General features: G+C 34.8%; 4 protein-coding genes and 1 non-coding gene across 8 annotated transcripts; 3 read left to right on the top strand and 2 right to left on the bottom strand.

Moving 5' to 3' along the window:
• The first annotated feature begins 26,407 nt into the window (after window positions 1-26,407).
• On the top strand, window positions 26,408-51,463 carry LOC123525975 (AP-5 complex subunit mu-1-like). 2 transcript variants are annotated; one of them, XM_045305124.2, is made up of 13 exons: window positions 26,408-26,590; window positions 28,242-28,371; window positions 30,891-30,983; window positions 32,688-32,758; window positions 33,971-34,043; window positions 35,559-35,693; window positions 36,552-36,632; window positions 38,024-38,213; window positions 41,148-41,269; window positions 42,833-42,933; window positions 45,805-46,018; window positions 49,146-49,242; window positions 51,110-51,463. In XM_045305124.2, exons 1-13 carry the CDS (start codon window positions 26,511-26,513, stop codon window positions 51,217-51,219), a joined length of 1,497 nt encoding a protein of 498 aa, XP_045161059.2. In that variant the 5' UTR covers window positions 26,408-26,510; the 3' UTR covers window positions 51,220-51,463. The 2 variants fall into 2 exon arrangements, with proteins under 2 accessions (XP_045161059.2, XP_045161058.2); XM_045305123.2 differs by having other exon boundaries at window positions 26,409-26,590; window positions 30,882-30,983.
• Window positions 51,464-53,615: 2,152 nt separating this feature from the next.
• LOC123526001 (uncharacterized) lies at window positions 53,616-59,975 on the bottom strand. The gene is made up of 3 exons (XM_045305126.2): window positions 59,528-59,975; window positions 55,189-55,338; window positions 53,616-54,498 (listed from the first exon to the last, which is right to left on the bottom strand). The coding sequence occupies exons 1-3, from the start codon at window positions 59,736-59,738 to the stop codon at window positions 54,248-54,250; spliced, it is 612 nt and encodes a 203-aa protein (XP_045161061.1). The 5' UTR covers window positions 59,739-59,975; the 3' UTR covers window positions 53,616-54,247.
• Window positions 57,137-57,209, bottom strand: Trnaa-ugc (transfer RNA alanine (anticodon UGC)). Its single transcript has one exon. It is a non-coding gene; the product is annotated as a tRNA-Ala (tRNA).
• A 9,751-nt stretch (window positions 59,976-69,726) lies between the features above and the next one.
• On the top strand, window positions 69,727-90,668 carry LOC123526017 (uncharacterized). Of its 3 annotated transcripts, none has more exons than XM_045305128.2 (3): window positions 69,727-69,928; window positions 86,289-87,032; window positions 87,426-90,668. In XM_045305128.2, the coding sequence occupies exons 2-3, from the start codon at window positions 86,316-86,318 to the stop codon at window positions 88,803-88,805; spliced, it is 2,097 nt and encodes a 698-aa protein (XP_045161063.2). In that variant the 5' UTR covers window positions 69,727-69,928; window positions 86,289-86,315; the 3' UTR covers window positions 88,806-90,668. The 3 variants fall into 3 exon arrangements, with proteins under 3 accessions (XP_045161063.2, XP_045161062.2, XP_045161064.2); XM_045305127.2 differs by lacking the exon at window positions 69,727-69,928 and adding an exon at window positions 83,221-83,363; XM_045305129.2 differs by lacking the exon at window positions 69,727-69,928 and adding an exon at window positions 83,477-83,668.
• Window positions 90,669-99,647: 8,979 nt separating this feature from the next.
• LOC123545308 (uncharacterized) lies at window positions 99,648-101,451 on the top strand. The gene is made up of 2 exons (XM_045331643.2): window positions 99,648-100,088; window positions 100,472-101,451. The coding sequence occupies exons 1-2, from the start codon at window positions 99,648-99,650 to the stop codon at window positions 101,420-101,422; spliced, it is 1,392 nt and encodes a 463-aa protein (XP_045187578.2). The 3' UTR covers window positions 101,423-101,451.
• The last annotated feature ends 42,728 nt before the right edge of the window (window positions 101,452-144,179 follow it).

Here is a 144,179-nt window from a genome sequence, read left to right as displayed (position 1 = left end):
ACAGAAATATCCAGTATATATGAATCATGTATTGTCTCAGTTTAGTATATTTTGAAACTATGGGCCTTGATGCTGACTATACTTGGAATTTGACTTGGTGAACATTACTCATATTTGAAAAATATGTAACTACATATGCTTTCAATGCAAATACCGTTTCTAAGTATTCTAAACATTGTTTGTTATGGATTGAAAAGATTGTCACCTTGGAGATAATTAGATTTTAAAGTTAGTAATGACCAAATGAATTGATTTTAAATGATAAAAGAGAAACCCGACTTCGTATGATATCACATGAAAACTGAAAACTATTTCAATCAACTTTTGTATCTTCTTTCAAAACGACAGATAAACTAATTCTGATTATATTAAAAATGAACAGAACGGTGCCCACTTTAAATGATAAAGAGAAATACTATCCCCTTTGAATATACATTATATACCATCTTTTCAAAATATTGAAAGAAAAATACATCTTTGGTGTAACTAAAGAACACACCATTATGTTTCAAATGATAACGAAGTGCAACATATTTGGGAGTCGTATTACACATTTTTACCGTGCGGATCAGCGCTAATGTCTTAAAGTTTATGAACATAAATTCATCTTCCTTATAAAAATGCAATAACATTGATAGTATCAGTATATGAAGTGAAATAGACCAACGTATCGAATAAATAGTGCATAAATCATTTAACGACCTTATAGAAGATATTGAAACATTTGCAGCATATCATGAGCACCTGGTTATAGCACTAGGGAAGTCAGTACAGGGCACGGAAAATGAAATACAGTTCAATTACTGGAAATATAATGAAAAAAATAGCGTAAGAAAATCAATTAAGCATTCTATAAGCGATACCTGTAACACATTCACGACACATCAGTGCCGCCAACGACAACATAATGTAACTATGAAGTAATATTTCATCCTAATGCAAATGCGTAAAAAGCAATGAAAAGTTTAATATTGCAAAACATATTAATTTATAGTTCATGCCAACGCAAATGTTCACATGTACTGCAGAACCTTAAGGTTCATGTCAGCACGAATGTATAATTTTATTTTGTTGGGTTTAACGTCGCACCGACACCATTATAGGTCATATAGTGACTTTCCAGCTTTGATGGTGGAGGAAGACCCCAGGTGCCCCTCCGTGCATTATTTCATCGCGAGCAGGCACCTGGGCAGACAAATGTATAAAGGACAACAAAGTGTTTCATTCTATTAGAGAACCGTAAATTTTGTAATGTGCATGCCAGCGCAAAGGCATATATATCATATAGATAAATCAGTAAAAAATTGAAAATCTCTTTACTATTGAAGTATAAATACATTAACTATAAATTGAGTTCAAGCTGGAGATTTTCGAATTACTTGTGGAAAAGCAGTGTTTCCAAGCCTTGAATTACGATTGTAAATTAGACATGTGGAAGGAGGGCAGTCAGATTAAATTAATTCAAAATTAATATACCTTACTGTTTAAGGAAAACGTTTTGATACGTCTTATGAACAGGCTCAATCAAACCGAGCCTGCAACATTTTCGTTTTTGTTGTGTTGAGCGACCTGTGGAGTTTCCACTTTTTCTATTTTAGGTGATAACCTTCGTATGGACTGTGGCTGCAGGTACTATTAGTTATATTGTAACAAATAAAGATAAACACAGAGGCGGCTGTAATGTACAAATAGCAAAATATATTTGTTATTGCTAGAATAAGATGCACCTTTCAAGCATACACTAGTTACGCCGACAGCATATTAAATAATCGTGAATAGAAATATATATCAGGTATGATATCAACCAAAATAGAAAGATACAATAGTTCAGTTGGTGATGCAAGCAAACACCATATGTCTTTTAAAGGGGCATACCCTATAACGAGGGGAGCAAGTGCAGAGAACTTATATCATTAGCTAAATGAACCTAAAATAATTAACAAATAAATGAAATTTCACAGAAGAACATGCATCGAAAAATGTCATTTTAGGCACGTAAACAGCAATATAGTGACAATTTATAATAAATCGCTATCCACCCTTTTATTGTTCAACAACAACAAGAAATATATCTGATTTAAATTTTACATTAGTAAGACCGATAATTGTTGAAAGGATTTTTGTAAGAACAATAAGCGTTTCAATATCTGTCCAACGATACCCCTGTTAGATTGCTACCTATCCGCTTTCGACTGCTACGCCCGGATAAGCACGCTGTAGGTGTTGAAACCAAAGTGACAGAAAACGAGGATTGTGGATGAACGACAAGGTCCAACGACTTGGGATCGGAGTCATTCGATGAAAAATTATACATTCTCTGTAAGTAAATCAATTTCGGCACCAAGTTATAGGGTATGCTACGTTTTAATTTCCGTTTTATGATGAAATTTGATTATATATCGTCATGTTACAATAACGCAGCACTCCTGAACATGATATATCAATGGTGTTGGTCAATGTCCGCTCGGTCAAAGGCATTTAGGATAATGTATTTGAGTTCTGCACACATCTTGGTATTTTGCCCGTATTTTTCATACATTAGTACTCCTAACTTACACCTTATAATGTTTTATAACGTTTGTGTGAAACGTTTAAAGCAATTTCTCTCCCTCGATAGCCTAGTGGTAGAGCGTCCGCTTTGAGAGCGGAAGGTCGTGGGTTCGATCCCCGGCCGCGTCATACCAAAGACGTAAACAATGGTACTGGCAGCTTCCTCGCTTGGCGCTCAGCATTAAGGGGATAGTGCTAGGACTGGTCAGCCCAATGTCAGTATAATGTGACTGGGTGGGGTATCATGCCATGTATCTACGGCGTGATATTCCAATGAGGCAGCACTATAAAGTTGGACATTGTGCAACTTATATAGGATCTCACTTCCTTTTAAACAGCCATATCGCGCCATTTGTCTCGGAGCTATGGCTGAAAAGGCAAAATTCGCTTACTTTAGTCTTGTTAACACAATAGAGACCATATTTATTATTTCATTTTGACCAAACTTGTATAGAAGTTATATATGTATTACATCTCGGTCCCTTCCGAAAACCAGCTATATAGCTCCATTTGTCCTGGAGTTATGGTCCCTTAAATGACAAATTTTGCTAATTTTAGCATTGTGAACATGACAAAGATCACATTTATTATTATTATTTTACTAAACTTGAATTGAAGTTATATATCATTAAGATCTTGCCTTGCTTTTTTCCCTCGAAAAGTAACAATATCACGCTATTTGTCTTAGAGTTATGGTCCCTAAAATGGCAAAAATCGCAGATTTGATAACATGTATAGTGTAATATTACTCATGTGAGCGATAGTGGGCCATGACAGCCCTATGTTAATAAGAGAGAGGCAGCACTATAAAGTTGGGCATTGAGCTCGCTGCTACAAGTAAACATCGTCGGTTACTAGTATATGACGGAAAAATTGTTGAAAAAGACGTTAAACCTCAACATACACACACACACAATTTCTCTCCCAGTGCATTATTAAGGACAGCTGGATATCACACTTGGGGTTTTGATACAGGATTTACACAAGGCGCCTCTGCGGCCTTTTGGTTAAGGTTGTCGACTTTGAATTACCTGCCTGCATCCTGTGAGACAGAACCTTACATGGGGTGTAGAATTCTGCCATGTTAGGAAGCCATCCAGGTGGCTTACGAAACGTCAATTGTTCCACCACGAAAAGCTGGAAAGTCACCATATGACATGTAACAAATTCCTCAAACCGTATTAACCTAGATATGAATACTGATCGCCAGTAGAAATACAGAGTATTTATATAGAGTATAGCATATCTCCCGTGACATTAGGAACAGGCAGCAAACTTGTTGACAAATCGATGAGATCACCAGTGCATACATGGTAGACCTCTGATATGCGAGAATGACACTATGATCCCAGTGGAACAGAAAATATAACATTACTGAATCAAAAAAGATAATTTTAACTGATATTCACATCTATGTTTTAAATAGTAAGTATAGTGTGGTCTCGAGCAAGCCAGTCAAAGCGATGAAAGGAGATTTCTCTAATGTTCAGTGGGAATAAGTTACCCTATAGCAGTTATTAGGTGATTTGATAGCTTAACTAACTAATAATGCCTGTAGTTTATTTCAAGTAATACATAACAGAGCATACAAAATTATATGTCATAATTTTTTCACAATTGCCACACTTCTGAACGTAGAATCATGACATGCAAACGTTTTTCAATGACTTACCGCCGTAGGTTTACATTTTGACGACTTCTAATTCTTTGATATAATGTACGTGTTCAGCTGGTTTGCAGGTGGACATAGGGGGTCTCAGATAATACCATTATATGAGCTTAGCTATATACATACTTAGCTACCTAAGACTTACAAACAACCTGTGACATGCAGAGTTTAAACACCACTGAAAGACTATGATACATTCATTTAATATGAACTTCATGGAGACAAAAACATATGTATCTTGTGTCCCAGATTTACAATATATATTTGTAATCTACTTAGTGCATGGATTTCAGTGCAGTCATGATAACTTTACCTTTTTAACCTTTTCAATTACATTCGGTCGTAAAATTCATATTTTAAGATGACGGTTATTTGTTACTGTATTCCTTTTCCTTTTTTAAACCTTTATACAATCAATTTCAATGTATTAATATTATTAAAATATATCAACATTACTAGAGCTGCACATGGTGTCTACTCAGCAAACATCATTTCATTATTACTAAATGGTATGTCTGGTTTATGTAAACAACAGTGTGGTGAATAGATAAGGCAAATTTCTATTCAAACTCAAAAATCAAAATGTATATTAAAATGTTCTAATTGTATTGTCAGTAGAATATCTCTTTAGTTTTCTGTCATGCCACGGCTATTTTGGTTTGTGTTACAACTACAACTGTGTACTTTTGCCAAAAGTACATTTTTTGAACTTGAAATGAATGAAATTTACCGTGTGGAAATTAAAGGTTTCAAAATATGAAAATACATAAGCAGTTTTATTAAATGTCTGGATTTTCGAAAACTAATAAATAAATTGTTGAATTAACACGTTATATTTTTTTTATATTTTAAGAGCACGTGCATTGTAAAACTTTCAATTCGATCATATGTTCAGCTATGAAGTCTAAAGGTCTTCTAATATCTCATATCAATGTAATAAACTGTCCACCGGTAAAGCGCCAAGTTTGTTTTTTACTTCTGTATAGATAACGTAATATATAATAAACTTACAGCTTTCTACTCAATCCTTTATATGTTAGTTAATGCAACTATGTTAATAAAATGTTGTTTTAATCATAGTTCTGGCTTACTTGTCATTATATAGCTTAGCTGCTTGCAAAATATATTTTTATGTTAGAGAAACTCTTGTAAAGGCTGAACTATTACTTATATCTAAACTCTGTATGAAACATTTCAAAGTTATCTTCTAATATACTGAATCCAAATGTTTGGTATGCTAGTTAAAATATTGTAATGAACGTTCGGAAAATCGAAGTAGCAAACTTGCAGCATATCCGGATTCATCACAGGTTTTTGCTAATTGTTGAATTGTTCTTTGTCCAGCATCAGTTTGCTCTAAGCAAACAAAATTATCCTGAATAAATTCTATGACATAGCTCCCAAACATGATTTTATTAATATCAACCAGAAATGATTTCCACATAACGGAAAATGCATAGAGTAAATAGTAATTCATAGTACGTTTATTTTCTTTAACTTATTAAATTATTTCAGTACCATGCAGAATAGAATTTAATGAAAAAAATGCCATTTAAAGTAAACTAAATGTTTGAAAATATTTATTTCAAACTAATTTATTTAAGCTAGATTGTAATGAAAACTGAAAGCTTGTTTGATTCACTCTTGAGTCCGCTTCCTAGAAAAACCAGTACTGGCGACATATGAGAGTGTGGTCCAGACCCCTGTGGGGCTGGAACCCACGACCCCCGGATGAGCGGCCGACACCTAAAACCACTAGACTACCGCTCCTCTTATATAAATAGTTGATATTTTTAATTCAAAATGATGGCAAGCAAATTTTTTTGATCAATTAGATAAAAAAAAACAGCAAAATGTAGTATTCATATTTATGTAAATGATTGGTAATCAGATATTATTAATGTCAGATTCACCGATAGCTTGAAATGGAATATCTTTGATCTGGCAGCTTAATAAGAAAAAAAATTAGATGTTGATTACCAAAAAAAAAACATGTAATATGGGCAAAGAACGGTTTAGGTTGGTTTGTTAAACATTGCAATAAAAGTCACTGACTTTCTAAATGAAATTACTGTGTTTTGTTTTGTAACATTGTCCCTAATCTTTCGTGCATTAAATTAAAAAGCTTGATAAAAAAAGTTGAGTCTTTATCGTAATTTATTCCAAATTACATATATCTTTGATAAAATAAAATATCTTTTTTATTTGTGGCCGTTTATTTACTCCAGATCAAAAGTGACTTTGTTTCTCTTATACTACACAATGTTTGTTAAGAAATTCTATTATCCTTCATTTTGACAGATAGTTTTAAAATGATTACCATCCAAACATCGGCATGTGCAACATTTAAAGACTGTAATAAAATGCTTATGCAACAAAAAGTAAATTTCATTACTAGATGAAAATAAGATAGCAGTATGTATGGGATGGGGGTTAAACAACTAGTCAAAACACGTTTCGTGCGGCTTTTTAGTTGTTTGTGATGTAATTATATCTAGTATTTTTGATGAATTTCCAGCGCATTTTTTGATTGCAACTTAGTGCGGTATTAAATGATTTTAACTAACATTTCAATGTGTTTAAGATTTTGCTTAATGTATATAAAATATGAATTAAACATTACTGTTGATCTATTTTTGTTTTGACTTGGACTAAGTATTCTCTTAAAATATGGGTCTTGTCTAAGTTCTAGGCTGATGTCAATGTGTAACAAGAAATATCTTTAAAAATGATGGTCGGCGAATTGTAATAAGGAAAGAAGTTTATGAATTTTTCATCTAACATTCATCTTTCATCTAACATTTTTCAAATTGCAAAACTAAACAACGCACTTTAACAATTTAAATGGTTCTCTTTTAATTTTTCGCAAAGGTTTCGTAGGGTTGCAATTTTGTTTCGTTTATCCTTAGACGAATAATTACAGCAGTAGTTTGATGAAGATTCATGAAGAGGTCATTAAACGTGTTTATATTTTTTAGCTAATTGGTCCCTATCCCCATTTGTAACAAAATAGCAGGAGACCTTACGATATTGTTACACATCGAGTTTGATAAAAATCCATTACATTTTAGTGGTTAATGCGAAGAAAGGCATATGTACTTTTAGCTATAGTGGTCCCTAGTAGGGCCCAAGTTCCTATATAAATAAATTTGGAAGAGGACCTTATAACGATGCTCCAGACCAAGTATGACAAAGATCCACCAAGCTGTTCATGAGACGCTGTATAAAGGCATTTCTAGTTTTAGCTCTAGAAGCCCCTTAAAGGGGTTAAATGTCCCAGCTGAACAAAGTTGGCTGCGGGCCTAATAAAGATGCTACAAATCAAGTTTGATTAGAATACATGAGAAAAAAGCAATTAAAGGAGTTTTTATTTATTATTTTTATTTATTTCTAAAATAGGCCAACTGATTCCGCTTTAACAAATGCATATTCGCTATTCATGAATCTTTGGACAATGACGTCACACCAATAAAAAAGTGAAGGTCAAGCAAAACATACAATTGTAATTATTTCAATATTATCATTTCTGTTTCATAAGCAAAGTTTGACCGTAGTCGTACCACATAGATAAACTGTATGCAGTGTACCTTCATTTCAGTGTAATGGGATTCAGTCATTATGTAGCATATATATAATAAAACAGATTTCAACTGAGTTCAATATTTGCATACCATACTAAAGAAAAATATTCATATATAATAAATCAGTTAAACAATTTATAACAAATATATCAAAGCAAACAAGTACTCATTTTAATATGCAATCTGAATAAGTCACAAAAGCAAGAAACCTTTTCATATACAGACGACAATTGTAACAAGGAAAATCTTTTAAAAAGCACTTCTCTACATAAAAGACTCTTATCACACCCTTATTCATGTGATACGCAGACCGTATTCAGCTCTTTCTTTAATATGATGTATGTTGGTATTTGAACAGGTTTTTATCATATTTATTAAACTTACTTATCATTTTGAGATATATCAATATTCTTGCTAAATATACTGAGCCAAAGTTAGCTTTAAAACTGTGAACAGCGTCGTTTAGGATAAACGCTTTGTCTACATTTCACTCAGCGTAGCACAATCAACAGAGTGAAAGAAATTGACACTCTCGTCCAATCAGGCAGAGTGTTGCATAAATCTTCCATTTTGATAAATTATCTATAATGCGTTATCAAGTAGTTTGATTTGCAAACTGAAGTCACGTGGCATAGGTAACGAAAACGAATTTAGACGGCGTCGCCGAAAAAGGCAATGTATAATAATTTTCTTAAGTTATGATGTCTAGGCATCATTCAGTTATGATTTAAAATGAACATGAGCTCCTGATTTTCTTCGTTAAATGTGAAAACTGTATTGTGAATAAATTAGAATTAAGCACCAGTTTGACAGCGGCGGTTACAGTTATAAAGACCATCTCATGTTGTTCTTCTTTCATTTTTACATCAGGTCACGAGGTATCAAATTCAGTTGAATCAAACTCTTTTATTAATTCTATGTACTTTTTATGTTGGCAGACAGACAGACAGACAGACAGACATTCTTTATTTTCCATATCAGGTTATACGCATGGCATTACAATTACATGGCATAACAACATGATCAAAATAAAAGTACAAGAATACATCATATAAGGGCCCCATCACCTAAAAATAAGTGACTCACTATACCGTGTCTGAAAAACAGTTATATTCAATGTAATAAACTTTAACCACAAACCAGGGCTATATAATGAGTGATAAAAACAAGATATCCACCCGAAAAGGTATATCGGCTTAACCCTTATCATTCTGGACACATTTCATTCTGCATTTGCAGTCTGATCATGATCTGCACTGTTCGCCATTCAGTCAGGGAACTTTCGAATAATACTGAATAACTCAAAGGACCAGAAAATATAACAATAGAGACGTTTCACAACCGCCGTACGTCGCATAAGGACTTCGGCTGTGACAGTTAAATATTAAAGATAATTGTAAATAGATATTACATCGAACAATATTGGATGAAGGGAATAACATGTTTATTATGTTAATTTCCTTTAATTTTTGTACTATTAGATATTTCGTTTTGCCTGTGACTAACTATATAAACACCACCAACTTGACGAAAAGGTATGCATTACGGCTGCAAAATGTATTATGATCTTATACCATTCGACCAAAAGCAGGTGGTGTCGTGTCTGAAAATGTTATAGTCTCTTTGTAAATAGAGACGGCAGCTTTTTTGTCAAACTGCTTTCTTAACCTTTTTTTCTCACCCAGTATATATTATGTTCCTAACTGATCTTTTTCTTATTTCAACATTTTTGAATTGAAAATGCTCTTTTGATTTACTTTCCATTTAAGTTATGTGAAGTGAGATATTTTGCATTTTTAGTACATTTACTTTTATTTCAGTTTTGTAGAATCGTTTAAAGAAAGTAAGTGATCTCTTAAATATGTAGTTACTGAGGCATGCTTTATATCTTTAAGAAAATATTTTTGCGTAATTGAGCGAATTGTTATGATGTAACTTTTCAATGGTTTTGAATGGGAAGTATCTACATCCCCGCGATAACGATTTTTTTCAACCAAAATAGCAACTTATAGCATTCCATGTTTTGCAATTTAAATCCCATTTTTCATGGATATTACGGCAGATAGCATCGATCAAGGTGACAAAAATTTTGAAATGGAAAAAGATATGAGATGCTAAACAGTTGATGGCAATTATGCATAATCGTGAAATGTGTTACAGAAATGTCAATATATGAGCCGTGCCATGGGAAAACCAACATAATGGGTTTGCGACCAGCATGGATCCAGACCAGCCCGCGCATCCGCGCAGTCTGGTCAGGATCCACGCTGTTCGCTTTCAAAGCCTACTGCAATTGGAGAAACTGTTAGTGAACAGCATGGATCCTGACCAGACTGCGCGGATGCGCAGGCTGGTCTGGATCCATGCTGGTCACAAAGCCACTATGTTGGTTTTCTCATGGCGCGGGTCATATCATTCTGGTGTCTTTTTATTAATCAAGTCTGTATTATAATGTTATTCAGGGCTGATTTTATGTACATTATAAAAGATAGATTTATTATTGCTGCACTGTCAGTGATGCATTTAAGACGCCTATTTCATTTATATAGAAGAACATATCCCTACTAGTAATTTCCCTGTTGAATTTGTTGGATAGTTAACCTTGTTTCTTTTTCTCCTCTCAACGCATAATAATATCCCCAAATGTATATCTAAAATAAATATGTTCAGTTTTTGTGTTATTCAGAGCAGTGTTCTTATCAAACGAGGCCAAAATTCTATATTTTGTGAGTTTTACTTTCAAATGGTTCCTTAGGTTAGTGGTCAAGCTGCAAAAGATTTAGGAAACTTTCAGTCTTTAACTGGCCAGTTCATTATCAGTAACGTGTATCACAGGACCCTTATTTCACAGACATTGTGCACGGAATGAAGTCACATTTAGTCAAATATAAATACTTCTTCAAAATTGATCACATACGCACAACGGTCATTTAATCTGTCAATATGAAATTGTTGAAAAGGACGTTAAACCCGAACACACACATGTACGCACGCACCCACATATGTACATGTAGATAACTGAACCAGAAGAGTCATCAAAACTTCATGCTGATTTGAAGAGAGATGCCATGGTGGCGTGGACACGACATTATGCTTCTCCGACCACACGTAGGTATTTGGCTTCAATAACTGGTGAAGAACAATGAAAGTATAATAGTGTTTACTGTTGTTCTTATAGGGTTTTGTTGTCATAACACATAATGTAACTGGTATTTGTCATATGGTTTTGTCCATAAATCGCTTCTTAAGTAGAAACGCGTCAATCTATATTTATTACATTTAAATATTTTTAATTGAACTATCTTACATGAATATTTAGGAAATACGGAGGGGAGGTTCGTGACAAATTGAGTAGTTTTCAGATCTTGCAGATCTGATTACATTAAAATGCTGAAAAAAAAAATATATGAAAAACTAAACTCTTTCTCAAGCTGAAGAGTTTTAAAGGTAACCCAGCTATATTTATTTGTTACGATCATAAAATGGCATAGTCCATCCCTTCTCCATTCTGTATGTTTGAGGGGTCAGCTATAATAGCTTTGATCTTGTATTAGTGAAACATTTATGGCCTGTAATATGTCTTGTTGAATCAAAGTATTAACCATTTTAATAACATAATAGTATGCGGAACAATTTCTTTGGTAGGTAACGTATATTTTCCTTCTGTCTAACAGTACTTCGCCAAAATGCATATCCATGGTATAAAGTACATCCTGACTTGCAAATGACGCCTTTGTCTTTCTTGTAAAAAATATCCAGAAAGGTTATGTCTACCATTAATTTGATATATAATAAAAAGTATTCTTGAATGATCACCATGTGAAAACTAAGATAAACTGAAGATCTGGAATAAACTTTTAATAAAACACCCCCATAATTGTGTTAGAAGATTTCCAACCTCGCAGAAAAGCAAAAAGAAATATGCATGTTCACCTGCCCAAATTTCAAACAAGAGATACTTTATGGCTTTTTCAGACAAGTGCTATTTTTCATGTAAATAAAGCTTCATGTAAATAAAGCCAAATAAAACAAATTAATGACAGTTTGTGTGAATAATATTAACAATATGTAAATTTTTATAGTGTATTTCAACCTTTCTGACATAACCATTTTTTTTAATTTTTCGTTCTCGTCATTTGAAGTGGGGGGTTTTGTGTGTGTTTTTAAACAGTGTCCTTTAGTACTTCAGTACTTTCATTGATGATTCAGAAATATTCAGAAAACAACAGTCTTTTCCTTTTTTTGTATATATGATAACTGATCAATGAGCTGATGTACTAGGATTGTCCGTAACCTTTAAGATCTACCTTTATTCTTTAGAGGGCTCCGGGGCGGAGCGGATCGGTCGCTAACCTCAAATCACTTGCCGCTCGCCGATGTGGGTTCGAACTATCGTTTGAGGTGTAGAATTCTTCATAAAATTATGAGGAAACCATGAAGCTGGCTTACGGAAGATCGGTGGTTCTACAAACAAACCAAAACCAAAATTTCTCTGTTCTATGCTAGTATATATGATCTTTTTGTTGAACACTATTGTCTTTTTTTTTAATGAAAAGTCTTCCCAAGTCTAATTTTAATGGATGGGGGGAAGGGGTAATAATTTCCGGAGATAATGACCATTTATAAGTTTTCCGTATGAAAATAATGAGTGTAAAGTTCCACTCAGAAATGAGTATTCTTCTTATGTATGCAAGTCGATCTGCAGAGCTAAAGCATTTGAGAACTTTTGAAACTTGTGAAATAGGACCGGTTCATAGCATTGTGTACGTAAACATCAGTAAATGAAAAGTATTTGATAAAGTTTACAAAGCTGAATGTCTTTGAAAAGATTATAATGGTGGCATATTTCTGCAGATAACCAGATAAGTTTCGCGAAAATGTATCGAGCTTTCACGAAAAACAGAAAAGTTTTCGCGAAAACATAAAAGCTTTTCATAATGATGGCATATTTCTGCAGATAACCAGATAAGTTTCGCGAAAATGTATCTATCTTTCACGAAAAACAAAAAAGTTTTCGCGAAAACATAAAAGCTTTCCATGGAAAGAACTTGGTGGCATATTTCTGCAGATAACCAGATAAGTTTCGCGAAAATGTATCGAGCTTTCACGAAAAACAGAAAAGTTTTCGCGAAAACATAAAAGCTTTTCATAATGGTGGCATATTTCTGCAGATAACCAGATAAGTTTCGCGAAAATGTATCTATCTTTCACGAAAAACAAAAAAGTTTTCGCGAAAACATAAAAGCTTTTCATGGAAAGAACTGCAAGTATTAAGTAGGAAAAAAATTGCGTAAGTGCCCATTTCTGCATAAGAAAACCAGATAAGTTTCGCGAAAATGGACCAAACGTAAAGTTTTCGTGAATATAAAATGTTTTCGCGAAATTATTATTTTATTTTCACGAAAACTTTACCTTTTTTCATGAAAGTTTGGTCCATTTTCACGAAACTCATCTGGTTATATCATGCAGAAGTGGGCACTAACACAAAAGTTTCCACCTAATATCTGCAGTTCTTTTCGTGAAAAGCTTTTATGTTTTCGCGAAAAGCTTTTTATGTTTTCGCGTAAACTTTACTGTTTTTCGTGAAAACTCGATACATTTTCGCGAAACTTATCGGGTTATCGTATGCAGAAATATGCCACCATAGATTATACATTATAATTCTGAAAACAAGAGCCTAGGTGTGTTTTTTATACCTAATAACTGAACAATTTACACACTAAATGTGAATGCAAACGATTGCAAGGAGAGAGAAAAAAAACAGATCAGTTTTTATTAAAAGCTTAGTAGACACATTTTTTCGGATATACAGGAAAAATCCACTCAATTTATTTTCTTTGATTTGAAATGCAGGAAAAGTTTCTTACCTAACCTCAACACCCTATTAAAGCACTTTAACTTAATGCAAACGTGAAGATGGTGTTGCAAATTTATTTCTATGTAGGTGTTACGTTAGTACAGATCAAAGGATTTTAGCTATGATAGCAATGGTCCCCAGCAGAAATAAATCAAACAGGGGGTAAAAGAGGTCCCTTAATTTTTAATACACAAATGTTTGTGAATCAGGAGAATCATGTTAAGAGGTAACTGTTAAGAAGTAAGATTATAGAAAACTCATTGACAAAATTTTACCTCTCATCGATAATGGTTCGAGCCTTACTCGGGGCGTTGAATTCTTCATGTAAGGAAGCCAGCCAGCCGGCTTATGGGAGGTCGGTGGTTCCACCCAGGTGCCCACCCGTGATGAAATAATGCACTTAGGGGTCTCTGGGGTCTTCCTCCACCATCAAAGCTGGAAAGTCACCGTATGACCTATAACTGCGTCGGTGCAACGTAAAACCCAACAAACAAAAAAAAAACCATTTGCAAAATTAGAACTTTAACTGATTTTCTTCAAAAAGAATGAATGATAAGACTGATTTTAAACAGAACAGAAAATATTTAACGTGTGTTTCATCTCTCGTTGATTTAGCTTTTCTTCCGGCTGGACATGACTTATCTTACAGGGGTTTCATTGACACAATACTGGTAAGATGGTATATATTATGATTTACTAAAGAAATGTAAATACAAGAATTCCACTTTTTGATTAAAAATGTAGATATATATGTAATATAATTCTTATACTATTCAGATTATGTATGGGTTGCATCGGTGGAGCTTTAGGATGAACTACCTGTGGACCTTTATTGCCTTTTTCAGTGGGAATGACTTTTTACTCTAACCATTGTCACTTTTTACCTAAGAGCACTAACTGAGCGGGTTGTATCCGTAAATAGCCTATGGTGAATAATTACGGATGTCAACAAATATTCAAATAGTTTTCTTGATAGTTTAATTAAATTTAGTGTCACATAACAATGTTTCATGTTTTAGAAGTATGTGTATTATGATAAATAGTGTATCATATCGGTGTCAAATAGTATAAAACTGTTTATCGTATAAAACTGATTTTGCGTCAAACATTTATTAAAAATTGAATTAAATCCGCATAATTTAATCCGTAATTAGTTGTGTGGTCCCTTGAATAAATGCCTTAATTCTCTGTCAAAGCAATGTTAGTTTGGTTTGTAACACAAAAAAAACATTAAGCTATCGCTTATGTATGTACGGGCAGCGTCTACAATATCTGCTCTCTAACTAGAACAGCTCTTATCAGATGTTCACCAAACTTGGTCACAATGTTTATTGGCATTATATCTCGGCCAGGTAAGATAACCAAGAGTATTGTCCCATAGGCTCCACAGTAATGACCCTTAAATTACATAAATTGCTGATACTGACACTATCTGCTCTCTAACTTGAGTAGTTCATTCCCATGTTTACCATTCTTCGTCACGATGTTTATAGGCATATTATGTCAGAAATAATTGTTAACCAGCCGGGTACTCCCTGTCGCTCTTGAGTTATGGCTCTTGAATTACTTAAAAGTGCGAAATGTGACAGTCCTATCTATAACTTAAACATCTTATCCAGTGTTCACCAGTTTAAGTTAGAATGACCAAGTTCAATAACAAGGTAGATAGTCTTTTCTTCCCTTAACTTAGTATATATTTAGAAAATTTATAATTAACATTTTTTGTTAGTTTCCTTGTTAGTTGGCTGGGTTTTAGTCAACAGAGAAGATCCATTATGTCATTCTGCACATGTATATCCAAATCTATTTAGTATGCTTTAATTGTGACTGTGACCTTAAAATGTCCAACTTGTACTGCATAGTACACATATAAACAAAATACATTTGAAGCATTGACGGCATTTACATGATTTCAGTATATGTAGAGAATACAGTAAGGTTTAGAAGATTGCCACTAATTTCAATAAACTTATTGTGTGCTGTAGATTTTATAATAAATGCCCATGATATGAAAAACGTATAAAGTTGAATAATTGTAACAACGCATATTCATTTACTGTCACAAAACATGGTATTAGGGAATGACCAAATGAAGTAATGCTTACAATAGGTAGAAAGTAATGAATTGAACTTTCATGATCCTCGTTTTTCAAATGATAGTTTGAGTAATTTTGGATCTTATGATTTGTGTGTTTTTTTCTGAACGCCATTCTAATTCAATGATACACGGTTGTGTAGCTTAGATGAAAGCTGAACGGTTGAGGAAACCCATTTTGAAATAACAAAGAGAAATCTTATTCTCTTGGAACAATAATTGTATACCATCTTTTCAAAAATTGAATAAAAAGTTACATCTACGGTGTAATATAAGAATATATCATAATGTTTTACGTTCATAACGAATTGCAACATATTTGAGATTCGTGTTACTCATCTTGCGAGTAAGAATCATCGCTTATGTTGTAAATTTCATATAAATTCATTTTTGCAAATAAAATGTTAAAACATAGAGAGTGTCGGTGCATGAAGTTTAATAGACTAAATACCGGTATATCGTAGAAATAGTGTATAAATTATCAATATGGTTTCAAACATCATGTATTCATTAGATAATGCAACATGTCGAAATTTGAAACACATGATTATAACCACTGCAGTGCACCGAGTTGTTTTTCTATTAGCATTGCGGAAAAAGATAATTTATATAGACCATGCAAAGAATATTTTTAAATGAAACCTTCATTCCTGTTGCAGTCAATGGCAACAGCGTGTCGTTTCATGCGTTGTAGAAAAGTGTATTGATATTTCAAGCCAACGCAGAGTCGTAAAGAAAGATAAAACTCTATGCTTTTCAAAACTGTGAATTGATAGTTTATGCAAACACACAAAAAAAACAACATATAGGCCTACTCACAGAAACGCAAAGGTAGAAAAAGCATATATAGATTCTAGCCTACTCACAGAAACGCAAAACTTTGTAGGGGAATAAATTGCTTCATTTACCCATGAACAGTAAATTCATAGTTCACAGTAACGCAAAGGTGTAAAGCCCCCCAGACAACGTTTCATATATCACAGAACTGTCAAACATAGGCCTAAATTGAATGCAAAGGTGTATTGTCCGATAAAATCACATTAAAAAGGATAAAATATATATATTTAGGGCGTAGGCCCTAATATTACCAAAAATGGGAGTTACGTTTATAATTAAAAAAAAAATAGAAATCTATATCTCATTTATCGCTTTGTCGTTCAACAAAATCATTGTTTAGAGTTCAGATGCGAAAGTATTAGAATCTTATACTCTACTCGTCAACAAGAATGGTACCCAGTATGACATGTCTTGATTTGTATCTTGGTACTGTTACATGACAAGTTTCTTGATGCAATCAGGTTATATACTCCAAACTCTACGAACGCCCGGTATACCACGTGTAAAGCATTTCCTACAGCGTACTAGTAAACATTATTTGAATATAATCCCAAAGGTCTTTGACCTAGTGGACAGTGACTGACAAGAGTTGAAATGAAAAGTTAATTGACAATCAGGTCCCCAGTGCCGTTTTTGTTTTCGCAACATGACACCATAAAATCAAATTTCATCATAAAACGGTTGTTAAAATCTTCAAAATGAATATAAGATGTAACACTGCTGTCTCCTCAGCAATATTTTGCTAATTTAATTCTTGTTCTTGCTTACCACATAATTGAAATTTTGTGACCGTGTCAAAGATAAGTGGACTTTTTATTCAAGATATAGATCTACATGATAAACTGGAAAAGTGGGACTTGTTACAACATAACCGACGCCGAATTGTGTGATTTAAAAGAAAAGTATTATATAAATTGAAAACCATTTCCTGCAATTTTACGACGAAATGTAAAACTCGCTTATTCCTGAAATATGCTGTAAATATACATGTAAATCTAGTATTCTAACACGACCCGATTTGTTTTCCTATTAAACAAAGAAGCCTGAAAATTGTGTAACAATTCAATTTTCTGACGTCACAGTTATGACGACATAGCGCCAAACAGCATAGCGGCGCGCTGGAAAAGAAACCAACAGAAAACATTCAAATCTGGTGGATGGCGTAAAGGATGTACAAAATAATGCTTGATAACGTGTTAAAATTGAACAAATATATCTCATATAGTGATTTCCTCTTGCATAATATTATTGTTTGTCGTTCAGATTACTCGGGCTGCGCACTCGTGATATAGATTCTTTCGCTGGTTGTAGATGTATATGAAATTTGACGTTGACGAAATTTAGGGACAATCGCAGGACGTTATATCTGGCCGATGTAACGCCTGGCTGTGAGATTACCTTGGCACACGATGAGCTGGGGCTTAAACCTATTGTTGATGGCTGTCCAGGCCATAACTCTGTAAGGATTGTGCTGCAGAATACAACTGTTAGCGTTGTATTCACGACGTCGTCTGTAGACATGGATACGTCCGTCGGCGTTCCACAAGTTGAAACGTCGCTCATCACTAAACATTGCGTTCTGCCAACGCTGACCACGATGGTTGGTAAACAGGAAGTACGTCATGACGTTACAAAGGCAAAAGCAGCGTAATAGTTTCAGTTTTGTTTATCTTCTACAGTGAAACGTTTAACCTTTTTCGTAAAATAACGTTTTTAATCGAGAAATTAATATATTATTAGGAACAAAGCAGAAGTATCAAATTATATTCAATGTGTCCGGTTTTTCGTGAAAAAAAATTACTGCACAAAGTTACTACAAAGATATAGATCTAGTTCGTTATATGTCATTTACAGCATGAGATTCATCTTACACCCCGGGATATAAGATGGAGTTTGTTTTCCAGCACCGGTGGAATCACCAGAAATCCTAGTGCGGCATGCAAGAATATGCACAAATTAAGGCAAACCTGACTACGTCTAATAAAGTGTGGTAAAAAAAAAACTAAGCCAGCTAATGGAGACGATAATATTATATCCCTTTGAAATTTATGAAAATGCGGGAACAAATGTTCTACCAAAAATTATCATGCTATCATGTTGTAGACAATTGTAAGAATACAATATCAAATAGTGTATACAGGAACTTCAAAAATAAAGCTAGACCTCCAGCAAGCATTACAGACAAGGTACAACAAACATTACATCATGCTTCCGTGATACGCCAGATCCATTCAATATCGGGCTGCATATAAATATTGAACTGTTTCAAGCAATAGTTGAAACGGTCTTTGGTGTAATATATAGTGATTTATTATAATATTTCTTGATTCAGGTCGCATGTAAGACGGTAAACAAAACTTTGACTAATAGCTGTCCCTATTGGTATTTAGAAATTCAGTTGAAAGGAATTATATCTTATCAAATCTGGTAAACAGTGTCTGGAAGATATGAAAATATTTATTTCAGAATATTCTTTTGTTAGTCATAAAGTTAAGTTACAATGTGAATTCATAAGAATAATTTATGTGTGTCAGTAATGTTTTACTTTTTTAATTATAATACATTAAATGTCACTTGCGTGAAGATAAAAATAATTAAGGAGACATAAAATTTGTTACATATTATGTTTATCAACGTATTTTTGTACGTTTACTCTAAAAAGAATACAGGTTAAATTGTATATTTAAACTTACCAAGAAGTTTTCTAGGTAGTTTTCGAGTCTTAACTAATTTACAGAAATGCCAGTAAGTGTGATAAGAATTTTATATCTGCCACCATTGTCGGACTGATGTTAATGTGTTGGGATTTTTTTTTCATTCGTTAGCTTACGATTTTGAAGATCTTTTGCACCAAAAATCAAAGCCTGTCTATTTATTCACTCTGGATAAAGATGTCGGGGTGAAAATTTAAGGATCGTGATTGGATCGCTCTTTTCATCCAGTGATCGAAATGTAATAAAACAAAACATTGGAAACTACCTTTTGTGAAAGCGATATTGTTGGTTTTATAGTATGTACGAAATAGTTCCGCAGAAGTCGCTGCTAGAGGCGGTGAGGTGTTGCACATTTCTTTACCAATCTCAAACTAAATCAAACTGTGTTTATTATTGTATCGTACTTTCAAAAAACAAAGTTAAGATCTTAATGATTTGTTTGATTATAAACGTGGCTACTTTGTGTTTATGTTTATGTTAGTATATCGTAGCTGATGCGATTTTCATACGGCGCTATCATCATTTTATTGTTCGGCTGTGGTATTTATTTCATGACCTGTGACGAACCATAAAATAATTTTAATTCATTAACAGATGATTTACATAATATTTCAGTTAAAATTGTCTCTATATGATACTTCTTGCTTCAGTTTATTTTCAAGCTACGAAGTTTATGTGGTCTACAGTCCCACAAATGTCTTCAAGCTTTTCCTCACACATGGCATGAGTTATTGTTCATGAAAAAAGTGGTTTCCTCTGGTGTAACACCCAACAAGAGATACTTTATTACATTTCCTTTAACAAACAACTGATGTTACTTTTATGTAGATAAAGTTGGGTAAATAAAAAACTGACATTTGACATTATGAATTACGAACATTTTGGTTGGTGTAATATGATTTTTCTCTCCCAACTCGTTACTCCACATTCCCCCTCCCCTCCCCACCATTCACTTTTGAAGTTACTATTCCCCCCCCCCCCCCCCCACCCCTTCACTTTTAAAGTTACTATGCTTATACCAGGTATTGTATTCGGGTAAAACATCATTTTACGTCCCATGTGGTTCTGGGATGATCTGTATATGAAAAGAATTGCAACCACTGCCTTACCCTTGCATGATCGTAAGAGGCGACTAATAGGGTCTTAACACTTGATTTTGCTGTAACTCTGTGATTCCAGCAGGTATGCAAATTTTGATTCCATACCTCATGTTTTTATTTCGATGTAAATGAGATGTGAAACCAAAATTTGTAGTCCTGTTTGGCGCCATATAACCTCTACTGTGTTGGTGCGCCGTAAAACCCAAATAAAATAAATAACATCATTTTACGGTCGATTTAAAAACAAGCTGCACAATTAAATACTGAAATTTTGAACACGGCAGCCATAAAAGCTACATTCGTTATACATTGCATGGGTGGCAATTCTGTTAAAATCAAGCACTATTAATAGCAATTCAAAATCCCCATTGGTCAGGATCATATTTTGTAGCATTCATCCAGTTCAGGAACTACTTTTTGTTATACTCGATTGGCGTATTAAGAAGACACATCGAAAAGTTCCATTATTTGATAAAACGAATATAGTTTGCCACATTCAGTATCTTCAAAAGCAAGATGAATAAATTGTATCAAAGTCTTAATTGTGAAGAAGGCAAATGTAACTAACAGAGGCACGAACGCGTAAAAATATTATTCCTTTTGCTGCTTGCAAACTTTTCAGATTGCGACAAAACAAAATATATTTTTGTCTCAATATTGTCCAATTCTACATCAGTCCCAACTTACATCATTATTATATCACTGCATTAAAAAGCGTACAAATAATGAACAACACGAGATTATTCATGGAAGTAAAAATGCCAATGTGTTAACAAAAAAGACCAATGCCATGAGAAAGTTTACATCGGTAACAAAATAAGAAGTAATAACTTTAAATGACGGGTTTTCTGGTCAAGAGTACATTCTTTTTGTTGAGCGTTCTTTTGCCACACGTAAAGAGCGCATGCGCATTAAAATCAAAACATCCGGTAAAACATCCTGGCAACAAATAGCATCGTAAAAAGGTCTATTGTCAATTAATTAAACAGATATGTAAACAGAATCTAACAAAATGAAATTAAAATACAACACAAGAACGTGTCAACATGAATTCGGCAAGAAGCGTTCTTATATGTAAATATTGTACACGGGCTTGAAATAAATATACGTTTGGATGCCAGTAAGTATCATGATGCACACAAAGTTGTCTTTTTTTATTTTACACATATCTTCTCTCATGTTTTAATTACATTTTCCTGCAAAACACCATAATTATTTCGACTGGTGTTATGTTCGGTTGATAAAATGGATACATTAACGATATTTTCAATTTTTAGAGAGGCGGAAAGCAATTTTATCATCTACAGTTAGATGAAAATTTAGCAAAACAAGCAATTTGTGTCTAAATATTATGCTTTTAAATCAAGATGTCTTATGATGATATATGTGCGGAGATAGTATTAAATGTCAATTTTACTGATAACATGCTCAGTTAAATGTGATCCTGAAATTGGATTCCTTTTGAACTGACACCTAATTACAAAACATGATCCACTGATTACAAATGAAGGAATAGAGATTTAAATTAGTTTTAAAACGCTGCATGTTACTAAAGAACACACATAGTGAGTAATATCCTTCAATATTATGAAAAACAGCATGATCCACGATTATAAAACAGAGTATCGAGACCGGTGATCAGGTCCGTTGTTTCTAATTAATAAAGACAATGCTTCCTTTCGAGAAGCTTACGCTAGATTAATTCTGTCGTGATGTCTTTTTAGCGAGTGCTTTAGCTCTAAATTAACTACCAAGTTTCAACATCGCGTCGTCTTAGTTTTCCTTCTAGTTTTATGTGACCGCATCACACAAATATTCTGAACGTGTGCAAAAATAGTCCCATATTTATTTTTTATAATCTTGGTATTGTTTGAGTGTGTGAGCAACTGAGGACTACTGTTTTAAACAACAAAAACAAGCAGCAACGTTCTGTTTTATTTCTAGAATAATTATGAACTTTATATTCACATTTGAAATATTCGGAATCATTCCGCTCTAGAATTAGGATTAGGATTAGGGTTTATGGTTTAGGGTTAGCTTTGAAATTGGCCCCACCCTGGGGCAAACTTAGTTTTACATAGAGTTGTATAGGGAAAAACTTTTAAAAAGTTCTTGTCTTGAACAACAATACACATAACTTAGTTATTTGGCATGTAGCATTGTCTAGTGGACCTCTACCAACATTGTTCAAATCATGACCGGTCTATGCACAATGAAATGTTGATTCTTCAGGTGTATCAGCTGAAATATCATTCAATAAGCACTGGCTATCAGTCCTTTCAGGGCTTTGTTTTAAAGAATGAAACCTATGAATTATGTCTACGAAGTTCGTGCCCTAGCGATACTCTCCCTCACTTCGTGCCCTAGCGATACTCTCCCTCACTTCGTACCCTAGCGATACTCTCCCTCACGAATGCTGGATGTAGACTTCTGTGTCTACAGATAGCTTACGCTGTGAAATTCTAAGAGTTTATAGGATTTTTATTCATTTCAAGAACATGTAATGGTCAGACACTGTACCCTTGGCCCATGAGTGCGTGCATGCGTGTGTTTTCTGTCTTTTTTCTTTTTTTAATTACTTACCTGCGGTAGATATTTTCCTATTAATCATGAGAATATCAAATTGAAATATCGCAGTTCAATCTTGTCAACACTGCATGAAAACTGAGCTGTTATTTAATTAGATATGTAATTTTAATCAAAAACAAATCAATATGAAATATCTAGATTTGATTTATGACCTATCAAGAATGGGGCGTAAAGCGAAAATTTATCAAAATCAATTTTGCAAGCTACTTGACAAGCTTCTAAATAAAATTGGTAGACAGATCAAAGACGATTGCAAATATATAATTATCTAATTTGTGGGTAGTCTTATTTTAAAGTACATTATGTTTTTGCTCTGGTGGTCTATAACTTCAGTCGATTGATATGTATTTAAGACCTTATAAGTTTAAAAAGAACCTTTAATTAATAAAAACGATCGACTTTATATTCCTAAATTGAGTGAAATACTTACATCTAATAAAATCGTCAAACAAGGCTGGAACACAAGTCATATAGAGCGTTGTATATCCGTAGTTCTCTAACATACTTCTGAAATATTCAACAAAAATCAGTACTGCTAAAATGGAAGTATGATATATATTCTGCAATTACTAAAATATTTTGTAGTCAACCATTTTCATGCCGATTGAATTCTAAAGATGTAAAGGCTAATGAACAATCAATAATACAATTACAGCATCCTGCAAAGGAGTTGTGCTCACAGGATACTGTAGAATAAAGGTCTTCTCCCGTGTCAAGATGGTAAGTGTTTTAATGAACCCTTTATAGAATATTGAGAATTGATTTCTATGATTTGAAATACTAGAGTAATCATTATTTTAGAAAGAACGCATGTTAATACTGTTATTTCAATACGACCATTTAGCATCACTATCATATATGATATGTTTCAAGTCATGCACTTGTGATACATATTCAAACAATCAAATACCCATTTCTTGTGGACCAAGGGAAATAACACAGGTTAAATTCTCCGAAATGTCACCGGGAGTTATACAACTCATACTAGTGTTTGTAAAAGCATGCTGTAGCAGCTGAAGGTGTTCCAGTTCGAATCAAAGACAAGAATTCATTCAAGTTAAGTCAGACGATATAACATTTTATTTCTTGTCGGCTAAATCGGACACAACGCATCCCGACAAATCATCAGTTCCAGTCAGTTTTATTTCCAAATACGACAACAAACAACGATAAAGTTTTAAAAAAAATCCAGTCAAGTGGACGACGACATCCGCCGACTACACGTTGGAAAGAAGGTGCGCTGAAGCTGCTCGGGAATACCAACGCTATGAAAGCCTAGACTAACTCCCAAATAGAGCTCTCCAGGCGTGTGATATAGAAGTAACCCCAGCCATCTTCCGATGGTCAGTATATACTACCCGAGAGGCACTTTTATTGCCCTCGTTTACAAGACAGTGTATCGCTACGCCCATAAGAATTAACGCAAAGTATCTCTTGCCTGTGTCATTTCCAAGATACTGGAACACATCATATACCACCACATGTTGAACTGTCTAGCTAGCCTATTAGAACACATCATATACTTCCACTGACAACTAATAGGTACTAACTTCACTGAACCATAGCTTCCGTTTGGGATACTCCTGCAAGACCTAACTTATCCTCACAGCCGACGATCTGCTAAGATACCATGCACGATATAAACAAATCGGCTGTACACCAAGAAACTAGACTTCCACAAAAGACTACTTCTGACGTTCAAGAATTACCGTATCCGTGAAAGAAATGCTAGACTAATCCTGCCAGGTTGCTGTAGGTTCCGGCGTATCCAAAGGCCATAATTTTAGATTTTATAGAAATACAGTCCAGTGCATCATTGAAGGTTCCGTACACATAGCCATATGAACACATTCGCGATTTTTTCTAAATTGTGTTTTGGCGTTTTAACATGCATAAATTTTGACTTCTGCTCAACGCAGGGCTGGAGGTTGTGGACGGTATCATGTATTTCCATTACTGTTTATAAAGGCATACAGACACTAAATAAAAAAAATGGCGCGAAAAAAATGGTATCGCATAATGGCGGATACAAATAGTCCTCAGTTGTTTGCTCTGTAGAGCTATTTTCCTTATTTTCTTTGCAAGTTTTTTGCTAAAATCACATGACAGATCTATGCTTGACATGTAGGTAGCATTTTCATCATGAAATAACAACATGACAGAATTTTTCATGATAACTTAGATCATACACAATTTTGGGTCTGATTGTTTAGCTGATTTTGCAGTTTGTGTGTTTGACTGAAAATATTTTTCTTGCATCAAACATGAACCCGACATTTCTTTTGATTTTCATTTAACACTGACAATATTCTTCAAGAAAATTTAAGTTACAGACATTTAAAAATGGGTCCTGGTGTGTGCTGCGGTCATTGGAAATAGACGAATTTTATATAGAATAAAGAAGAACAGCTATTTAGTGTGTTATAACCTAAACAGGTTCATTCAAGAATCATTCAAACCGAGACTGTAACAATTACATTTTTGTCCTGTTCTAGGTGATATTTTCCACCAGAAAATCCAAGTCATCATTCGTTTACTAAAAACTTAATATTGAAATAAATTCAAGCAAACTCGTATCTACAGGCTCCGCTTTCTTCGACGATCTCAAATGGAAAACGCACAAGTCCTTACTTAAATTTAAACCCAACAAACTGCCGGTAAAAACGCATACACCGCCGCTCATCCTATTCAAGTTTCTTGTGGGGCCTGTAGCAGCAAAGCGACATTTACAGCTTAGAGCATGTTAAACGATCTATAGCACGCTCCATTACCAAGGAATATGCACAGCTCCAGGATGCGCAATCCCGCCACTATTTGCTACCACTTAAAACGAAAAGAACTATAAGGGATCGAACACTAGACAATATAAGAATTTTATAGATTAGGAATATGTGGAAAACCATTTTAACGATATTATTAAGTGTTTTCAACCTATACAAGCAAAGTGTGACAACTACAAGAACTCTTTCATTTCGCTATAATAAACTGAGTGATGTGGTGATCGATTTGGTTTACTCAAGATCTATATATAAAATACCGTCATGAAAAAAATGTGACTCTCATGTTGGATAAAAAGCGTATAATTCAAATACATCATCAATAAAATATCTAGTTCCAACTTGTCTGTCAATATACATAAAGAAAGAACATTTCAGTTTTTGGAATTCTTCCTTATCAGAATTATTTGGGTTCGTTCATTGTAATTGAGTAAATAATAGATCTTTGGTATCATAAGAAATATATGAATGAAAAGTTTCGTATCTTCATTGTTTTCATTTTCCTTCCCTTTTGGAAAAAACGCTGGTGTACAACAACCATTTATTTTATAATAGGTTCAAATAATTTGCTTTTTAAGTAATAATTTTGTATTTTATGGATTAACTGTCCAACAAAATTGCTGCGAAACTACAGCTTATGCCATATGGCCACTTCCGGTAAATCCTCCACTTCCTGCTTTAGCAAATACAAAATGTTTAAACGTTGTTAGTAGTTGAACAAGTTGAGTCTTCTAATACATTATGAGCATTCAAGCCCTCTGGGTTGTTCGAAATCGTTCAACAAGCGGAAATGAAACTGGGGACTCAGTTTTGTTCTCCAGGTCGGTTCAAAATTATCTCCCTGGAGTTGTGTTTTCTTTCAAATCTTTGTCCGTTGTCCTGAAAGCTTTAAATATTTTAGGCAGTGCCTAGGTGTCACGTAAGTAGACCTCTAGATTCTGGATATGTGACGTTTAGAGGTCCAGTTATCTATAGTTGTACTGAAAATTATATTTGCAGAAACAACGCCCATGTCATAAAGACGTGAAAAATGGTATCAGTAGCTCCCTTGCTTGGTGCTCAGCATTAAAAGAAAAAACTGAGCTCATCTCTCATACCCTCATGGTGATGGATCCCATCAGGAATGAGGTGTCATGAGTGATTGATATAAGTAATTTTGTTGTAGAACTTACCTAAAATAAATTAGATCTAGTATAAATATTTTTTTTCTAAAGTTTATCTTAAAAAAAACTGTTATAAACTTTTGTAAGGAACAGGAAACTTCCCTTGTAAGTTTTTTGAGTGATGAATAATATTGAGCAATCGTGTGCTGTTCTCTCTTTACTGCAGAGAAAACACTTCCTCGCTGCAAGGTTCACCTTGTTGACTTGGTTGAAAGTTTTAAAATTCACCCCACTATAAAAGAAAGTATAATTATGCTATGAGTAAGACTCTATTCACAAGCTTGGTATTACAAGTGATTGGAAACAGATGATTTTTTATTCTTTAAATCATGAGACAAACACTGCAATTTCAAATTAAATGAATTATCATTTGAAATTGGCAATGTGTATAACATAAAGGAATCCTTTATCAAACATTTTTATAGGGATTGAAAACTATGAGTATAATAATAATTTATATTCAAGTTGTTATTTTGATTTACTTTCTTCTTAAATCTACATTTTTATTCTTATGTGTAAAAAAACTGTGAATTTAAATGTGTCTTTTAAAAATGAAGATTTTGTTTTCCCTATATGTAATGGAAAAAGATTATAGGTTCTGACATGTTAATCCTGTTAACATACTGAACACCCTCTCTTATGTCATCAGGATGAGTACTGGATTTACTAATCAGATGATATTAACAAATAAGGTACAATATAACTTTAACCCTTATCATGCTGGAAGTGATTGGTTTTGCCTTTGTGACCAATGAGATCATATCAGCCTGTACATCCATGCAGTCTGATCAAGATCTGCACTGTCCGCCATTCAGTCATTATCGTTTTGGTATCACCCCTTTTAAAAGTTTATGGTACTGTCCAAATTGAAAGATGGACAAGTTCATTATAGAAATTTAGCAGTGTAAGGGTTAAATTCCTGCTATAAGGCACATTAACAGTATGATTTTTCGTAACACTCGGTGTACATTTTTCAGTCTCATTTGCTTGATAATGTCCATACAGCTATATATATATAGCTCATATATATATATAAATATATATCAAATCTGACATCTGTACTTTACGTTTCATTTAAATACACTCATATGCCAATGGTTTATAGACCTGGCATACATGTACAATGGAAAGTGAAAAATGCAAAATGCAAATTAAAAAAACAGTGTTTTATTTTAATTTTATAAAAATGTTGAGGACCTTTTAAGCTCAAGTCTTCTAATTAAATTATTAAAATATGTCTTATTTTGCATTCTGTACCTTTCGTTAGATCATAATTTGCTTTCTCAGGAATTTGTAACTTTGTTTATAGGTTTTACCAAACATTTATCAGAAAGTCAAAACAAATAGATGGTGATCAGTTTGTTCCGATTCCAAATAACCCAGAACTTGCTAAAGCTCTTCTGTTTGAGCTTGGACATACAGCTGATGGATTTTCAAAGGTTAGTACAGAAACAGGATATGGTCTAAATATATAGAGGATATTTGTTTGTTTCAGTGTAAGATTGAAATATATCTCATGAGTGAACACCAAATGCAGTATTTTCACCAGAAGCATAGCCATGAATGAAAATGTAGGATAAGCTGTTCTTGAGTGAAAGATATTTTTATACTACATGGCTGCAAAGCATAGCATGCTTGTTTCATTTTCTGCATCATGAAAGTAACAGCTTTGCATAAACACATTGTTGTTTAAAAGAAAATAATATGTTACCTGCAGATGCTCTGATACTATCACATTAATATTTAGCCAAATTAACATGATTAACTTTATACACAAGTTACAATAATGTGCATCTTACATTTAATGCACTATTCATTTTAGGAGAGAACAATTCCAGTGTAAACGGCATATTGTTACTTTTTTATTTACAATCTCTTTTTAGCTCACCTGTCACAAAGTGACAAGGTGAGCTTTTGTGATCGCGCAGCGTCCGTCGTCCGTCCGTGCGTGCGTGCGTGCGTCAGTCCGTAAACTTTTGCTTGTGACCACTCTAGAGGTCACATTTTTCAGGGGATCTTTATGAAAGTTGGTCAGAATGTTCATCTTGATGATATCTAGGTCAAGTTCGAAACTGGGTCACGTGCCGTCAAAAACTAGGTCAGTAGGTCTAAAAATAGAAAAACCTTGTGACCTCTCTAGAGGCCATATATTTCACAAGATCTTCATGAAAATTGGTCAGAATGTTCACCTTGATGATATCTAGGTCAAGTTCGAAACTGGGTCACGTGCCGTCAAAAACTAGGTCAGTAGGTCTAAAAATAGAAAAACCTTGTGACCTCTCTAGAGGCCATATATTTCACAAGATCTTCATGAAAATTGGTCAGAATGTTCACCTTGATGATATCTAGGACAAGGTCGAAACTGGGTCACGTGCCTTCAAAAACTAGGTCAGTAGGTCTAAAAATAGAAAAACCTTGTGACCTCTCTAGAGGCCATATATTTCACAAGATCTTCATGAAAATTGATCTGAATGTTCACCTTGATGATATCTAGGTCAAGTTCGAAACTGGGTCACGTGCCGTCAAAAACTAGGTCAGTAGGTCAAATAATAGAAAAACCTTGTGACCTCTCTAAAGGCCATATTTTTCATGGGATCTGTATGAAAGTTGGTCTGAATGTTCATCTTGATGATATCTAGGTCAAGTTCGAAACTGGGTCACGTGCGGTCAAAAACTAGGTCAGTAGGTCTAAAAATAGAAAAACCTTGTGACCTCTCTAGAGGCCATATATTTCATGAGATCTTCATGAAAATTGGTCAGAATGTTCACCTTGATGATATCTAGGTCAAGTTCGAAAGTGGGTCACGTGCCTTCAAAAACTAGGTCAGTAGGTCAAATAATAGAAAAACCTTGTGACCTCTCTAGAGGCCATATTTTTCATGGGATCTGTATGAAAGTTGGTCTGAATGTTCGTCTTGATGATATCTAGGTCAAGTTCGAAAGTGGGTCACGTGCCGTCAAAAACTAGGTCAGTAGGTCAAATAATGGAAAAACCTTGTGACCTCTCTAAAGGCCATATTTTTCATGGGATCTGTATGAAAATTGGTCTGAATGTTCATCTTGATGATATCTAGGTCAAGTTCGAAACAGGGTCACGTGCGGTCAAAAACTAGGTCAGTAGGTCTAAAATTAGAAAAACCTTGTGACCTCTCTAGAGGCCATACTTGGGAATGGATCTCCATAAAAATTGGTCAGAATGTTCACCTTGATGATATCTAGGTCAAGTTTGAAACTGGGTCACGTGCCCTAAAAAACTAGGTCAGTAGGTCAAATAATAAAAAAACCTTGTGACCTCTCTAGAGGCCATACTTTCATGGGATCTGTATGAAAGTTGGTCTGAATGTTCATCTTGATGATATCTAGGTCAAGTTTGAAACTGGGTCAACTGCAGTCAAAAACTAGGTCAGTAGGTCTAAAATTATTAAAATCTTTTGACCTCTCTAGAGGCCATATTTTTCAATGGATCTTCATGAAAATTGATCTGAATGTTCACCTTGATGATACCTAGGTCAGTTTCGAAACTGGGTCACATGCGGTCAAAAACTAGGCCAGTAGGTATAAAAATAGAAAAACCTTGTGACCTCTCTAGAGGCCATATTTTTCATGAGATCTTCATGAAAATTAGTGAGAATGTTCACCTTGATGATATCTAGGTAAAGTTCAAAACAGGGTCCCGTACCTTCGAAAACTAGGTCAATAGGTCAAATAATAGAAAAACCTTGTGACCTCTCTAGAGACCATATTTTTCAATGGATCTTCATGAAAATTGGTCAGAATTTTTATCTTGATAATATCTAGATCAAGTTCAAAACTTGGTCACATGAGCTCAAAAACTAGGTCACTATGTCAAATAATAGAAAAAACGACGTCATACTCAAAACTGGGTCATGTGGGAAGAGGTGAGCGATTCAGGACCATCATGGTCCTCTTGTTTAAAACTATTTTTAAGTTTATTCAGTCACGAGACAGTTGTCAGAGAGTTGAACAGAAACCTGTATATGAGGTAAACACAAGCAATGGTAAACTTTGGCCTCTTGTTGTTGTAGAACAGGTAAGAACTTTCTTTTTTCTCTTTTAAAGGTTGTTCAGTTTATGTGAAATAATTAAATTCTTCATTTATTTAGAGTTTGATATAAAATATGACTGTGAAAAATGATAAAAGATTCAAATGTTTGACATTTGTTACAAACACTTAGAATGTTGATTTTGTTAAAGGCATCATCAGAGTCACAGTGTCATATTCAGAGAAATTGGTACTCCTTGGAAATTAAACTATCAACAATTCAATGATGATTGAGCTATCATTTAATTTTCTTTATACCAAATGATCAAGATTTAGTGTGACTTTTCAAAGAATAGATAGAGCAAAATTGTACAGACCCTTTCATCACTGTCTGCATTTTGTTTGGTTAAAGTTGTTGTATGTAATTTGATATCTTCTGTGTATGCAATGCACATATATTATAACTCTGTTCTCTTTTTAGCTCACCAGAGCACAAAGTGCTCAAGGTGAGCTATTGTGACCAGTCATTGTCTGGCATCCGTCAACATTTGCCTTGTTAGCAATCTAGAGACCACAGTTGTAACTCAATCTTCATGAAACTTGGTCAGAATGTATATCTTGATGATCTTGAGGCCAAGTTCGAATCTGGGTCATGTGGGGTCAAAAACTAGGACACTAGGCCAGATCAAAGGAAAATCTTGTTAACACTCTAGAGACCACATTTTAAGTATGAAAGATGTTTGTCTTGATGACTTCTAGGTCAAGTTCGAATCTGGGTTGTGTGGGGTCAAAAACTAGGTCGCCCTGTAAATTAAAGGAAAAGCTTGTTAACACTCTAGAGGCCACATTTATGATCCTATCTTCATGAAACTTGGTCAGAATGTTTATCTTGATAATCTGCGTCATGTGGGGTCAAAAACTAGGCCACTAGGCCAGATCAAAGGAAAATCTTGGTAACACACTAGAGACCACATTTTAAGTTTGGAAATTGGTCAGAATGTTTGTCCTGATTAAATCTAGGTAGAGTTCGAATATGGGTCATCTGGGTTCAAAAAAACTAGGTCACCTGGTCAAATCAAAGAAAAACCTTGTGTATGCAATAGGGGCTGCATTTTTCATCTGATGTGCATGAAACTTTGGTCAGAATGTTCGTCTCCTTGAAATATCACAAGTTTTTATCTGGGTCACGTGGGTTCAAAAATTAGGTCACCAGGTCAAATCAAAGAAAAAGCTTGTTTATTCAATCTTCGTAAAACTTGGTCAGAATGTTTTGTATCATGAAGTCTTGTATGATTTTGAATCTGGGTCATGTAGGGTAAAAAACTAGATCACTTGGTAAAATCAAAGGAAAAGCTTGTTTACATTCTAGAGGCCACTTTTTTGCTCCAATCCTCACGAAACTTTGTCAGAATGTTTGTTTTCATGAAATCATGGACAGGTTTTTATCTGGCCCTCTTGTTTTATCACAGAGTTATCCCCCCTTTTTGGTTAAGATTTTGTATATATGCTTGTATCTGAAGCATCGTAAGAGGGGAAAGCTCTGTGATTCTTATGTTTCCCCTTTTGTATTAACTTAACATTTGTGTTTAGATTTTTTATTTATTTAACTTTTTATGACAGGGTTTTGAATAGTTAAGTATTGCTGTCCTCGGACAACTCCTGTTTAAAAAAAAAATTGTAAAGACTTTCATGGAAGAAAGTTAACGAGGCTCTTATATATTTGACCTTATCAATAGAAATCTTTTATTACAGCCGGGTTTAGTATTATGTTGTTTACCATTTGTACCCCAGGGAGCAAGTACCAGACCACCCCTTATAGACATGTAAGTTATTTTGTGATTGCTGCATTTTAGACTCCAACCAAAACCAGAGGTATAAAAACATTGTCAGGAAATAATAAAAGAAGATATATATAGAGCTTCAGGTGAAAGAGATAATCAGAAACAGGATTAATCTTTTATCCAGTCTAATTTGTAAGAGTGTAACGGTATATCATTAGACCCTTACTAATTTGTTGTAAGGTTATATCGTTACCTCAGATCAGGTCGGTATTAATATTGTTTTACGTTATTCCTTACTGTTAAAAATTATATTTTGATAGATAATTTTATTTAAAACTTGTTGTGTAACTGGATATAGCCTGAAAAATTGACTGTCAAAGAATATTTTAATTGACTTTCATCAGCTCCAGACTTAGAAATAATTTAGAAGCAAATATTTAGGTTGTCAACTGTGACAGGAAACTGTTGTGATGCTAACTGCGACAGGGAACATCATGGTTTTTATACATGAAATTTACTTTGTCAAAAGAGGCATATCAACATATGTGCTGCACACTATTCAAATTTTCAAAATAGATACCAGCATGTGTGAGATGTCAGAATTGGATATCAGCATGTATTCTATTCCATAGTTATTATGGAAGCATTAAATGTAGCCAGTTTTTGTAAATATGGCCAGTTGGAGAAGATTTGTGTAATGAGGAGATTTGCTTGATTACGGTTAACATTTACGCAAGGAATAAATTTCGCGAATATAGCGAAAATTAAACCTTCTCCAAAATTTCTGCTTTTACAGTAACTTTATGCCATTCCTGTTTGATGAAATTTTTCATTTGTGTTGCTGTCAAGTATCTGTATTTTACCTATCATGATTGTTTCTCAACATTTCCAACTTGTACTATGTTATGGGGCTTCTATGGCTGAGTGGTTAAGGTCGCTGACTTCAATCACTTGCCCCTCATTGATGTGGGTTAGGGCCCCACTTGGGGTGTTGGAATTCTTCATGTGAGGAAGCCTTCCAGCTGGCTTATAGAAGGTTGATGGTTCTACCCAGGTGCCCCCTCGTGATGAAATAATGCATGGAGGGGCATCAGGGCTCTTCCTGCACCATGAAAGCTGCAAAGTTGCCATATAACCTATTATTGTATGGATGCAACCTTAAACCCAACAAAAGATATAGATAAATGTACTATGTTGTTTTCTGTAATTAAAGCCCAAATTAATGACAGTCATCACTGTTTTTTGTATTTTCAGTCCTGGAGTTACTCTGGGTTTTACCTTGCTGTGTGCTCTTGGGGATTATATTAGAAACATTGTGATTTCAGAGGTAAGTTAAGGTAAAAACATATCATTGTAGAGACATAGCTACAATAAATAAAACACCTGAGACAGAACATTTGAAAGAGGTCCTGTAGCAGTTTCCCTGCAAAATATTTTGCTTTGTGCCAAAGAAACTTCCTAAGTGAACTTGTCTTACTGCTCAGTTCAATACGGAGCGTGCAGATCTACAGTGTTCAATGGCCAGACAAGGCTGTGTTCTCCATGAGGATTTTTTAAAAACACTGTGTCTGTAGTCTTATTGTCATCCACCCCTGATTCATCGGGGGGTGGGGGGGTGTGGAAGTTGGCAGTAAGGTATAGAAATAGGCTAGAACTGGTACAGATTCCAGTAGCACTATTTAGGTTAAAGCTATTATATTACTGAAATTCAGCCCGCTGGCTTAGAACAATAGCAGATCTATGAATTGGTTGTGAATTTGATCCCCGGGTAGGGTGTATGTTGTCTGTGACAGTTTGATAAAAGACATTATGTCTGTTATCATTTGTCCTCCACCTATGATTGATGTAGGGAAGTTGGCTAGTACTGGTACAGAATCCAGGAGACCATTAGGTTAAATTCAGCCGTTCGAAGGGTTTTCGAAGGTGCCGCGCTGGCTGTCAAAAAATGGCACTTAACCCAAAACTAAACAAATGAAAAAAATTGTCTTGTGCACCAAAGCATGGCATGGCATGATTCGAATGGATTCTGTAGTTCAAAAGTTTTAGCTGTTATGTTACTTTTCAATTGCTGCAGTAAATTGTAAGAATCTTTCAGTGGTTGAAGGTGCAGATGGAATTATCTGGCTGGTTAGTCAGTAACAAGGCTTTGCCAAGTTACCTTAAAAAATTACCCAAGAGCCAGTTATTTCCATCAGCACATTTAACTAGTGATAGATTCTTTTTCTTGCATGTCATATTCTTCAATCAATAGAAGAAATAAAGCGAAATGAAAGCTTTTCTTCTCTGAGCATTATGTTATTGTAGTAGCAAATGAATTTACACATTCATTTATAATTTACAGCACATGAGTCATCTTACACCCAAGAGTGTAAGATGAGTTTTTACAACACAGCCAAAAACATAGGAAAGCCTGTCAGGCATGCAAAAAAAACCTTTCTGTATCAATCTTTGGCTAATTTAATTAAAGCAATAATTCTTATCAGAGTGCAGTACATTTAAGCAAGTGGACCAGTAATGACTCTCTGAACTTTCCATGTGATTATGTATGCCTCGTGTGCTATTTTGGCATCCTTCAGACGGAACAAAAAATTGCTGTCTCACAACAACCAAGGTAATGCTTAACCTTTAGCCTGCTGGTGGCAAGTGGTTCTGCCTTTGTGACCGGTGCAGATCAAGATGTGCATGCTGATCATGGTCTGTACTGTTCGCTATTCAGTCAGTAAATTTTCATTTAACACCCCTTTGAGGGTGTTCCTCTTTTTACACAAAGTCTCAAGCTACAAAACTTACTAGTGTATACTATATTACTATATCAGAGTAACATTCCTTGTATGATTTGCAGTTTGATCAGAAGATCAGTGATATATATGCATTCCTTACACAAGCTGCTCCATTTGGCACAGTACTGGACACAACAGTGGACTCTGTACTGGCAAAGATGACAAATAGAATTAGTGCTACACCAAAAACACAAAAGGTATGTTTGTCACTAATTGTTCACTCCATAAATGTTTTCATTTATTGACGGATAATTCGTAGATGAAGGCGTGTAGAAGTTTCCTGTAGCTCAACAACACTGCCTTAGCCTAGCATAGTTTTTTTTCCAGGTCATTTTCAGAAATTCATAGCAAATGAAATGCTTTATATCTATGACAAATAGATGTTCAATAGGATATTATACAGTATCATTTACAGACTTTTAAAAAGTTACAATTTAATATTTTATAATTGTTCACTGCCAGAAAAAATCACAAACTTTTACTTGAAATAGTTACAAAGAATTGCTGTAGATGTAATTATGTGCATAATTGATAAAATTTGCAAAACTACATTACAGTTTAATAACTTCTACTATGTACCTGTAACATACTGAGTTTCATGGCTCAGCCCAAAACTGCCATATCTTTGGGATGTGAGTTTATGCATTTCCACTAATATAAATAATATAAGATGGAAACTTTGCTTGTTTTAGTGGGATTTATGAATATTAATGATTTGATAGTATGTACTTTTAATCACTTTAATGTTTGATTATGAGCAAGAATATGAAGTTTTATATGTGACATGTCGTAATAGCTGATATAAGTGCATAAGTCCCAGTTTGTGCGTAATAATATTGGAAACAATTCTTGTTCATAACAATACATAATTATGCGTCTTTTGAATTTTGTCGTATTTTCACTGTTTACCATCAGTATATAAAAGTTTGCATTTCAGCGGTGGGGGTTCTAACAGATCAGATTAATAGATGTTTCTTGATAAATATCAGACTGTACAAAGAGTTATTTTCACATTTGGAACAATGATGAAATTTCACTTTGTCTTTTGCTTTCAGCAACCAGCATGGAAGCCAGTATTACATAAAGCCAAGACTCAAATGCACTTGGCAATTACAGAATTTGTTAGAGCAGTACAGGTATGTTTGTATGTATTTTAGAGAAGTCCAGGGATAGAGCATTAGACTTCTGACCAGGCACCTTCATAAGGGATTGTGGAGACCACATTCAAAGCCAGCTCTTATTTCTTACTGAGTTGACAGTACTGGTCAGAAGTGCAAGAATAATAATATCTGTCATGTGTTTACGAATCGGATAGAAATATCCATCCCGAGGGCACCTGCGCATTGGGCGGTAACAAGGCTTGCCAAGTTACTGCCCATGTGCAGGTGGCCAAGGTACAGATATTTCTATCCGATTTGTAAACACATGACTGATATTTTTTCTTGCATATCGTATACATATAAGCTTTTTATTCTGACAGATTATTTTCATGCATACATTATTTTACAAATAATAGAATGAATAAAGCAAATAGAAATACTTTCTTTGTATCACTCTTTCTTATAGCAGAGTATGTACACATAGCACAGGAAATTAACTAAGCAGAAGTGACATCATGATGTTTCAGTGACGCACAATAACAAAGTTCCACTTTAGTTTTACGGTTTGTAGCATAACTTTATGTTCTTACTGTAAAATAACATATTTTGAATTGAGAAATATAGTCTATAATGTACAAAGAGAAACCATCAAGGTACCTGATTTTTTCGTAATTTACATAAACAATATATAATCAATGCATGAATCGCTAGTTGTCATTAACAGCACGAGAGTCATCTGGCATGGGGGTTGCCAGATAGGTTTTGCCAGCATGGGTAAAATCACCAGTCTAGTGTGCAAAAAAACCTAAATTCTGACTGTGTAACTTAATTTCATGTTTATACAGTGTGACTAGAAAGTTTGTAATACATGTGTTTTTGATTGAAAAATTGCTGTCAAAAGCTGCAGCATATGTAGCGACTTTGATAAAGAAATGATATGGTCCATATGGGTAGAGCATTTTGCTGAAACCATACTTATGTTCAAATCCTGATGATAGCAGAAGTTTCTGTCCTTACACTGTGTGAGTACTGGTAAGTTTATACTAATTTATTTTAGCTTCATTGTAATAAAAGTTTGAAGCTTATTTGAATCACTCTAGAGCCACTGCCCTGCCTGGGAAAACTAGTTGATGTCATAAAGGAAAAGGCATTGTATCGGGACTAGAGTTGTCTGGCTGACACCTTAACCACTAGACCAACACTCCCCAGGTACTTGTTAGAAATCCTGGAAGCAGTTGTCAGATGAGAATAACACAAGTTGTAAGATTTTCTCTTGATGTTTGTTTAATATGTTAAGAGTTTTACATGACACTGGTAAAGTCTAGGTCGTATGGTGTTTTTCCATCTTTAATGTTGAAGATCCCAGGTACCTCCAAACATTATGTGTAAAAATATTTTCAGATACAATATATTATGCATAATTTCAGTATGACAGAGGGAATATAGATGATGTATGGGATGTGTATGGTACTGTCTCCTGTAAGGCGGAGCTAGAGGGTGCTATGCCAACTGTTACCATGACTATATCACAAACAACAGAAGGGGAGGTCACTCCACTCAACCATCTTATAATACATCCATGTGTTCAAAGTGCTGATGCATACATTTTGGAGGAAGGTTTGTTTTCTGTAGGATGTGTTATGTTTAATGTCTTTACAGCTGTCTTCCATCACATCTGTTTTGAAACGCATGAAATGAGATTTAATGAAAATACAAAGCTGTTTTTCACCTCATTTTTCACCTCATTCAAATCACTCTGCGTCCATGGTCCGTCCGTCCGTCATTCCGTCCGTCTGTCCGTTAACAATTTCTCGTTATCGCATCTCCTCAGAAACTACCAGGGGGATTTTGACCAAACTTTGTCAGAATGATGTATTGGTACCCTGGTTGTGTCCCTCTGAAAATCAGACTGGTTCAACAATTTTTTAGTGAGTTATGGCCCTTTGTTTATTTCTATAATTTACATAGATTTATATAGGGAAAAACTTTGAAAATTTTCTTGTCCAAAACCACAGAGCCTAGGGCTTTGATATTTGGTATGAAGCATCATCTAGTGGTCCTCTACCAAGATGATTCAAATTATTTCCCTGGGGTGTAATGTGGCCCCGCCCCAGGGGTCACATGGTTTATATAGACTTATATAGAGAAAAACTTCGAAAAACCTCTTGTTCAAAACCACAGGGCCTAGGGCTTTGATATTTTGTATGTGACATCATCTAGTGGTCTTCTACTAAGATTGTTCAAATTATCCCCCTAGGGTCAAATATGGCCCCACCCCGGGGTCACTTGGTTTATATAGACTTATATAGGGAAAAACTTTGAAAAACCTCTTGTCCAAACCACAAAGCCTAGGGCTTTGGCATTTGTAATGTAGCATCATCTCGCAGTTCTCTACCAAGTTTGTTCAAATTATCCCCCTAGGGTCAAATATGGCCCCGCCCTGCAGGGTCACGTGGTTCATATAGACTTATATAGGGAAAGGCTTTTAAAATCTTCTTGTCAATAACCTACAACATTCAAATTTGGACCACATGTATGGTTTTGAGTGGCAAGATGAACCTTGACATGAGTTGACCTTGATTTTGACTTAGTGACCTACTTTCACATTTCTGTAGCTACAGCCTTCAAATTTGGACCACACGCATAGTTTTGTGCACTGATAAAAACTTTGACCTTGACATTGACCTAGTGACCTACTTTCACATTTTTGAAGGTACAGGCTTCAAATTTGGACCACATGCATAGTTTTGTGTTCCGAAATGAAATTTGACCTTGATTTTGACCTAGTGACCTACTTTCACATTTCTCAAGCTACAGCCTTCAAATTTGGACCACATGCATAGTTTTGTATACCGAAACAAACTTTGACGTTTACTTTGACCTAGTGACCTACTTTCACATTTTTGAAGGTACAGGCTTCAAATTTGCACCACATGCATAGTTCTGTGTTCCAAAATAAAGTTTGACCTTGATTTTGACCTAGTGACCTACTTTCACATTTCTCGAGCTACAGCCTTCGAATTTGGACCACTTGCATAGTTTTGTGTACTGAAATGAACTTTAACCTTAAGATTGACCTAGTGACCTACTTTCACATTTCTGTAGCTACAGGCTTCAAATTTAGACTACATGCATAGGATTGTGTACCGAAACAAACTTTGACCTTGACATTGACCTAGTGACCTACTTTCACATTTTTGAAGGTACAGGCTTTAAATTTGGACCACATGCATAGATTTGTGTTCTGAAGTGTAATTTGACCTTGATTTTGACCTAGTGACCTACTTTCACTTTTCTCAAGCTACAGCCTTCAAATTTGGACCACTTGCATAGTTTTGTGTACCAAAATAAACTTTGACCTCAGAATTGACCTAGTGACCTACTTTCAAAGTTATCAAACTACAGCGTTCAAACTTGATGCACATGCATAGTTTTGTCAACAAAGAACTTTGTCCTTGAAATTGATCTAGTGATCTGCTTTCACATTTCTCAAGGTACAGCTTTCGAGTTTGGACCACATGCACAGTGTTGTGTACGGAAATGAAATTTGACCTTGAGCTAGTCAATAAGTCTTGAAATTTGGAACACTCAAAAATGGCACATTGGTGGGCGCCAAGATCACTCTGTGATCTCTTGTATAATATCAGTATTTGTTTACAGTGTAAATATTTAGTGCTCTGTCTAATACACATACGCTTACTGAAATTTGAATATCTGAAAATGGCTACAAAAAAGCTAGATATTACCATCTACACCTACAATCTATGAAATAATCTTATAATGCATACTAGTAATCCTTACATAAATCAACAGTCATAGGTTTTAGAATAGTCACGTAGCAAAACTACATAATGGCTTAATAGTTTACATACCTACCTAATTACTTCAGTAGACAATGTGGAAGACACTATGAATCTAAAGGTGGGAATGTTGAATGTTTCCCATGATGATTAGACAGAAGACAGTATGCCTCAGTCATATTCCATCTCTCATTCATCTAGAGGAGTTGCTTGAGAATAACAAGTTGGCACAGGGGGTATGAATCACATTTGGTGATAGCTCTAGTTCGTCTGGAGGAGTTGCTTGAGAATAACAAGATGGCACTGGTACAGAATCCAAAAAAAACACTAGTTTGGCTGACTTTCCACCATAACATAAGTGAAATAGTGTTGAAAATTATATATAAAAATAATATCAAACAAATAAAACGAAGGTAACAACCTACACCATTTTCATTGTGTTTGTTTCATTTGATAGCTTGTTTGTTGAAAAATCAAAAATATTTATCCTCCATTTTAGAAGGTCTTTTAATTTCCTAGCAAGACATTGAATAGATGTACAACACATAATACTCTGCAACATCATTGGATTTGTTAGAATTTTGCATAGGATTGAGGAAGAAATAAACAAGGAGAAGAACTTCATTCTAATCCCTTTTGTACTTGTAATGTGTTTTCCTGTTAGAGAAATGTACCGGTAATTGTAATGTAATTTCAAAACTAAATATGTTTAAACTAAATAAAAAGTATTCATGTATATGATTGATTTCAGGTAAAGAACGTGCTATACCAAGGAGAGTTAGATTTACACCTCCGCTAGAGAAGATAACTTTGTGTCACTACAAGGTCAACCCAACAAGACAACCACCAATCACAGGCAGTTTTGAACTGTTTGTAAGTAATCAACCTGACACTGCATAAAAATATTCATATGAGCCACACCATGAGAAAACCAACATAGTGGCTTTGCGACCAGCATGGATCCAGACCAGCCTACGCATCTGCGCAGTCTGGTCAGGATCGATGCTGTTTGCTTTTAAAGCCTATTGCAATTAGAGAAACCGTTAGGAACAGCATGGATCTTGACCAGACTGTGCAGATGCGCAGGCTGGTCTGGATCCATGCTGTTCGCAAAGCCACTATGTTGGTTTTCTCATTGCGTGGCTCATATCTTCCAAAACAAAGGTCACACTCTTACAGAGAAATGAAATAAGACATTATTGTATAGATTTGTAGCAATGTGTTCTTTGAAAAAAAAGGATAGACAGGTATTGAATTACAAAATAGCAAAATTCAAGAGTAGTTTTACACACTGCAAAATATAAGAATCTGTCACTCGTTATACATGTGGAAGAGAATATATGACTCGGGAGTAATTGTTTAGCCATTTATGAGGCTGTGTCTATGTACCACCAAAACAGTTCTCTTTGAGACAGATATTGCCATACGTATCTACAACTTATGCTATATTCTTTTTCTTGCATACCACATTCTACAAATGATAGAAGAAATCAACTAAAGCACGTGCTTTTCTTTTAAGCATTACTTTCTTATAGTTGTATATATGATGTTTCACATTTAGTTTTGAATTAAGTTCTGTATAAACTGTAAAGTCATTTACAACATGAGAAGCACAAATTCTTCAAGCTGCAATGGCTTAAGTGTCATACGTTCATGCTGTGGTATAAATGTTGTATTTGAAAGTCATTAAATAGTTAAGTTGGAATTTGTTACAATTAATTTTTCATCTGTTGCAATATACTGTGAAATCATTAATATTCGTGGGGGACTAATTTTCGTGGTTGAGTCAATCCACTAAATTTAAAATTTAATCCCAACGAACAAGTAAAATTCCATTTCAATTTATGTTCAAAAGTTGAAATCCACGAATTCATATCCCCACGAAATTGCCGTTTTAACCAAAACCACGAAATTCCATGCCCACGAAATTAAATGATTTTACAGTACTTGGCAACATATCTGGTAACAACACATTAAAGGCAACTTGGAAGTCCCAGTGGATAAGAATATCATCAAAGTAAGAAATAATGTATCCCAAACAGTGATTTCATTGTTGAATAAGTAATTTGGAGTTTAGATGTGAAGGAATTCTATTGTGAGGGTGAAGCTCGAGTGATATGATAATGTACATCTTAATTTGACAGACAAGCAATAATTTTATTGAAGAAAGTCGCTGGTTGACATATATTATTTCAATTTTAACATGAAACTAAGGATAATTTTCTACATCGTTGAAGACTGCCACCAAGTGTTTGCCTGTTTAATGTTGAATGTGGTTTTCTTGGCAGCAAGCCTCTTAGATTTGTGACTTTCAAACATTGATTTTGTTGAATTAGTAATATCACAGTTTAATGGGAAAACAGAATAGTTTGTGTTAGAATTTGCAGTATTATGATATCATCTTAAATTTTGTTTTTGTTTCTCTTGTTTTTGTAGGCAGAAGAGGACAGGGTGAAGATTAAAGTACATTTGAGATTATCTGAAAATATAAAGAATGCATTTGAATACTGTGAGCTACAAATTCCTTTTGGAAAAAGGTATGTACCATCAAACCTGTAAAACTAAAATAGCAATGGAAGTAACTTCAGTGTGTTCTTACAGTAATGCTACAATTTTGACTTTTTTAGCTCAACTTTTCGAACAAAAAGTACGCCCCCGCGTCAGCGTTGCGGTTGGTTAAAGTTCTTGATAAAGTCAGATATCTCTGTTACTGTCAAACTTATTGACTTGAAATTTAAAAGAGTTATTTACTATCAAAGTCTACACCAGGAGAAACAATCCCTATAAATCTGTTTGAATTTTGACAGAGTTATGCCCTTTTTAGCCCACCATCATGAGATGGTGGGCTATTCAAATCACTCTGCGTCCGTGGTCCGTCGTCCTTCCGTCCGTCCGTCCGTCCGTCCGTCCGTCAGTCCTTCCGTCCGTTAACAATTTCTCGTTATCGCATCTCCTCAGAAACTATTAGGGGGATTTTGACCAAACTTTGTCAGAATGATGTATTGGTACCCTAGTTGTGTCCCCCTGAAAATCAGACTGGTTCAACAATTTTTTAGTGAGTTATGGCCCTTTGTTTATTTCTATAATTTACATAGATTTATATAGGGAAAAACTTTGAAAATCTTCTTGTCCAAAACCACAGAGCCTAGGGCTTTGATATTTGGTATGAAGCATCATCTAGTGGTCCTCTACCAAGACGATTCAAATTATTTCCCTGGGGTCTAATATGGCCCCGCCCGGGGGGTCACTTGGTTTATATAGACTTATATAGGGAAAATCTTTGAAAAACGTCTTGTTCAAAACCACGGGGCCTAGGGCTTTGATATTTTGTATGTGACATCATCTAGTGGTCTCCTACTAAGATTGTTCAAATTATCCCCCTAGGGTCAAATATGGCCCCGCCCTGGGGGTCACATGGTTTACATAGACTTACACAGGGAAAAACTTTGAAAATCTTCTTGTCCAAACCACAAAGCCTAGGGCTTTGGCATTTGTGTTGTAACATCATCTAGTGGTTCTCTACCACGTTTGTTCAAATTATCCCCCTAGGGTCAAATTTGGCCCCGCCCTGGGGGTCACATGGTTCATATAGGTTTATATAGGGAAAAGCTTTTAAAATCTTCTTGTCAGTAACCTACAACATACAAATTTGTATGGTTTTGAGTGGCAAGATGAACCTTGACATGAGTTGACCTTGATTTTGACCTAGTGACCTACTTTCACATTTCTGTAGCTACAGCCTTCAAATTTGGACCACATGCATAGTTTTGTGCACTGAAAAGAACTTTGACCTTGACATTGACCTAGTGACCTACTTTCACATTTTTGAAGGTACAGGGTTCAAATTTGGACCACATGCATAGTTTTGTGTTCCGAAATAAAATTTGACCTTGATTTTGACCTAGTGACCTACTTTCACATTTCTCAAGCTACAGCCTTCAAATTTGGACCACCTGCATAGATTTGTGTACCGGAACAAACTTTGACCTTTACATTGACCTAGTGACCTACTTTCACATTTTTGAAGGTACAGGCTTCAAATTTGGACCACATGCATAGTTCTGTGTTCCGAAATAAAATTTGACCTTGATTTTGACCTAGTGACCTACTTTCACATTTCTCGAGCTACAGCCTTCAAATTTGGACCACTTGCATAGTTTTGTGTACCGAAATGAACTTTGACCTTAAGATTGACCTAGTGACCTACTTTCACATTTCTGTAGCTACAGGCTTCAAATTTGGACCACATGCATAGGATTGTGTACCGAAACAAACTTTGACCTTGACCTAGTGACCTACTTCCACAGTTTTCAAGCTACAGCCTTCAAATTTGGACCACTTGCATAGTTTTGTGTACCGAAATAAACTTTGACCTTAAGATTGACCTAGTGACCTACTTTCAAATTTCTCAAACTACAGCCTTCAAACTTGTTGCATATGCATAGTTTTGTGTACAAAGAACTTTGTCCTTGAAATTGATCTACTGACCTACTTTCACATTTTTCAAGCTACAGCTTTCGTGTTGTGTACGGAAATGAAATTTGACTTTGAGCTAGTCAGTAAGTCTTGAAATTCGGAACACTCAAAAATGGCACATTAGTGGGCGCCAAGATCACTCTGTGATCTCTTGTTTAACTTAGAAATTTTTGGTTAAAGTTTTTGATAAAATCAAATATCTTTGTTATTATCAAAGCTTTTGACTTGAATCTTAAAATAGTTATTTACTAGCAAAGTCTACACCAGGAGAAACAATCCCCATAACTCTGGTTTGAACTTTGACAGAGTTATGCCCCTTTTTAACTTAGAATTTTTTGGTTGAAGTTTTTGATAAAGTCAATTATTTCTGTTACTATCAAAGTTTTTGACTTGAAACTTAAAATAGTTATTAACTATCAAAGTCTACACCAGGAGAAACAATCCTCATAACTCTGATTATATATTTGATTTGAGTTAAGCCCCTTTTACTGGCAAAGCTCTAATTCAGAGTCAAGCGCTGAGAAAAGTCTAGCGTGCTGTCTAATGGACAGCTCTTGTTTAACATAGTTTTGACTTTTTTACCATAGTCTCAAAGAATAAGATGTAAATGGGAGTGGCTTAAAAATCTTATTATTACCATGCTGTTTTATCAAAATGTGAGATTTCATACTGTCCAAATCAGTACTTATTCAAAGAATTTATATGTACACATATGTAAAACCTTCTAATATAGAATTATTTGAAGATTATACCTCATACATGTATGTGTTCAAATACAATTAGTAAATTCATCGGACAAATTTTCATGGATGCTTCTATGGGGAGTCAGCAGAGTTTTCCACAATGTATGATACATGTTGCATATTGAAGTTTCAACCTCTCTGTTGTATCACATTATGATTATGCACAAATCTGTATTTTCATATCTTCAGAGGTCCTTTAACTATCCAGGAATCTTCGTTGAATCATGGTTCCCTCCTTTTGTCACCTGACAAGTCTGTAGTAGTGTGGAATATAGGACAACGGTTCCCAGCAAGACAACCAGAGATCACTGTGTCTGCTATTATACTGCTGGGCAGCAGCCAGGCTAAATGCACTGGTTCCCTGGAAGAACAGTTCTGTATTGGTCAGAATGCTTATGCTCAGGTGAGAAATATAGATTTGATAAAGGTCTAACTTTATTAATGGAGATTTTGATGATTTTATCAGCTTGATGATAGGCATTTCAATGTAAGATCGAAATCTCTTTCACCGAGTGAACACCAGATGCCATATTTTTATGAGCAGTGAGTGAAAATGTGAAATCTGGTGTTCACAAGTGAAAAATAATTTGATCTGACATAAAAAATCAATACTTTTAATAAAACTTCATACATTTTGCCGGTGTGGTATCATGTGCAACATTATAATATCACAGTGTTTATGTAAGAAAAATATTATATAATTCTATAAGATTTGGTGATATCTGTTGGTGCAGCTATTATGTGCATTTTCTGGCTTTTTATATGCCCGAAGGGACGTATTATGTTATAACACCAGTGTCCGTCCCTCCACACGTCCGTCCATTAGCAATTTCGTGTCCCCTCTGTAATTCTTGAACCCCTTGAAGGATTTCAAAGAAATTTGACACAAATGTTCACAGCATCGAGACGACGTGCAGAGCACATGTTTTGGATGGTTCGCTTCAAGGTCAAGGTCACACTTAGGGGTCAAAGGTCATATAACTTTTTTTCGTGTCCACTCAGTAACTCTTGAACACCTTGAAGGATTTCAAAGAAACTTGGCACTAATGTTCACTACATGGGTCGCTTTTAGGTCAAGGTCACACTTAGGGGTCAAAGGTCATACCTTCGGGCTTAGATTGCTCCGCATTGCAGTGCTCTTGTTAATCCCCCGCCGTGGCGGAGGGATTATAGGAATGGTCTGCGTCCGTCCGTCCGTCTTTCCGTCCTTCCGTCCGTAACAAAATCGTGTCCGGTCCATATCTCCTAAACCCCTTGAAGGATTTTCATGAAACTTGGGTCAAATGATCACCTCATCAAGACGATGTGCAGAACTCATGAGTCAGCCTTGTCGGTTCAAGATCAAGGTCACAACTCAAGGTCAAAAGTTTGAGCCTGCCATTCTGTGTCCGCTCTATATCTCCTAAATCCCTTGAAGGAATTTTATAAAACTTGGGTCAAATGATCACCTCATCAAGACGATGTGCAGAACCCATGAGTCAGCCATGCCGGCTCAAGGTCAAGGTCACAACTCTAGGTCAAAGGTTTGAGCCTTCCATTTTGTGTCCGCTCTATATCTCTTAAACCCCTTGAAGGAATTTCATGAAACTTGGGTCAAATGATCACCTCATCAAGACGATGTGCAGAACTCATGAGTCAGCCTTGTCGGTTCAAGGTCAAGGTCACAACTCAAGGTCAAAGGTTTGAGCCTGCCATTTTGTGTCCGCTCTATATCTCCTAAATCCCTTGAAGGAATTTGATAAAACTTGGGTCAAATAATCACCTCATCAAGACGATTTGCAGAACCCATGAGTCAGCCATGCTGGCTCAAGGTCAAGGTCACAACTCTAGGTCAAAGGTTTGAGCCTTCCATTTTGTGTCCACTCTACATCTCTTAAACCCCTTGAAGGAATTTCATGAAACTTGGGTCAAATGATCACCTCATCAAGACGATGTGCAGAACTCATGAGTCAGCCTTGTCGGTTCAAGGTCAAGGTCACAACTCAAGGTCAAAGGTTTGAGCCTGCCATTTTGTGTCCGCTCTATATGTCTTAAACCCCTTGAAGGAATTTTATAAAACTTGGGTCAAATGATCACCTCATCAAGACGATGTGCAGAACCCATGAGTCAGTCATGCTGGCTCAAGGTCAAGGTCACAACTTAGGGTCAAAGGTTTGAGCCTTCCATTTTGTGTCCGCTCTATATTTCCTAAACCCCTTGAAGGAATTTTATAAAACTTGGCTCAAATGATTACCTCATCAGAACGATTTGCAGAACTTATGAGTCAACCATGCCAGCTCAAGGTCAAGGTCACAGCTAAGGGTCGAAGGTTTGAGCCTTCCATTTGGTATCCACTCTGTAGATCTCCTAAACCCCTTGAAGGATTTTCATCAAACTTGGGTCAACTGATCACCACATCAAGAACTCATGAGTCAGCCATGTCAACTCAAGGTCAAGGTCACAACTGAAGGTCAAAGGTTTCAGTTCTGTATCTCGTAAACCCCTTGAAGGATTTTCATGAAACTTGGGTCAAATGATCACCTCATCAAGACGTTGTGCAGAATTCATGAGTCAGCCATGTCAGTTCAAGGTCAAGGTCACAGCTAAAATCAAAGGTTTACCCTTTCACTATCCATAGCAGTGGCGGGGGATTTAGCTGTCTTTCAGACTGCCTTGTTAAAATAGTTTTTGAGGGGCCTCTGTGACTCCAAATCATTCGCCTCTCACCAGGGTTCAAGCCTCACTTGGATGTAGAAGTCTTCATGTGAGGAAGCCATTCAGCTGAGTTACGGAAGATCAGTGGTTCTTCCCAGGTGCCTGCCCGAGATAAAACAATGCCCAGAGGGACATTTTGGGTCTTCCTCCACTACAAAAAGCTAGAAAGTCGCCATATGACCTATAATTGTGTCGATGTGATGTTTAACCCACCAAAAACAAAAAATACTTTTGATGAAAGTCCCTGTTATTTATACTTCATATTTTTCTGCATTCAAATGTAGTTCTTTACTTTTAGAAAATATTGTATATTTCAGCCTAATATTTCAATGATCAGCCAAAAAACCTAACATATATATTCATACAAATGTTTGGTATCACTATGTAGTTTATCATTTAACTTATCAGAGCTGTTTATTCATATAAAGATATGGTTGAACTTAAAAATGAGATTAAAAGCTTACTCAATGATATTATGCAATCATTATGGTTCTGCTGTAGGCATGTGTTGTAGACCTGTCCTAGTAAAAGAAGTTCCAGTTCAAAATTTTGCTTTAATAATTCTAGATAGATGTTGCTTTTGTGTTTTGTAAATATTTCTTGAATTTCTTGTTGCAGACACGCATTAGAGTCATTAAAACAATGCAAATCACTAAAATATATGAATTTCTTTAAATGGAGAGATAAATACATGTACTTAGTTAAATGAGATACATTGTAAATTTAAATTTGTAGGTCTTGGAAAGCATAGCTCTAAAAATGAATTTCAGAGTGACCTGTGACTTTAAAAGGTTTGTAATTATAGTGTAATTTATACTGGTTTGTTTATATTTCAGTTATTCTTCAAGATAGTTGACTTTACCCAGTCTGGTTGTTTCATTGATGCAAAGTCTATACAGGTTTCACCAACCATGAAATATAAACTGTCATGTGGTAAGGCTGCACTGTTTTATCATTCATGTAAACATTTTATTATTATTGAGTTGTTTCCCTTTAACGTAATTGCCTGAGTTTTCTTACACAAGTAAAACACTGATTGCTTAAGGTCTCAAGGAAATGAGCAAAGTACTCGCGTTATCTAGAGTTCTTGAGTTATCCAAAGATGGAAAATATAAAGAGAGTGGCAGAGAACCAAATGAATCACTTTAGTGGGCCTGGCTCACACTGGCCTCCAAAAAATAATAGCCTACTTTTTAACATATAAAAAAATAATAGCCAAAACTGATGTGGACGTTCGCGTGCAATTTTAATGAAAATAAAAATGATAAATTTTAACATAAATAGGCCCCCTGGGAGCTCAAGCAAGCAGTGTTTTACTGTATTTTGCCAGTTGTATCTGTCCAACAAATTTTCAAGAGGCTGTACAGGTCTCCTGTCAGTATTCTACTCTTTTACAGATCTCTATACAACAGTTTTCATTTCTGTTTATCAGTCATATATAAGAGATTCTAAAACAGAACCCATTAGATACCAGTTAATACAGGTTTTCAAAGTTACAGTAGATTTGATGTTTTAAAATTGCATGAACTAAAGTTGATGTCTTTGCTCAAATTCCTAACATCTGTTTTTATGAATTCGGAAAAAAAAAGGTAAATTGTACTCTGTTCTGATATGGAAAATACTCTGTTTATTTTCATTAAGGTACTGTAATATTGAGGCCAAGAAAGAGTGCTAGCACATTTGATCTACTAGTGTATTTCAGAATTAAAATGATATAACAGACTGGTGTTACTCAGAATCTGAAGTTTGCACAATAGTACTCTTGATGTTGATGCAATCCTCAATTGTTCTGCTGGTAGTCTCATGTTGACCTATTTTGTGCCTCAAGAAATAGTACTTCCCTTGTCCATCAACCTATTTGTATAAAAGACATGTAAGAATTGAAAAAAAAACAACAGAACCATGTTTTCATATATCAGAACACTTCAAATCCATGTTATATCCCACCCAGAATTATTCACTTGGACTACACCCATGTGAATTTTTTCTGCTGACATATAAGCTCTTTGTTGTGTTTTAAACATATTAAAAAATTATTCTGCCATATATTATTTAAGAAATAATAAAGGCCTTCGAGTGATTTATTGTCTAATATACCATGGTTCAGAGTTCAGATGCATAGGAATTGAACCAAGAGGGTGTTAGCCCGAGTGGTTAAATACTGAAGCATCTGAACAATGAACCGTGGTAAATTAGATGATAAATCACTCGAAGGCCTTGATTGTTTTCATTCTGACATGCTCATTGACATATTTTAATAAATATTATGCTGGACTTCATTTACCCGAGGAGTAATGTATCAGATGTCATGCGGCAATTTGACGTCATAATGCTCTCTTACGGGTCCGCATGTCAACCGTTGTTTATCGCAGAATATACAGAGCTTGATTTCCGTCCTTGTTTAACTGGAAATAAAATCAAGCCATGTTAAAATTCTTAATCAAGTAAACCCACAAACCATAAACATCAGTATTCTGTTCATGTTGATGTTTAAATTTCATAAGGAGAGTGTGATATTAATTGAGACGTTAATTTTATGTATGTCATCACTAAAAATTTTATTCATGGTGCTATTTCCATTTTTACTAAGGCTAATGAACACATGTATATCATTCATATCAGTAATAAAAATGTCATTAGCTTGCATTGAGAAATAGGAAATTGTTCTTTCATGGACAAATATTGTGCTCTTTATGTGTAGATCTCATTCTTTTTATAAATCTCCTAACCTATAAATATTCTGAGTTTTTTCTTTTACCGTTGATTAACATTCTGTTGAATACTTGGATATTTATTTCAGTTCGAGAGTTTCTGTCATCAGAGTACAAGTTATGGAATGTCCATGGAGACAGCCTGGTTTCTGCAATTCCAAAATGTCTCAGTGATCACCAGGCTTTTATAGAAACGTGACACAGTCTGATCTATTGATAAAATATTCATTAAAAAGTGCAATATCTACATTTAAGAATGTCCTCATCCAAGACTTGCCAGGTTTTGTTCCACATGACATTGAAAACCAAAAATGGACATGATTTATTTAGGTTTTCCAAAGATGTATAGGTTCTGTTAAGATTGTTATATTTTTGACATTGTAAATATATATTTGTTTTATTTTTTGAAAGATTTAGATTATAAAACTTATCTTAGAAAAGTCTTTGTTTTCTTACATTTTCCTTGACTTGTTGTTGTTTTTGTTTTGGTAATTAAGCCTTATCAGCACAGTTTGGCCTATCCTGACTGTTATTTGCATGTATCTTAGTTTCCAGTTTGCTGGTTTTCAAACCCAGCTTCTAGGAAACATTTGTGTTTTGTTTTGCATTTTGATCAAAAATTGGAAACCCATTTTGGTTTTAAATCAATAATTGAAAATTTGGACTAACAGATATCAAACTTCATAAAATGATTGCCTCCGATCAGTACATAACTATTGTTTTTGGCACTAAAGGTGAAGGTCACAGTGAAGGTTTTCCCATCAAACACTTGGACCTTTGATCATCAAAGTGAATAGGATAATTGAAAATGGCCCTTATAATTTTGGGATCACAAGGTCAAAAGTCAAGGTCATGGTGGTACAAATGTATTTAGCTTGAAGATGGTTCTTTTAGCAACACTGGCCTAGGATTGTCAAACATGATAGCATGATTGCATATGGACAGTTTTGACATCTATTTATTTTGATGTTTGCTATGACGAAGGTCAACATCACAGACCTCGAGACTGAACACGGTTGTGATCAGTATGTAAACATCTGCAGTAAAACTACAAAGGATGATTGCCTGTGATCGGTAGATTATGCCTTGATGGTTGTATTACGGGTGTTTTGGTTAAAGGTTCAGCAAAGTTTATGCTGAAAACTAGCCAGTCACATGTTCATAAATTGTGTTTTACAAACAGCTTTTGTTATCTTTCTTTGTCTTTGAGCAAATCTAAGAGTGACATTTATAAACAAGAGCTCGTAGAACACGAAATGCCCCCCTTGATTCATTCAGTAACTGCACAAGGAACAGGAATTATTTGGTCACTGTGCACTGGACGTTTGACAAAATGACCTCAAATCAGTAAATCAATAATTTTGGGTCATTTACCAGTCATAAGTGACCTCCGTATCAAATGTGATCTTAGCTAGTTATTTGGCACTGTTCTGGTTCACTGTGGCCTTGACCTTTGGCCTACTGACACAAAAGCAATAGAGATCATCTGCTGGTCATGATCAACCTCCATATTAAGTTTCGTGATCATAGGCCCAAGCGTTCTCAAGTTATCGTCCAGAAACGGTTTAACTGTTACTGGTCACTTTGACCTTGAACTTTGACCTACTGACCTAAAAATCAATAGTGGTCATCTGCTGGTCATGTCCAACCTCCCTATCAACTTTCATGAACCTAGGCCCAAGCATTCCTTAGTTATCATCCGGATCTGGGTCACTGTGACTTTGACCTACTGACCTCAAAATCAACAGGGGTAAACTGCTGGTCATGATCAACCTCCCTATCAACTTTCATAATCCTAGGCCCAAACATTCTTGAGGTATTGTCCGGAAACGATTTAGCTGTTCCAGGTCACTGTGACCTTGACCTACTGACCTCAGAATCAATAGGGGTCATCTGCTGGTCATACTCAACCTTCCAATCAACTTTCATGATCCTAGGCCTAAGCGTTCTTTAGTTTTCATCCGGAAACCGTTTAACTGTTCCAGGTCACTGTGACCTTGACCTTTGACCTAATGATCTCAAAATCAATAGGGGTCATTTGCCGGTCATGACCAATCTCCCTATCAACTTTCATGATCCTAGACCCAAGCGTTCTTGAGTTATCATCCGGAAACCGATTGGTCTACGGACTGACAGACCGATCTGCAAAACAATATACGCCTCCTCCTCCTAAGGGAGGCACAATAAGTGGGTACTGGATACATGAACATACCGTATGTTGTAAACGGACGAGTAGTGCAATATCTGTGACTGTTTACCAGGCTTATTCTCGTTTATTGCTAGGGTATAATGTAATCTAAGAAGTTAATATTTCTAAATTTTTGATTATCCATAGAAATAAGGACATTTTCTTTTGAAAAAATATAGCTATTCACATAGCAATGTATATTTGATGCAAGTTATTATACATTCTTTTTAACAGCTAGAAATCGAGCGATAAGAAATTTATTCATAAGTAAGTGGTGTAAAACTAGAGTAGTTGTAGTATTTGAGCATTCCTGGTCATGCAAGAGCAAAACAAAATTTCGTGAGCTGTTGTCACGGATTAAAAGAGTTGTCTCCCATAGATAAGGACCACATAAAATAACGCGTACATTAACATTGTCTCATTTATATAAAATCGTATATAAAAATATCAACAGACAAATATATATTGGCAAGTATAAAAAAGCATATCTAATTTAATTTACAAGGTAGAGTTCCTGTATCAGCTATAAAAATCACCTACAAAAATGTCGCTATATTATACAGCACTAAACTAGTTTCTTTCATAAAGTTTATATCCAAAAATCGAAAACATGCTATGCGGTGAAGAGGGAGACACCTGCTAACTGAAAATGCAGCTTTGCATTTAAGCAATATTAGATCTGAGCATTGCTAAAGCGATATGAAATTAATAGATAACAAAATATACAGTATTTAATCAAATCGCGAGTATACTCTTCTAGAGTGAGGCGATTACTGAAGATGATGATATTGATGATAGCTTTTGCCATTGTTCCATGAGGTCAAAAATGTTTACTTTAAAGTGTGATTTCATAACTTGATAAGTTTACTTCTGAACAGTTTTTATAAGCCACGTGCCAAGTGTGTGCGAAATATGCTAATAAGAATTGCCATTGGTAAGCATCTGCCTTGTAAGAAATCTTCTATGAGTTTAAAATTGTGAGATCCTTTTAGGACAAGCAACATGGGGACAAAAGTTCCCTTCAGATTACAATATAAAATCAGTCATCCTCTTCTTCAAGTCTTATTGTGTAGAGTTTGTTCTTCTTTGGGTCTACATAGATCGTTGTTGGGTAATAGGGTTCTGTGATTCCTGCTGGACGCTTAGAAATCATTGAAACAAGCAGCACCAAGAACCCGATGAAAATGCATGCGCAACCGACGACAACACAAATCAAACTCCAAGCGACATCCCAGCCGTTGTCATTCACATTTATGCCGTAAACAATCACACCCGCAATGCCCGTTGCAGCTGAAAAGATAAAATCAGGTTAAAATCATTGAGAAACTACTTGGGAGTAAGTGACTGGAAGTCGACTTTGTTGCCGAGAACTCAAATTTAGACATACCTGATCCGAATGAATACTCTACTAAGCCACCAGAAACTGGTGAAATCAGATCTATTAAGAACTTTGGAATAGAATACATGTTTTTACACACTGTTGTAAGGTCAACGTTTAGCAAAAAAAAGTTGCAACGGTTGATCAAAATAGTTTTGTAGTATTATACCTCATGTTAAACACCTATGCAAAGTCCCTATCTCTCAAAATATACTAATTTTAATGTTTCTCACGCCGATCCGCGTTTTCGAATAATCCCCGGGTAGTAATTTTAATAACACCTGCGCAGAAGTGTCCTTTGCGCATCGCACTCAATGGGTGTATTTCAACAAGTTTCAGACTTTTCATCATCCGCGTTGTTATAACGGTTATAAAAATTTTTTTGTTTGTTGCAGTATAAAATTTCAGTTGCTATTAATATTTTATTTGTTTTCGTTGCTTCGGTAGGCCTATAATAAAATAAATTACACATGTCATTGAGGTTGTTATTGTCAACCCTCAAAATGTATTAACACCCGCGCCTATCGGCTCGGGTGTTCTGCTGACAATAGCCATAACACCCTCACTGCCATGTGTTATTTATATATTGTACAAAAACTTACTTGAAAGAAGACATAAAACACACATGGTTCCCATCATGCAGCGGTAGTACATTCCCAGTGCCACATACATGTATACCGGAAGTATCACCAGCGGTAATGACACGAAGACCACCGCACAGCATTCCAGGGCTCGGGTAATATGCAGCCATGCTGGAAAAGTAGAAGCAATGGATTAATACCTGTTTTTAATACAGAGGGTATATCATTGTATTTCCATTCAGAATTAAACTAAAAGCACTTTCGATTTGAGAATACAAGAAACTGATTGAAAATATACGTTCGATACAATACCAAATGCCTAAACACGGTCTTGATATTACTTAGTGCAATTCATTTATGACATCCACATTTTTCCTTGGTTACTTAAGATAAAATGGCGTACAAAATGTATCTATTGACTTATTTTTGCAAGTGACGTCATATACATCCTTATCCGCCATTTTCGGCTACTTTCATACCTTTCTTTTATAAGCCAGTGAAACGGGATGTATTATGGGAACGATGAGGGGGCAAGCGGTGTCCACTCAACCTGACCGCTCTCTAACTCAGCAGTTTTTAAGCAATGCTAACCAATGTTTATGGGCATTTTGTTTCGGCCAGATTTGATAACCAACAGGACTGTCTGAGTAGCTCTGGAGTTATGGCTCTTTAAACTGCGAACATTGACATGGTCCGCTCTCTAAGAAGTCCTAAACCACTGTTCACTAAACTTGGTCACATGGTTTATGAACAGCAACTCTGTAACAATTCGGATTGTTCCAATGAATGGAGTTAAGACCATTGAATAAGTCAAAACTGCGAACTCTGTAACTTGATAACTTCTTATCCAATCATTCACCGAATTTGGCCACAATGTTAATAAGCATAATATCTCGGCAAAGTTTGATAACCAGCTAGACTCTCCCGAGTCTTTCTGGTGTTGTGGCCCTTAAAATTACATAAAACTGCGAAAACTGACAGTGTACAATAACCACATAAACCAAGGTGTTCTTATCAAAATGCACCAGGCTTAGTCAAACTATTTATTATTAGCATATTAGCTCATTCCAAAATATGACAATAATATGAAAGATATTCTTGGTTTACTAAATTAGGCAATCGATCATTAAAGGTCTCTGACCGAATCACTTTGCTTCTCACCCGCGGCTGCGGCCTGCAAAGGGATGTAGAATTATTTCATGGTAGGAAGTCATGCAGTTGACTTGCGGAAGGTCCTTGGTACTATCAAGGTCACCGCCTTTGCTTTAGACAATGGCCGGTAGGGTACGTCGGGTCTTCAACCACCAGTCGCCATATTTATGTCCAAAAAATTGTCGATGTACCGAAACAATACTGTTATTCCAGTATATGTTATGTGTTTATATTTGTCAGACTATTTCGCGTATCAACGAACAGATCTGCCTAAGTAACATTTTTATGTAAATTTATGCAGGCTGTAATTACTACATGTTTTCAGACAACATATTTTTGGTATAACTGTTACATTTATAGCAGATTCGCCCGCCATTAATATTTTATTTCAGTTTAGTGTCAACAAAACGAAAGGATGCACACAGATATGCACTGATGCATCAGAAACATTGAGGTTGGCTTGAAGTTGCCATTGCATCATAATATGGAAGAGAGGGAACTTGTTAATTTAATGTGTTGGTCGCTCGTCCGAAAGAGCCCGAGTTCAAACTTCTTCGTTAGGTATTGTAATAGGAGCGGAGCCCTTTACAGGACTCGAACCTGCGACCTTCTGCTTGCAAGTCAGATGCTCTACCAACTTAGCTAATCGGACAATCGATATCATAGACTAATTATATACATTATATACACACTGCTACATTCCTCCCTCCTTTTTTTCAAAGACATAACTCAGATTCCTTTTTGACTAACCCAGCCATTGCTTCACCCTAGCTCTAGGATTCCAAGGCTAGTCACCACACTCACGGCACCAATGTGCAGTCCGATACAGGACTCGAACCTGCGACCTTCTGCTTGCAAGTCAGATGCTCTACCAACTGAGCTAATCGGACAATCGATATCATAGACTAATTATATACATTATATACACACTGCTACAGTATAAACTCCTCTTGTTTCCAGGGTTGTGTGACTGAGATTGTTTGAACTTTCTTCACAACCTGATCTGTTTTAAACGGGCAAATTTGTGCATATTCTTCAGATGCAACCTAATATGGTAAATTTAGTATTTCATGACATGTAAATCATGATTTTCTGCATGATATATTGATATTTCCATACATCTTTGCATCAAGTTATTCAAATTTCAATAAATAATCTATCTCGAAATCAAAAAGACACAGTTCAGTCTTTGTGCAAATAATTGCGCCTTTGATGCGTACCGTTCACTTTGTTATAAAATTTTGTCTAACGTTGCTGATAAGACGACGAACTTTAAATATAGTTCACACATATATAATTTGCTCAAAACTGCGTGATATATACAGCTTTACTATTTTGCCAAAATCAATTTTACCTTTTATGATTACGGTGTTTTTCTCTCTTACAAACGTGCACCCCACAGTTACCACATTATGGTCTATTTCATCTTCAATAATGTAGCTGTCAATTTGTTTTTCGTCCCTTAAATGTATTATATTTCCTATTTGTATTGTAACGTAGTTCAAGGATGGTGAGAACAGTGAATATTTTGTCCCTAGGATACAAATTTGCATCATATCTGAAGAATGAAAGGTTATCTGATTATCGGTTGTGACTTTATAGCTACTTCAGTGACTATCATAGACCATTTTTAACCTCTTAAGTCACAAGAAGGTAAGTTATTTGGTCCGTACATATACAAGAGAGATATATGTGTTGTTGAAGAAGTTGTTTATAAAACAAATCCTTGATATATGTTGTCAACATTGAAAGATCAAACTTTTTATGCTTAGAATATGCATTATAACGATCACGAGGTTATCAAGAGATATTTAGATTAAACGGGAGTTGATTATCTACAATCTTTTATTATTCGTGTTTTTAATGCTTAGTTCCCCCCAAGTATAACACGTTTGACTGCTTATTTAGGCGTACAACAATATTTTATGCCAATTTATTCTGAATCAATAAATATTATAGCTTCAGACAATGTCTATAATCTATGGGCGAATCGAACGCTTGACTGCTGGCCTGAACGGTTGAGTTCGTACAGATTCAAAATCGTACCGAGTCAGTCCCATCCCTGCGCACTGAAATCGCACTCTTCAAATTTGAAAGACATATTTGTTTTAATGTTTTTTAAGCAAATATTTTTTATAGTTACTGTATTTGCTGTGCTCCTACACACAATATTGAATATCACTCAATCTGTTCGTGAATAAATTATGTTCAGTCAGTTTTCACGCGAGTAGGCAGCAGTAATTTCTCTCTTAACCTTAAAGCTAATCATTCATAAAATGTTAGATTGGGCGGTTACCTTGTGAATTTATCATGTGAATCACTGAAGATGAAACTTCATTAAAATATATGATAGTGAATTTACCTGTTTGGAGAAAGTATTTCTTCATTAAAGATGCATCGCGTGAACTTTAAGCAAAACACGGTCATATTTTAGTTACGAAATGTCATTAATGTCGTAAACTAATTAAGAAAGATAATGAATGTTATTCATAAAAGTGCATTTACCTTTGCCACTAGTTAACAAAATGTCTGGTCTACAATGTTCTTTAAAAGCTACGGATGTACGTGAAGATATGTCATCTGATTTTTTAAGACAACACATGTTTGGATACTTCTGAGAAGGCTGCTAGTAATATCAACACTTCAACACAACATACGTTTATAGTCCTACATCAACTAATATTCTGCTAATAATATCAAGACAGGACTTGTATCCAATCATTTTTTAAAGACAAAATAAATGTATTGGAAAAGAGCCAGCTCAGTTCTGTCCAAATGCAAGTACGAGTATGCATATTTCTTAAATCATAAGTGATGCAGCTTTGTTCAAGGTTTGAAAATCATAAGTTAAGTGATGTTTATTTGTTTATTTTGCATTAATGACCGTTTTTAACTATATAACGGCGGGCAGTTAACCTAACCAGAGTTTCTGGAGTCTGTACCAGTATTAACCTGTTCTCCGCAAATAACTGTCAATTTCCCCAAATGAATCTGTGGTGGAGAACAAATGATTTCAGGTAGAATGTCTTTTTATCAATCGTCGTGGAGAACATACAATCTGCTATCTGCCTATTAAGGAAATGTTATTGCGTAGCTGTCGCCGAATACCAGAATTAAAATGTGTATGACATTGTATATCATTTGCATCACCTTACATCACACAATATCATGAATAAAACTTTCAACATGAAAATAAAATCATACTCACTTGGAATATGCATTAAGCTTGGCTGATCGTATATATAACAGTCTTTACTTTCGGGGTTTATACAGCGTCCGTACCTCCAAAGTCCGACATAATGAACGCCATCATTAGCCCAGAATGGCGCTGCGAATCCGAGAATAACTAGCACAGCCCCTGCCAACAGAGCTATCGAAGAAATAAGGGGCAACGAAGCTGCCCCGAATCCGCCAGCCATTTTGTCACGTGACTTTCACCGGAAATAAAAAGATGCTATGTCCTTATGTAATAGGTAAGAATGAATTTATTTTATCAAGCTTTAAACATCCAACATAACTCACTTAATTGATTTAATTATATTGATAATCAATATAATAATTTATCCTGCAGACGAAAATGGCGAAACTTGCGCGTTCTTCCCAGTGATCGAGCGTTTATTGATCGCTTCAGCAATCGGATCACGTGACTAAAAGTTGCAAGTCAAGTTTCTGCTTAAGTGTAGCGTGAAATTTGAAAGTTTTGTATTTAAATATAAATTTAATGATTCATTTCCCTACGCTAACGTTATATACTGACATTAAACCTGCGTGTCTCTCCCTTAGCTACGATATTATTATAGTATTACCTTACAAGCTTGAAACTGTCTAACGAACGATTGACTTTAACGTTTGTACGAGAGATCTGCAGTTGTTCAATGAGAAAATCCGCTGCTGTTATGATCTTCTGTTTGTAGAGAGTTTCATAGCCACAGTTGAAGAAAACAAGTCGAATACTTATTTCTAAAAGTACAACTTGCATTTAGAGACCACCCAAGCGAAGAGCAAAATTGGTCTCTGAATACAACATAATTTGTCCTTAAAGAACATTAAAAGGAACTGAAAAAGCGATCTCTTAATGCAAATGGTCTCTTAATAGACGTGGTCTCTCAAGTAAGTTGGACTGTATTTAGAAATAAGTGTCAAGGACGACATACAGAGCAAGATGTGCTCCCGACATTTCGGAATACTCGTTACTATTCATTTTCTAAGCACTTTTCTCATTTACTACGTAAAACCATGCGCAAATAGCAAGTAAAGAATAATGTGACTCGGAAAAAAGACATTATTTCCAGTACGTTATCAATTACCAATTATTACCAATTTCATGATATCAATTATACATCCATTTAACATGTTTATATCATAAATGATGAATTAAATTTAATGCATAACCAAAATGACTGGTAACGCAGGACCAGCGACTTCAAAATGCAGTCGGGAGCTCACCCTGCGCGGTAAGACTGGTCAGCAATAATACACTGTCTCGCGTGCAACATCATGGTGTCTCAATTTTGTTCTCGATTGTTGGACAACATCATGTGTTCATGCAATGCTTGACTGGTAAAATGAAACTTCAGATAAAGCAAATTATTTTACTTCATTTTCTTTCTGATTAAGCCCTGTTAAATTGATAAAATGGAACTTCTGATGAATTTAGCCTTGTCTTGCCTGACTCGATGGGTGAGTTGGAGCTTCAGACAGAGCACATCAATTTTCTTCGGTTTTGTTCTGAATTAGTCTTGTTTGATTCATGGAACAGAACTTCAGATAAAAACTTATCATTTTGCCTTGGTTTCTTTTTGGGTTTTTTTTTGGGGGGGGGGGGGGGGGGGGGGTGTTTACTGAGAAGTGTGTGATTGTAAAAATTAAATTTCAGATGGTCTCCATTTTGTTTTGGTTAGGACTAGTTGATTGGAGGAACGGAACTTCGCAAAACGTACCATCATACAAGCTTTTGTTCTGGTTAAGCCCTGTTTGATGGATGAAATGAAGCCTCGTATACATGTATCAATGTCGAGTTCTGCTCAAACCGGGGCTAGAGGGCGTGGACGGTGGCTTGTATTTCCACTTCCGTCCATCAATAAAACACTTTGTGATTTTCCACTTTTTCTATTTCAGATAACGGATAATAGGTTGTCTCCATTTTGTTCCGCTTAAATTAAACTTCAGACAAATCACGGCACGTCGTTTTGCTTCCATTTTGTTTTGGTTCAGTATATCTTGATTAACGAAATGGACCTTCAAATAAAGTATATGATCATGCCTCCCATTCTGCTGGTTTAGTCCGACATTTTTTGGTGAAAGGAAAGTTCTAATAAAACACATTACCATGCCTTCAACTTGATTAGAGAAATATATCTTCAGAAAAAAAGCATAACTCGTGCCTACATTTTGTTCCGGTTTCGCATACTTTGATGAAGTCAATGTGGAGTGAAGTGGAGTACACATCAGTTTGCCTCAATTTTGTTCTGATTCAGCCATGCTTTAACCTCAGATAAAGCATACCATCGTGTCTCTGTTTTATTCTAGTTTATCCACTGTCGATTGGTATCACGCAACTTGAGATGAAACACAACACCTTGTTTAGCCTTGAAACTCCATTTAAAGCACTCACCAGGTGTTCTAGTAAAGTCTCGTTTATTTGGTGGAATGGAACTTAAAACTAATGACATCGTCTTGTCTCTGTTTTGCTCTAGTTTAGCCATGCTTGTCTAGTTGAAAGAAAATTCAGAACAAATCTAAGGGCATTGTCTTGTCTTTATTTTGTTTTTATGTATTCATGACTGATAGGGCTTGAGATAAACAGAACGTCATACATCCATTTTGTTCCGGTTAAACCATGTTCGATTGGCGAAATGAAGCTTCAGATAAAACACGCAACCTCTTGTTTTGTCTTGCTTGACTGGTGAAATGAAACTTCAGATACAGTACATCACCTTGCCTCCATTTTTATTAAGTCTTGTCATGACTGACTGGTGAAAAAGAACTGCAGTTAAAGAAAATCTTCATGCATCCAGTTTGATCCTGTGAAGCCTGACTGTCTGGTGAAACGGATCTTCAGATAACACGTTTTTCTTTTGCCATGCTTGATTGTTGAAATTGAAACGTTAGATACAACGCTGGTTTAGCCATATTTGATAAATGAAATGAAAATTTAGATAAAGAACATCTTCTTGCCCCTATTTCATTCTAGTGCAACTAAGCTTCAAATCAAGCACATCGTCTTTTGTCCATTTTCGGCCAAGTTGCACGTTTTGATTAATGAAATAGGACTTCAGATAGATAAAACATCTGACATGATTGGTGTAATGAAACTTCAGCCAAAGTACATCATCTTGCTGTCAATTGTTCTTGCTTAGCGTGTGAAATTGAACTTCCGATAAAGCACATCATTTTGCTGTCCATGGAACTTGTTAGCCTTGGTTCATTGGCGAAATGGATATTTAGATATAACACATTATTTTGTCTTCACTTTCTTCCGGTTCAGCCATCCTACATTGATAGATTCAGATGAAGTGAAGCCTCTTGTCTGCGTTTTGGTCTTGCTTTGCCTGGCTTGACAGGTGGAAAGGAACTTAAGACAGAGCATTTCATCTTTCTTCAATTTCGTTCTGGTTTATTCTGGATTGGTAGGCGAAATGAAACTTCAGAAAAAGCATATCACCATAAATACAGTTTGCTCTTGTTTAGTCCTGCTTACTAAAATATAGATAGAGCGCATGATGTGGTTTCCACTATGCTTTTGTTTATGCTGGTGAAACGGAACTTCAGAACAAACTCTTGACCATGTCACGCTTTCCTTTCCCTCACATCGGTCGATTATTTTATTAAATACATTTTCATATCTCCTTCATTAATGATACTGTGTTCCAAACGCTGTTTAAAGAGTGTAGTCTTATTCTGGTTTAGCTCTGCTTGATTTGCAAATTTAAACTTCATGTTAAGCTCATCATTGTCTTGCCTCCATATTGTCTTGGTTCAGCGTACGTTTATTAATGTAATGGAACGTAAAGTACACACGCCATAATGCCTCCCATTTTTTTCTGGTTTTGCCTGGCATGCTTGGTGAAATATGAAATAGAAGTTCAGATATTGCTTCAACTTTGGTCCGGTTAAGTCATGCTTTATGGGTAAAAAAAGTTATATAACGCACATAGTCTTGCTTCCATTTTTTCTGGTTTAGCTCGGCTTGAATGGTGAAACAGAACTTCAGATTGTGCACATCATTTTGCTTTTACTTTATTCTGGATTAGTCTGCTTGGATTAGTCAAATGGAACGTAAAATAAAGCACATTATCATGTTTTCAAATGTATTCATTCTTGACGTATGATTGTAAGACAAGGTCTTGTCTTTTTTTTCCCACCCTGTTATTGACTAGTTTAGCTTGATTTTGTATAAAGGGTCTTCAGCTCAACCAAATCATCATGCCTCCATTTTGCTTAGTTGGTAAAACCAGACTTGATGAATGAAATGAAACCTTATATAAAGCACATTACCTTACCTCCATTTTGTTCTGGTTTAGGCATGCTTGATGAGTGAAGAAGACAAATTTAAACATGTCATCTTGTCATCATTTTGTTCTGGTTTTTGCATGGCTTCATTAGAGACATTAAATATCAGAAAGAGCAGAACATATTGTCTCCATTGTTTTCTGGCTTAGTCTGGCTTCATTGACAAAAACACACAGCATCATGACGTTCATTTTGTATTGGATTACTGGTTAAATTAAACTTCATAAAAAGCAAAGCATCGTGCCTACATATCACTGTGTTCCGGTTTAGTCGTATCTGACTGGTGACATGACTCTTGAGATAAAACTCTTCCTTTTGCCATCAATTGTTCTTGTTTAGCCTAACTTGTTTGGGGAAATAAACTTCAGAAAAAGCCTTCATCTTCCTATCCAATGTGTTATTTAGTTTCTTTAGATTGGTGGAATAGATCTTCAGATATAACGTATCTTGTCTCTACTTACATGGTTTAGCATGGCTTGCTTGTTCAAATGGAACTTCATATAAAATTTATACTCTTGTCTCCATTTGTTCTGGTTTAGCATGGCTTGCTTGTTGAAATGGAACTTCATATAAAATTTATACTCTTGTCTCCATTTGTTCTGGTTTAGCATGGCTTGCTTGTTGAAATGGAACTTCATATAAAATTTATACTCTTGTCTCCATTTGTTCTGGTTTAGCATGGCTTGCTTGTTGAAATGGAACTTCATATAAAATTTATACTCTTGTCTCCATTTTTGTTCTGGTTTAGCATATGGTTGTGCTTGTTGTAAATGGAACTTCATATAAAATTTATACTCTTGTCTCCATTTGTTCTGGTTTAGCATGGCTTGCTTGTTGAAATGGAACTTCATATAAAATTTATACTCTTGTCTCCATTTGTTCTGGTTTAGCATGGCTTGTTGTTGAAATGGAACTTCAGATAAAATTTATACTCTTGTCTCCATTTGTTCTGGTTTAGCATGGCTTGCTTGTTGAAATGGAACTTCAGATAAAATTAATACTCTTGTCTTCATTTGTTCTGGTTTAGCATGGCTTGCTTGTTGAAATGGAACTTCATATAAAATTTATACTCTTGTCTCCATGTGTTCTGGTTTATCATGGCTTGCTTGTTGAAATGGAACTTCAGATAAAATTTATACTCTTGTCTCCATTTGTTCTGGTTTAGCATGGCTTGCTTGTTGAAATGGAACTTCAGATAAAATTTATACTCTTGTCTCCATTTGTTCTGGTTTAGCATGGCTTGCTTGTTGAAATGGAACTTCAGATAAAATTTATACTCTTGTCTCCATTTCTTCTGGTTTAGCATGGCTTGCTTGTTGAAATGGAACTTCAGATAAAATTTATACTCTTGTCTCCATTTGTTCTGGTTTGTCATGGCTTGTTGTTGAAATGGAACTTCAGATAAAATTTATACTCTTGTCTCCATTTGTTCTGGTTTGTCATGGCTTGTTGTTGAAATGGAACTTCAGATAAAATTTATACTCTTGTCTCCATTTGTTCTGGTTTATCATGGCTTGCTTGTTGAAATGGACCTTCACATAAAATTTATACTCTTGTCTCCATTTGTTCTGGTTTAGCACGGCTTGTTGTTGAAATGGAACTTCAGATAAAATTTATACACTTGTCTCCATTTGTTCTGGTTTAGCATGGCTTGTTGTTGAAATGGAACTTTGTCACAAATTGACATACGGGCCTTATCTTATCTGTAGTGTAAATGCAGGTATTGCATCATCTTTTTGTAAATTTTTGAGTTATTGAGGTAAATGTCAGATTTCACGCATAAAATACCTCTCATGTTTTTTTTTGTATTTCATAACTTAAATTTCCATGTAAATTTCATTAAATTCTGTTCAGTAATAAGAATGTTGATATTTTATAAACTTCAATAATTTATGTTTTTATCCCCAAAACCACTATAATGGGCCTCAAATTGTCAATTTCAATCCGCGCCAAAATAGTCAGATTTCCCGGCTATATCGTGAATCCCGTGAAAATGACAATAGTCGGAGTCCACGGCTTAGCCGTGAATCCCATGAAATTTAGTATTTGGCGGGACATAACCCTTTAAAATAGACTGGACTAGATATGCCTTGCGCACACCACCTTCCGACATTATAGACGAATCTATGTCTGAATTATTTTCTTGCTAGAAATTTATGCTCGATCGAGGTAAGAAATTTATTTGTTAGATTTTTGTATGATTTTTGCATTACGATTTTTATTTGGTAAATTTTTTGTTCATTCTACAGAATTCTGTAACATTTACTTTTCGGAATATGATTTTGGCTAGTTTCGGTATGTCAGGATAATTTATTTAATTTTTCAGACTTTTGTTAATTATTTAGAAAGAGGAATCTAAAATGTTTCATTTATAGAAGATGTTAGATTTATACTGAAATTTGTATCGTGATAATTGTAAAGCACTGTTTCAAAAACATATGTCAAACATTTTGTTAATTATGGAACGCCATTACTGCATTGTATTGTTATGTATAAATCTATATGGCAAGTCTAGTACTGTGTATGTAATATATTATTGTAATTTGAAATTGTATGCCAGTCTATTGCATACACATACAATGTCCATTTTAGTGTATGGCATTAGATATTATATGGATGCCAACTATCATATAACGTTTGATTTACATTGAATTTTGTTAATTTGTAGTTGTAAATAATGGCTGCAGTTTATCATTTCCATTACTATAATGTTTCATCATATACTTTTCATATCATTTCATACTTTAACTTAAGTCTTTAAAGTAAGTAATTTTTGTAATAATGGAAGTAATTAGTGACGTATTTTAATCACGTGACGTATGAACTTAGTAGCACATATATTTTGTATAAGTAGCACGTATTATTTATGGGAACCTACGGAGGTATGGTGTACCCAAAGGAGCAGTTTTATGCCCTGACTTGTTTGTTTTGCTATGGTGCTTACCATATGTTATATATTTTAGCTTCTTCCGCCAGACGATTTTCCTGGTGATGTCATAACCCGGAAGTACAATGTCCGAGGTTCACTTGTCTTCACTCGCCTGGATGTGATATTCCCAGCGCAGAGCTTACGTCCCATGGTTGTGCCGTAAACCGCAAAGACGCTGATTTTTGTTATCCTCTGAAGTCAGCTCAGGGATGCAATCACCTACCACCATAGGGAGCCAATACGGAATCAAAGTATTCACGGTTTAAAGGGACTGGATTAGAAGATATGTTGTCATATACTGTTTGTGCTACTTAAAGTTCACAATTAAATTAAAGAACTGTGTCACGTCAGATTAAAATGGAACTATAAGAACTTTTGTATCTAGAGATACTGAACTTTTTTTTTCTTTCTTATAATCAGTTTTTTTTTTCTTTTCATATCATCTATTCATTGTTAATAATCATCTTTTGAAAATAAATTTGTAAATATTGTAAAGGGTGTTGATTTGTTCTGATGGTTACTGTCGCCGGTACGGCCTTTCCTGTCACTGCTGCAGTTAAATGGGTGTTAATAATGTTCGAATAGCTACTGTGTCTGGTCGACCAATCCCACTTCTGACACCATTGTGACAAACTTCAGATAAAATTTATACACTTGTCTCCATTTGTTCTGGTTTAGCATGGCTTGTTGTTGAAATGGAACTTCAGATAAAATTTATACTCTTGTCCCATTTGTTCTGGTTTAGCATGGCTTGTTGTTGAAATGGAACTTCAGATAAAATTTATACTCTTGTCTCCATTTGTTCTGGTTTAGCATGGCTTGTTGTTGAAATGGAACTTCAGGTAAAATTTATACTCTTGTCTCCATTTGTTCTGGTTTAGCACGGCTTGTTGTTGAAACTGAATTTCAGGTAAAATTTATACTCTTGTCTCCATTTGTTCTGGTTTAGCACGGCTTGTTGTTGAAATGGAACTTCAGGTAAAATTTATACTCTTGTCTCCATTTGTTCTGGTTTAGCATGGCTTGCTTGTTGAAATGGAACTTTAGGTAAAATTTATACTCTTGTCTCCATTTGTTCTGGTTTAGCATGGCTTGTCGTTGAAATGGACCTTCAGATGAAATTTATACTCTTGTCTGCATTTGTTCTAGTTTAGCATGGCTTGTTGTTGAAATGGAACTTCAGATGAAATTTATACTCTTGTCTCCATTTGTTCTGGTTTAGCATGGCTTGTTGTTTAAAAAATGGAACTTCAGATGAAATTTATACTCTTGTCTCCATTTGTTCTGGTTTAGCAAGGCTTGTTGTTGAAATGGAACTTCAGATAAAATTTATACTCTTGTCTCCATTTGTTCTGTTTTAGCAAGGCTTGTTGTTGAAATGGAACTTCAGATGAAATTTATACTCTTGTCTCCATTTGTTCTGGTTTAGCAAGGCTTGTTGTTGAAATGGAACTTCAGATGAAATTTATACTCTTGTCTCCATTTGTTCTGGTTTAGCATGGCTTGCTTTTTGAAATGGAACTTCAGATAAAATTTATACTCTTGTCTCCATTTGTTGTTGTTTAGCATGGCTTGATTCTTAAAATGGAACTTTAGATAAAATTTATACTCTTGTCTCCATTTGTTCTGGTTTAGCATGGCTTGATTTTTAAAATGGAACTTTAGATAAAATTTGGATTTTTTTGTGAAGTTTGGGCTTTCTAAATCCCCCCCCCCCCCTCCCCCCAGTTGCGCTGAAGTTTCGGTATTTTTATATAGTTTTGTATTGTACAGGGTTTATATAACTAGCAGTTCGTTTTAATTTCTAATGGTACGTTTTAGGTCACATATAATTATACCTCTGTACTCTCAAGAGATAAATAGCAGTCGGTTTTATGCAAATCTGACACATAATAGATAGATAGATAGATATATCTTTTATTCCACCATAAGATGAGAAGCATACAATTCACATCATAATAAAGAAATTATATGAACATATAATGCATAGACAAAACATATCTATTGAACACAAAAGAAATGAGAAATGATAAAGTGTAAAAGCAATTTACATTGAGATAAATGACAATTCATAATTTCTAATATTGAATGTTTAAGAGCTAGTCCATGATATTATTTTAAATATACATAAACAACAATAATAGTGTAAAACATACGGCATGTAAATATTTATCAATATGCAGTTGTTTAGTTTCATAATTAGTAAGAAAATGTGTATTAAACATATTTTACTGAATTTTCATCAATACATCAATTTTGAATGAATATTCATTATTGTCCTTTTGGATATTGTATTATAATTTATAACTGTATAACTTATACGTAATGAAACGTAAAATGCAAATGAATACATCCGCTGCAACCCCTCAAACAGAAAACAGTGTTATTCTATTTATACAAAAACACTCAATAAACACTACCCATTACAAACTTATTGATGGCACTGTATCAATCATGCGGACTTTGAAAAGTCGCTGAAGTTTCGGTATTTTTATATAGTTTTGTATTGTACAGGGTTTATATAACTAGCAGTTCGTTTTAATTTCTAATGGTACGTTTTAGGTCACATATAATTATACCTCTGTACTCTCAAGAGATAAATAGCAGTCGGTTTTATGCAAATCTGACACATATTAGTTTTCTTACACTTCGTCCTTTCTTTATTTGCCTAAGGTGTAGGCGAAAAGAAACCACATTGTTTTGCTTCTATAGTTCCAAAAGTACGAACTTCGGTTTTGGCACAAAAAGAAAATAAATGATTAAAATTTCCTTCAGTGACAGTCGTAAATCCTATATTTGTGAACTGGGGATTCCTTAAGGCGGTAGCTGTACTAAATACTTTGCTTCGTGATTTCTTTTGTTGAAATATTTATGTGTAAACACAAACACTTGTTCAATAATTACAGTATTCTAAAGCAGGGTTATTATTGTTTTAGGTCTATTGAACGGGCCACTTTTTCCGATAAACATCTACGGACTTGATATGTTATTTCATGTATACACTAGAGGAAAAATACCGCACAATTAACATGTATTGAATGAATAAATAAAATGTGATCTGCTATTTTTGTTTGTGACTCAAAATGTAGGTTTATTTATTCTGTTTGTTGTGTTTATTTGCTGACTTCCTGGTTATATCATTAAGTTCCTCGATTGAAATAAATATGGGTAAGTGTTTCTTATTTTCTTAACATTATTTTGAACTGAAGCTATAATGTATAGAATTAATCAATGAAATATGTTTAGGCTTTTGATTTCTTGTGTAAGCTTTTAACTGATAACTTTAACATAACGATGTATGATTCATCAGTAGAATGTTAGACATGACCTTGAACCACTGTATATATTGTTGGCACGCAAAGGGATAGAGCGCCAGACTCCTGGTCGGAGGTCCGAAGGTTTCGGGTTCGGATCCGCGGCGGGATCTGAATTTAATCGCGGTCGCAATAATCCCTTACCAAAACGTGAGCTCAGATTACACGGGCTGCTGTCATTGGGCGTAGTTGAATTTTTTTTTATTAAGTTGGTTTCAGACCATAGAATTCTCATTATAAATTCTTGACCATGAAATGGGAATGTAAAATGTGTAGTGAAATATAAAATTCGGTGCTGTAAATTCAAGGGAGGTAATGCGTTAGTAATATTTACTTAAACGCCTTTTGTACTTGCCTCCCGTATTCAAATTTATTACTCGTTTCAAACGAATGAATATGAGCCGTGCCATGAGAAAACCAACATAGTGGGTTTGCGACCAGCATGGATCCAGGCCAGCCTGCGCATCCGCGCAGTCTGTCAGGATCCATGCTGTTCGCTTTTGTAAGCATACTGCAATTAGAGAAACCGTTAGCGAACAGCATGGATCCTGACCAGACTGCGCGGATGCGCAGGCTGGTCTGGATCCATGCTGGTCGCAAACCCACTGTGTTGGTTTTCTCATGGTACGGCTCATATCTTAAACGTTTTTGAAATTGGATTACGTAAAGATGAACATATTGTAGATATCATACATAAATGTCGGCAAAATGAATTAAGTATTCACACCCAATTTATAAAGGCTCGAAAATACACTTCGATTTTAATACAAACGTGTACAATAACTATGGTGTCGTATTTCTGCCATTTCGTTCTGTCGAGTTGGTGAGTTTTAAGAGCACGCCGGAAGGTATTTGTCGTATTGAGTAAGGAACACACTTTGTATATACTTTTCAAATTAACACCATAATGTTTGCATTCGCATACATTTTCGGTTACTATTATGTATTTGTTTATGTCCGGTGAAAGTATTTCTGACACTTGAAAATAACAAAAATATTAAATCTCGTAATGCAAATTTGTCAAACATAAAAAGTTATTCATTTCATTCATCATTTTAAAAGTGCTTTAAGATGAGTTATCCCCTTTCCGAAATATATTGACCTTTTCGGGGTCAAATTGCAGTAGTTTATACAAATGTACTAAATAACTCCAATTAGTCCAATATACCGTAAGAACGTGCGCGAAATTTATTTTTTAATTCTTAATTTGCGATTTTTTTTTAGGATAGGTTAAGATATTGAACTGATTGCATGATTCGATTATTCTGTAATTTAGACAGCCTTTTAACCGTGAATGGATCTTTCGATTTCAAACGTGTTGACCAAGTGATTAAAATTTACAAAAAGGTAAGTGTTTCGTCAGGAGATTTGTTAAGCGTACTGCTAGTCGGAAAAAAAGTGTTTTATAACCTGATTGCATTAAATAGTCCAGAGTCCATTCATTATTCTACTGCCGTGTTAATAAACATAATTATGACCTTGTGCTATATCGTCGATATATCGTATTTACCCACTGTTAATGGCCATTATGATGTTTATTAGTACTAGCAATGAGCCAATATAGTGATTAAGACTTGTGTTCATTTTCAACAAAACAAATACTTGACAAAAACGTGAGCGTGAATGCGTTGATTAGTTGTGGTCACACATGGCGAGAAATTTCTTTCTTCTTTTTTTCAAAATTAATTCGTCAAGGTTATTAGCAATTTAGTACGCACTGTATTAGCGGATCTGTAAAAACGTGAAATATGGTATACTTGTTGGTGTGGATCGGTTGAAACTTGGTTGAACACATGTTATTTTGTAAGTAATCAGGTTTTGCGAAAGATTCTCTTTGTCAGATAATCTAAAGAACCAAGAAAAAAATGGTTGACGGTCCTTCCTTGACTTTTCATAACGAAGGACGGTGAAAATGTAGGTTATAAAATGTAAAGGATTTCTTTGACGAAACTAAAATACGTTAATAGCCAATTAATTGCTTATTTATAGTAGGGACGGTTCGCTAATGAATAGCAATGCTTTATAACGAGAAGAATGAAAAACATGTCCTTGAGCCTTTGTACACATTTTCATTACCTCAAAATTTATGAGGTTATAGATCTTTGACATGTTACCTAAATCTTTTGCATATTTAGGGGTAATTCGTATAAGTGGCAACATAACCTTAGGACATTTTGCCTTATTTTTTGTCTTGTTATGTCGGTGTTTATAACTTATAAATTAGCATAATGATCCTCCGAAATTCCATTCTTCGTTTTAGGTTCTTTAGTCACTTTAGTGCCCCATGCGGATTGACGTTTTGGCATTATACACTGGCAGGGGAGGAGAACTCAAAGTCGCAGAATTAGAGATTCCAAGATGAGACCCTAAAAGATTAAAGCATTCCACCTTCCTTTCATAAAGATTTAAGCCATTAAATAATTTTATACCTGTGTGTGCTTACCTCAACTTAAAAAACATATTCGTTCATTTTACGCTCCGCGGGGTTGCTATTTTCCAGAATTAAGGGATTACTTTCACATTAAACGGGTTCCCTTTTAATGTTGGTGTCAAGCTGTCTCGGGATTTAGACTCAGTGAAACCAGACAAGTCTACTATATATTAATATGCTCCCCTTCTGTATTATTTAGATAAAATTGCATTAACATAATAGCAAGCAACTGGCAATTAGTTTAGTAATTGTCGGATACGTGTTAGTTATTTTCTTCAGAACGCAATGATGATAAAATTTGGAAATCAGCTTTCTAGAGTATCACCATAAAGTTGTTTTTGAAATCTCTTTATCTAGATAAATGTAATGTGCGACACCTTAAGTGAAAAAAAACTTTCATTTTAGTCTGCAAACAATATTATACCAGATATTGTCCTTTTTTTGTCAAAAATGGTGTTCGGTCTTATTTGTACGAAGAAATCATTTTCTCTAGAGGTTATTTTAAATGATCGCATGTCATTGGGCAGGTTAGACTGACATTTTGAACTGATGCCTTGCAAACTCTGTAGAGAAATATGTCCCTGCGGATATTTTAACCCCGCATATAAGAAAAAACATTTATTCTCAACTTGCATATAAATACAAAAGCATGTGACAAAATGTATATTATACAATCACGCGCTCAAATTAAATATATGTGTTGTGTTCGTCGTGTCACCGGGGATTTGTCTTGTTGTTGTTGTTGTTGTTGTTTCAGTAACACCTACCCGAAATTATTCCCATAAACGTCAACATTATTCTACATAAGTTTTATACTAATTGAAAACAACCTACCCTATCAAGCTAGAACTCAGATTATGTAAACTGGTAGTTCTTGAACTAAATGTAAATTATAGTTTTATCATTTGGCATGCCACAGTAAATTTAGGTTTATTGGGTGGAGCAAATGATGGGGTTAAGAAGTCTGATGGTTTCTTAACATTTATAGTTTCTGTTGGATATTTATTTGTAATACAGAGTTGTAATAAAATATAAAAACTCATCGAATATAACATGTGCCTGTTCTTTATGAGGCAAAAAGCATGCGCTGTAAAGGGCCGTTTTATATCATGTCAAATAGTTCAACATCAAAACTGACATAAAGTTACACAAGTACTCAAGAACTCCATTTTGTCGACATGTGCGTATTACATTGCGAAATATGTTTATAATGAGCTTTTCACATTAAAAGTGAAACATAATTTCAAAGCACTTGATTTAATGTAGTTTTTCCTCATTTAATGAAGACATACACACATACAAGTTCAAGTGCAAAGTATATTTTTTGTTAATTATTTATCTGGTCTTCTGCTGAACACGAAGTAACACGTCTTCACTCAAAACATTCTGTTTTTGTCGTTGTTTTTCCCTAATGTTTTGGTAATAGCAGTCACATTTTGCCTTCAGAGCAGAAAACGATTTTGACATGTTTGTGTGTGCAAAAAAAATTAACAGTGTCTTGTTTTATAGCTTCACTTGTAGACTTGTTAAAATTAAGTGTCGTAATAAATTTATATTTGACATAAATTATATACATGTATCCAAAACGAGGTGACAATTGATATGTACCTAAACGTGGAATATATAAATTGAAAGTCCCCACGCGTTCAACTATGTACAGCTAGTCCTCAAAGATATGACACACATTTGTTTACAAATGTCATGTCGTCATAATAATGGAAAACGTACAGTTTACCGGACGTTGTACGCGGAAATGCGTGCTGCAATGAAAAAATATGAAAAAATAATACCACAGCAACACGACGGTAGCGTCGTTTTCAAAAATTGTTACATCCAAGTTATGGAAAAGTGGATCAATTTAAACATGATATACTTTTGATACGTATGTATTCATTTAATAGTTTTAAGACCACTGAAAAAACAACAACTGTACTTCATTTTAAAAAGACGGGGGGAAAAGTTTGTAATTTGTGTATTTCTTTCCATTTAATTGATTATGGACTGGGTTCTTCTCTGATGCAAAAAGACGCAAATGCATCACTTAGATTTTTTTTGTATGCTAAATAAAATGTATGTGAATTAACAGAAGTTTTAACAATTTGGTTTCATTGTTCAATGAAGACATAGGTTCCAACAATATCTGCTCATCATTACCATGCTTAGTCGACAGCCCCCTGCGCGTTACATTAAGGTATCTTCATTTACCAGAAATTAATAACTTATTTCAAGTGTTAACAAATGTTGAAATTAACATTTTTGATTGACAGCGGCAACAGTTGCCAGAGAAACGTAAACAAAACGGATAAATGAGAGATGTCGGATTCACTTGACTGTATCCTAACAAGTGATAAAGCATGCTTTCACTTTTTTGTCTAAATTATACAAACAGCTATCAAGGAAAAAGAAATTGACAAAATAGTTAATTGCCGTAAGAAAGTTTCAGGTTTGATAAATGTGTGTAAACAAATTGTCGTCTGCGGCCATCTTTGACGAAAAAAAATCCAACGACTCCTACACATGTTTATCATGAGACGAAAGGAGTATTCATTGAGTGTAACACATGACATAATACTGATAAATTTTAAATCTTAGGTTGGAAAAAATGTAATTTCATTTTCCTTATTTTCTTCTTCTGCACGCACAGGCGTGCTATTGCATATGTACACATGATGTGCTCACGACTGAAAGGCACGTATGATCCAATCTCACTAGTCTACGAAAATTTTAACAGTTTATGCCACGTTTTATTCGTAGCTAAGAGGAAAATTAGTTGATAAACTAAAAACGAAAAAAGAAAAAAAAATATATATATATATATATCTGTTTACTTAGACTCATGACCTAATCCCAGTGATGTATTTAATGTAAAAAGCACAGATTTGTAATCATGGTATGCTAATGAAAAGATCACTATAATACATGATAACATGTGCTTATGACCCATTCGCAGTGATGTTTTAAATGTGTACAAATGACCCTATTCCAGCGGTGTATGAAAATGTTTTCATGACCCGATCCGCCAGTGAAGTATGAAAGACCAAATCCTGATGATGAAATAAGTATTCACATGATTCATGAGACTTAATTACCCGATCCAAACGGTGTACGAAAATGTCTGTTCACGACCCTATTTAGACTAGCCACTAGACTGATAATAACTGTATTTCTATATTTTTTTCCTTTTTTGACGAATTCAATTTCATAGAGACAAAAGCCAGTCTATTTTAGAGATTTTCACACAGGACTGATGTTGAAATTATCAGTCTAGTACAATCCGAAATGTTCTTAGAGAGATGATTGGCACCTATGGCTATTAGATTACCCATGGATAATTTGGTACATCATGCTAGTGGTCAAGTGTTACGCTGCTGATCATAAATCTGTTTACCTAACTGATTTTTAATGGTGATAACTGAAGTACCATTCTCATCTAGAATAAACAATTTTGCTACTTTTGAAATCTTGATGTGTCATCTTGCAAATATATTTATTAACAATAATATGTTAATTTTATTTAAAGGATTATTCTAATCAGTAAAATTCTGATACTAAAGAATGGATTTTAAAAGTTTATGTCATTGTCAAAAGCACATTTTAATTAAAAGATATGTTCAATGAGTTCAAGTTTATTCAAAGATAAAGAAATTGCTTTGTATAATATGTGGCAAAAAAGAAGATTATGATTGCTACCATATAAAACTTTTCAAAGGTGTTAATAAAACCGAGACTTATTGTCCCACTGGAAAGCCAGTAGATATATACAAAATTATGAGAAAGCTGTACCAAAATTAAAAGAAACACAAGTGTCAGCAAAAATGATTTCTATTCAGTGACCAAGCACCATACTGCAGTCACTGCAGCACCAAACAAAAAAGACCTTTTATTTTCTTAACAAAGATTGACAAATAACAAAACTATTGAAGGTCGTTGCATATATAGAAGGCTGGTGCACCATTCTTATTGCCAGATATCTAATGCTAATCGCTAAATACAATATTCTTGCTCTCATAATATGCAAAAATTTCAAATATCTAATGTTTATAATGCTGAAAGATAATGCTAATGGGGATAATAAGCCAGCTACTCGCTAGGTGGCGCTAGTAAAATAAGGGGTAAACAATGCTGACCCAGATTCTTATCTCACTACACTTTGCAATGGATTCTGAGAAGAAATCAAAATATTTTGGATGGAAAGTTATACAATTACAGAGAAAATTAATAAAAAGAGGGGCATCAATCAAAGGCAGAAAGGAAGATTTGTTAACAAGGTATGTTTTTATGTTGTTATAATTAAATAATTCTCAGAAAAATAGTATTAATCCATTCAAACCTTGAGAAACCAGTACATGTAGGCCATGGTGTATATTGCAAGTTTTATTGATGCTATCTTTATTGCATCTTATTATTTGTAGATTTAGTGTTGCTTATACAAAGCAATAATACCAGAGAGTAGCCCTTTGAATAACATTTTACAGGTTAATGACTTATGCTAGCACTATATCTTGTTTGAGGAATTTATGGTGTCTATCTTTTTCTTACTTTCAGACTTTAAGCATATGACAGAAATCAAGACTTCAGGGATGAACATATATTCTCCTACCAGAACCTCTGGATTCCGACTGGTCCACTGAAGGGTTTCATCAACTGCAAGCAGACCATAGGATCCACTTCCCTAAATTGGGAAGCAATATGAAAAAAAAACAGCAGTTAAGAAATTTGAAAAGCAAACGGGATATAGTGTCAACAACTGTAGTTTATTCATATGTAGAGAAAGACCATATCTGGCTGCAACACCCGACGGAGTCATCAATGAACAAACAATAGTTGAGGTTAAATGTCCATATGCTGGGAAAAGAAGAATGATCGAACCTGGGAAATTGTTTCCATACTTGGAGTATACGGACGGAGAAATTGAGCTAAAGAAAACTTCAAACTACTATTATCAGATACTGGGACAGATGTATATAAGTAAAAGACAATATTGCTTTTTCATTATGTATATATTCAAGGATATTTTTGTACAAAAAATTGAACTAGATCATGAGTACTGTAACACAAAGCTAGAACTGTTCTACAAAAAGTATCTGCGGAAATAAATAGCTGATCATCTGTGAAATAACATTGATGATGATATATGTAGACATTTGCAGTACAATATGATGTTCATTCTATGATAAATAATTGTATGTAGTTGAAATAAATATATAACAGCCCAGCATTAATAGTTCATATTTCTTAGTATTTCTGCGCAAAACAATAATAGTTATGCAAGTTTACCAACAATACACCTGCGGAAATTAGCTATGTTGAAGCACACAAATGTAATCCTTGACCCAAGATTAAGTTTTGTTTTTGGCAAGTCAGATCTTAATATTTTGAAACAATATCATGTTTACTAGGTTGCCACAGTTTTGTCTTATTCCCAGGATCTTCTAGTTTACTGCTACTCTCCATCAATCCTTTTAAATGTTGTTCTTTTGGAAAATGAATTCCTTCATAACCCTTACATAGAGGTACACAACAATACTGAACCATAATCAAATTCAATCCTTTAAATAAATGTGTTTAAGTAATTCATTTGACTATTTTCTAAGACTTTATTTTGTTCTGGGTCAAATATCTAGGAAATTGCAAATTAATTAATGTTTAGGGTCAAATACCTAGGAAATTACAAATTAATTAGTGTTTATAATGCAGAATCTCTACTATATTCCATAGTAAATCTAAGGTCAGGCGAGATGATGTTTACCCTTTATTTCACCAGCGCCCTCTGTGGAGATAACCAGAGGTAACTCTGTTCTTATTATCCCCATTGTCCATTGATTTTATGAAATAAAGATCTGCATCATGTTTCATGTGTCTGATTTGAAGCATGTTCTACCATGTCATGCCAGCATCGGACAATGCATGTTAGCATTCAGCTTTGTATGGTGCGCCATGCTAATTGCTGAATGTCAATTTTAATGCTAAATGCCAATAACCTTATGCTAAATACATATTATTTAATGCTAAATGCCATTTTTTATTAAATTATTTGTCATTTAGCATGACGCACTGTCCTTCCACAGTATTGATTTGCCATCGCATTTGACAATTATGACTCAATGTTTAAGATTTAGCATTTGGCATTAAATATTTTGCATTTGGCATGTGGCATTTTTCAAATGAAAGGGTAGAGTTATAATGTTAACTTCCTTATGCTTATTTTATGCGAAATATCAAAAAAAATAAAATTAATGCTTACTTGTGTTTAAAGTATTAAACATTTTTGACGTTAAAATGAGGTATTGGGTAAATTGAACAAGCCTTCCATGAATAAAAACTATACTATTATCAACTATATAGCAAATGAAGTGGTCTAATAAGATATGATAACCAGCGCTTAAAATTTCAAATAAAATTACTTTATAGTATACATAAGATTTTCAACCATCTCCAGTCCTCTCTACACTGGCTATTAATTGAACAAATGCATGTACCTTATAAGAAATATGTAACTTAATGTTAATATGTAGAGTTACCTTTTCAACACCAATACATTTTGAAACTACATGTCTCTATTTAACATTAAATTTTTCACAAATCAATTATTTTTTATTTTAAAACATTTGGCTTTGTAATCTTTAATAAAGATTATACTAGTATAGGGTTTTCATGATTTGTAAAGCATTAGATAACTAACAGGAGTTAACTGAAGAATATAGTAATAAGTATGCAACATGCGAAATTTGCACAAATAAGAAACATACAAGAATTATAAGCTTAAATGTATTTCTAACTTTGAGATGTTTCTTTCTTCTGTAGAAATACCAATTTTGATGTGAAAAATGTGCTTTCATGTATTTACATACAGATTTTTAAAGCTAAAAATTCCCTTCAGAAAAGCCATAGACCTTCTTACTAACAGAATACAGGATAACAAGAAATGAAAGCATTCTGTCCGAATATTCTCAGAGCGAGATTGCAGAATTATGTGTCTGTACTTGTGTTTCACTGTCCTTCAAATACAACACTTCAGTATATGCATTATTCAGCCCCTGAACCTGGATATTCATTAATGCACCAAGAGATGATACCACTATTTTACATGTGCATTCCGTCTATTGAAATTCAATGTTTTAACACAAATATCGCAAAAGCTAACTTTTTCTGCAACCAGTCCGGGTTGCAAGTACCAATACAGAGAAATGAAAATTCATTTCTTACAAAATTTCAACTCAGCTGACCCCTGCAGTTGTAAATCCCAGCTACCCAGATGGTCTCAATAAATTGCATAAACATGTGGCAGTAAACCACTGATCTCTATCAGTTAGGCTGTGGTCATTTCTTGACATTGATTGATAACAAACCTAAAAAGAGGTTTGTGAATTTTCGGATTGTACTAGACTATGATATTGGACATAGGATATAGACTGGCTCAGTTCACTACATTCAATCATAAAAATGTAAAAAGATATATTATAGTCTAGGAGCTAGTCTAGACCCTATTCTATAGTGTATGAAAATATCTATTAACTGCCCTATCCGAGTGGTGTATCAAGACCGAACATGCGTTAATGACCCAGCCCCACTGATGTATGAAAATATGTGTTTGGTACTACTTCACTCCTACTTACTACCGGAAGTGGTGTCAGCAAATCACTGTTCTCCTACATTTGGCCGCGGAATTGAAAATTTAAGCACATCCAAAGAAAAACTTGCTAATGATCAATTAAGACGATACTGCATGACTGTGCTTAATAAAGATTTAGTCCTCTAATCGTATGTTTTGGATTTACCTAGAGAAATACTAATATTCCTCGTGCTTCGGCGGCGATATTGAAAAGGAAGCTGGATGATCCGTGTTGATCTGTCGCGAAACTTCGCCGATTTGCTGAAAGGTAAATGAAGTAAAATATCGGCGAAGCGGGTTAAACTAGGAAACCACGGATAATATTATGTATGCGAGAGTGAAATCCTGATGAAGCTTGAACTGTTTGCTCATGGCCAAATTTGTGTGCTAATGACACAATCCCTACGGTGTTTGTTCAGGACAAAGTTCGAGTTATGAACTAAAATATGTACTCATGACTAAACTCCAATGGTGTATGAATATGTGTGTTAATTAAGTAATTTCAAAGATATATGAGAATGTGTTAATGGCCCAGTCTCAATGATGTTTGAAATTGCGTGTTCATGTCTAAATCATAATGATGTTTGAAATATGTGCCTTTGAAAATGTCCAAGTGGTATGTGAAAGTGTACCTCAATGGTGTATGAAAATGTTTGAATGCTCAAATTCCAGTGTTGTATGAAAATGTGCCTTAGCCCAAATGCAATGGTGCATGGAATTGAGTGTGCATGACCGAATCCTAGGATTTTATGTAAACATGTGTTCATGACCGAATCAAAATGATGTATGATCGTGACCCATTTCCAATGGTGTATGAAAATATAAGTTCATGTAATACAATCCTAGTAATGTTTGAAAATGTTTCCATGATCAAGTCCAAAGGATGTATGGATATCTATTCCATGCTAATGTCATAATCCAAATGGTGTATGGAAATGTGTTTCCCAGCCCATTCCCAGTGATGCATGAAAATATATGTGCCTGACCAAACGAAGTGTATGTTCATAGCCCAGTCAAAATGGTGTATACACATTAAATGACCCAGTCCCAGAATTAAATGAAAATGTATGTTCATGGCACAGTCAAAATGGTATGTGAAAAAAAAAACGTGCTATCGTGGCTAAATCCCAGTTCTGTATAAAAATGTGTTCATGACCCAGGCGCGATTATTTATGGAAATAAAATGTGCTTATGGCCCAATCCCAATGACCTCATAATTCAATTTAATGTGTGCAATGAACCATGTCCAACGATTGTTGCCAAGACCTTGATCACCTAGATGTTAATGTCCGACAATACATTCGATAACCGACTGAATTTGCTGAACGACCTCTACAAGTGTCTCTTATGACTAATGCCTTTACCTAGCTGTTTCTTTTCATCAACTATGTTCAATATTTAAGTCCGATTATTATTTTGTTTATGCAACAACATAAAGCTAAATTTTCAAAATAAATAAATGCCATCACTGGCCCATCAATACTTCTTGCATCTTAACACTTTATAAAGTCATATCTCTTAAATTGGAAGTGGTGAGAGGGTAATTCAAAACACTCGTGTCAGTTATTCAATCTAAAGTATGTGTAAACTAATACAAAAGGCACAAATATTTTAGACCAACACCGTATATAAACCGATATATAAAAAGATGAACACTTATTTTTTTTGTATCAATGATCTGATTTGCATATCAGCAGCATCATTTGCATACAAATCGCCTGATTTGCTGATCAGTTGCCAGATTTGAATTATCAGTAGCCTGAATAATTATGAGTAGCCTCATTTACATATTTATCATTTGTGCAGTGTACTTTTCAACATAGACAAATCTACTCGTTCGGAGTACCAGCTCATTAATGAAAACAAAATAAATTATCATTTTGAATTGTCACCTTTCATAAAGATAAAAGATAAAAATTTAGTCGTCCTCTGAACTTATACGTGTGCCCTAAAGAAGCAAACGGACAGTAAATGGAGTAAGAAGGACAGACGTAGGATTATAGTCTCCACTCATTTCCAAATACGCACATCGAACCTGTATTTTTCAGTTAATACTCTTTCGTAATACGTGTTTTTATAGTTTCTGTTTTTACTTGTTTTGGCTACCCGGTATCAATTACCTATACATGATATTGTATTTGAACTCTTACACTGCGCTGAAAACGTCGATTCCAATTTTGTATGAAACTATAATCCGCTAGTACATATCCCTTGACTAAACACACTGTTTTAAACGCGCACACAAATATTGCTTTCAAGACAGGTAGTTTTTTTCCTTTCCTTTCATTAACGTTTTGTTAGCTTAAACTATATTTTAAATAATTTTCAAAAGTGATGGATATTTCATAATTATTGTATTTGTCAGTAGGATGTGTTAAGCTCACCTTGACATGAAGTGAGAAACGGTGAGCTGTTGTGGTCACCTTTCGTCCCTCCGTCAAAATTTCTTGTGACCTCATTACTGAACTAATCCTCTTGAAACTTCGAAGGAAAGTGTAGAATTCGGACAAGTTTAATTGTAGGGAAAATTGCTCCATAACCCCAGAGTTAATGCCATAAACTTGGTCGAAGCATGATAAAAGAGCACATTTGTACTATTCATGAAACTTATACAGAGCGAGACCTCGCACAATTTAGATTGTGAAAACATTTGCTCTAAAATATCATAGTTATTTCGCTTCACTTTGTTAAAATAGTCTAATTAGAAGCCACATTTCCTGAAGAGCAATTTTATATAATTTATATATAAATGTTGCAACAAGTTCGATAACAGGCAATATTGCTCAGTAATATCAGAGTTATCTATAATGGTTTTTGTAAAAATTGCTATATTTCACTTTAAAAGTCCTTAGAGATCTTCATGAGACTTACACACAGAATCTGTATTGCCACGAGAATTATGACAGCCTTTCTTTTTCGCTTTTTGTCTATACAGTGAGTACATATATACATGAATAGTGAATTCTACGACAGATGACTAGTTTCGAAACAGTGTTTATACAGTGTGATGATTTATATGAAAATATAGAACATTTGGTTGACGTCATATCTATCCGTGTATACCCGTATAAAGGTTATACTCCGTATCGTGTTCAAACGGGTGACTACATTAACAAATAAGTGGTAAATCGATCATCGTAAAACTTTAAAAAAAAACAGAACATACCGGTTATAGCACAAAATTGATTTGATTTCAGTAATAAGATTATATTTTAAAGTGTTACATTTTTGTTGACTATTTATAAGGTAAGAAATTGATAAGTATTATTTATTGATTACTATACATTTAAATTGTGTTTCGTATTGTTTTATCAATATGGATTTATAGTTGAATTTATAACTGAAGAAAGATATTTAAAGCGGTAGATATGTAATGCACAAAGGTGACGGCCAACATGTTTAAATAAATGTTCGTAATCAAGCAAGTGTTAAATCGGATTTGGTTTTTAAGAACCATTTTTATAAACTTGGTATGCAGAAAACATAAGCAGTTTGTAATATACGTTTGTAATATATTCTAGGACATGTACAAAAAGCAGAGTATCTTAAAGGTAATTTTACATAATGCTTCAAACGTAGTTTTGGTGTTTTATACACTTTCTGTTGAAATTGTACGTTAATATCGTGCTAGTGGTAACTTTAGTTTTATGAAGTAATGGAAAACGGCTAAAGTTAGGTTGGCTAGAATGGTGATCTGAATACGTTTCGCTGTTGCAGTTGTTGTAATAAAATGTGATTTCGCGCTAAATGAGGTGAATGCAAGACATATGTTATGATTAAAATGGATATAATATGTTATTGAGCTAGAAATAAGGTGACTTGAATATAAAATACTAGTATTGAGGGCGTTGGAAGAGGTCAGTAAATCTTAAAACAGAGGATTGCGGTTAGTTTTGAAAAAATGCGAAGCAGGGATAATAGTTGTTGTAGAAAATGGAATAAATGAAAGGAATTTTGACAAAAATAATGACTGACTGACTGCTGCAGAGGCGAGAAGACCACACCAAAATATGTCTAGTCGAATGGATGGAAACAATTAATTAATTTAAAAAGAAGAAGATTAGGATTAAATTACCGTGCATAGTTGTTCAGTGTTTGAGATGGTAAATCCATCTGGGACTTATTTCAACAAGAGGTGCCTGGATGTACAAAACTGCTGCAATATAGCTAGATTTAATGTAAAAAGGGTCAATACTACTTGTAAAAAAGAAAGAAAAACACGAAACTGGCAAAAAGTACTTTTGCACTTGTTTTGTTCTTTCTGTGTATCTTCGTTTTAACTTTGAAGATAAAAACCGGTTTGGCATAAATAAATTTTATGATTGTAAAATCAAAACAAATCAGGGTTATCGGTAGATATCAACGCTATTTAACAGCTTATACCCGTTAATGTAAGCAATTTTAAACTGAAGTAGGTAGAACTTGCGTTTATTAACTCTATGGTCTTGGCGATCAAAATACAAAGTACAAAATACATGTATAAAATCTCTGATTTACCTAAGTTTCTTTTGTATTGAGATGATATAAGTATTACGTATCAGCCGTACGAACTCTCACATATTTGACATCATGGGAGTGAAATAAAGCCATATTACACTAGTGTAATAAAGCTTTGTCGTTGACGTTTCTATTATAGTCTATAATATAAAAGAAAAAAAATGACGTTTCAACCAGGAAAAGCTAATATGTATTAAAAAAGAAGATTACAGTTGTGTCTTTCTACATTCACTTTAATAAACGAGTTCAATAAACGTGGCGTAGCCTCGCATTTTATCATTGTATTGAACTCGTTCTTTACGGTATTTTAGACTACATGATTTTTTATCCGCCCGCTTAGCTCAGTAGGGAGAGCGTTGGTCTACAGATCGCGGGGTCACCAGTTCGATCCCCGCGCGGGGCGTATGTTCTCCGTAACGATTTGATAAAAGACATTGTGTCTGAAATCATTCGTCCTCCACCTCTGATAATTCATGTGGGGAAGTTGGCAGTTACTTGCGGAGAACAGGTTTGTACTGGTACAGAATCCAGGAACACTGGTTAGGTTAAGTGCCCGCAGTTACATGACTGAAATACTGTTGAATAACGGCGTTAAACCCAAGACAAAACAAACAAAAATCATAATTTTAGCTCGACTATTCACAGAATAGGGGAGCTACTCGCCCCGGCGTCGGCGTGAGCGTGAGCGTTAGCGTCACACAAATGTTAAAGTTTGCGCACCACCCCAAATATTTTCAAAGTCCATTGAGATATTGCTTTCATATTTTGCATACTTGTTTACCATCATGACCCCAGTCTGTAAAACGGAGGAGGCAACTCTATCAAGCATTTTGACTGAATTATGGCCCCTTTTCGACTTAGAGTAAATGTTAAAGTTTGCGTACCACCCCAAATATTTTCAAAGTCTATAGAGATATTGCTTTCATATTTTGCATTCTTGTTTACCATTATGACCCCAGTCTGTAAAACGGAGGAGGCAACTCTGTCAAGCATTTTGACTGAATTATGGCCCCTTTTCAACTTAGAATATATGTTAAAGTTGCGCACCACCCCAAATATTTTCAAAGTCCATTGAGATATTGCTTTCATATTTTGCATACATGTTTACCATCATGACCCCAGTCTGTGAAAAGGAGAAGGCAACTCTATCAAGCATTTTGATTGAATTATGGCCCCTTTTCGACTTAGAATATGCTTATTGTAATGTTAAAGTTTTACTCATTGCTTATATTATACTATCAAGCACTTAGAATAGTCGAGCGCGCTGTCCACTGACAGCTCTTGTTTAAAGAATGGTTTCTAATTTTCGTTTTGTTGTCAGCATTTAGGACAAGACATTTAGCAAACGTTGTTAGGGAATATTTTTATGAATAGCAGTAGCCTCCCGTTGTATTTCCGGTAACTCGGTTGGTAGAACATATTACAGCCTGTGCTGAAAGTTCTTTCTCTCTTCAGTCGAATCTCATCCGCGGAGATGTCATCGTTGAGTCCTGTATCATTTATTTCTTAGAGAAGTAACTAGTTGCATTTGGTGGAGTAAGTCAGTGCATGCGCTAATTCGATGGACACTGGCATGGCATTTGACTTTGAAAACTGTTCTAAATCTAACATGTACAATGTAAATATTTATGAGTAAAGTAAAAATTATTACTTTCTACTGTTTGTTATTTTCAGGTGTTCAGATCGATCTAAGTGTAAATAATGGGCTGCGGAAGTTCCAGTACAAGTGTTCAGACTTTCAGGAATCCAGAAGAAAACAAAAACTACCGTAGTCAAAAAGCGCCCTCTAGGCATTCGTCTGCAACACCTTCCATAAGAAGTCAAAGATCAGAAGGGAAAGAAAAGACGAAAAGAAAGTCGTCTGCATCTAGTTCCGCGTCTGTATCCAGTAGCAGACGACCAAGAAAAACAGACGATGAAAGTCGAGTAAGCAGTGCTAATTCTAAGAAAAATTCTTACGTTATAAATAACAGTACACCTGTTGTGCCCGTGCCTTCAAATAACGAAAATGACTCTGAAGATATTAATGAAATAGACGAGAAGAAATTGGAGGCCCAGAAACATCACGAAGAAATTCAGAAACAAACTTTTATTACCGGTGATCCAGAACATGAAACTCGTAATGAAAAGATAGAAGAAAACTTTAACCAGCCAAATACAGAAAGTCATGAGGAGATTGCTAAACGTAAGGAAGAGAAGCGATCTCAGTTTGATCATGAAAAAGTAGAGGAAGAAAGCATTAACAGTCACGGACCGGTACCTTTATCATTTCCTCCGGACATGGATGATGATACGGACAAAAATGCAGAGTATACAGTAGATGATATAGTTGAACACAATAATGAAGTTGCAGATCTAGACTGGTTTAAATATGGGAAAAAGATCTACAGTTGGAAAAAGATGAAGCCTATCATACAGGTTGGTTAGATTTTAGGACAGTCACAGGCCTAGTTCATAAAATGTACTTCATAATTGATAAGGAAACTATATTAGTCAACGGGATTGCCACTATTATAGCTTCGTGTTTCAGTTTAGATAGCAGTTCTAACTTTAATGTAATGCTCTAGATTAATAGGTATCGTACAAGAAACAGTAAGTAGACAATTATATGAAGACTTGTATAAACACATTTTGAGAACTCATGCGTAAAATAGCTATATTTATATTTGAGTAATATTGTCTCTCTTGGATGAAGAGAAGACCTCTATTAAAATTACAATGCACAATATGCGTGAATTTAAAATTTATATTCATTTTGAGAAAACGAGCAGCTGCAATTTCCTTTTGTTTTATTATCTGCTTTAATTTCAGGAACGAGTGGACCAGTTTAAAGATATCGGGCCATTAAATTATTATAGTCCGACCCCTGGGTCTCAATTCGGATACCCGATTTATGTTACCAGAGATCATGGTTTAACCAGGAAGGAGCTCGCTAAAGTTCTGACTTACTGCCGCGTGGGTAATTCCATCGATGTACCACGTGAGCAATGTCTGGCACGTATGAAACAGAGTGCGGAATTCGTTCTTGAAGAGGACACCGGTACAGATTATTTTAAGGATTATAAGGATCAGTTGAATCGTTGGTTAGCAGACTATCCCATGAATAAAGTATATAATGATCCACCTGATACACAGTCGGATCCGAACGAATTGGCATTTCCTTTACCGGCCGATATACAATCGGATCCAAGTGTTCTTAGAAAGTGGACAGAGACCTGGATAGAGTTCGATTGTGAGGTACCTGAGGAAGGAGCTTGGCCAATGAAGGAGCTTCTTAAAGATGACTGGGGAGACACCCATGATCTGTATGCAAATGTAGTCCAAGAACATCACGGTAATGAAGCAATTGAACCACTTGATATGACAATAGATGGTGATGTAGCGTGGGTTGAAATTGAACTGGATTTGTTCAAGAATGATAAGACGACTGAACACCAAGAAACAGTTTGGAAGAAGCGAGCTACTAGAACAAACCTTAATGATCCTTTGTGGATGAAGAAGAGACGAGAAGAGCTAGCTGAGATACTCAAAAAGAGGTATGAAGAACGGCAGAAACAATACCCTGTCGAAAACTTTATTAATTTTGCAGATATTCTCGAAAAACATTGGGAAGAGTTCCAAACGTTGTGTCAGAAAGAGTTCATTCCCCCAGTCAGAAAGACAAGAAACAGTGCTGAAGTCAAACTTGAGACAGACGAACACCCGTATATCGACGGACAGGCTACTAAAAGAGCTGATAGTGCTGATAACAGACTGGTGATAAGTCATGACATTGAAGACGAAAGACATAGTGATGGAAGTCAGCATGATCAAGACAACGATGTGAGACTAGAAAGCAGAGGTAGCTCTCATCGTAATGTTGAACGCGTACATAGTTCTAATAGTTCAAACAAAATGGAAAGTGAGCACGGTGATAATGCTGAAGATAAATTAGTGATAAATCATGAAAACAGACAACATAATGATGTTGAAATCAACGATGACAATGCGGACAATGATGCAGATCAAATGCCTACTCTCGAAGCCACGGATAGTGGTTTAGATCTTAATTCTAATGATCAACTTGACAGCGGACGCGCGGACAATGATAATAGAAAAACAGATGGAGATAGTATACAGCTTACTAGTAGACCTGAATCGGATGGAAGTGAAAAGGGTGGAAAGCAGGAAAAGGATGACTTTTTCGATTAAATGTTTGAGCGAACTGAACAACTGAAGATATGAGCACAAAGTATAGGTCAGGTGGACAGAGAGCAGAGTGAAAGGGTTGCGCTGGTATTGTCTCTGTTCAGAGTACCGTGCTCAAACAAAGTACTCAATAGTTTACATTTATTTAAAAATACATGTATAAATACAAACTGCTTATTACAAATAGTTCATCTTGACATAAAGTGTATTACTACAGATAATCGATTAAGTCGATTTCTACTTTTCTTTCATTTCATTTACTGTCGTGTGCACATCTGACTTTCACAAACATTGTTTTTGACCAGTTAAACTTCTTAGTCACGTGTATGGTAACAAATGTTGTTATATATGACACTGAAGGGGTCACATGAACCAAATTGCCGGTGGATGATTTAAAAGTTAATGCCGTTCAACAGATTAACTGAAAGAGGGATGATTTTGATGATGGCAAACGTAAAAAGAATATATTCTAATATGTAAACAGTCGATATCTAGAACTCAATATGTTGCCTGTCGGAAGGTTTTAAAATTCTATAAGAGTCGGTGCGCTGTTTCCTACGACAAGCTGCAATAGTCCTATAGTCGCATTTTTTCACAAAACTTGAAGCTACTTTTCCACAGTTTGGGTGAAATTTCATTTCTACTAAGTTTGGCATAGAATAATATATGACACTGGAAAATGATAAAATGGGTGAAAATAAAAGTTACTGGTAAAAATGCAAGAAGAATTTATTTGAAAAGCGTTATTACAGTTTACTACTTTCTGCACAATATTTCTGGTTATTTATAAGAGTATCTTGCAAACATCGTAGTTAAATAAGTCTGTACCACTAGTCACTTTCAGAGTACTCACTTTTTATGGATTTTTAAAAAAAATATGTTTCGCATAAAATGTGTGGGTTAGTAACTTTAATTAGTACTTAAGACAACTATAGTCAGTCGTAGATGCCCATTTGAATTCTGTTCAATGGGGTCTGGGAGGACTATACAAGGTTCAGCTTAGCTTATTCAATAGCGGGGATCTTCTCTGTGCATTTGTAGAACCTCTAACATTTATTTTATGCATTAAAATGCAAATCTTTTCATCTTTAGAAGGTATTGCTATTTAAAACATTTTGTTGTAACGTTAAATATATTTTATGTTTTAATTATTTGCAATTTTACCTCTGGCGAAAAAAAAACAACAACACATATTTCTGACGGACAAGAAAGTAAAGCAGAATAGAAATACTGTATTTTATTTTATGTTTTTCGGTGGTTTATCGAAATATAACGGTGAATTATATCCTGATAAACTCACTGGCCACTCAGTGAAAATTATCAAATCTGATACCCGGATTAACGTCAAAAAGTTTACCGAGCGTACTGAAAGCCGGAAACAATATGACGATGACGTCGTTAAAATGACGTCATCTTTGCGATGCTTCCTGATAAAATTTCCCGCAAATTTCGACATTTTATTGAAATAAACACAACAAAAGTAGAGTTTTAGACATAAAATAAACAGAAAAATTGTTGGTATCGATGTAATATCACTGTAATTTCACTCGTGAACACCAAAAGTTGTTATTTTCACTCGTGGCTGCGCCACTCGTGAAAATATCACTTTTGGTGCCCACTCGGTGAAATTATAACGTGATATTACACCGAAACCAACAATTATCCTCTATATTATATAAGTACTTCGGCTTGGAAAAATCTATCTGTGATATTGTATATATGTGCTATTTATTGACCAAACAGGGTTTTTTCTCCTTAGAATATCAAACTAATTATACTTGCCTTACAGGTCATGTCTGTGATGTAGTTTACAAGTTCTCATTGTGTTTGCCTTTTTTGATAAATTAAAATTCTACAGAAAAACAATATTGTCATTTATTAATTTCTTGTTATTTCTCCATTTGAAAACTAAGAAAACTATGCTTTCCTTTTTGTTATGAATTAACAATTTCAAAAAATTATCACAAATAAATGAAATAGGATAAAATCGGGCTATAGCCAACCCGACTGTGTAACCGGAAGTCCGATGATACTAGCTGTGCCAGTGTGTTATCCTGCAATGCTAGCGAGTTGACTCTCTTGCTAGCTTGGCAAAGCTGGGCCTCAGACAAAGCAGCAGTAGCTGCCATTAGAGGTTATTATACAGGGCTGGTGTGCTTTAAGGTGATATTGGCATACTAGGTGAGGTATTGCCCCGAGGGCTTTAGCCCGAGGGCAAATACCGGTCTAGTATGCCAATATCGCCTTCAGGCACTCCAGCCCTGTTTTATAACCTTTTTAAATCCGTAATTTCCGGACCTACTGCAAGGGATACAACTCTTGATAACCAAGTTTCAAGTTTTTTATTTCAAGTCATGGCCCTTTAAGGGTATAAGACATACACAATTGCAAATAAGACAATACGTTATAAAAAAAAAAACAAAGTACAAAATGCTGTTGCAAGTATACTGCAATTAAAACACTGAGCATCCGCGAGTGTCCCGTCCCCACCGATACACATGTGTCCCATATGACTCAAGCTAAATTCCTTCGTACAACCATCCAGAGAGGCACACGAGTACCAGAGAAATCAGAATTCACTCAAACGCACAGCGCTAGAAGTAAAATATGACAAATGAATTAACATAAAAAGGAGCAAACTCATATGATGGAGACTGAGAAGTAAAAACGATTTTCTGTTTAAAATATTGCTAGCTTTAACAAAGTATTTCTATCTACACTGTTCATCAATTGTGAAAACTTTATGGCATTAGAGTTTCTGAAATAATACTGGCTTAAATACTTATTCCAATCAACGGTAAAATGAGGATAACAGTATAACAGTGTGATATATGCCACTGTATCCACCTCCCTTAAACTATATAGCTACATGATGTTTACATGAACGTTGGCATCGTGAATGAACCTGCGTGACCCGTTCTTTCATTGAAACAAAAGCGATTCGGACAAAAAAACTCAGCGACCCTGCAAGTTACACACACTCTAGTACTTTTTTATTCTCATATGTAAAAAGGATTTGCAAAGCATCAACTTCATTTATTTTGCATTAATGTCTCAATAATAGCAATACATTTTTCACGGCTGGGCACTGCATATTTTCAGTAGACAATTATAAAAAAATATTTCACATCAAATACAAATGCCATGCTATTAACAAGCGTCAACTTAAATAAGTCAAATAAAATATTCCCGCTTTGTCGCATTACATTTTTTAAGGAGACGTCTGTGTCTAAAAAAAAATATCATTAATATTGAGACAGCAAAATGCCAAGCAAAATGCCAAGCAACAGAGCGTCTATCAAGACAACCGTACCAAAAGAGAAAAATGGAAATATTTATTTTTGTCTTTGACGGTAACAGTGACGGATTGACGGTGCCACAGGCGTTGACGTCGACGATGGTGTTAATCTGGTTCCCTGTCCTGTAATGACTCCCAATTAAAATGACCACACATTTTTCAAAGTTCAAGGTACGGGAAAGCAACAGATATGTGGCAATGCGGACGATGATATAATGGCGACAGGATGTCAAGAGGCGGTAACGGGGAAGGCGCGTTGACGTTCAATGTGATGGAACGGTGGTTAAGAAGGTGATGATGATGATGATGATGATGATGATGATGATGACAGCGATAAACAAGTCTTTAAAGAGTACAGTAGAAACTACTCGGTATACTTATAGCTAGTTGTAAACCTCATGCATCATTAAATGTGTCGGTTAGCATGCAAGACATAACTTTCCTTAGATTTCAATCTACAGTTATAAACAAAACTAACGGTTGGTGTAATGATATGCTAACTATATTCACAAGGTAAGGTTTCTTTCCTTATCGTGGACATGGAATTTTCCTCTTTCATTAAAGCAGGGACCTAACTTGTGCTGGTGTGTCAACTCACAAAAAATGACTTGCTAAATTTTATCTCCATATTAAATTGAAATTCATAGATATTCCTTATCACCTAATCAATTAAATGTTCACTTTTCTCTATATAAATATGCCTGTGTATTTTCAGTCTTTCCTTCATAGGACTCTGTGTGCTTTCTTTAAAAGCTGATTAACATACAGTTGAAACTAGGTATCTCGGATTCCAAAGGATAGAGCAATTTGCTTTAGGGTAATCAAAATTAGACCTAAAATAATATTGTGTGTATGCGTTTTCGGGACGGGACTTGAAAATGTCTTCGAGATAGCCGGAAGTTTAAGATAAGCGAGTATGAGGTATCGAGTTTCAACTGTATTTTATTTCCAAAGATGATTTAAACAATGTTTCTTTCCCGCAAGTCACAATCTTCAAATGTGGTTGGAAGAGATAAGTTATAAGGTAAGTAGTTGATAAGTATAATTTATTGATTTCTCTATATGATATAGTGCGTTTTGCATTGTTTTATCAGGAAAGATATTTAATGCGCACAAAGTTGACTGAATTAAGCAGGTGCTAAATCGGATTACGTTTTAGGAACCGTTTTGTAAACTAGATATGCAGGAATCAAAATATCTTAAAGGTAATTAATTGTACATAATGCTTGAAACGTAGTTTTTGGGGTTTTTTTATATTGTCTGTTGCAACTGCACGTCAATATCGTGCTAATGGTTGTTTTATGAACATTTTTTGACTGTGGTTGTGGGGAGCGGGCGATTAACCCCGTTTTCCAACTGTATTTAGATTATGTTACGGCGGGCAGTTAATTAAGGATGTGCGAGCGTTTTTGTTTTTCAGGATATCCGCCATTTTGAAAAATGTGTCTTCGAATATTTCTTTCTAACAATTTTTTTGCCAAAAAAAAATGCTAAATGATTAAAATATGGCTAATTTTACCAAACAAATTCTACTTGTTGCGAAAAAAAATCACCCTTAATTTTGGCTGCCAAAAATTGATGTGAGATGTACGATGGGTTAGGGGTCGGTAATTTCAAATCCCGATTAAAGTAGATCAGGTTTGGTTCTGATATTTTTCTGATTGATATATATATATATATATTTAATGATAAGCTACAACTGAAATAAAAGTTTTCAACATAGCACTTTATATTGTCCAATAAATTAAAACAGAAATAACTAAAAATATCAAGATTCACCGCTCGTTTTTATTCTAAATAAATCTCTTAGATGTATCGTGACCCCAACTTTCCAGTTCGAAGCATTTTTGTGTGTCGTTAAAGATGCATCTTAACGGCAGATTTTTTTTCGGCGACGCCGTCTAAATTCGTTTTCGTTACCTATGCCACGTGACTTCAGTTAGCAAATCAAACTACTTGATAACGCATTATAGATAATTTATCAAAATGGAAGATTTATGCAACACTCTGCCTGATTGGACGAGAGTGTCAATTTCTTTCACTCTGTTGATTGTGCTACGCTGAGTGAAATGTAGACAAAGCGTTTATCCTAAACGACGCTGTTCACAGTTTTAAAGCTAACTTTGGCTCAGTATATTTAGCAAGAATATTGATATATCACAAAATGATAAGTTAGTTTAAGAAATATGATAAAAACCTGTTCAAATACCAACATATATCAAATTAAAGAAAGAGCTGAATACGGTCTGCGTATCACATGAATAAGGGTGTGATAAGAGTCTTTTATGTAGAGAAGTGCTTTTTAAAAGATTTTCCTTGTTACAATTGTCGTCTGTATATGAAAAGGTTTCTTGCTTTTATGACTTATTCAGATTGCATATTAAAATGAGTACTTGTTTGCTTTGATATATTTGTTATAAATTATTTAACTGAACTATTATATATGAATATCTTTCTTTAGTATGGTATGCAAATATTGAACTCAGTTGAAATCTGATTTATTATATAAATGCTATATAATGACTGAATCTCATTATACTGAAATGAAGGTACGCTGCATACAGTTTATCTATGTGATATGACTACGGTCAAACTTTGCTTATGAAACAGAAATATTGAAATAATTACAATTGTATGTTTTGCTTGACCTTCACTTTTTTATAGGTGTGACGTCATTGTCCAAAGATTCATGAATAGCGAATATGCATTTGTTAAAGCGGGATCAGTTGGCCTATTTTAGAAATAAATAAAAATAATAAATAAAAAAATCCTTTAATTGATTTTTTCTCATGTATTCTAATCAAACTTGATTTGTAGCATCTTTATTAGGCCCGCAGCCAACTTTGTTCAGCTGGGACATTTAACCCCTTTTAGGGGCTGCTAGAGCTAAAACTAGAAATGTCTTTATAGAGCGTCTCATGAACAGCTTGGTGGATCTTTGTCATATTATAAGGTCATCTTCCAAATTTATTTATATAGGAACTTGGGCCCTATTAGGGACCACTATAGCTAAAAGTAGATATGCCTTTCTTCGCATTAACCACTAAAATGTAATGGATTTTATCAAACTCGATGTGTAACAATATCGTAAGGTCTCTTGCTATTTTGATACAAATGGGGATAGGGACCAATTTAGCTAAAAATATAAACACGTTTAATGACCTCTTCTCATAAACTGCTTCATGAATCTTCATCAAACTACTGCTGTAATTATTCGTCTAAGGATAAACGAAACAAAATTGCAACCCTACGAAACCTTTGCGAAAAATTAAAAGAGAACCATTTAAATTGTTAAAGTGCAGTGTTTAGATTTGCAAAATGTTAGATGAAAGATGAATGTTAGATGAAAAATTCATAAACTTCTTTCCTTATTACAATTCGCCGACCATCATTTTTAAAGATATTTCTTGTTAGATTTAAATACGTTTATTCCATTGAAAATAAAGTGGGTGGGGTAATTATGTCAACATGTAAAAATGAAAGAGATTTGTTAGTGACATTTATGCTTATATAATACTAATTCCACCTTGTATTAATAGTAACTGGTAATACATGAAATCCCTATAACATTAAATGGGATATCATATGTTTTATAAAGTACCACCATTTCTTCAATTTTACAAAATTTCAGAAATGCTTACACAGTGGGTGAAGAAATTGCGCTATAAAATCAAAACGAGTTCGGTGACCTGTGCTTTTTCTTTTCATATTTGTCTTAGAAACTAATGTTCTTCAAGATCACAGAGTATGAAAAAATTCTTAAAGTTAGAAAAAAAAAAACAATCTTACATTCTTTACCTAACCAATGTCCCTTACAAACCTGTTCTCCGCAAGTAACTGCCAACTTCCCTAAATGAATGAGACGTGGAGGACGAATGATGTAAGACAACTCGCCACGGAGTACATACGCCCGAAAATCGAACTCACGACCCCGCGATCCGTAGATCTACGCTCTCCCTATTGAGGTAAGCGGGCGGGTGGCTGGGCGGTCTCAGTTTTATGAACTAATGTTAGACGACTGTATTTAGGCTGGCTAGAACTGTGGCAGTTTAAAAACTACGATTAAATAAGTTTTCAAAGTTTCAATTGCAATCGTGCAATGGTAGTTGTATAAGGTGAATACAAAACACGTTATAATTAAAATGGATATAATATACATGCAACTTGGTGACTTGAATATCCAATACACGAGGGCGCTGGAAGAGGTCAGTAAACATTAAGCGGAATGCTACGAAACAGGGATAATAATTACTATAGAAAATGGAATAAATATATTTTGAAAAAAAAATGAGAAACGAGATTTGTGGACAGAAAATAATATATAAATGACTGCTACAGAAGCAAGAAAAGTCTTTTGAAAAATATGTGTAATTGTACGACTAATGCAAAATGGATGAAAAACAAATTGATTACTTTAAAAGGAAGAAGAAGATAAGGATTGAAGTACCACGGATAACTGCTGTCATATTGCGGTTCAGTTTTTGCAGATTGTAAATCCCTCTAAGACTTATTTCAATCATAGGTACCAGGAAGACAAAGCTGCAACTAAATTCAATGCAAATAAGACAAAATCTTCTTTTAGAAAAAGAAGAAAAGCACAAAACTTGGACTTGTACTGATCTTTCATTTTATCTTCGATAAAGATCGGTTCAGCATAAATAATGCTATGACGATAAAATCAAAACAAAGAAGGGTTATCTGTAGATATCAAAGTTTTATAATAGCTTATACCCATTAAAGTTAACAACTCAAAATCGAAATCTTCAGATAGAAATGAATAAGGTTGACGTTTATCAACTCGGTCATTCATGGCAATTTAAACATGACACGTGTACTAAATTTCTGCATTTATAAAAGGTGTTTTCATAAGTTTCTTTTGAACGTTGATATATAAAGTGTAAGGTATTAGTCTCATGAACTTAAAACCTTGTAATTGTACCATCTTTTAAGAAAACTTCAGTTATTTTTAAAATCATTAAAGTCAATTTTAAAAACAAATGTAAGTCATTTATGACGAGTAGGCTGGTTCCTTATTCCTTTTTCGAATAAGGAATAAGGAACGGTTTCTTATTCCCTATTCGCAGACTATTTGATGAAAGCAGTGAGAAAAAAACGAAAAAAGAATAAGGAACTGGTTGCTTTATCCTTTTTCAAAGGTCGAATAAGGAATTTTAAAAAATCCAAAAATACGAACACGCTCTTTTGAAACATGCAAGAGTAGCAGTTTTGGAAAAATCAAAGATGTTTTTCTAGATGCTGAATATATATGCCTTAAATTATAAATAAGCTACAAAGTCAAACAATTCATAATGTAGAACTATGCGAAACATTTAGCAGCCACTGAATTGGTCTATGTAATTTAAAGCATACACATTCAGCATAATAATACGCATCTTAACAACAAACAATGATTTTATTCAAGAGCAAATCGCTAAATGAGATATAGTATTTCGATTCTTACACGTTACCAAGGTTTTATAAGTACATAGTTGACAACATCCATCAAATAATTGCCTGCCGCTATGCCGTTTGACGCTATGACGTAATGATTGTAACGTCAGAAAAAATGTATTGTTGTATAATAACACACAATTTTCAGCTTTCTTTGTTTAATAGGAAAATGAATCAGGTCTGCTAGAATTCCATATTTAAACAAAGAGAAAAAAAGAAAAGATGTGTTATTATGCAACAAACAGTTTGTACGTAATAATTATTACGTTATAGCGTCAAACGTCATTTTGGCGCGTTGAAAAAGAAAACAACATAAAACAGGTAAAAACGTTTTGACAATTACATACTTGATTATAAAATCCGTAAAGTGACAGTGGAACATGAAACGTCATTATTTTCCATATTGACGTTCAAATTTGAAATCGGGTACGTGACGTCACTTGTGACGTCAGTTTCATGCGTGCCGTCGCGTTTAGAAGCTCCTTAACGACGAAGTTTTCGGTTTTACTCAGGCTAAATAACAAATTTATATCATTTATATAATATTTGTAAGTGTAATATGTGTATGTAATAAAAAGATTATCAGATTTGCATCGCAAATATGCACTCGTTCTTTCCCGGAATAATATTACGCTCCTAAAGTCGCACAATATTTCCGCTGCAAAACTCGTGCATATTTCACGATACAAATCTAATACCCTATAAATAAATGTAGCTGTCTCCATACTGGCAAGCATTAACTTCAAAAAAAAATTCCATTTGTATTAAATTCTAAACATACAGACAGACGGAAAAGTCTCTGAGTTAGAGTAATGCAAAGGTGTTAATCGGGCAAGATCAAAATGTTCGCACTGTCGATTCATTAGGAATGCTGGCTCCCTTGTCGTCTACAACTTTGAACATTTAACACTTCCTAATGTTAATATTTTCTAGCATTGTAAATGTTTCATATCAATGGCCGCTCGTACAAGATCGTTAGCCAGTGACCAACAAAATTTAACGATCATATTCATGCGAAAGTATTTTAGGCTATTGCATGGTAAAATCAGTTTTCGATCAGACAATAATGCCGATGAGTTTGGTTTTGTTCTGCAAATAAAAGAAAGAAATTTCTTATTTATAACATGACTGCCTTATATATTTGACAATTAGGGTTTTTAAAATAAGCGGACTTGTGAAATGATAACTTTCCACCATGTAATCATGATTAAGGTAATGGACCCGTTAACATTCGGCAACTTCCGTGCCATTACGTATCTTCCGTATATGATTTCGGCAAACTTCGGCCGTAACAGAAAATAAACTTTCATAACAACTAGAGAACGCCCAAATCGCGCACGGTTGTTACTATGGGTCCATAACCTTAACATAAAATCACATGACTGCGCGTTATCATTGGTTATTCTTGCCTTACTTGCTTGAAATTTCCCCCAAGATATCAAAAGATAATTTGCTGAATGTTGTGTGTGCCATTCTTATTTATCTTAAGTACTGCAAATGTAATTGAAGTGTTTTATTTATGAATAAGAACTTAAAAATTAAGTACTGCTATAGTCATGTATGTTAAGAGTTTGTTATGTGTTGTAATATTGTTTTCATTAAAATATCTTTTTGAAAATATGCGGGTAATTGAAGGTTCAAATGTGTTCAGTTATATTGTGGAAATGATTCCAGATTGCACTGCAGACGTTCTAGAAAACAAACATTTTCCCAGAGTAGCATACCCCTGGAATCCTCAATATGAATATGATTTCTCGAAGCACTAGCTACGCCACTTGAAATCTATCTTAATCTTCAAAGATGCGGATAAGTTGTAGTATTATTGGTAACTCAGTTTGTAGAACACATTACTACCTATTATAGAAGTTTTACCATCTTTCCATGACGGTTTCACCGGTGAGTCCTGTATCATTTATTTCTTAGAGAGAAGTAAGTAATTACATTGGTGGAGTAAGTCAGTGCAAGTGCTAAGTCGAGGGACACTAGCATGTTCTACTTAAAAACGGTTCTAAATCCAACATATACACAGTAAATATTCATCAGTAAAGTAAAATTATGTTTTATTTCAGGTGTTTAGATCGATCTTAGTGTAAAGAATGGGCTGCGGAAGTTCCAGCATAAGTGTTCAGACTTTCAGGAATCCAGAAGAAAACAAAAACTACCAAAGTCAAAATGTGCCCTCTAGGCAACCGTCAGCAATTCAGAAATATACTTTTAATGCCGGTAATCTAGAACATGAAAGTGGTAAAGAAAAGGTAGAAGAGTTCAAACAGTCAAATGCAGAAAATCATGTGGAGATTGCTAAACGTAAGGAGGAGAAGCGATCTAAATTTGATCATGAAAAATTAGAGGAAGAAGTAGTTAATAGTCTTGGACCGGTCTTATGTTCTTTGGAAATGGATGGTGATCGAGACAAAAATGCAAGGTATACAGTAGATGATATAATTGAACACAATGATAGGGGTGGTGGCGAAATCGACTGGTTTAAATACGGAAAACAAATCTACAGCTGGAAAAAGATGAAGCCTATCGTACAGGTTGGTTATATTTTAGAGCTGTCATAGGCCTAGTTCATAAAAGGACTTTATAATTGATAAGGAAAATATTTTAATGATTCTATGATAGTTTGGTATTTGAGTTTTGATAGCAGTTTTAACTGTCACGTAGTGCCCTTGTTTCATTGGTATCGCTCAAAAGATGTAATACAAGAAACATTAAGTAGACAATTATATGAAGACTTGTAACACATTTTGAGAATTCATGCGTTAAAATTGTTATATTTAAGTTTCAACAATGCATTTGAAGAGCATACCTCGACTAAATTTACATTGCATAATATGCTAGCCTTAAATGTTTATTTTTTTCTGGGAAAACGAGTGGTTGTAATTTCTTTTTGTTTTATTATCTGCTTCCATTTCAGGAAAGGTTGAATCATTTAAAAGATATCACACCGTTATATTTTTCTGGTCGGACACCTGGGGGTCAATTCCTATACCCTATCCATGTTGCCAGACATCATGGTTTGACCAGGAAGGAGCTCGCTGAAGTTCTGGAATATTGCCGCGTGGGTATTTCCATAGATGTACCACGTGAGCAATATTTAGCGCGTATGAAACAGAGTGTGGAATTTGTTCTTGAAGCGGACACTGACGGTACAGATTACTTACTGGATTATATGGATCAGTTGAATCGTTGGTTAGCAGACTATCCTATGAATAAAGTATATAATGATCCACCTGATACAAAGTTGGATCCGAACAAATTGGCGTTTCCTCTACCAGCCGATATGCAATCGGACCCAAGTGTTCTTAGAGAGTGGATTGAGACCGAGATTGCGTTCGACTGTAATGTTCCTGTGGAAGGAGCTTGGCCAATGAAGGAACTTCTTAAAAATGACTGGAGAGACACCCATGACCTGTATGCAAATGAAATCCAAGAACATCACGGTAATGAAGCAACTGAACCACTTGATATGGCAATAGACGGTGATGTAGCATGGGTTGAAATTGAACTTGATTTGTTCAAGAATGATAAGACGACTGAACACCAAGAAACAGTTTGGAATAAGCGAGCTATAAGAACAAATCTTATTGATCCTATGTGGATGAAGAAGAGACGAGAGGAGCTAGCTGAGATACTCAAAAAGAGGTATGAAAAACGGCAGAAAAATACCCTGTTGAAAACTTTACCAACTTTGCTGATATTCTCGAAAAACACTGGGAAGAGTTCCAAACGTTGTGTGAGAAAGAGTTCAATCCCCCTGTCGGAAAGGCAAGAACCAGTGCTGAAGTTAAGCCTAAAACAGACGAACATCCGTATATCGACGGACAGGCCACTAAAAGAGCACGTAGTGCTAATAACAGACTGGTGATAAGTCATGACATTGAAGACATAAGACATAGTGATAGAAGTCAGCATGATCAAGACAACGATGTGAGAATAGAAAACAGAGGTAGCTCTCATCGTGATGTTGAACGCGTAGATAGTTCAAACATGGAAAGTGAGCACGGTGATAATGCTGAAGATAAATTAGTGATAAATCATGAAAATAGAGAACATCATGATGTTGAAATCAACGATGAAAATGCGGACAATGATGCAAATCAAATACCTACTCTTGAAGCCACGGATAGTGGTTTAGATCTTAATTCTAATGATCAACTTGACAACGGACACGCGGACAATGATAATGGAAAAGCAGATGGAGATAGTATACAGCTTACTGGTAGACCTGAATCGGATGGAAGTGAAAAGAGAGAAAACCAGCAAAAAAGAAGACTTTTTCAATTGGATTTTTGAGTTGAGCAACTGAAGAATAGGTCAGGTGGACAGGGTATCGGAACAACATAAAAGGGTTGCGCCGGTATTGTCTCGGTTCAGTGTACCGTGCTTAAACAAAGAACTTAATAGTTAAATGTATTTCAGACTACATGTATAATGACAAACTGCTTAAGTATTACAAATAATTTATCTTGACATAAAGTGTATTGCATTTTACTACAAATAATCGATTACAATCGATTTCTACTTTTCTTTCCATTCCAGTTACTATCAAGTGTGAATCTAACTTTCTCAAACACTGTATTTGACCTGTAAGACTTCTAACGTGGACGTTAGCATGCATTTCCACTACCGTCCATGAACAATCAAACCGAGCTTGAAACATTTTCATTTTTGTCGTCTTAACGCTTTTTCTATTTTCTAAGTCACGTGTGTAAAAAAATGTTCTTATATTCATCATGTTGTAAGATATTCCATTTTCCCTAAACCAGTACAATAGAATAACTGACAGAGCGAAGATTTTTTGGTGATTGTTTTGGTAAACGTTAAAAGAAGGCATTCTTATACTAAGCAATTAATATCTATGAACGAAAGGTTTTATATTATATTAATATCGCAGCGCTGTTTCTTTCGAGCATGTAACAAGTCACAATAGTCTACTAGTCCCACTTTTTCACAATTCTAAATTAGTACTTAAACAGCAATCATAGATGTCCGTTTGAAATCACGTAAGCGGGGATCTTTCTCTGTACCAAATGTTGCTCGGATTGTAGAATCTCTAGCATTTGTTTTATGCATAAAAATGCATATCTTACAGTCTTTGAAGGTATCGCTATTAAAGACATTTTGTTGTAACGTTAAATAGATTTATGTCTTGCAATTTTACCTCTGGCGAAAACACATGAGCCGTGCCATGAGAAAACCAACATAGTGGGTTTGCGACCAGCATGGATCCAGACTGGTCAGGATCCATGCTGTTCGCTTTTAATGCCTATTGGAATTGGAGAAACTGTTAGCGAACAGCATGGATCCTGACCAGACTGCGCGGATGCGCAGGCTGGTCTGGATCCTTGCTGGTCGCAAACCCACTATGTTGGTTTTCTCATGGCACGGCTCACATATTAATTTCTGTAGAACGGATGGATGATACTCAACAAAGAGACAATAAGGGTCTGAGACGGATAAGAAAGTAAAGTACAGTGAAACACCGCTCGCTCGAGCATCGATGACTCGAGCACCCGGGCTCGCTCGAGCAATTCATGTGGTCCCGGCCGATTTCCTTCTATTTTCTATGTGAAATTACCATGGCTGGGTCGAGCATCGATAACTCGATCGCTCGAGCATGACACCTGGTCCCTGTGTATTAATTTACTCTTTGTTGCTTATGGCAAACTCGAGCAGAGTTGTCAAAATTTTTCACACCTTCGGCGGTCAGAATGTATCGGTTAATTTAAAATTTTCGCACGCCGTGAGAATTGCATGGTCTATTCCCCGACTAACTTAAATGTATGTTTGTCGGTATATTTGACCTGATAATGAGATTAATTATTGATGAAAGGTGGAAGAAAAATTTTACTGATCAAAATTGGTATTAATTATTACCTTTTTCTGCGGGATCGAGGAGATAATTATGAGGTCTTAATATTTTAATCAACAGTTGTTTGCACACAAATAAAGGAAATAAATAGCTTTTCATAAAATTGAGACAATAATTATGAGATCTTAATTTGGAGAAGAAAATTGCGAATTCGATTACAGTATTTAAAATAAAAAAAAAATAAAAACATGAAAATAAAATGTCTTAGCTGTTTCTTCACATGTGCCATTTACGATCTATCATAGATAACGTTTGCAATATGTTTTTGTGAAAACGTCACGAGTGTATTATGATTACGCATCACCGTTTCCTCTGCAAATGGTCTCGATGACAACTGGTAAAACAAACTTCAATTTTCTTCGTATGTTGGTCAATGTTTGGGTCGCTCGAAACCATGGATAACTCGAGCATTTTGCTCATCCCCTTGCGACCTCGAGCGAGCGGTGTTTCACTGTAGAATAGAATACTATATTACTGTATCAGTACTTCGGCTTGGAACTATATGTCTATGATATTGTATATATGTGCTATTTACTGACCAAACAGGGTTTTTTCTCCAGAGTATATCAAAATAATTAAACTTGTCTTACAGGTCATGTCTGTGATGTAGTTTACAAGTTCTCATTGTTTTTGCCTTTTTGATAAATTACAGTTCTATAGAAAAACAAAAATGTCATTTATTAATTTCTTTTTATTTCTCCATTCGAAAATTATGAAAACTATGATTACCTTTTTGTTATGAATTAACAATTTCAAGGAATTATCACAAATGAAACCATAAATGAAATAGGATAAAATCGGGCTATAGCCAACCCGACTGTGTAACGATCAGGGTTGTAGTAATGCTAATGCTAATGCTAATGCATTAGTAATGCATTTTTTTTTCAAATAATGCCAAGTAATGATTAATGCCACAATTTTAGCATTAAAAATAATGCTAATTTAATGCCAAAGTTAGTAATGCTAATGCTAATGCTTAACATTACTTAGGCATTATTTTCTTTATCACTGAAAACCCCAGATTCAAGTTAACTCAGTATGAACCAGATCATATCCAGATATATACCACAAACCTTTAACAGAAGGACATAAAACACAGCCCAAATGTTTGTTTGTATGTTATAAGATAATATGTTTATGTCGGATACAAGCTTCAAGCTTATGTTGTAACTTTTATATATAACCGGCGTTAAATAAATGTTATCTTATCTTATAAATGTTCATGTATGCACAATATTCTGCCTAAATATTGATAAAATTATATGGGCCACCTAGTGATGAAACATTTTAGAACATACAATTTTACTTAAAACACTAGCACTATTTGTCTGCAACCAGTTAAATATTTAATAACATTCACAGTGTATCTAATGCAAACAAGAGCCATGTTAGACATGGCCAATCCCCCCGCCGGGCATATTATAATTGAACGCTAAAGTTCCTGGCAAGTTTGAAAAACCGTTCAGTTGTGGTCCACATCAGGGGTTTTAAAGATGTGGAAGAAAGAATTATTCAGTGGTGAGGTGGTTTACTGCTAAATTTTATTAATTTTCATGAACAGTATAGCTGTATGATGTTTTTCTATATGGCTACTGTAAAAAGAAGGAATGGAAAGCTAACAGGGAACAAGAGTGCCAGAATGTCACAATATATGCCCGTCACAGCAAATTTCTTTACTCTAGCAGCTGTATTTGCAAATGGAATTTTAATTTTGTGGTTGTTTAGTAATCATTGCAAGTCTTTTGTTTTTCTAAGTCCACAAAAAAACTCCTAACCAGGTAGAGATGTCTTAAAATACACCTAAAATTGGAAAGTAACATCCAGGTTGTACCACAGAAAAATGGTCTTATTTTTTCCCTGTGGTCAATTATAAAAATGTTACAACATAAGTTATTTATAGTAACAACTAACGGAAGTTAATCTTTAAAAAAAAAAAAAAAAAAAAAAAAAAATTGTAAGTCCACACAAAAATCTTTACTAGGTAGAGATTGGTCAAAATACACCTCAAAATTGGATGTAGCATGCATGTTATACTACTGAAAAGTGGTCTCGATTTTTCCCTATGACTAGTAATGAAAAAGTTACAATAAAAGCTATTTTAAGTAACAACAAAGGGAAGTAATTCTAAAGAAGGGAACTGGCATGACACTTCGTCTCATGATGGTGTATAATTGTGCCAAGTTACATCAAAATCCCTCCATGCATGAAGAAGAAATGCTTCGGACAAAGTCATTCTTGTATCTGACCTTTGGCCTCTAAGTGTGACCTTGACCTTAGATCTAGGGACCTGGATCTTGCGCATGACACTCTGTCTTGTGGTGGTGAACATTTGTGCCAAGTTATATCAAAATCCCTCTATGCATGAAGAAGAAGTGCTCCGGACAAGGTTTTCATTCTTGTATCCTTTGACCTCTAAGTGTGACCTTGACCTTAGAACTAGATACCTGGTTCTTGCGCATGACACTCCACCTCGTAGTGGTGAACATTTGTATCAAGACATATCAAAATCCCTCCATGCATGAAAAAGATAAGCTGCGGACAAATCTTTTTAAGAAAATATGATCAAGGGGAATAACTCAAAAAGTAGGCAAGGTAGAGTTATTGTTCTTGCACACTGCACTTTCTCCCAATGTGTTCTATCAGTGTATGAATTTGAAGAAAATCCCTCCAGTACTTTTGGAGTTATGCTCCGGACAAAATGTTTAAAGAAAATATAATAAAGGGGAATAACTCAAAAAATAGGCAGGGTAGAGTTATTGTTCTTGCACTTTGCACTTCCTCCCAGTGTGTTCTATCAGTGTATGAAGTTTGAAGAAAATCCCTTCAGTACTTTTGGAGTTATGCTCCGGACAAAATTTTTAAAGAAAATATGATAAAGGGGAATAACTCAAAAAATAGGCAGGGTAGAGTTATTGTTCTTGCACACTGCACTTCCTCCCAATGTGTTCTATCAGTGTATGAAGTTTGAAGAAAATCCCTCCAGTACTTTTGGAGTTATGCTCCGGACAAAATGTTTTAAGAAAACATGATAAAGGGGAATAACTCAAAAAATAGACAAGGTAGAGTTATTATTCTTGCACACTGCACTTCCTCCCAATGTGTTCTATCAGTGTATGAAGTTTGAAGAAAATCCCTCCAGTACTTTTAGAGTTATGCTCCGGAAAAAGATCGTGGCGGACGCACGGATGGACGGACGCACGCACGGACGGAGAGCATTTCTAATACCCCCTTCGCCTTTGGCGGGGGGGGGGGATAAATTAATGCATTGAACAATACATTTAAAACCTGGGACAGCTCCAAAGTGCAAATTTATAATAACCATTAAAGTGTGACATAATTAGTTTTGTCAACCAAAATATCAAACAGAATCTATTGTTATCTTTTGGCATCTTTTTATCAGAACAGAACAGAACAGAACATACATTTTATTTTGACTTGTACATAGTACATCATCATATAAATATATATAATATACAATTAAACATGGTATCACGTGTGAAAGTGTAAGTTAACATGTAGTTGAGGATAAATAATACAACCGACATCATAAAAGGTATCTTAACACTGGTTCTAATCAATTGTAGCCTGTACCCAAATATATATGACAGGTTAACCGTACACATTTGAGAGTACAAAGCAAAGTATATTGCCCAAAGGTTATATCAATCATGAATAACAATATTGGTCAAAATGCAAAATTGACAAATGAATTGAGAAAAGTGTATGTAACGAACCGTAGGCACCGCCATATGCCGAGGTGTCAAGCCGCCAGGAGAGGGTCACTTTAGACCATCCTCATGGCAGCACACCCTGTGGTGCCAAGTGAGCATCACATGAGTGCCCCCTACCCTACGGCGGTGTCCACCGTAGGTGTAGGTTCCCCATGGTTGACGAATCGGCAAAGGCTTTACCGTAACATCTGTGATATAATTGGAACTTCATATTATATTAGGAACAAAGCTACAATTAACCATTAGCATTAATAATAGTATTTCTTATTTCAATGGATTCTTTAATATATTTAGCTAAATTGTTTAAAATATTCCTTTTATTTGTAGAAATCAGTTCAATAAATTTCATCATTGATGGTCTATTGTAGTAATATTTCTTAAGATATTTCTTTCTTATATCATTATAATACTGGCATATTAAGATGAAATGATATTCGTCTTCAATATCTAATGTTCTACAACATACACAGTATCTTTCGTTGCATGGTATTCTGTTTTGGGCCAGATCTACCGGTTTGGATTCTAAGAGCGTGTGCGGATACTCTGATTCTTGTAATATTGAATCTAAGACTTTTAGGCATTACATGGAGATAATATTCATATGATATCGTCTTTTTACAATGTTTATACAAATCTAAGACTAAACTATTTTCTACAGAACCGTGCCACACCTGTATATAATTATCTATAACTCTACGTTTAAACATTTCTGGAAATAGTTTAGAATCTATTCTATTCCAGTTAGTAAAATATTCTGTTAGACCATACATATCTAACATATTCTTAACATTCGTCACCCAATTATTCAGACCTTTTTGACAATCAGACACATTTAACTCATAAATAGATTGCAGTATTAAATTGTCTGTATTTATTAATTTACACCAATATTTGATTATTCTAACATATCTGTTTATATATAGGGGATATCGTCCCAACTCGCCATATATACTTGCATTACATGTACTGGTTCTAACATTTAAAATTCGTTTGCAAAATTTCATGTGAATACGTTCAATTTCCTTAGATTTCGTATAGCCCCATACCTCTGAAGAGTATGATAAAATAGATCCAGACCTATAAATGAGTCAAACAGCTGACATAATAACTTAGGCTTAAGATCGAAATCTTTACAATTATACGTTAGTAAATTAAGAGCCTTTAAAGCCTTGCCAATCAAATGCTCTATATTTGATGCAAAATTACCAGTATAGTTAAAAACAGTACCAAGATAGTTAAAATTATCTACAACTTCAATAGGATTGCCATTATATAGCCACCTTTCTCGTTCAGACGTTCTACCTCTTTTCCTAAAGACAACGATTTTTGTTTTCAAAGTGTTTACTTCAAGGCCCCAGTAATTGCAATATGTATATAGTAAATCAAGGCTGTTTTGTAAATCCTCTGGCGATTTACCTAAAATCGCCATATCATCAGCAAAAAGCAACAAAATCAATACAATATCAATAAAACAGAATTAAAATTATCTTGTAAATACAACTCTAAATCTTCAAGGAAGAGAGAAAACAGGATCGGCGAAATTACCTCCCCTTGTCTCAAGCCTACTGCATATTGGAAATAATCAGAATATGTGGTGCAACATCTAACACATGATTTTACTTTATCATACATATCCCTTATAATTCGTAACATTCTACCTTGGATACCGCATTTATACATTTTTAGCCATAATGAACTTCTACATATGCTGTCAAAACATGACTTAAGATCAATAAATCCAACATATAAACGTTTATTATTATTGAGATAATGCTGTATTACAGATTGTAAAATGAAAATTGCGTCAACGGTCGATTTACCCTTTCTGAAACCAAACTGGCTATCAGAAATAACTGTATATTTATCACAAAAAGTTTCAATTCTTTTATTCAATATTGTAGTAAAAAGTTTAGATAAACAGCTTACTAAGGTTATCCCCCTATAAATACTTGCAAGTTTGGGATCACCTTTTTTAAATATCGGCACAATTATACCCTCGGTCCATTTCTCTTGAAAAAAAACCAGATTCTAATATTGCATTGAAAATATCACAAAGATGGGAACACAAAATATCTATTGTTTCTGTAAAGTATTCATTCAAAAGAAAATCTGAGCCTGGAGCTTTATTGGACTTAAGGGACTTTACAGCCTTCTTGATCTCTTCACATGTTATAAGCTCGTTTATTTCTTCGAATGTACAATCCATAGAATTAAAGTCATGTTCATTGCAAAATCTTTTTGATTCTTCATTTTGAGACTGAAATATACTATTTGACAAATTTTCAAAATATTTCATAAATTCGTTAACAGATACGTCATTTTGGGGCATACCAGATTTCTTTTTCTTAAAATGGCTCCAAAATTGTTTGGGTTTACAAAACCTTAATCTCTTAATTTCAGCATATTTGCGTTTTAAATAATTTTTCTTTTTCTTCCGAACCAACTCTTTATACTCTTTTTTATATTTACAGAAATTTTCTCTACTAGCAGTATTTTTACAACTATTAAATGCTCTTAAAGCATTTAAATAAATGTGTTTTGCTGATCTACAATCAGCGTCGAACCAGTCTGCATCATTTGAATAATTACGATCCAAAAACGAGACCTGTTTTTTTGTCGTGAATGCTTTAGAAAACAGAGGGTCTGCAACATCTCTAATTACACTAGTAAAATCATCTAAAACTTTATTTACTGATAATCGGTCGCTCATGTCAATGTCAAAAGTAATTCGATTCAATATTGGTAGTTTAGCGATCAGACTGGTTCGAAAATTGTCCTTTAAGGTGTCATTCCATTTGTATTTAAGTCCAGTACTATCAGGTAAAACAGGTATACAATAATTGGAATACAACGAAAAACTAACGGGAGCATGATCACACCATTCGTTTACAGATTGTATATTAAATGAACTTATCTCTGAAAAATGTCTTTCATTGCAGATATTATCAATTAACAGTATGCCACTGATAGAGATGTTAAAGCTAGCTTTTACATGTCATGTCAAATTAGGCTTTTAGGGAGTCATTAAACAGGTACTTGACTTTCAACATAAGGTTTTTTTGTAAATGGTAAAAGAAAAAAGAAAGTCGAGTCCCAAGAAAGTCATGCATGTATTTAAATATAGATTACCTAGGCAAATACTGTAAAGCAGACTAAACGCTCAAATCTTTGAGCAGCTCATGTTCATAAATTACAACAGTCATAAACTATAATACATTAACAATATTACGCACTGGAGACATAGACAGATGCAAAATACTGTAGAATTTAAATGCCGTGTTTCTTAGGGTGCTGTAGGATCATTCCAAGTATTTCATACAAATTATATACAATCCCTAGTTGGTAGATTTGATTCATTACAAATGATAAATGTAATAAAGTCATGTGTTGCTTCTATGAAATAAACAACTAAAATGATTATAGGAAAAACAAACAAATAGTGTACGTGATTATAACATGCAATGATTAACAAAAAGTAATGCTAATGCTAATGCTAATGCACCATGTGTAATGCTAATTTAATGCATTATTTTGATAAAAATGAGTAATGCTAATGCTAATTTAATGCCGATTTTTTCTATGTAATGCTAATTTAATGCATTACTTTTGCAAGTAATTATTAACAACCCTGGTAACGATGCTACTAGCTGTGCTAGTGTGTTATCAGCGAGTTGGCTCTCTTGCTAGCTTGGCAAAGCTGTGCCTCAGACAAAGCAGCAGCAGCTGGCATGATAAAGCTCGAGCCTACCACATAAGTCATCGTTTCTTGTTAGAAAGTTAAGCTGTAAAAAGAGTTCATGTGATGAGAATAAAAAGTTTTAATATTAAATAAAAAAAAATGTCATTGCTGGACAAAATGTTTCATTTAAACAGCTGAGGTAGCCTGGAAATACGTTCGAACAATTTTAAATTTGAGTGATTTTACTGGCCTCTCTCAAATCCGTAATTTCCGGACCTACCGCAGGGGATACAACTCTTGATAACCGTATGATATATGTTATTGTATCCGCCTGTCTTAAACTATATAGCCACATGATGTTACATCATTCGTGAAAGAACCTGCGTTTTTCGGCATGAGCGACCCGTACTTTCTATGAAACAAGAGCGATTTCGAACAAATGCTCACAGCGACTTTGCCAGATATTAACAAGCGTCAACCTAAATTACTCAAATGAAATATTTCCAATTTATCGCATTACATTTCGTATTAAGGAGTCGTCTGTGTCAAAAAATCGTTAATATTTTCAAGACAGCAAAATGCCAAGCAATAGAAACGTCTGTCAAGCCAACCGTATAAAAATATTTACTTTGTCTTTGACGGCAACAGTGACAGACTGACGGTGCGCAGGCGTTGACGGCGACGATGGCGTTAACCTGGTTCCCTGTCCTGTAATGACTCCCAATTAAAATGACCACACATTTTTCGAAGTTCACAGAGGACCAGTGCACGATGACGAATATTGACGGGAATGGAATGTGGTGGTGGTAGGACGCAAACAGGGACAAGGCCGGCGACGAAAATGAACTATTATAGAACTTGGATCGTGGCATTTACGGTTTATAGAAAGGTAAGGGACAGCAACAGAAATGTGGCAATGCGGACGATGATATAATGGCGACAGGATGCCAAGGGGATGGTTACGGGGAAGGCGCGTTGACGGTAAATGTTATGGAATGGTGGTTAAGAAGGTGATAGAACGAAAAAATGTGACGATCGCTGAAGGCCACACGTAAAGTGGTGGGACATTTACGGTGACACAGACGGTGTCAGTTACGGGCACAATACAGAATCGTAACGAAGTAAAGCCCTTTACGATGACAGGACGACACATGACAATGTGCTGGCTATATATGAAGATATGATGAGCATGATGATGATGATGACGGCGATAAACAAGAGTACAGTAGAAACTACTCGCACACTTATAGCCAGCTGTAAACCTCATGCATCATTAAATGTGTCGGTTAGCATATAAAATCAAAACAAATCAGGGTTACATAGCGGGAAAATAAACATAAATAAATATGTCCACAAGCTGAATTAAAAAGCAAAACATAACTTCCCTTGGATTTCAATTTACAGTAATAAAACAAAACTAACGGTTGGTGTAATGATATGCTAACTATATTCACAAGGTAAGGTTTCTTTCCTTATCGTGGACATGGAATTTTCCTCTTTCATTAAAGCAGGGACCTAACTTGTGCTGGTGTTTCAACTCACAAGAAATGACTTGATAAAATTTATCTCCGTATTAAATTGAAATTCATAGATATTCCTTATCACCTAATCAGTTTAATTTGTTCCACTTTCCTCTATATAAATATACCTGTGCAATTTCAATATTTCCTTCATAGGACTTTAAAAACTCATTAACATACAGTTGAAACTAGGCATCTCTGATTCCAAAGGATAAAGCATTTTGCTTTGGGGTAACCAGAATTCGACCTAAAATAATATTTTGTGCACGCGTTTTCGGGACGGGACTTGAAAATGTCTTCGAGATAGCCGGAAGTTTGAGATAAGCGAGTTCAGGTATCAAGTTTCAAAATCGGTATAAAAATGAGAAAGTAATGACCATTTAAGGTGTCGGCCTGGTACAATTTCTCCTTCTTTGAGATATAGTAAAACAAGCACTTTTAGACATGGATTGTGAATTTTACAACAAAATTACAGCATTGACAGCTCTGTATTTCTGAAGATTAACACTGTCCCAGTGAATATAGCATAGAAAAAGACTATCATCAACGATGAACTTTTTTGCTACACATCAAAGTATTCAGTCAATATTCAAATTTCACACACACACACACATCTGTCATGGCCTGCAGTCTGGAGTAGTTTTTAATCCTTCCGCACAGAAATGTAGTCCTGAAAAACACTGACAAAACAACTGTTAAAGACATCAGAAATGACACAAAATGTATACAGTGTCTATAAATACATTTGGAATTTAAAAAGTCAAAGTAGGGATGGCTTCAAATTGGGAAATTCAAATTTTCAAAGATACAGCGACCTGGAAGTACTTCGGGATGACACCTTAAATATTTGATAAAATGGCGGCAATTTTGTTTCCATGGCAACAAAAAACAAATGGCGGAGTTATGAAGTTTCTAGATACTTATTTGAACTATATTTACTTATTTCTCCACTTTTTTCAGTTATGATGAAAGAAATTACCATAAATTACATGGTACTCTTAAGAAACATATGGAATTAATCTATTCAGCCATTTTCTTAAATTTCAAATTGCCATATCTTCTTCAATAGTGGTCCGATTTTAAAAATTCTTTCAGCGGTATGAAAGGCTTGAGGACGGCTTTTATATATACGTTAACTTTTTGTGATGAATTGCACTTTAAACAAACGTATCTCTCCCGGAAGTCACAATTTCCAAATGTGGTTCGACGAGATAAGTTATGAGATAAGCAGTTGATAAGTATTATTTATTGATAACTTATTTATATTTAAATTTCGTTTTGCATTGTTTTATCAGGCAAGATGTTTAAAGCGCACGAAGTTGACTGCCAACACGTTAACTGTAAGACAAATTGTCAAAATTAAGCAAGTGCTAAATTGGATTAAGTTATTAAGTTTTAGGAACATTTTTATAAACTAGGTATGCAGGAATCATAAGGAGTTTTAATATAAAAGCAAAGTATCTTAAAGGTAATTAATTGTACATAATGCTTGAAACGTAGTTTTTGGGTTTTTTGTACATTGTCTGTTGCAACTGCACGTCAATATCGTGCTAATGGTAGTTTTATGAACTTTTTTTTTGGCTGGGGTTGAGAGATGGGGTTAAAGCCGTTTTTCAACAGTATTTTAATTATGTAACGGCGGACAGTTAACCTAACCAATGTCCCTGGATTCTGTACCGGTACAAACATGTTCTCCACAAGTAACTGCCAACATACGAACTCACGACCCCGCGATTCGTAGACAAACGCTCTCTCTATTGAGCTATGCGGACGGACGGGCTCAGTTTTATGAACTTGTGTAAGACGACTTTATTTAGGCTGGCTAACACTGTGATTTAAAAACTACGATTACATAAGTTTCCAAAGTTTCAATTGCTGTCGTGCTAATGGTAGTTGTATGAGGTGAAAACAATTAAAATGGATATAATATACTGTTGAGTTAGCAACTTGGTGACTTGAATAAAAATGTATGAGGGCTGGAAGAGGTCAGTCATAAAGAGGAATGCTAGGAACAGGGATAGTAATAATTATAGAAAATGGTATATATCTAAAATTCTAAGTATATTTTGAAAAACAATTGAGGAACGAGATTGGTGGACAGAAGCTAAAATCAAACTTTTTTTTGACAAATATGTGTAGTTGTACGACTAATGCAAAACGTATGAAAAACAAATGGATTACATAAAAAGGAAGAGGAAGATAAGGCCTAACTAAACTAAAGGAACCAGCGTGGGAGCCATCTGGTCTAGTCGCGTAATGGCTGCCAGGTATTTGAACACTAATTTTTCACTTGGCATGGCAACAGAAGTCTAAATTAAAGCTAGTACTGTTTAAATTTCATTGCGGATGTATTTTGCATTATTGGTAGAAATATGGACAGCAGTTTATTTGGTGAATGAAACAGTAATTTAGTATAGTAGTACTTCCAGGTTTTCAAGATGTTAATTGCCATTCAGTTTACATAACTAATGTAACCGATTTAAAAATCTCTTTCAGCGGAATAAAGCTAGGACCGGCTTTTTATCTCTTACTTTTTGATGAATTGCCTTTAAACAAACTAACTCTCTCCTGGAAGTCACAATTGCAAGTGGTTCACGAGATGTCTTGAGAAAGTCTGATAGTATTATTTGTATAACTTTTAATTTAAATTCGTTTCATTGTTTTATATCAGGCAAGATTTATAAAGCGCACGAAGTTGACTCCAACACTTTAACTGTATGTGACAAATTGTCAAAGTAACCAAGTGCTAAATTGATTAGTATTAAGTTTTAGAACATTTTTAAAAAATGAGTATGCCGAATCATAAGGAGTTTGAAATAAAAGCAAGTATCTTAAAGTAATAATTGTACGATAATGCTTGAAACGAGTTATTTGGGTTTTTTTGCGTATTGTCATGTTCCACACTTCACTCAAGTGTTTGAATGGGATAGTAATAAGAACCTTTTTTTTGTGGGTAGACAGGTGATAAAGCCGTTTTTCAACAGTATTAAATTATGTAAAGCGGACAGTTAACCAACAATGTCCCTGTTCTACGACAAACATGTTCTCCAAGATAACTCCAAAACGAACTCACGACCCCGGATTCTAGACATACCTCTTCATTGACATGCGGACGGACGGCTCATGTATTAGACTGGTAGACGACTTTATTGTGCTGCTAACACTGATTAAAAACATACATTAACTGATCAAATTTTCAACTCTTCGTGCTAATGGTAGTTGTATTAGGTGAAAACAATTAAATGGATATAATATACTGTTGTTAAGCAACTGGACTTAATAAAATGATGAGGGCTGAAAGGTCAGCTAAAGGATGCAGGATCCAGGGATAGTAATAATTAGAATGGTATTTCTAAAATTCCTAAGTTATTTTGAAACAATGAGAACAATTGGTGACAGACAAATCAAACTTTGACAAAAGTGATGTAGACTAATCAACGTATAAAAACAAAGGGATTACTAAAGTGAAGGAATAAGCCTAACTAACTAAAGCGAACCGCTCGTGGCCATTGAGTCTAGTCCGTAATGGCTGCCAGGTATTGCAACACGTAATTTTCACTTGGCATGGCAACAGAACTAATAAAGCTAGTATCGTTTAATTCATGCGATGTATGTGTGAATATTGTAGGACAATTGGGACAGCGTTTGGTGAATGAATCTCTACCTTGACTATGATAGTACTTCCATCACAGCAGTGTGTTTTTGATGCATTACATAAGCAAGAACAGAGAAATCTCTTATGAAATACATGACCCCTTCTTTCCTCATGTTTACATTTATCATAACTCTTTAAAATGAAGCGGATTTGTTTCTCTGAATGGTCAGCTATGTTGGTAGCTCTTTAAAAAATGTCAGTTTTATATAGAATATATAGGGAAAACTATTTAACTGGTTGTGACCATAAGGATTTAGGTACCAGTAATTTTCCGATATGAATTTTGATTAAAACAAAATGGCTGCCGCATCGCTGGCGTAGTTGAATCAAGTCAAATGAAAAGCTCCAGCTATAGATATCGTTTCTGAGAGTAAATATAGTGTTTTCTTGCCGTTTTCATTTTCCTATCTAGTTTAGGCTCGTGAAGTTAGCTTTGAGAAGCGGAAATAGAAGAACGATAACCGTTCTGTATGGGAGACACGGTGATTGAAATCTTGTTTTAAGTTAAATCATCGTAAAGCAGAGGAGTTAACCTATGTGTTACTCAGCAGTTTGTTGTCTACGTGCAAGATAAAGGAAAGGATATAACAGGAAACGAAATTTCAAGACATTTCTGACATCGTGAAATCTGATGATTTTCGAAAGGATGGAACAGACTTTTTTGTGTGTTCTGATCAAAACCAGTTCATAACCTGTATATATGAGCTTTTGTGTTTTGTGATTCAGTCAAAATACAGTTCATTGTGCATTTTATGGCTGGTGTTAATCAACTGAAAACAAAACGTGGTGACCAAACAAATGATTGCAGGATTCCAGTCTGCACTGTAAGTAGCTTTGTTATTTACAAAATGTGCCGATTATTGCATGGAAGAAAAGGGTAGTCGACAAGATAAAAGCGTTACACAGCTCGTTGGTGACATGATACGGGGTATACGCTATCTCGAAAATCCATATCAGGCTCGAACTTCGCTCTCGCCTGATATGGATTTCCTCGACAGCGTATATCCCGTATCCTGTCACCAAAGAGCAGTGTAACTAATAGTACCGACAAAATTTAATCACATTCATGTGTAAGTATTGTAGGCTATTGCATGGTAAAATCAATTTTCCTTCAGACAATAATTCCAAAGAGTTTTGTTTTGTTCTGCAAATAAAAGAAAGAAATTTCTTATTTGTTACATGACTGCCTTATATGTTTGACAATTAGGGTTTCCAAAATAAGCGGACTTGTGAAATGACTAATCATGCATTACCAACTTTTAGTAACATCGATCTATTGGAAAATCGATAAATTTGCCTATATAAACAAAGAAGGAAAAAAATACTTAAACTTAAATAGAAAAAGTTCTATTTGGAAATCAAAAATTCGATACCCCACAAATTAAAGTTTAATTTATTCCGAATATTATGAATATTTTTTCAAAAAAATATTTTAATATTTGGTTGGTCCTTTTTGACTTTAAATAGACCCACCTCAGTTCATATAGACTCTGTAGGAAACGGTTAAAAAAACTGACATTTTCAAATATAACAGATAAAATGAGATATTTTCCGCAAAAAATCAAAAATTCGATACCCCTAAAAATGTAGAAAAATTATTCAATTTTCGTTATGTGTAATTTGTTTTAAATCTTATAATGATTTGTTTGGTCCTTTTTGCATTTTAGTGAGTACAGTGAACATTTCTTAAAAAAAATCTGGCTTTTTCCGCCGTTATTCGTAAGTACTCGGAAGCTGTTACGGAAAATATTGTCGTCTGCTAGTCTGACTTTGTCGGTACAAATTGTTATAGCTCAGAGCCTATAAATTATAAATTGTAGGCATCTTCACATTGACAAATAATAATAATAATAATAATAATAATTGTTGAACTCAAACACGCCGAAAGCTAGATCCGCTGTCGTTTAAAATAACGCTATGGAGAATTTAGTGTTCAATTTGCATTAAAGGGTCATTACTAAGGGAAAGTGAGTTGGCAATTTTTTTCATAGCCAGTGCATAGACTTCTGCAAGACACTAAATAATGAAGATTGGCAGGTCAAAATTTACAGAAGGTCTTTGGAACTCAAAGAAATGTATGTGTATTATGTTGAAATTTCAATGAATCGAAAGAATGACCCCCCAGGTCTTTTTAACTTTCTTCATACTTCATAGAAAAATAATTGTACATATACTGCGATTTATTTCGAATTTCTACATACCAACTTTCATTTTCCAATAAAATGAAATAGTTTCTGTGCTTTTTAAAAGAAATTAAAATGTTCTCTTTCCTTAGTATTGGACCTTTAAATGTACAAATGCTTTTAATTTTCTTCGCAAAATATACTTGAAGCAATTATTATTCATGTGTTTCCGTAAAATATAGTCTGTCAGTAATTACGCTTCAAAGCATTCTTAAGAAATATAACGATGATTAATTTATTAATTTTCAGATACCTATATTATTTTTGCCGAACGATCTAGAGACTTTTTTATTGCCGCGGCGGTCTGGGTCAGATTTCCGACGCAGTCATCGTTTTTTAAACAATTGGTTTTTTAAAATAATTTTTAAACAACAAAAACAAAAAATCATTTTGTATTATTCATAATATGACCAAACTTTAATTTGAAAGATAACCTTGATGAACTGATAATTATGCTTCTTTCCGAACCTCCTTTGTATATATTATTCTGTATTCTTAAATTAATGCATGTTTTTGGTACATTCTTTAATCATTCGTTTTAAAAAATTGCGATATCTATTATTTGATTTAATTGTAACAAATATCTTGAAATTACCCTTTGACTTTCATTGTGTATTACAATATTTCCTAGGGGTAAACAATATCCGGTCAGTGTTGTTTCAAGGCGGGTCATAAAAGATATGTTACCCCACTTACTATAAGTGATAGGTATTTTTATGGTTTTATGGTTTTTGCGTTGTAATATATGTCTTTCACTTTCTTCTGTCTTTATACAGTCTTTTCCCTTTCTTTCATGAAATTTGTTTTTACGATTTTTATCCTTATTTCATTCGTGAATCGTATGACAGTAGGAAGAATCAGTACAAATTTAAAATTCACATCGTTAACAAAGTTGTTCCGTAAATATTTACTGAGTAAAGATCCTGGCCCAAATTTCACGAATAATCCATCTAAGTTATTATTTAGTTAAGTCTACTTTTCTAAAATTGAGATATTGATGAAGTTATTGTTATTTAATGTTGTTGTTGTTTTTTTCCGGTAACAATATATTTATTGTTAAATTATACTATTGTAGTAGTATTTGCAGTACTTATTCAAGTCACGTAAATATGATATTTCTATTAAGGCACGATATAAGAAACTTAATCCTTACCATGCTAAATTACAATAATGAACTTTCTTTCAATTTGGACAGTACTATTAATTATGAAATAATAATAAATATTTCTTTTCTGTACATAGATATACGTTAGCATGATGTTTCATGTATTAAAAAGAAAGTAAACCTATGTGTTAATTGTGTTGAAAAACGTAGATTCGGGTGAGGGTGTTTATACTTGATAAAATACACTTAAATTCCAGTTACTACATCAGTTTATTATGTGATGGATAAATAGTCTAAATGATGGAAATAATGTTGTCAAAATTATAATTTCTCTCATTCCTCTGGTCTAAAGTCACTTATAATTATAACTGTAAATATTTCATTTCTTGTTTCTATGATCTGTCATTTTCAAAGTCCGAGCCAAAAGTAAAGAATTCCCCTCCCAAGTTCTGACCTAGGCTTATATACAAAAGCAGGTACCCTCCCATATTTGGAGTGTATCAAGTGATGAAAGACAAAGATTACCACTAATATTTATGAGGATAACCGTTGACTGATGGTACCATCCCAAATATGAAGCAACCTCTAACTCTAACAGATCAGACATGTTTACGATGGTACATGATGACAACATACCCTGATAAAATGATCACACTCCAGTCCCAAGCAATTTATGAGGGTAACTGGTGAATTGACATCTCTAGTAGCAGAGGTCAAAGTTTCACATCAGTAGAATCAATTAATAAATCAACTTTAATAAGACTAAGCTGCTAAATTACAACACTCCCCCCCACCCCTTAGCTTCTTAATTGTCCCCAATTAAGTTTAACATTAAAATATAAGTGACCACTGAGCCAGACTCTTGCTCTCAAATACTATGAAGAAGGTATCATAAGAATTATGAATACCTAAACTATATTACACTGAAATTGCTCCTCAATATAAATGATTAAGTGTCATGAATAGTAGCAAACATGCTATACTTTGTGTTTTAATAAAACTCATGATTATAGTTCGGAAGAACTATGTGACTAAATAACTTCTCAAAGTAGTATACATGTAAAATGAACTATTATACTAATGTATGTATGAAACATTAAAAGTGTAAAAAAAAATCGCCAACTGTCCTAGTAAAAAACACATGTAAAATAAAATCCAGTGTTGAATTCAGTTCATCTATAAGGTGAATATATTTTTGTAAGCACTTTCACACAATGTTTATTTCACTCCACACTAAGTCCTGGTGCCTTTATTTATTTTAACATTAACACAGTATGATGATAGAAATAGGCACAATTTTGATTAGTTTCATTGATATGTAGTCGTCTTTACCATTTACTAATGTAAGTCCTGGTGCCTTTAATTTATTTAAATTAATTAGAAAAAAAAAAGGGAATAGGCACAATGTTGGATTTTATATGGCTATGGTAGTCGTCTCTAACCAAAGTTTTAAGTCCTGTGTGCCAAGAGCATCTAATTATACAACATATGATTTTAATAAATGGCACAAAATTTTCATATCTGAAAATGAAGCCCACAAATAAATCCATTTCGATACACCAAGGCTGAATGGGATTATTATTACCAATAGCAGCCACTAATTAAATCCATACAAGAATATTTAATCCATTTGAATACACTTGTGCTGAATGGGATTATTATTACCATTGCAGCCACTAATTAAATCCATACAAAGAATAATGAAATGAATAAGTACACACTTATAATCCAGGACGAATATTAGTTAGCACTTAAAATCCAGAAGGAATATGAACTTAATCCAAAACAATTAACACTTTTAATATTTATAACTATTGTGCACCATGTTGGTATGGTCTGTATTGGTCCGTTCCTAGAACTTCTCCTCACTTGTTGACTGGTACTGTCCAGGCAGGGTTGGAAGTTTGCTGGAACCCTTCATTTTTGATTTATGGTTATTTTCCTTAGACTTCACCATGTTTTGATTGCCAATGGGTCTTTTTTTTTTTCCATGAAAACGGTTTCAATCTGTCATGATGCACTATTCTTGATTTGCCATTTGGGGAAAGTCTTATCTCATACAAAAGGTCTGTGATCTTCCTTGTAATAACATAAGGCCCCTTCCAAATATTAGGGTCAATTTTCTTGCTGATTCCTTTATGTCTAGACTTCTCTAAGCACAAAACTAACTGTCCTTTACTAAAATGTGTTTTTGAAATCCGGGTGTCATAATCACGCTTCTGTCTGACAGCATTCTTTTGCAAATTAGTTCGTGCTATATGATGCGCCTCTGTTAACTTCTCTTGTAGTTGAATGGCATAGTCCACTGAACTTATCTTGTTCTCTAAAATGCAGCCAAGTGAAATGTCAACCGGGATAATAGCTTCTCGTCCCATCATTAAATAATTTGGCGTGAATCCGGTCGCCTGGTGGACACATCCTCTGTAATGCGGAGGTGATTAAATTAAGATTTTCATCCCAGTTTGTTTGATTGGAGTTTACATAAGTAGATATCATATTTTGGCAAAACTTGATTGAATCTCTCTGGTCCACCATTTGCCATTGGCCTATATCCACTAGTCCTCGTTGATTAATTTCCAAAATCCGACAGACTTCACTGAACAACTTGGATTGGTAATTTGTCCCTGATCAGAATGTATGTCCAAAACACATACCATATCTGGACAAAAATTCATATACAATCTTATGAGCAACGGTACTTGCTAGCTGATCTCTGGTTGCGTAACACTCAGCCCACTTGGTAAATCCATCAATGACCACGATAATATACCGATTTCCGGATTCTGTCTCATTAAGTGGCCCCATTATGTCCGTCTGTATACGATCCATAGATGGCCAACTGTGTACTCTGTTTAATGGTGCCCTCGGCATGTTTCCGGCCTTTTTCGGAATGCACACTTTTCACAACTTTTGATATGCAAACTGGACGTATTCCTTCATTTTATACCAGTGATATTTGAGATGTATTTGGAATATGTCTTTGAAATTCCTAAATGTGCTCCAGTAATTGAATCATGACAAGATATCAAAAGTTCCTTATATAGTACTCTAGGCACTATCAACAAAAGCCGATGGTCTTTGCACTGTCAATGTACTTTTTAAATAACACATCCATCAATCAGAGTTAACAGGTCATAATTTAGCCAATAATTTCCGCACACTTGGTGAATTCCCTGCTACCTTATCTCTCAGGGGTCGTCTGTTTTCCTTCAAGCCACTGTATCACATTCCTAAATCTGGGTCTGCTCTCTGTAATTTGGCCATTTTGACAGGTGAACAATTAACTGTGTTAAAACTGTTTGAGACAACCTAAGTTAGATGTTTGCGCTGCTCCTCGATAATGCAACATGTTCATCCAGTATAGCATTTACGTCCTCGTTCAACACACTCCTCGTTATCGTCACCAAAGTTGAAGCTATTTTCCACTTTGTACAAACCATTTAAATCCAGACTATTATGGAATCGAAGTCGTTGAACGCGATTTCGGAAGTACTTCCCAGTCTGTTTTAATCCATGGAAAAGTGTATTGAAACAACCTATCAACTTCATGATTTGCAGCTGCATGAACACAAAAATACTGCTCCAAAATCCACTATTTTGAGCCTTCACTCTCGTAATATGACTGGCCTACTCCTGATTCCCAATATTCAAGTTTTTATCGAATAATGGAACAACGTCATTGAATTGTGCAAAATCTGACCAGGAATCGTGTTTCTTCAAACAAGTCTGAAAACCCCTTACATGGTAAACTTTCAAGTAATTGTATTCCCATCATAGCACTGACACTCCTCTGGTTCACATGGAATTCTGGACAGGCTATCAGCATTGATATGCTTTTGTCCCACTACGATGTTCGATTTTAAAAGTTATACTGTGACAAAACCTCTGCCAGCGCGCCATTTGATCAGTAGGTGACTTAAACGACATTAACCACCTAAACTGGAACAGTCAGTCCTTAATAAAAATTCTCTACCTAACAGAAAGTGTCTAAACTGGTTATAAATGTCACTACACCCAACAGCTCCCTTCTTGTGGCACAATAACGTCGCGTGTGTTTGTCAAATGATTTACTCCACAAACATAATGGTTTTTCAACATAATCCTGAGCTGTATCTGACCATTGCATTTGCGACAAGCAACCCCCGCACAGAAATTGCTACTATCAGTATCCACTATGAATAAGCCTTCCTCTTTTGGATATGCTAACACTTCTTCGCCTGTCAATGCAGTTTTTTAAGTCCATAAAAGCACTATCCTGTTCTGGTCCCCAGTAATAAACGCTCGACCGCCTCTGTTAAGCGATTAAGTGGTGACGCCCTAGCACTAAATCCCTTGATAAACGTCTGTAATAACTACAAAAACCTAAAAAACTTCTGAGTTCGGTTAAATTCCGCGGCACAGGCCATTCTTTCACAGCTTTAACTTTCTCTTCTGAAGGAACGTATTCCAGAACTGTCATTGTGTGACCTAATATATTTATGCGCTTTTGGAGTAGATTGCACTTGCTTGGTTTTAATTCAAGTATTTTCCTCCAATCTGGTTAAAATTTCACTAACCTAAACAATGCCTGATCAAACGTTTCGGCAAAAGTACAAATATCATCCATGTAAATAATCATTGTCCGCCATTGTAAGTTCTTAAACACTAATTCCATACACCGCTGAAATGTATGTGGAGCCCCTGTAAGGCCCTGTGGCATAGTAACGTATTGATACAGACCGCCCTCTGCTGGTGCCAAATGCAGTCTTTTCACGATCTCTCTCATCCAATTCTATCTGGTAAAATCCTGACAAAAGATCTAATGAACTGTAATAATTATTTTCCTCCCAAACTTTCTAAACAACTGTCAATTCTCGGCAATGGATAGGCACATTTTTACTTAGATCATTTAAACCCCTATAATCCACAACGACAACGCACTCCTGCCTGCGGTCCTTTTTTCCTTACAAAGCATAAAAGGTGCAGACCATGGGCTCTTACTTTCTTCAATATTCCCATTTCAAGTTTGTTGTTGAATAATTTTTTCTTCTTGGCCTTCGAACGCTTTTGCACCCGTCTAGGTGGTATTTTTACAGGTTGAACATTTTCTTGCCACCTCAATTGTATGTCGCACTAATGAAGTACGCCCTAAATCTGTGGAGGAACTGGAAAAAGCATTTTTATGTTTCTCCAATAGACACTTCAATGCTTCTTTTTGTGACTCATTGAGATTTTCAGAGGATCTATGGTACAAGTCCTTTAACCCACTACTCCATTTAGTCATGTCATATTTATGTCATTTTCACTTGTTTTTGGTATTATTGTCCAATATTTCACAGTCATTTAAATCGACATTTTCTCTCCATCAATAATCCTCTTGTTTAGTTTCATGTAAATATCCCAATAATGACCCTTTTGATAATTTCATTTCTGTTAGAGGTGTTAACTAGTCTAATGGGAATTGAATCACCCTGAATTCTCTTTGAGCAATGAGCACACTTCCCATCAAAACATTGTTAGCCGGTTGTTTATTCTCTGAAGGGTAAATGATGCCCAATGATGAATTAATTGCACCGAAATTTATAGCCTCCCCAGGTATTACTGTTTCTGAATTCGCTGGAATTGTTACTCTTGACCTTGTGGTCACTCTGACTGCCCTCAAGGGAACTTTTTCAACTGGAGTTCTACACATTTTCCCCATTCAATTTAATCCCTTTTTAGCACTAAGTTGGTAACATTTTCATACAAGAGTCTAATCCAATTAGTCCATCTTCATGAATAGGTGCAATTAATACAGTGTAATTAAAAGTTTGACCCGATGCACTAAATGAAAATTCACATTGTCCATCTATGGCTAATAAACCATCATCCGCAACTTCAAGACGTATTGAAGGGTCAACTTTACACATACTCAGGTCGCACATCCTCTGGTATTCTATGATATAATGCAGTAGAAAAAATTGTAGTACAGGCACCAGTATCTAGGACTAAGTTCGCGCGCACAGTTTGAAAATATTTACAGGCAATATAATGAAACACCATCCGTATTAGCACTCCTACACTTAATAGTCTTAAATCAACTTCACTGTTATTGACCAAGTCTGGGCCGTTAGGCTTGGTCGAAGCTAGTTTTCCGACTTGTTACCTTCCTGAAGGTTTGCCTTACACTCGTCCGCATAGTGACCAAACTGCTGGCATCTAAAACACTGCACATCTTTCTTGGGCGCTGATTTACTTACGATCCGAGGCTGATCTACTACTTTTAAACATTCAGCTGGTTCGCGAGATGATCAATCTTTTTGCCTATGTTGGATTTCAGATCCCTACCAAATTCTTGCAGTCTTGCTTCTGTTACATAAGGTTCCCTGCACGTGTCAATGTCCTAATTCTCGCCCCTCTCTCACGTCATCTCTGATGCGGAATAGTTGTCGAGCAATTCTCCTTGCCTGATCGATAGTTTTTGGGTCCTGCATCCCAATGAACAAAGCCGCCTGAGAATCCTGAAGTCCCTTAAGAAAGTGCCGAAGTTTATCGTTTTCCCTCGTCTCGTTGTTTGCTGTGGGGTAACCTTTTATTACCAACCTCTTAACCTCTGCCACATATTCAGCCAACGATTCTTTTCCCTATTGTATTTCCGGTTTTTCTAACTCAGCCAGATAGGAGGAAGTGGAGCGCTTTTCCTGAAATCGCATCGCCATAGATGATTTTTAATCTTCGCATAACTTGACAATTCGTCAGCTCCCAGCTGCTTGAAAGCGTATTCTGCAGCATCACCGCGTAAACTGTTCTTAAGGCGGAACAAACGTTCACTATTGTCCCACTTGCCACTGCATCAACCATAGCTTCAAATGGGTGAATGAAACTCTCCCAGGATGATTTGCCATCAAAGATAATTTGCCTTGGTAGAGGAACCTCGTATTTATCACGGCCTCTCTGTTGATTTTGCTGCCTTGATGTATTGCTGTTTTCATTCGAAGCTGTGTCCCTTTCATTGACTAAATTTCTTATCTGATTGTCTTTTTCCATAGAAATGTCATTGATTCGTTGTTGGTAACTGCGTTACTAATTCATCTCTTTGTAAAGTACTTTCCTGTTCATTTTTGCGTAGTCTCTCACTTAAGGTCAAGTTATCAACTTCTGCCGATTTAAAGTTTTTGTCTCAAAAGTTCAACTTCAGCTAATAATTGTTCATGACTATCATCGTCTTCAGTTCTGACAGAATCTTTTTCGTGTTGCTTTTAGGTCCCATGATTATCACTTAATTGTCACCACAATATTTGAATAGAAGTATATGTCCAAATTTCTTATAAGCACGTGTATAAGTCCATTTCCGTCGCTGCCACCAGTGTTGAAAAACGTAGATTCGGGTGAGGGTGTTTATACTTGATAAAATACACTTAAATTCCAGTTACTACATCAGTTTATTATGTGATGGATAAATAGTCTAAATGATGGAAATAATGTTGTCAAAATTATAATTTCTCTCATTCCTCTGGTCTAAAGTCACTTATAATTATAACTGTAAATATTTCATTTCTTGTTTCTATGATCTGTCATTTTCAAAGTCCGAGCCAAAAGTAAAGAATTCTCCTCCCAAGTTCTGACCTAGGCTTATATACAAAAGCAGGTACCCTCCCATATTTGGAGTGTATCATAGTGATGAAAGACAAAGATTACCCCTAATATTTATGAGGATAACCGTTGACTGATGGTACCATCCCAAATATGGAGCAACCTCTAACTCTAACAGATCAGACATGTTTACGATGGTACATGATGACAACATACCCTGATAAAATGATACACACTCCAGTCCCAAGCAATTTATGAGGGTAACTGGTGAATGACATCTCTAGTAGCAGAGGTCAAAGTTTCACATCAGTAGAATCAATTAATAAATCAACTTTAATAAGACTAGCTGCTAAATTTACAACAATTGTATAAAATGTAACGATTTCTAAATATTTTAAATAACATATTCATATTCTTAAATATTACTTTTATTTGACAATTAATAAAGTATTATATAAATTTTCGACTTGTTCCGATTTTCACTTTAATAATTATCAAAACTTCATTCAATTCAAATATATCGTTTAGCAAACTGCCCGCTTGTAAATGCATCAGATAATGACCGAAAGATGTTAATTATCGACTTTCCCCCGTGTTACTACAACAACAACAATTCGTACGGAAATCAACGAATCCGTCCGGTAGCGATGATATTGGATTATTGGTTTTATTGATTTTTATGATAGGTAGATCTGTCTCGCTTTATCGGCTTCGAGATGTTACTAAAAGTTGGTAATGATTAAAGGCAAAGAAAATCTCCTATATAAGTGCCCCCCCCCCCCCCCCCCCCCCAAATACCAGACTTTTTAATCCCCAATATACAAGATCCTGTCTGGTCCAGTCTGATAAGGGTCCATAAAACCCCTGTAGATTTGACATGTAGCGTAATTTTGTCAGAGAATCATAAATTTTATATGCCTACAGGTAAATTGGTTATTTCCTGTGTTTTTGCATTTTATTATTGAAATGCTGTTGTTTTTTTAGTCTTTTTTCAGCATGTACACAAAATTATTTTAATTGATAAGATACTAATTTTGATTGCTCAGTCATGTTGAGTAATGTCCTGGCCAATTAAATTGTAACCTCTTATAGCAAAGCATTTCTCCTATAAAATGATTATTCAAAACTAATAAGAGAAATTACAAGTTTGTTTATTCAATGATTATGATCTTTAAAACAAAGTAACAAAATAAAAACGAAAAAAAAAGATAATTGCTGGATTTTATTAGAAATTAAAGAAGCGTTCAGTTGCATTTTTAATAGATAAAGAAGGTATATAGACAGAAGGATGTTATATATAAAAATGCTTAATTCCTCTTGTGTTGTCTAAATAATGTTAACTTTCTTTTATGTATAATAAAATCCAGCAATAAGATATATCATTGTTCAAAATACAACAATAATTTATTACTTCTAAAAGCTATGTGCCGGAACGCATTTTTTATTTTTTGATAATAAAAAAACAGCAAATAATGAGATGTAATTGTTAAAAAACTTACTTTATTAAAAATATGATAAAACACTGTTGTATCTTATCACTTTGTTTATTTAGTCCTAATTCAATCAAGCTTTCTAAACTCGTTATAAAGGTGAGAACTGATTTGCTATAAAGGTGAGAAATATCACCTGCAATTTATTTACTGCACAGTAGCTAAACAGTAGCTTATTATGATAAACAGAAGCAAGTCTACCAATGGTCCTGACTTGTGTATTGGCCCTTATCGCCAATACGCAGACCTTATCATCTCCATAGGCCACATACCAGGCATACCAGAATCAGTGTCTTTAAGGTAATGGACCCGTTAACAATCGGCAACTTCCGTGCCATTACGTATCTTCCGTATGCGATTTCGGCAACCTTCGGCCGCAACAGAACATAAACTTTCATAACTACTGGAGAACGCCCAAATCGCACACGGTTGTTACTATGGGTCCATTACCTTAAAAAATCACAGGACTGTATTTCATGTGCGTTATCATTGGTTATTCTTGCCTTACTTGCTTCAAATTTTCCCCAAGATATCAAAAGTTAATTGGCTGAATGTTGTTTGTGCCATTCTTATATATCTTAAGTACTGCAAATGTAATTGAAGTGTTTTATTTATGAATAACAACGTAAAAATTAAGTACTGCTATTTTCAAAGCATTCCTAGGTAAGTTATCTATATTCATCTATGTTAAGAGTTTGTTATGTGTTGCAATATTGTTTTCATTAAAATATTCCTTTTTTGAATCTGCGGGTAATTGCACAATTATTTTGTTGAAATGATTCCAAATTGCACTACAGACGTTCTAGAAACGGAGTAGCATGCCCCTGGAATCCTCAATATGATTTCTCGAAGCCCTAGCTACGCTCCTGAATATCTTCAAAGATGTAGATAACAATCATTGATTATCAAGTAATAGCAATTCGTAATATTACTGGTAACTCAGTTTGTAGAACACATAACTGCCTGTTATTAACGTTTTACCATCTTTCAAACGAATTTTATCCATGACGGTCCTGTATCATTTATTTCTTAGAGAGAAGTAAGTAGTTACATTGGTGGAGTAAGTCAGTGCAAGTGCTATGTCGAGGGACACTGGCATGTTCGTTTACTTATCAACGGTTCTTAATCCAACACATACACTGTAAATGTAAAATTATTTTTATTTCAGATGTTCAGATCGATCTAAGTGTATAGAATGGGCTGCGGAAGTTCCAGTACAAGTGTTCGAACTTTCAGGAATCCAGAAGAAAACAAGAACTACCGAAGTCAAAAAGCGCCTTCTAGGCATTTGTCTGCAACAATCTCCATAAGAAGTCAAAAATTTGAAACGAAAGAAAAGACGAAAAGAAAGTCGTCTGCATCTACTTCCGCGTCTGTATCCAGCAGCAGACAACAAAGAAAAGGAGATAAAGGAAGTCGGGAAAAGAGTGCTAGCTCTAAGAAATATTCTGACGTTATAAATAACAGTATACCTTTTGTACCTGTGACTTCACATAACGAAAATGAACACGCAGAAAATAAAACGGAAACCAATGTCATTCATTTTGAAAATGACACTGAAGATATTAATAAAATAGAGGAGAAGAATTTTGAGGCTAAGAGACATCACGAAGAAATTCAGAAACAGACTTGTAATGCCGGTAACAAATAATTTATCTTGACAAAGTATATTACATTGTACTATAAATAATCGATAACAATCGATTTCTACTTGTCTTTCCATTCCAGTTAGTGTCGTGTGTAAATCTAACTGTTTTTGACCTGTAAGATTTCTAAGTCATTTCTGTAAGATATTCAAATTTATACCAGACCAGCACAACAGAATAACTGAACGAGCGATGGTTTTTAATGACTTTTTTGGTAAACGTAAGATGAAGACATTCTTATATGTAAGCAATTTATATCTATGAACAATAATACAGTATTTCTATTCTGGTTTACTTTCTTGTCCGTCTCAGATTCTTATTGTCTCTTTGTTGAGTACCATCCATCCGTTCTACAGAAATATGCTTTTTTCGCCAGAGGTAAAATTGCAAGTAATTAAAACATAAATCTATTTAACGTTACAACAAAATGTCTTAAATAGCGATACCTTCAAAAGATGATAAGATTTGCATTTTAATGTATAAAACAAATGCTAGAGATTCTACAAATGTACAGAGAAAGATCCCGCTTACGTATTTGAATAAGCTAAGCTGAACCTTGTATAGTCCAACCAGACCCCATTTACCAGATTGCAAACGGACATCTATGATTGTTGTTTAAGTAGTAATTTAGATTTGTGAAAAAGCGGGACTGGAAGACTATAGCAATTTGTTACATGCTCGAAAGAAACATCGCTCCGATTTTAATATAATATTAAAACCTTTTATATAAGTACTTCGGCTTGGAAAAATCTGTCTGTGATATTGTATATACTATTTTATGGTATACTTGCCTTACAGGTCATGTCTGTGATGTAGTGCATAAGTTCTCATTGTGTTTGTCTTTTTTGATAAATTAAAATTCTATAGAAAATCAAAATTGTCATTTATTAATTTCTTTTTTCTCTCTCTCTCTCTATTTGAAAACTATGAAAACTATGCATTCCTTTTTGTTATGAATTAGCAATTCCATATAATTATTGTATAAATGAATCCATAAATGAAATAGGATAAAATCGGACGATGGCCAACCCGACTGTGCAATCGGAAGTCCGATTGCTGCAGACTCTAGCTGTGCAAGTGTCTTATCCTGTAATGAGAATAAAAATTTGTAATATTTTTAAAGTTTGTTACTGCAGTATAAAATGTCTCATTTAAACAGCTAGTGTCGTTTGAGTGAGTAGAATAACCTCTCATAAATCCGTAATTTCGGCAAATTGCAAGGCATACAACTCTTGATAACCTTGTGGTATATACCATTGTATTCATCTCCCTTATACTATTGCCACATGTCGTTTACACCATACACGTTGCCAGATATACTGTGTTTTATTCTCATACATAAAACGGCTTACCTTTATTTAATGAAAAACATATAAACTTAATATATTTCTCATTAATGTCAAACTACAAGAACTTAATAATAGCAATACATTTTCACGGCTAAGAACTACATGATTTCAATTCAATATATGCCAGGCAATTATAAGAAATGTTTTACATAAAATACAAATGCTATGATATTAACAAATAAATTTGGCGAATGAAATACCCCCCTTTTCGCTTTATATTTCGTATTACGAAGTCGTAAAAGTGTCGAAAATATCATTAATAATATTATTTCCGATGCAACAGAAGCGTCTATCAAGACAATTGTATCGAGAGAGAAAAATGGTCTTTTACGCCGACGGTGTCGCAGGCGTTAACGGCGACGATGGAAATAACCTGGTTCCCTGCTACCCATTTCTCAAAGTTTACAGGGGACCACTGTACTATGACGAATATTTGCGGGAATGGAACGAGGCGATGGTAGGACGAAAACAGGGACGAATAAAGGACAAGAACGGCGACGAGAAGGAACTATTACAGAACTAGGATTTAGGTATTACCGTCTTATAAATAGGTACCGTGATATCATGGTGACAGGATGTCAAGTGGCCGGTAACGTTAACAATGAAGGTGAATGACGGGAAATGTAATGAAATGGTAGTTGCGAAGGTGACTGAACGGAAAATGTGACGGTCGGTAAGAACCACAATAAAAACGGCGGGATGGTTACGGTGACAGAGATGGTGTCAGTTACGGGGACAATAATAGGAGCGTGACAAAACAATTCACTTTACGGTGACAGGACGACACGGGACAAGACAACAATTATATGTAACGGTATGATGATGATGAATGCGATGGTGACAATGATGATGATGATGATGATAATGATGAAGATAAGTAATTAGGCCTTCTTTCACTTTTAAAAGTACAATAGAAACTACTCGGACTACTTATAGCTAGCTGTAAACCTCAGACATCATTAAATGTGTCGGTTGGCGTGCAAGCGAGCGTTACATTGTGGGAAAATAAACAGAAATAAATATTTCCACATGCTGAATAAAAAACAAAACATAAATTTCCTTAGATTCCAATCTATAGTTATAAACAATTCTTAATGGTTTATGCAATGATATCCTCGCTATATTCACAAGGTAAGGTTTCTTTATTGTTGGAAAGATTACTTTTATTTATTACGGGTGGGTAAAACCGGCAATACGAGTAACTATAATTCTTTGGTAACAATAATATAATGCTATTCTAAAATCATTTTTTATGTTTTCAGACATGCAAATAATGGAGAAATGCAAATGTTTTCCATATGATGTTCATTTATCAACTGACTATTTGATTTTGAACTTACTTGAACTTTAAAATTAACACGTTTGCTGATGTCGTCATATCTTGCAATCCTCTATTGCACATGCACGATTTTATTCCTTAAAGTCTTCCATTGTATGAACATTATAAATAGTGTATGCGTTTTTCAAAATTAGATTAAGGCCTAAAGCTTCTACTTAGTTTAATTAGTTTTATTTCTGGGTTTACTGCATGCACGAAATGTCAATGTCGCCGTGCACCCTTATCGTGAGAAATTAACCGTAAAGTCAACCCGACATTCTGGAAGTCGATGGTTCTGTGCACGTGCCCGCTCATGCGTAAAATACACATCCTCATTCGACCTAACTTGTGCTGGTGTGTCAACTCACAAAAATATGACTTGATTTAAGTTATCTCCGAATTAAATCTTTCTCCGGATGAATGTAATGTGTTCCACTTTTCTCTATATAAACATACCTGTGTATTTTCAATCATCCCTTCATAGGTGTGCTTTCTTTAAAAATCGATTAACATAGTCTATTTCCAAAGCTGATTTAAACAAACATTTATCTCCGAAAGGTCACGATCTTCAAATGTGGTTGGAAGAGATAACTCCGCAGTTTCGAACTTCCAGGCGGGTTTTATTATTTTATCATATGCTTAATGACACAAAGATGAAGTGATATTGTTTAGTTGCTATTTTCCATCAAGGAAATTGGTATTTTATGAAAGAAACTTTTGTTTCAATGTAATACGGTTTCTTGAGAATAGATATTTATCTAATATATTATTTATCACGTGAAGAAAACCGCGCGTGCAATGGAGTCTGCTACTGAAAGATAGGTGGACAAAATATTCGTATTTACTGATCAAAATTTGATACATTTGGATGAAAATCAGATATAACGTTTTTGCCATCAGTTATATTTTTTATATATATATTTGCAATCATCGTCGACGTAACAGATGGTCTTTTTTTAAACATAATTTGATTTTACTGTGCTGAAAATATGAGAAATAAATTAGATTTTTTTTCAAAAGTATTTTGTAACATGCGACGATTAATAAACATAGATCTTTGTCGGCGTTATTGCACTTGTTGAGATAAACGAACTTTTTTTTATCTCTCTAATATATTGTATTGAGAAATCTGAGCTTTTTACAGGTTATTATATAGAAATGCTTTCCTTTCTGTTACAACAAAATAAATAAATATGACAATCAAAAAATAATACTACTACTTCTTTCCATTATAATTTACTTAATTAGAATACTTGTTTTGATTCTTAAGCTGAATGTAATAAACAATTTATTCTTAGACAAAATAATTAATAAATCTGAGCTCCTTTATATGTTTTTTCTCTCATTTTTATAGGATATTGAAAAGAACTTCTTTCATAGATTACGGACTACGTGTAGGTGATTTGAACAATAACGCATGTTTTATTGGAAATAAAAAAAGTATTTCATTTCACTGCTTAACTACATTATTTGCGAGGAAGTAAAGGTTAACAATATACAAAATAAGAAAAGTATTTCATTTTGTTAAAGATTATCTAGTCGGTAGAAAAACTATTATAATATACCAGATACGACTAAACTCTCTAATTCACACAGGGAAATTGTAAACGCTTTAGCCTGGTAAAGAATAAAGGGCAGGATGACCGCCCTTTGCATATTCTAAATACTGTTGTAAAATGTATATTAGAGAGAGGCATTAATACAACACTACAAGGAAAAATTAGCTTACTGATATTCTTGCCTCCTCTTCTCTCTTCTGAAGTTTGTGTTGTACTGAAATTACCTCTTTATTCAATTCAATTATATACTTCTTTTGATATTTATCTACACGTCAGGTTTTGTGAAATGTGAAAATGGAATAGATCTAATACAGCTGCTGTTGTAACTATGTAAAATTTATACAAATACACCACTGATTAATGCACGTTGTCTGTTTTCATAGCTAATAAGCCACACTAAACTCACACATCATTTGTAATGAAAACAAAAAATTGGACGTTTCAAAAGTCTGTCAAAACATTTGCGACAACCCACGTAATTAAATGTGCGTGAGATGTAAATATTGTTCCGCCGTAAGAACGGTTAACGGATAATTAGCCTCGGTCAAAGGTGAGCGGTATCTTTGTGAGCAGTATCATATACTTCAGGAAAAATCCTTCCAGAAATATCAATGAATTATTTAATATAAAGATCTGAATTTCTCAAAAAAATCATTCTATCCCGCAGATGATTGCATCGCAAGCAACACGACTATCCAGACAAAATCCCCCCACCCCTTACAATATATTCGATTGGCAACATTCAAGATATGCAGACACAAAACATATTAGTGATATTCGAATAGTCCCCAGATTTTTTTTTGCTCTGTAGAGCGTCTTTTTTTTTTTTACTTGCATTGCATTTTTGCTATAATCACATGACAGCTCTATTCTTGGCATTTGGGTAGCATTTTCATTACAAAATAATTGCACTAGAGAATTTTTCATGAAAACTTGGATCATATTATATTTACACTGCCGTTACAATATTCGATCTCGTTTTTAACTGATTTCACAGGGCAGATATTTTTCTTGCATCAAACACGACTCCCACATTTCCTTTGATTTTTCCTCCTCACAGACAAATTTCTTCAAGAAAATGTAAGTTTCAGATATTTATTATGGGTTATAATGTGTGCTGCAATCACTGGAAGTTTTCTCGATTCTCAGTAGTTCAGCCTTTGTTTTTTTTTTTTTTTTTTTTTTTTTTTTTTCTTATACAGGTGACAGCGGAAAAACTGTCCTTCGTGTTGATCAATGTGAAGATCACTTCAATGTTTTTATTTTTTATGTGTTTCTCGAACTTCATATTAGCAAAATATAAGTCATTCGCGGAAACAACATTTGAGGAATAAAAACAAAATTATAGAATTACATGTCACGTCAATTCATTACAGGTTCAATGGAAAACAGACATTGATTTAGGTAATCAACACAATTTATAACAGGTTGTTGATTCTGAGGTGTCAGGAGATAAGATAAACAATACGTTCATTTCCCCCTATAGCTGTCAGATTCTGCCAGAGATAGATAATGTATCATGCAATTAGACCAAAAGATAGCGCAATAAAATGGCCTATGTAATGGTCATAACACTGTTTCTAGTAACTGCTTTTTAATGGTAGTACTTCCTATATTGCCCCCATACTGGATTTTGAAAGGAAGCGGGAATAATGTGTAACCATAATCTCCGCTATATAATACCAAAGATGAATAAAATACATTTTTTTTATTTTTATGGCTCTTTGATAATACAGACAGTGAAGGAATCTATTTGCTTAGAAAATGGAATATACGGACAAAGCAGCTTCGATTATTTTTTATTATCATTATTTTTTTTGTGAACCACTGGCAGTGTACTATAAAACAGCATTGCTCGTATGAAATGTATTTTCATCGGTATTTGTGTACGAGAAAGGAATAAAGGCTATCTACTTTTAAAGAAAGAGGAGGATGTTTGTTCGTTTATATTAAGATGACTTACAATTAGTCACCCTGTTTCTTTAACATAGGTTTTCCCTCTTGACTACCCACTGTTATATGCAATATAACATGCCTGACAAATTAGTCATTATCTTTTACAGCATTCCTGTTTTATCTCTTTTCATGTGACATATCGTTTCTCAAACGAAAATAATAACAATCCCAAACATTTCGCGTTGATTGTGTCAACATTTCGCCATGCTTGTTGATAACCTTGACTCTGTGTGGTAGCGATCGTTGCGAATTAAAAGGTCAGAAGGTCGACTTGAAGGTCAATTAAGGAAGATAAATTAATTTTGATAAAAGACCCGGTAATCTCTCTGACGTGAAGTGGTGGGATATATCACCACGGTGTCTCACCGGTTTGGAATTTCATAATGATTTAAATGCCGGATCAAAAGGTTACACTGTACATCGTGCACGTGCGTATTGTCTGACCATGACTTATGGAATCTGCTTTGACTATGTTTATTCTATCATTCGGATTTTGAATTTTTTCTGAATGAAGACGGTAACCATTACCAGACAGTGATAGACTAGCTCTTACACTATGATATACCATTTTATAGTTTCATGATTCAGTACAGTGGATTGAGCCAGTCTATATCCTATGGCCAATGTCATGATAATCTGCTATGAAAACCTCTAGAATAGACTGACTTTTGTCTCGATGAAATGAAATTGGACAAAAAAGAATATTTCTTTTAATTTCTGTATTATTAGTCTGGTGGCTAGTCTAATAAAGTGCCATTGAAGCGTTTATCATGCTGGAAAAATGTATAGCTCTAGCTGGTTTTCAGAAAAAAGTTCAGTGAGGGTTCGAAGAAATGTTAAATGGATAGACTTGTCTTTGCACTTTGTGGCAAGTCTTAAAAACTTAGTGAAAAATCTTAGGTCATATACTATTCATTTTCTGGAGCGTAATTGGACATTACATTTATTTATTTATTTGGGTTTTACGGCGCACCAACACAGTATAGGTTATATGGCGCCAAACAGGACTACAAATTTTGGTTTCACATCTCATTTACATCAAAATAAAAACATGAGGTATGGAATCAAAATTTGCATACCTGCTGGAATCACAGAGTTACAGCAAAACCAAGTGTTAAGACCCTATTAGTCGCCTCTTACAATCATGCAAGGGTAAGTAAATATCCTGACATGAGTTTGTTAGAAAAAATACATCACTTTTCATGATAAACATGCACGGTAGGTTCGCCAAAATTACCGTAATTTGGGTCCACCCCCACCATCTTCTTTGTTTCATATAAAGAACTGATCTACGTACATGTACTTTTATAAAACATCACTTTTTTCTACACCTCCCTGTCATGAATGTTCTGTCATAAACTGAAAGAGAACAACGAAATGAAATAGGGGTTGATAGTTGCTAATAATATACCTGTCAGTGATGGCAAAAAACATGGATATTTGCTCTTACCCGCACAATAAACCCCTACTTTCAGTTTAGATCTGCAAAGCTAAATGAAAAAAAGAGGATCTATTTACCACGGAAGCATATTTTGACCGAATTACTGAACTTATTTCTAATATAACATTACATTGTGTAACTGCAATAGAACATGTAAAATAATAACTGTTATTTGTCTTGTTTCCCCATTTTCACCAATACGTAGATAACACTAATGGGTATAGATAAGATTATCTCCCTTGTCAATCTGACCACTGTCATCAAGTGTCTGCCTCTCATCACGTGGTCATTAACAAATTACTGTCAATGACGTAATCGCCGTATCTATATAACGGTACAATGAAAGTGAGCGAGCGTCCATGCAACGGTTAATTGGTTATCACCCGCTGAGGAAAGGTCTGCGACAATTTTACATATGGCGTCACCAAGCTCTGACCTGGCCTGGCCTGGCTGAGCCTAATTTTTGTCAAGGTCGGGTCAGGCTAGAAGATTTACATATTCTAATATTCGTTGTAGACACAATCATGATCTTTATAAAACAATACGGCCTTTAATATACCAGTTCTGATAGTAGTGATGTGATACTACTTAATAAATCCATTAACACATAGTAAATGGATGGACCTGGAGACAGAATAAGATTACAACTGAACATTCGACAAGATACTAGCAATAGTCCATTTCTAGGCAAGCGTCTAAATATTGGAAAAGTCTTCATCGGTAGACGCATTCTCAGCGAGAATTCTCGAGACGCAACGAGATTTGAAAAACTGGGGGCTCTTCAGTTATTTATCGATTTTTGCCACACACCTGAACTCTCTGCTACCAGTATATCCGTGTAGGTACCTTGAAACAACTATTTTGGACTGAGACAATTAACCTTAGCTAACATTACTGGGTATTTAAATGTGATAAATTCACATATCACTTAATGAGACTTACTTTTCTTGTTGACAGCACACAATTTCGATTTAATAAATGGAAAAAAAACACTAGTAGAAATATTACACTGGTGTAGTCCTTGATGTCAGGTTCCTTTAAAAACTGCCATCACCTTTGATTCATTGAAAACTATGGCCTCTCATAACCTGGTCTGGTTCGGTCGTAAATTGAGCACATAGGGCCAGGCCAGGATGCTGTCATACAAACAAGAACGAATGTATTATCGCGTCTGACGCTGTGCAAATACTTAAAATAAGACAAACAATTTATATGTGAGTTTAAATTATGTCCTTCATGCAAAAAAATGGTGTTTTCACTTTAACTACATTAGTATTATATAGTTTATTCCTCATATCATTATGTTATGTGCTTAGTTACTGTATGTGTATGAGAAAGTGTTTAAAAGGATAGATTCTAACCAGATGTTGATCCACCCTTATGTATATAGATAATTAATCATAAATTGACCTTTATTTATAACGAAAAAAAAATTCTTTACTCTGACAAGAGATATTATATTTCTGAGACTAAACACTGACTCGAGTTTATATGAGAAACAACAAAATACTCCCCAATTAACGTTTTACAGAAAAATAGCTCTGCCTCTGATAAGCCATATAGGAAATAAACAGATAAAAAGATATGCATATTCCCACGCCTGGTCTGACATACTGCACAGGAAATATTATTTTATTTGTTATTTCGACATCATTTGGAGAAACAATCAAAAGAGGAGTGTAGGCCTACAGAATTACAATATCTGTTATAAAATAGCAGGTAAAACGTAATTAAGATATACTCGTGATGCTGTGAGTTAATTAAGCCATTACCTCCGCTCAAATTCATTAACAGGTGTGCGTACAGGTTTTCTTGAAAAAATAAAGCTGTATTGTAGACATAGAAAGGTAAGCATCTTGACAGCTACTAGTGTCTTTTCTTTTCCGGCTCTTGTTCTATTGTGTGGCCTAAAGGGGATTGGAATATGGATTGCGATGACAGCAATGAAAAGAGAGAGAGATGTTACTGATGATGATGAAGAAGAAAAAGAATATAATGCTTTTGTAACGATAGGTCGCTATGTTAACACAAAGGACAGTGTGTATGGACACACGCAATTCTTATTTCTGCAAGGATATTCTTATAGATAACCAAATATTTTGTGCAGAAGGTAGTAAACCGTTGCAACGCTTTTGAAATGAATGCAGAAAGTTTACATTCTTCTTGATGTTTTTTACCAATATCTACCCTTTTATTTTCAATATTTTTTTCATTTTTCAGTGTCATATTTTAATATATTCTATGCTAAACTTGGTGGAAATGTTAACGTACATATATTTAACCAGGCGTAGGAACAGGAACATTTCCCTTTCCCCTCCCCCGCCCAAACAGTCCAGCGAACTGACTCAACCTCATTTCTCACGTATTCTTAAATCTCCAAAAAAAGACCATCAATGGACATACGACGAGAGACTATGGTCCCACTTTGTTTAAGAGGAGGACGGGAGAAGGAGTGGGATTCGGTTAGCGAAGTGGCATTAATACACTTGACAGATATTGATAACTAGAGAACCTATTGGGGTCTGGAAAATCAAACGAAAACGTTTGAATGGCAGTGGTCAGTAAATGATACTTTTTTGAATTTCGGACACACGGTGATCTTGAGATTGAAAATTGCATATCAAACTTTATGTTTGACTACCACACAGCTCTTTAAATTCAAACAGTTCAAATTCTACATCTAGCTACACGGTGTGACCTCTTATTCATTATTGTAATTTCAAGGTTGTAAAATGTTTTGTCATACTTCCGTCGGAATCACGTATATCTAATGTTTATATTATGTATATTTCTCTGTTTCGTTGTCAAGAGTACTGATATCATAGTAAGATATAACTCCGATTATACATAAAATGCACCCAGTGTAGTTATTTAACATTTAAATTATATAATACAATTATGTGGACCTGAATGAATGGACGGAATTAATGTGTAAACCTAATTAATAAATCAAGAAATAAATTAATAAAACACTACTATTTTGCACCACCTTGAACTGTTCTGAGTTCCTTGAACCGTAATCAAGGTAAATAATTAACCTGAGATTAACATTCTATTCTTAATTACAAAACAGAAAGGTTAAGTCCAAGTTTCCAAGATTTTTCTCGAGATATTTAATACAGTTTCCTAACAAGACAAGACGATTATTACCAGATTAAACCTTAAAAAACAGCATCTTATTTTAGTTTTTTTATACTCCATCCACGTGCATTCGCACGAGCCCTTCAGTGCGTGTGAAAATCGTGCCAAGAGTTAATTAACAGATTTTATTCATGCTTAAAACTGAACCTGCTCATCTTCGTGTTATGCTACTTGATATAGATGTCATAAAAACAAAAGAGGTTCATAGAGCACAAAACACGCTTGTCGAGGAAGTACGAGTGCGCTTTTAAATTGAAAAGTAAACTGCAATAGCCATGATTTGAGCCGCGCCATGAGAAAACAAACATAGTGGCTTCACTCCAGGAGAACTACGTTCCAACGTAAGTCAAGTCTCATCGATATCATGTGACATACCTCAACGATGAAGCTACGGTATCGCTTCGAATGACCTTGTTGATTCACTTATTATGTGTAATTAAGCATATATTTTACGTTTTTATAACTGAAAAGATAAGTTAGATGTGTAGAAGATATATTAGCTATTTGCAGCATTTTACAAGATACAACGAACTAGTTACAAATACACTTATGTAAGCTACATAAATGTTGCAAGGCCGCAACGATAACATACATTATGTGACAACATCTCACATACAGTGTTGCAAAGTCTCAGCATCATAATTACCATTTGAACTTGTAGAAAATTACACTTATTAGATAGTACGTACATGCGTACGCCGGCAATCAATACTGTATAGATAATTAGGATCGTAAAGCATTACTCCAAGAACTTTCCACATAAATTAGCTATTTCGTAACAAATGTTTTCGACACCATGTGCAAGCGTATTGCTCATTTTGTCCGCATATAATAATTATTATTACGTCGTGCAAATGTATTAGGAACCTGAGACGTCATAACTCGTAACCATACAAGGCGCAAGTGCTCTCAGGACGGATATTTCTGTCGAGTTCGTAAACACATAACTGATTTTTTTTCTTGCATATCGTATAAAAATTAGCGTTTCATTCTGACAGATCATTTTTGTTGCATGCCGTATTTTACAAATAACAACAGAAATCTAAAAAGCAATTAGAAACACTTCATTTGCAGTACTCATTCTTATGGCAGAGCATGCACCCACAGGGCGGGAAATGAACGTCCGTAAGCCGAAGTAACGTCATTACATTCAAGTGAAGCACAATTAATAACAAAGTTCCACTTTAGTTTTATCGTTTAAAGTATAACGGTATGTTCTTTCCGTAAAATAACGTATTTCAGACCGACAAAAATACTACATGTATTAAAATAGGACGAAGAGAAGGTCTCAAGGTACATGATATTGTCTAAGTTCACAAATACAATACCATATAATATCAAAGCAGCACAAGTTCTCATAACCAGCACGAGAGCCATCGCATGAGGTGCCAGATGGGTTTTGCAGGCATTGGTAAAGTCGACGGAAAGGCCAGTCCGGTGTATTTTTCCTTATTACGTATCTAAAATTATTTCAATTGAGTTTCAGTCGACTGCGATCGTGCAATATTTTTCCTTATTATATACGTTACTATAAATAGTAACAAAAAGCCGTTTAAAACGGTCATTACGGCTTCTGTTTATGTATCCATAATGGCGCAGTGCGCCTCTGGCGCCATAACCATAACGGCCCCGGGTAACCAGAACGTCAGCGCGTTTTGATGTTGACGTCATGAAGCAACATTATTTATGGCGATTGAAAGGTCGCTGAATCAGATCGATTGTCAAATATTGATGGCATTGTTGATAAAAAAAGTAAAACAAATAATTCTTTTAGGTGTTTGGAAAATATATAAAATGAAAATACCAAAATAAATATTAAGTGAACGTATATGATAAAAAAAAAAAGTCAATAAACGGCTGGTTGTGCCTTCTAGCCGCAATGGCACACCTAGTTTCATAATGGTCCTCGGAATAAAGCCCTTGGGCGATTATATAGAGAATAATAGGTTAGTGCCGTAGATGAGCCAGATAAACTTTCTCCATCTTAGGCATTAACCTATTATTCTGTTTATCTTGTCATTACTTCATTTTCCGATATTTGGTCATTTATTTTACAAAAATAAGTGTGCGACAACTGTTTCAATGACGTCATATTCGTAATGACGTCACTTATATAATGACCGACAAAATCGCAATGACTTCTTCGTTTTTGAATAAAAACTCATTATTTGACCACTCATTTTCTTAGTTCGGACATTTCCAACACAATGGTGATGGTTTCAATGCAAAATTTCTTATGACAACAATATCGTTCATAAGGTCACATGATCAACTGACCGTATATCACTGGTCACGTGTCAACTGACGGTATATCAATAAAGATATACGGCACCCTGATATCGGGTCGAAAATACTGCAAGTGACAGGATAAAACACTAGACGTGCCATTATGGCAAGAAAACACAACCCAGTCGTATATTAACTTCGTAGCAATTCTTCATGAAATGTTTTTCTTTTCAACCCTAAATTATGCTTTATGTAAGAAAGTACAACTATCAAGGCATTTGATTTTATACCTTATCCAAATGGTATAGAAACTGAAAACCCCCAGTAAATGCTTGAACAAATGCACTTTAAACTTTTCTTAAACGATTATAGGTACACGTGTAATAAACAGGTAAATAGATGGGAGAACGGTGTCTTTTAGTGATAATGGCCCTAAAAGAAAATAATAGCCCTCGGGCTATTATCACCTTGGCAGGGCCATTATTACTCAAAGGCACCACTCTCCCATATATTAAACTGTACATATTGCAGACAACGCTTTCATATCAGAGAGTAATGTTTTCTAAACGTTTAAATGGAAAGCATCGCGTGATGTCTATGACGTACGTCCATGCGCACGTTGCGACATCTATTTGACGTTTCAACTTGTGGAAAATATGAATACGCGGCAGCTTGATTTGTTTATTAGATTTTCGGAGAAATTCTTCTCGTATTTTTTCCTGTTTTTCGTACCAGAAAGAGAATTTAGACATAAAGTAATTACTTGATAGTAGGTATGTAATAAAAACGTTATCAACTTTGTACGTGGATATGTACTCGTTCTTTCGCTCCTAAAGTCGCGCAATCTTACTGCTGCAGAACAAGTGCATTATATCCACATACAAAGTCAATAACCTATAAATATTGACGTTTTAGTTTTATTTCGGGTGCGTACCGTCAATTGTGGCGTCAGTTTCATGGATGTCGTAATGTTTTTAAGTTCTTTAACTAGGACATTTTCTGTTCCACTTGGGTTAAATTATAATAATATCTGTCATGTGTTTGCGAATCGGATAGAAATATCCGTCCCGAGGGCACCTGCGCATTGGGCGGTAATGAGGCTTGCCGAATTACCGCCCATGCGCAGGTGGCCGAAGGACAGATATTTCCATCCGATTCGTAAACACATGACTGATATTTTTTCCTGCGTATCGGTTACAT

Source organism: Mercenaria mercenaria, chromosome 1, assembly GCF_021730395.1.
Source record: "Mercenaria mercenaria strain notata chromosome 1, MADL_Memer_1, whole genome shotgun sequence".
Classification (NCBI taxonomy): domain Eukaryota; kingdom Metazoa; phylum Mollusca; class Bivalvia; order Venerida; family Veneridae; genus Mercenaria; species Mercenaria mercenaria.
Note: the sequence above shows the minus strand (reverse complement) of the source record. Positions and strands in the feature narration are given on the sequence as shown.

Bases quoted from the DNA above. Each gene is read 5' to 3' on its own strand.
- LOC123545308 (XM_045331643.2), top strand. From the start codon at position 99,648: ATGGGCTGCGGAAGTTCCAGCATAAGTGTTCAGACTTTCAGGAATCCA. The intron at 100,089-100,471 runs GTTGGTTATATT...CTTCCATTTCAG, and splicing joins AGATGAAGCCTATCGTACAG to GAAAGGTTGAATCATTTAAA.
- LOC123526017 (XM_045305128.2), top strand. From the start codon at position 86,316: ATGGGCTGCGGAAGTTCCAGTACAAGTGTTCAGACTTTCAGGAATCCA. The intron at 87,033-87,425 runs GTTGGTTAGATT...CTTTAATTTCAG, and splicing joins AGATGAAGCCTATCATACAG to GAACGAGTGGACCAGTTTAA.
- LOC123526001 (XM_045305126.2), bottom strand. From the start codon at position 59,738: ATGGCTGGCGGATTCGGGGCAGCTTCGTTGCCCCTTATTTCTTCGATA. The intron at 55,339-59,527 runs GTGAGTATGATT...CTACTTTTCCAG, and splicing joins AAGCTTAATGCATATTCCAA to CATGGCTGCATATTACCCGA. The intron at 54,499-55,188 runs GTAAGTTTTTGT...TTATCTTTTCAG, and splicing joins TGTTTTATGTCTTCTTTCAA to CTGCAACGGGCATTGCGGGT.
- LOC123525975 (XM_045305123.2), top strand. From the start codon at position 26,511: ATGAGCATTCAAGCCCTCTGGGTTGTTCGAAATCGTTCAACAAGCGGA. The intron at 34,044-35,558 runs GTAAGTTAAGGT...TATGATTTGCAG, and splicing joins GAAACATTGTGATTTCAGAG to TTTGATCAGAAGATCAGTGA. The intron at 35,694-36,551 runs GTATGTTTGTCA...TTTTGCTTTCAG, and splicing joins CTACACCAAAAACACAAAAG to CAACCAGCATGGAAGCCAGT.